This window comes from Salvelinus alpinus, chromosome 5 (genome assembly GCF_045679555.1).
Source record: "Salvelinus alpinus chromosome 5, SLU_Salpinus.1, whole genome shotgun sequence".
Lineage (NCBI taxonomy): Eukaryota > Metazoa > Chordata > Actinopteri > Salmoniformes > Salmonidae > Salvelinus > Salvelinus alpinus.
In genome coordinates, this window is record NC_092090.1 from 40,668,447 (window position 1) to 40,812,625 (window position 144,179).

Below are 144,179 nucleotides of genomic sequence, written 5' to 3' on the forward strand. Positions count from 1 at the left end.
TTCATAGCCATACCACAGACCTAATATGATTGTTACGTGTCCTGACTTTGCAAGTGTTTGCATTATATTAGTAGAATTGCGTCTCTTTGTTATTGCTTGAATGAGAGAGTATTACTGACACACACAAATCAGCCAGGCATTTCCTCTGGTATGAAACCAGTTCCTTTCCTCTGGTATGAAACCATTTCCTTTCTTCTGGTATGAAACCATTTCCTTTCTTCTGGTATGAAACCATTTCCTTTCTTCTGGTATGAAACCATTTCCTTTCCTCTGGTATGAAACCATTTCCTTTCCTCTAGTATGAAACCATTTCCTTTCCTCTGGTATGAAACCATTTCCTTTCCTCTGGTATGGAACCATTTCCTTTCCTCTGGTATGGAACCATTTCCTTTCCTCTGGTATGAAACCATTTCCTTTCCTCTGGTATGGAACCATTTCCTTTCCTCTGGTATGGAACCATTTCCTTTCCTCTGGTATGGAACCATTTCCTTTCCTCTAGTATGAAACCATTTCCTTTCCTCTGGTATGAAACCATTTCCTTTCCTCTGGTATGAAACCATTTCCTTTCCTCTGGTATGGAACCATTTCCTTTCCTCTGGTATGGAACCATTTCCTTTCTTCTGGTATGAAACCATTTCCTTTCCTCTGGTATGGAACCATTTCCTTTCCTCTGGTATGAAACCATTTCCTTTCCTCTGGTATGAAACCATTTCCTTTCCTCTGGTATGAAACCATTTCCTTTCCTCTGGTATGAAACCATTTCCTTTCCATCTCATAACACTGACCCTGAATTTCACACTAATGGACATCCTGTCCTTTTTACCTGTGAATGTGGTGTTGACAACACCAGAGTTGTGAGTTTGATCCCCACATGGACCACTATTACTTCAGATTACAAACATCTAAATGGCCACAAGTTGAGAAACCTTTAATGATTGCAATGACAAGCCTGCTTCCTCATGTCTTGTTGTTCTCATTACAGGGGAGTTTTCACTGGCTTCAGAACTGGGTCTTTCCATAAATAGAGTACTGGAATTGAATCCTGATGAGGGGAGGATGCCTGGAATCACTAAAGGCTTAGAGTACAATGGGAACAGGAGGCTTGTGTTCTCCCCTCTTCACTGAATAAGTGTGTGTGTGTGTGTGTGTGTGTGTGTGTGTGTGTGTGTGTGTGTGTGTGTGTGTGTGTGTGTGTGTGTGTGTGTGTGTGTGTGTGTGTGTGTGTGTGTGTGTGTGTGTGTGTGTGTGTGTGTGTGTGTGTGTGTGTGTGTGTGTGTGTGTGTGTGTGTGTGTGTGTGGGAATAATGGAGCGCCACACAGAGGGCAGGCAGACACTCCCACTCCCCAAATAAATCAAATCAAATCAAACTTTATTTGCCACATGCGCCGAATACAAGTGTAGACTTTACCGTGAAATACTTACTTACAAGCCCTTAACCAACAGTGCAGATCAAGAAGATGAAAATATTTACCAAGTAGACTAAAATAAAAAATGAATAATAAAAAGTAACACAATAAAAAAAACAATAACCAGGCTATATACAGGGGGCACCGGTACTGAGTCAGTGTGCGGGGGTACAGGTTAGTTGAGGTAATCTGTACATGTAGGTAGGGGTGATGTGACTATGCATACATAATACAGCTCTGACTCACTCCCTGTGATACACTTGCCACTTGCCTTTACAGTAAAATTATATGAATATACAATTACTTTCAGCACCATTCTACGTATTGCTTAGCTGACATTCATAAATAAACAGTGTGCTTGTTCACATCCGGCAGCAATGAAACTCAGGAGAGTTAGTCACCTCTTGCACCTTGAATAACTGTGGTAAACTGCTGTTGGCAGAGGTTTACTGTAAACACTACGGGGTATTCTAAAAACGGTACCAAGGAAGGAGAATAATTAAATGCGATGTCAGAGGCTGAGAAGTAGCACAACTGATCACAATTACCAAGAGAGAGGCGCGATGCAGAGAAGGAGGGATGACGAGACCAGACGGAGAGAGCGTGTGAGAATGATTCGGTTTGACTGCCGTCACTCCTTATATCCATCTGTGTGTGTGTGTGAGTGTGTGTGTGTGTGTGTGTGTGTGTGTGTGTGTGTGTGTGTGTGTGTGTGTGTGTGTGTGTGTGTGTGTGTGTGTGTGTGTGTGTGTGTGTGTGTGTGTGTGTGTGTGTGTGTGTGTGTGTGTGTGTGTGTGTGTGTGTGTGTGTGTGTGTGTGTGTGTGTGTGTGCTTGTGGCGAGATGGCGAGACAGAGAGTGGGCATCATTAGGAATGGTAAGAGAACAGCTGAGGTATAAAGCGAGAGGGAGAGAGGGATGAGAGAGAGGGAGAGATGGATGGAGAGAGAGTGAGAGATAGAGAGAGAGGGAGACAGAGGGGGCATCATTAGGAATGGTAAGAGAACAGCTGAGGTATATTGCGGGTGAAGTGAAATGCTTGCGCTTCTAGTTCCGACAGTGCAGCAATACCTAACAAGTAATATCTAACAATTTCACAACATATACCCAATACACACAAATCTAAGTAAAGGAATGGAATTAAGAATATATAAATATATGGACGAGCAATATCAGAGCGGCATAGAGTAAGATACAGTAGATAGTATAGAATACAGTATACACATATGAGATGAGTAATGCAAGATATGTAAACATTATTAAAGTGACATTATTAAAGTGACTAGTGATCCATTTATTAAAGTGGCCAATGATTTCAAGTCTGGGTATATAGGCAGCAGCCTGTCTGTAACGATATGCGCTGAGAGTCGGGAAGCAAGTTCAAGGAGTGAGTGTTTTAATAAAATAAACATAATCCAAAACAAGAAACACTAACAGCACACAGACATGAAACAGAAACAGAAACAATGACGCCTGGGGAAGGAACCAAAGGGAGTGACATATATAGGGAAGGTAATCAGGGAAGTGATGGAGTCCAGGTGAGTGCAGGTGCGCGTTACGATGGTGACAGGTGTGCGCCATAATGAGCAGCCTGGTGACCTAGAGGCCGGAGAGGGAGCACACGTGACACTCTCTGTGCTAGTGATGGCTATTTAACAGGCTGATGGCCTTGAGATAGAAGCTGTTTTTCAGTCTCTCTGTCCCAGCTTTGATGCACCCGTACTGACCCTGCCTTCTGGATGATAGTGGGGTGGACAGGCAGTGGCTCGGGTGGTTGTTGTCCTTGATGATCTTTTTGGCCTTCCTGTGACATCGGGTGTCCTGGAGGGCAGTTAGTTTGCCCCCGGTGATGCGTTGTGCAGACCGCACCACTCTTTGGAGAGCCCTGCGGTTGTGGGCAGTTTCCATACCAGGCATGATACAGCACGACAGAATGCTCTCAATTGTGCAAGTTTGTGAGGGTTTTAGGTGACAAGCCAAATGTCTTGAACAGCAGACTGCCAACATACACTATATATACAAAAGTATGTGGACACCCCTTCAAATGAGTGGATCCGGCTATTTCAGCCACACCCGTTGCTGACAGGTGTATAAAATCATGCACACAGCCATGCAATCTCCATAGACAAGCATTGGCTGTAGAATGGCCTTACTGAAGAGCTCAGTGACTTTCAACGTGGCACCGTCATAGGATGCCACCTTTCCAACAAGTTTCTGCCCTGCTAGAGCTGCCCTGGTCAACTGTAAGTGCTTTTATTGTGAAGTGAAAATGTCTAGGAGCAACAACGGTTCAGCCACCAAGAGGTAGGCCACATAAGCTCAAAGAATGGGACCGCCGAGTGCTGAAACGCGTAGCGCCTAAAAATCGTCTGTCCTCGGTTGCAACACTCACTAACAAGTGATATTACAGTGTATTGACACCCTGGTTAAAGATGAGCAAAAATGACCGTATAAAATACATAATATAAATACTGAGCTATATTGTATGAAAAAGAAAATGGGGAAATTATATTATTTTTTTCTAATACAGTTTCACAGCACTGGTATGCGTGGCCAAAGAGCTCTATTTTCAAGTCTGACCTAATCCAAGTGTCAATCCCGTTTAGCAAACTCCAGGCGTTTACATTTGTTGGATGACATGAAAATAGAGCCCTTTGGCCACGCACACCAGTGGTGGGTTTGGTGTTGAAATGAGAATGCATGAGCAGAACATAACCCAATACCTACTGTAAAATATGGCTTTGATGAAATGGGGCTATTTTGCTTCAACTGGTCCTGGGGCCCTTGTTAAGGTCAACGGCATCATGAACTTTACCAAGTACCAGGACATTTTAGCCAAAAACCTGTTTGCCTCTGTCAGGAGGCTGACACTTAGCCGCAAGTGGATCTTCCAGCAAGACAACAACCCCAAGCACACATCAATATCCACAAAGAAATGGTTAATTGCACACAATGCAAATAGTCTGAGTAGCCATTTGATTACCTGTTCAAGAGTCTTGTGGCTTGAGGATAAACTGAGAAGCCTTTTTGTCCTAGACTTGGTACTCAAGGAACAGCTTGCCATGTGGTAGTAGAGAACAGTCTATGACTGTGGTGGGTGGGGTCTTTGACAATTTTTAGGGCCTTCCTCTGATACCACCTGGTGTAGAGGTCCTGGATGGCAGGCAGAGGACAGTCCATACACGCAGACGAAGGATATCAAGGATCGGGATGGATTCTGTATGGAGGAATGGTCTAAGATCCTTCCCAGTGGGTTCTCCAACTAATAAAACATTGTAGAAAAAGGCTCAATGCCGTTATCCTTGCAAGGGGAGGTATTGAAAGATATTGAAAACAGGGGTGTCAATAATTTTGACCCCTACCTTTTTGAGAAAAACATTTGTATTAGTAATTGTATTAGTATAAATTCATATATTTTTTTGCATACAATAGACATCAGCTCAGTATTTCAATAATTTATACAGTTTTTTGTAATATCTTTAAGTGTGTCAATAATTTCAGACTCCACTGTATATGCATCTGTGTTCTGCATGTTTTAGCAGTAAAGGCCTGCGAGTAACATTTGCATAACCATCTTTCAAGATAAACACTGAGTATACCAAACATTAGTAACAAGCTGTCTAGCATCTAAATATAGCACTGAGGCTGTGGTGATGTGATAACATCCCAGGGCAGGGAGGCACAATCATCAGATGGGCACATTAACACTGTGGTTATGTCACACAGCACATGAATTTACGTCTGATTACCACCCCATGATGAGAGACTGATAAATGAGCGCATACGCATGCAAGCATGAACGTACACACACAAGCACACACACAAGTCACACACACAAGTCACACACACATGTGTCACCCACACAAGTCACATGTGTCACACAAACACACACACATATATGTGTCACACATCCATACACCCACCCACGCACGCACGCACGCACACACACACACACACACACACACACACACACACACACACACAGACTGATATAGTACTACATTTGAGCATTCTATCTTGGTTTAGGGTGATGTGTAATGTTTTATAAATGAAGCTATATCATTTCCAGAGCCTTTTATAATGTATGACAAATAAATGCCACGTAAATTCATGTCACACACCAGAACCAGGATTGGAAACACCTAGAATAAGGTATGCAAAGTGACCTGCTGGGCCTGTTGTGCAGCTATAAACATGACATGACCATCAACATGACCATGCCTAAGCACCACTCCACACTCCCCTTCCCATCTAACTGTGAGCCAGCACAGGTCACTCACCACTCTGGGGAGAAGCACAGCCTAACTAAGCATGGGGGGGAGCACAAGGGAACGTGACACGAATGTGACACATACATGATACCTTAACATACAGTAACGTTACAGACCAGGCCTAGATAATGTGTCATACTGTAGGATTACTCAGGATAACCTTGTTCTTCTGACACCCTGAAGGTTCAATAACACAGTCACTATACAGTGTATACCAACACAATCCAATAGTGCACATTCACACATTCAATTAGTTATGTTTAATTAAGAATGATAGATGTTGACATTGAGGTTTTGGATTGAACCAATATTGTCAATCAATGGTTCAATTGTTTTAATTAAATCCTTGGGCTCCCGAGTGGTGCAACGGTCGAAGGCACTGCATGTCAGTGCTAGAGGTGTCACTACAGACCCCAGGCTGTATCACAACCGATTCCAGGCTGTATCACAACTGATTCCAGGCTGTATCACAACCGATTCCAGGCTATATCACAACCGGCCGTGATTGGGAGTCCCATAGTGCGGCACACAATTGGCCCAGCGCCGTCAGGGTTTGGCCGGGGTAGGCCGTCATTGTAAATAAGAATTTGTTCTTAACTGACTTGTCTAGTTAAATAAAGTTTAAATAAAAAATACAAATTATTGATCCCATCTCCTTCTCATGTGATTAACCACATAGAACTATGACTGTAACACTGCCAGGGTTAGAGGTAGGGTTAGGATCAACCCATTTGGTGATATTCATATAGTGGAAAGACACCTTACTGTACTTCATGCTCTGGTTCTACATCAGCTCTCTAAAAAGCTTGTTGCCAAGATGTTCAAAAGAAGAACTTGAATCTGTAATGACATAGTGCCCATGAAGTCAATGGGTGATTTTGGACGGCAGGCTCCCTGCTGCTGACTCAACGAGATTTTCTTTTGTGATTTCTATTCGGATCCCCATTAGATGTTGAAGAAGCAGCAGCTATTCTTCCTGAGGTCCACACAAAACATAGACCATGACAAAATACAGAACACTAATGGACAAGAACAGCAACACACATTGAAACTAAGAACAATAACAAATGATGGTCAATAATATCAAAGGCTGCACTGAAATCTAACAGTACAGCTCCCACAATCGTGTTATTATCAATTTCTTTCAGCCAATCATCAGTACTTTGTGTCAGTTCAGAACATGTTTTGTGTCCTTCCCTATAAGTGTGCTTAAAGTCAGTTGTTTAATTGTTCACAGAGAAATAGCATTGTATCTGGTCAAACACAATCTTTTCCATAAGTTTGCTAAGAACTGGCAGCAAGCTGATTGGTCGGCTGTTAGAACCAGCAAAAGGAGCTTTACCGTTTTTTGGTAGCAGAATGACTTTTGCTTCCCTCCAGGTCTGTGGAAAAACACTCTACAGACTCAGATTAAAGACGTGGCAAATAGAAGTGGCAATATACAGTAGTTAAAAAAAGTAAATAATATTTCACCTTTATTTAACCAGGTAGGCTAGTTGAGAACAAGTTCTCATTTGCAACTGTGACCTGGCCAAGATAAAGCATAGCAATTCGACACATACAACAACACAGAGTTACACATGGAATAACAAAACATAGTCAATAATACAGTAGAACAAAAGAAAACAAATAGTCTATATACAGTGAGTGCAAATGAGGTAAGATAAGGGAGTTAAGGCAATAAATAGGCCACGGTGGCGAAATAATTACAATATAGCAATTAAACACTGGAATGGTAGATGTGCAGAAGATGAATGTGCAAGTAGAGATACTGGGGTGCAAAGGAGCAAGATAAATAAATAAATACTGTATGGGGATGAGGTAGGTAGATAGATAGGCTGTTTACAGATGGGCTATGTACAGGTGCAGTGATCTGTGAGCTGCTCTGACAGCTGGTGCTTAAAGCTAGTGAGGGAGATACGAGTCTCCAGCTTCAGATTTTTGCAGTTCGTTCCAGTCATTGGCAGCAGAGAACTGGAAGTAAAGACGACCAAAGGAGGAATTGGCTTTGGGGGTGACCAGTGAGATATACCTGCTGTAGCGCGTGCTACGAGTGGGTGCTGCTATGGTGACCATTGAGTTGAGATAAGGCAGGGCTTTACCTAGCAGAGACTTGTAGATGACCTGTAGCCAGTGGGTTTGGCGACGAGTATGAAGCGAGGGCCAGCCAACGAGAGCGTACAGGTCGCAATGGTGGGTAGTGTATGGGGCTTTGGTGACAAAACGGATGGCACTGTGATAGACTGCATCCAGTTTGTTGAGTAGAGTGTTGGAGGCTATTTTATAGATGACATCACCGAAGTCGAGGATCGGTAGGATGGTCAGTTTTACGAGGGTATGTGTAACGCCCGTCGTCAGAAGGAGTGGACCAAAGCGCAGCGTGGTAAGTGTTCATGATTTTATTTATTATCAAAAACACTCGGACAAAGTAACAAAACGAAAGCGCACAGTTCTGTCAGGTAACAGAGACTAAACAGAAAATAACTACCCACAAAACACAGGTGGGAAAAAGGCTGCCTAAGTATGATTCCCAATCAGAGACGATAGACAGCTGCCTCTGATTGGGAACCACACTCTGCCAAAAACAAAGAAATAGAAAACATAGAAATAAAGAAACTAGAATGCCCACCCTAGTCACACCCTGGCCTAACCAAAATAGAGAATAAAAACCTCTCTATGGCCAGGGCATGACAGTATGTTTTGCAGCATGAGTGAAGGATGCTTTGTCGCGGTATAGGAAGCCAATTCTAGATTTCATTTTGGATTGGAGATGCTTAATGTGAGTGTGGAAGGAGAGTTTACTCTAACCAGACACCTAGGTATTTGTAGTTGTCCACGTATTCTAAGTCAGAGCCGTCCAGAGTAGTGATGCTGGACTGGCGAGCAGGTGCGAGCAGTGATCGGTTGAATAGCATGCATTTAGTTTTACTTGCGTTTAAGAGCAGTTGGAGGCCACGGAAGGAGAGTTGTATGGCATTGAAGCTCTTCTGGAGGTTAATTAACACAGTGTCCAAAGAGGGGCCAGAAGTATGCAAAATGGTCTCGTCTGCGTAGAGGTGTACCAGAGAATCACCAGCAGCAAGAGCAACATCATTGATGTGTACAGAGAAGAGAGTCGGCCTGAGGATTGAACCCTGTGGCACCCCCATAGAGACTGCCTGTAGTCTGCTAGCATCCTCTGTTGAGGATAGACAGCGCTATTTTCACTTTGGGGAAAAATCGTGCCCAATTTAAACGGCCTCGTACTCTATTCTTGCTCGTACAATATGCATATTATTATTACTATTGGATAGAAAACACTCTCAAGTTTCTAAAACCGTTTGAATTATATCTGTGAGTAAAACAGAACTCATTTTGCAGCAAACTTCCTGTCAGAAAGTGAAAAATCTGAAATCGAGGCTCTGTTCCAGGGCCTCCCTATCAATTTGCTTGAAATTTATGACTATACATGCACTTCATACGCCTTCCACTAGATGTCAATAGGCTGTGAGAGGTTAAATGGGGTTTCTAGTTATTTCTATGGTCAAAAGAGAGAGCTTGGAATGACATGACCCCCGAATTCCTTTGTTCAGGAAGCGCATAAAGGTCATCAGTATTGGCTTCTGAAAAGCATTCGCTATAGACGTCTAATATCTCCGGCTTTGATTTTATTTGATAAATGTGATAATATCATCGTAAAGTATGTTTTTTCAATATAGTTTTATCCGATTATTGAAATTTTTTCGGGAGTTTAAGCGTGTTGCGTTCTTTGCGTTTGGTGACGATGGACAGCTTAGCGCCACTTGGCTAGTTTTGCTTGCTAATTCGAGAGGGAAAAAGGCCATTCTAAAACCAAACAACGATTGTTCTGGACAAAGGACCCCTTGTACAACATTCTGATGGAAGATCATCAAAAGTAGGACCCATTTATGATGTTATTTCATATATCTGTCGAACATGTTTACTATTAGTTTGCGCCCAGATTTTGGGCGCTCTCTCGCTATAACGTAAGCTGCATGTCATAATGAAGTTATTTTTAGAATTCTAACACAGCGATTGCATTAAGAACTAGTGTATCTATCATTTCCTATACAACATGTATTTTTTAGTAAAGTTTATGAATAGTTATTTGGTCAGAATAGGTGAGTGTCAGAAATATATCCGGACATTCTGGGAAAAAGATGCTAAGTTTTCACAATGTATAACCACGGATTTCAGCTCTAAATATGCACATTTTCGAACAAACCATATATGTATTGTGTAATATGATGTTATAGGACTGTCATCTGATGAAGTTTATGAAGGTTAGTGAAAAATTAATATCTTTTGCTGGTTTATTCGCTATCGCTAACGTGCCTATCGCTATCGCTAACGTGCCTTGAATGAATGAATGCGGTTGTGTGGTAGGCTATTGTAGTAAGCTAATATAATGCTATATTGTGTTTTCGCTGTAAAACACTTAAAAAATCGGAAATATTGGCTGGATTCACAAGATGTTTGTCTTTCATTTGCTGTACACCATGCATTTTTCAGAAATGTTTTATGATGAGTATTTAGGTATTTCACGTTGGTCTCTATAATTACTCTGGCTGCTTCGGTGCTATTTCTGATGGTAGCTGTGATGGTAGCTGCAAGGTAAAACTGATTTATACCTCAAATATGCAAATTTTTCGAACAAAACATAGATTTATTGTATAACATGTTATAAGACTGTCATCTGATGAAGTTGTTTCTTGGTTAGTTTGGTTGGTTCTTGGTTAGTTTGGTTGGTTATGTGCAAGCTACCTGTGCTGTGAAAAATGTCTGTGCTTTTTTGTATTTGGTGGTGAGCTAACATAAATATACGTGGTGTTTTCGCTGTAAAACATTTTATAAATCGGACATGTTGACTGGATTCACAAGATGTTTATCTTTCATTTGCTGTATTGGACTTGTTAATGTGTGAAAGTTAAATATTTCTAAAAAATATTTTTTGAATTTCGCGCTCTGCCTTTTCAGTGGAATGTGGGAGGAGTTCCGCTAGCGGAACCCCGGGGCTAGACAGGTTAATCTAGGTTGTCAATGTAGCCCCAATTGTTTGGCTGCTCTGTTTGTCTGGTTCTCTGACTACTTGTGTTCTGATGCGGTGCACCAGACACTGCTGACTGATACACACTGAGTCAGAGCAGGCTAGGTTGGAGTATAATAACATTATCAATCATATTCACTGGTGATGAATGTTTGGCTTGGTGGACGATTGTTATAAAACAACGGTCTAAACTCAGTTTATTCACATCAACTCAAAGGGGTGAGCTGGAGGTTACCTGTGACAAATTCAACTAATGTTGTTGTGTTTTTAAACCCAGAAGGTATTTCAAAAAGGGACTATGTACCCAAAACGACCTCTACACCCATTCCACACAGACTCTTGGATGACATCTAGAATCAGAACTGAGATTTTCTAACTCTCCCTTTACATTTAGGAGAGGCAACTGCACGCATGCACGCACACACACACACACACACACACACACACACACACACACACACACACACACACACACACACACACACACACACACACACACACACACACACACACACACACACACACACACACACACACACAGGTAGAGTTGTCATCTGGCGAGAAGCAAAACAGCTTGACTGTTTCCTCAGGGTATACCCCTTCTACCACCCTTCTCTCTTATCCTCCCTCAGCCCTCATCGTTGGTTTGTGAATAGCAAAAATAACAGGGGCTGAGGCCTCAGTTCAATATGTCCTCATTCATATCTAACTGGGTCAGAGTCAAGGGAATCAATGATGGATATGGTGCCTGATTTCATGGCATAATTACTACTGCATTAAGTACAGTCAAGATTGGACATATTCTTTCACCATTAAGATTCCATCCTATAGTCTTTCACTATTATGATTCCATCCTATAGAAGTGTGCTCCAGAACAATCAATCTTTTGAGAGGAAACTAGTCAATGGAGAGCTCAATGCAATCTATTGAACAGATCAATGACTAGCTAATGAAATGTCATAGTAATATCATACGGCTGTAACTGGAACTCTGTGTGCCCTTGCATATAAAATAGATACCCTATACCATGAAGACATTATAAGAATATGCCCATCCATCAGAATGGAAAAAGTCAAGGACACCAAGAGTACCTGTTCTCTGATATACAGCCTACATGTCAGAGACAAAATTGTGTCTGAAGCCAACCCTCCTGATGACAAGAGATCCCTCAGCCTGTCCTCCTGCCCTCCAAAACCACCCATGCAACACTGAGGGGCGTGCCGACAAAGCTGATCAAATCAAGGACATGTGTCTCGTTATGACTGCGGCGAGTGGCTGGGTAGCTGGCATCCGCAGCGCAGCAAGACATTTTATGGCCTACAGGACTAGGGCCCTGTGTGGATTAGACGGTGGTCTGATAAATGAGCCAGTCAGCTCAGAGCAGACAGACAGCAATGGAGCATTCAGAGGAGAAAATGAGATCTCTCATAATACAATCAAAATCACACCCTGCAGGGAAATTAATCTGTAGAGTTTTGTATTAAACCTGTTTCATCTCAGAGGATACTGTGACATTGATTCTAGTTGAGTTAATAAAGCTATTGTAATGAAAGGTTAAGGTAAAGGTTATTATAAACTGGGTGGTTTGAGCACTGAATGCTGATTGGCTGACAGCCGTGGTATATCAAACCATATACCACGAGTATGACAAAACAGTTATTTTTAATGATCTAATTACATTGGTAACCAGTTTATAATAGCAGTAACGCACCTTGGGGTTTGTGGTATATGGCCAATATATGACGGCTAAGGGCTGTGTCCAGGCACTCCGCGATGCGTCGTGGTTAAAAACAGCCCTTATCTGTGGTATATTGGCCATATACCACACCCCCTCGTGCCTTATTGCTTAAATATACCATGCTGCTGACTGTAGCGTGATAAAGGAAATGGACAAAACTAAAACACGTTTAAATTTCCCATCACAAAGGCCTTTATTGCCGTTGTTTCAATAAAATATAGGCTACATTACAAACTCACCATAAAAATAACAGGGGTACTTCTGCCGTGCATGCAAACAGCCAGAATACAGTGATAAACATTAGCTCCAAACAATACATCAGACACCAAGACACATCAACACAGACAGATGATGGATTGCAGTACTAAGGTTTGCATAGGTTCAAAAGAAGAATACTGATAACTATATAGGTCAAACCAATGGAAATTCACTTCCTCCACTCCACATATGAGTAAAATGAACTTGAATTAAACTATTTCAGATGTATAACATTTCACAGTGAGAGAGAAAGCTGTGTATCAAACATGATGGGGATGGAGAACATCTTGGTTAGTAGCAATTCACAGGAATACATGTAAAGTCAGAAGAGACATACCAAACCAAACCATGCCTCTTTTCCTAGCTTTCATACTCAAAGTGCACTATGCACTTTGAGTAGCTCAATATTACAATCATTAGTCACTCCTTTCAGATGTTTCAGATACTCCAAAGTGTATGTTGTCTTTAGTGGCATGCATGCAACTCTTTAGGCTAAAGATTCCCTCAGCTTAGTCCCAGTACATACTATCCAGTATGATTTGACTGCTCGAGACTGTTAGCACATGTTGATCAACCTACCATAACATCCCTTCACAGCTTAGACCTCTTATGTGTTCATTTCAGTATGAACTTTAAACATAAGGCAATGGAACCATCTTTAGTTACACCTTATACAATAACCCTATCATTCCTGGGACCCCGCCCGCATTTTGGCATAAGGTTCAGTGGCGTACCGCAGTTTTAAAGGACATTTCCTGAAATTCTATTTTGTTCAGATTGTTTTTAGTTTACTTTCTAGTTCTGAGTTGGGTATCCATCCACCTCTTGCAATCCTGTTTTTGAAATGCTATTATACGACATAATATGATAGCAGAAAGACATTCAATATGTGACACATAAAAACAGATAAACATCAGCGAGTGATCATAAAATGTGGTTATATTTCCCTATATTGGATCCCTCCAATTTACTGGTATCACTCCACGGCGGAGGGATACATCCGAGGTGAGGATTTACAGATTTACTCCTGTGTACACCTGTGTCACGGCTGGGGTCCGCCCCTATATATAGACCCCATGGCCGCGACAAGTTCTCTTTCATTTTCTTGGTGGACGTCCGTATGGTTTGAGGTACAAACTTTCTGAAGTTTGCTTGGTAAGTCACTGGTAAGTGTAATATCTTGCGTGGAAGTATACTCACTGGCAGTTTGCAGCCTGGAGCAGCTGGCCACATGGCCAGCCCCTCCTCTTGAGTGCTCCACTTGCTGCGCACGGGTGATCTGTATCTTCCGCCCGCGGTTTGTCGTGCTTGTGTTTTGTTAGCTTTACACAAGACTCCATGGCCCTGCGGTCTTTCCTTCCACATCTGAAAGGAAGACATGTTCTCACCAATGTCTAAATTGGTGAGAACGGACAACACCACATTGGTGGCTTACATCAACCATCAGGGTGGACTGAGGTCCCACCGGTTCAATCTTATAGCATGGGAGCTCTGGGCTGTCTAGCATCTCTACGTGCAGCGCATGTACCTAACATCCTGAGTGTGTCAGTGCATATGCTCTCGAGGGAGGGTCCGTCATCTTGGGACTGGAGCCTACATCCCCAGGTGGTGCAGCACCTGTGGGACAAGTTCGGGACGGTGCAGGTGGACCTGTTTGCCTCCCTGGACAATGCACACTGCCCCCTGTGGTACTCCATGTCGGAGCCACCAGGGCCTCTGGGCTTGGATGCTCTGGCTCACGATTGGCCAAGGCTGGAGCTTACGCATTCCCCCCTTTTCCCCTGATCCAGGCTGTGCTGGACAGGACCAGGATGGCAGAGCATCGTCTGCTTCTGGTGGCCCCATACTGGCCCAGATGACCCTGGTTTAGCCTTCTCCTGTCTCTGTTGTCTGGGACACCTTGGCAACTTCCCCTGAGACCGGACCTGCTGTCTCAGGCCGGGGGAACTCTGTGGCATCCGAGGCCGCACCGCCTCAGTCTGTGGGCTTGGCCACTAAACGGCACCAATGATCCATGTTAGGACTACAGGAGGGTGTAATGAACACCATGCAGAGCGCAAGGGCGCCGGCTACAACCGCAGCATACCAGTTGCACTGGCGGATGTTCTGCTCTTGGCGCACTGGTATTGAGGTTGTGCCCGAGTCATGCGGGGTGCAGTATGTCCTCCAATACCTGCAGTCTCGATTGGATGAGGGCTTGGCAGCCTCTACACTGAGTGGGTATGTAGCCGCTATATCTGCCTGCCATGTGGGGTGGATGGACAGGCCAGTGGGGCGCAATACCTTGGTCTCCAGGTTTATGAAGGGTGTTCGTCGCCTGCGTCCAGCTAGGACCCGCTCAATGGCGAGCTGGGATCTGGATGTGGTCTTGGCAGCTTTGGCAAAGCCGCCTTTCGAACCGTTGGAGTCTGCCTCTCTGAAACACCTCTTTATGAAGGTGGCTTTCTTGAAGAGGTGTGAGCTCCATGCTCTTTCGGTAAGTTCTAAGTGCTACCGGATGGACCCCGGGGGGAGGAGTATATCTCTCTGCCCCAACCCTTCATTCCCCCTGAAGGTTCTGTCAGACAGCCATGTGAACACCCTTTTTATCCTGTCTGCTTACGGCCCCCCCGGCAGTGGTGGGGGAGTCTGGGCCTCCCTCTGGCATGCTGTGCACTGGTTGCCTATGTGGAGGGAACATGGTCAGTGAGAACAACAGACCAGCTCTTTGTCTGCTATGGTGAGAGAGTCCCGGGGGCTGGGCAATCAAAGCAGAGGCTCTCTCACTGGATCGTGGACACGATTACGACAGCATACCGCCTGGCTGGCATGCCAGTGCTGGGATCTGTGGTAGCACATTCAACACGAGGTGTGGCTGCGTCCTGGGCTCTACTGAGAGCCCCTCGCTGAGATCTGTGTTACGGCCAGCTGGGCTTCTTCTTGCACATTTGCTAGGTACTATCGGGTAAATGTGGCACCTCCTTCTGCGGTTGGTTCAACGGTCCTGGGCGTCGCCTCCCCTTCCGGGGACAGGGCCGGGACCCCGTTCCACATTTACGGCCCCTGCGTCTCGGTCCCGCACTGGGACTTCGCCGCTGGCTGGCCATGTCCCTCTAGCACTGACTAATCTGGTATATGTATAGCAATATATTGGAGTGATCCAATATAGTGAAACATAACGAAGGTTACGTATGTAACCACGGTTATGTGAGCTATATGGATCATTCCAATCCTCTACGGTGCTAGAGGCGCCTCAAAAATGATGTAGAGAAGGTGTCGCGGCCATGGGGTCTATAAATAGGGGCGGACCCCAGCTGTGACACAGGTGTACACGGGAGTAAATCTGTAAATCGTCACCTCGGATGTATCCCTCCGGCGCAGAGTGATACAATATATTGGAGTGATTCATATAGCTCACATTGTGTTAACAAACCCTATGCTGTCTGTTTCTGGAAGCCTTTCATCCTTCCCCTATAAAACATCTTTACCTCCATCACATATTCACAAAGTGAAATGTTTTGATTGAAACAATTCATGATTGAAATCATACTGTACTACATGTACACTTATTGAGATAATATTTACAGTTAACAGAAATCATAAGCACAAAGCTACATGAGGAAAAATACCCATTATATTTAATCAGATTTAAGAACATAAAACAATCTATGACAAGGCGTGACATCTTGTTGACCACAGTAGTCTTTGTGGAGATACAGCTGCCGTGTGTGGAACTCACTGACTGCACAGACTAGCATGCTTCTGAACACAGTGAGGCCAACCAGTGTCAACCAATGGTCATGTCTCAACTCAAGAGTGGGCTGCACAATTAATCGAATTCACATCAAAATCACATATTGACATGTGCAATATCCATATCGTAAAAGATCCATATCATAAGCAATATTTTTGAAACGCATCTCAGCCTTGAGTAACTTTAGGTTTTAGAGTTAACTCCGTTTTTTTCTCCTCTTGCGGCTGCTTCGCACACACACTAAGCCTCGCCCCCTGTCACTCAAGCAGCGCAGTTCCTCCCCCTCGCTGTTAGATGATTGACTATACATGTGCATGTTGTTCCGTCAGGTCAATGCAGTCAACAAATTGTTCCAAACAAGAACGATGCTGCTTTCCACTTAGCTATAATTCAGTCTATTTCTATAATTCCAACAGTTCACCCAAATATTTTGATATTTATCGCACGTCAAATTGCAATAACCATATTTGTTAAAAATAAAAATCGCTATTACATTTGTTTGCCCATATCGTGCAGCCCTAGAGGTCGGTTGATGTCATGGTGGACGTGAGACCATGAGTGAGGTTATTTTGGTCCAACCAGGCTCTACAGATTTCCCATGGAGATATTAGAAAGAGCCAACCGCTGGACTCTGGAAACCAAACAACTCTGCTATAAGCCAAACAACTCTGCTAAATTGTTTGAGTCATTTGGACATGCTCAGTGGTCACATGAGTAGTCTATTTTCCATTTTCAATCTCAAGGGTTGAATTATCTGACCAAGCTCCCTCCAAGTCCTGGATCATGTAAAGACAGGCTTTTCTTACTGACCACCATAGCCAGTCAACAGTAACTAACTATATTATATAACTACATCTGTTAGTCTCAGAGATGCATTCCATTTTCTAAACAGATACATCTCCAAGTTGCTGATCTCTCAGAGGCGTCCTACTCAAAACAAAATATTGATACATTCCAAGCATTCATGTCATAGAAAACTCCCACAAATTATAACAACCCAAATAAATACAAACTCGAATGTAAACATGCTGTACATCCAGTACACATGTAGACAAACCGTTTGTGTAATGTGGGCTGTTGCGTTACATAACCTAAGTTTAGTTTGACATCCATCCATAATGAGGTCACTCACCTCATGTCAGGGGTGTCAAATACAACCAGGTGAGAGGAGTTCCTTACTAATTGTTGACCTAAATTCATCAATCAAGTACAAGGGTGGAGCAAAAACCCGCCGACACTCGGCCCTCAGTGGAAGGAGTTTGACACATGCATTATGTGATGCCAATGTGTCAACAAATGATATTAGCATGAAGCACCAGTGCAATAGCATCAACTGTACAATATGTAGTCCTACCAAACAAACACGGCTCTTTTCTATATCATCAGCCAAGTCTAACATTACAACTTTGAAATCAGTAAAAGTAGTTTAGATGCTGTCATCACCATAGTCCTACTGTAAAATACAACATTGCACAGTGGAAGTTATTTACAAAATACTGACAATGAAATGCTACTGTTTTACTGGACTGGATGTGTTTTAAAAATGGCGTGAGTTTGACTATTTTGGTTCTACTGTACTTCATAAAAAAATAATGTTTTGTTTTGTTCAACCTGAATAAAAGGAGAGAAACCTGGAATTTTTGGAAGATCGTCAGGTCCGCACTCTAGAAACGATCTGAGGTAAATGTATAATTTTCCACAGGAACAGTTGCATTTCAGGTCCAACAAGGAACAGAAACAAAAGTCTAACAGTATCTGTCTCTGTAATTTATCATTGTGTAATAACAGTTATAAAATGGAGTGATATGCCTGTGGATTTTGTCATTAAAGCTCAACCTTGAAGAAGGTAGAGATACTGTATGGGTGAGGCAGTGGTGACTGACTCTGCAGTGGACCTTAGGGTTAGAGCTATCCTCAACTATTGTTTACAAGACACCTGGTGAATTATTGTGACTGGTTGAGATCAAGAGTGTCACAACAGGAATGTTGTAAAATATCACCTGTCAGATACATGCAGGCTGCACTGCAGAGAAAGATCTAGCATAAGATCCTGTACAAAATGTTCTGTACAATAGTTTTTTGGTTGTCAAATATACATGTCCTCTAGTTTAAAATAATGCATATAGCATATGCAATTTGGCATTTGAGAGTGGTAAAGATCCACATATTATTATGTAACATGTTTGGGGTCATACCAGAGCATCCTAATAGGCTAGCCTACTGCTAGACTGTAGGGCTCCACTCTGACACAGTCTACTCTCCTGCTATTGGTTACCATCCTCTGGAGAAAACATTCTGGTGCATTTATAACCAGCGAACAAGGCTCGTGGGATGATTTCCTTTTTCTAACATCATCTCGTGGAGCAGTGCTATAGAGAGGGTTTAAACATTTCCCCAACATTGAAATATTCATGTTCAAATAGTTATAAAACTGAATACACCCAATATTGATCAAGATAAAAGCACAGCAGCGTTCCCCTTTAGTTATAAGGCAGATCCAAGAAGATGAAAAGATGAGGAATTGGTAAAACAAATGACAATTTGATATTTCCTTTGTTGATCCAGTGCGAATATTGTTGTGACTGAGCTTCGGCCTGCCCCATCCGCTTGAGTTTTCAGAGGAGAGAATCGGATTGAAATCCGGCATGACGGGTACACAGGGGGATGCACGTGAGCACAGTCCCATGCTATCGGAAATAAACAGAGAGAAGACTGTCTTAGTGTTTTTCAGAACCATTTTCCTCCGTTTTGTATAAGCAGTCGTTGACAGTTAAGACATCGCACAAGGTGTTTAATGAAATAGTCCAAAGTGGGGATTGAAGAGAGCATCGCTGCGTTTTAGAGAGGGACAAATGGGGTATATTCCTGGCACGTTTTCAATGGCACATGTCCCTGCATTACATAAGAATATAGTCGTGCCACACCAAAGGGCACAGGACTACAAAGTCCCCAACACCAAGGCTAATTATCATACAGCAGATTTACCTCTCACGGTGGACACCTAATGAAGGGCTTGTCTTTCAATTCAGTCAAATCTGTCAAACATAATGACATGAAACAAAATCAATGTGACGGTGGTGAAAAAAACAATGTAAAAAATGACTGAGTGTACAGCTGGACACGGCGGTTGGACCATTAACACAATGTGTAGAGGCTATAGCCTATGGTAGCCCTTTTCTTTATTATGGTAAAGCCGTGCCCGTTGTGAGATTGCGTGCTTTACACACACAGTGCGCCGGTGAGAACGCCAAGGACGCATGCAGGTTAGATGAAGTGAATCCAGCCATCCTCCCACTCACGGGGTGGGGAAATCTTAAACCTGTGGCGTCGCACTTTGTAGTTGACCCCGTTATTATTGTCCCAATACTCATCTCCACCAACGCAGTATCTAATGGCAAACTGGAATGTGCCTCCGCTCTCCAGAAACGTTGTTGGGGTGATTATCTTAAAGGAGAATTTGTCTGTCACACCGTCGCTTGATTCTGGGATATATGATGCCAGACTGTCCATGAAGGTTATCCAGTTGTTGATTGAGAACCTCAAATAGACACTTTTCTCGAAAGCCATGTTCAAAACCCGCACGACGCCCGACAGAGTGAACTCGTCGGCTTCAGCACACTCCAACAACACTCCCACTTCTTTCACTTTCTCAGTAAAGCCTGGCAGGGTCCCGGGGTTCTTGAATTGCAGCTCCATAAAACTTGACTGGTTGGTCGGTGCCCTGGGGAACTTGTCAAAGGGGTTCAGATGGAGGGGACCCCTGTCGAATCTGGCCATTATGCGCTCCGGCACATCGGGCATGTCTGTGTCATTGAAGTGCTTCACAGAGGTGAGTTCCAGACCCAGAGAGTCGGCGAAACGGACCTTTTTCTGGCTGCAGGGACTCCGGCTGCGGGAGATCTCAAGCTTCGCTCTCTCTATGGGGGTCGGCAGAGACTTGCACCTCCGGCGCAGGTTCGGACTCTGCGGCGGTTTGAGGAAGGATTCCCGGCCTCTTGGTCTCTCATCCACCACATGGTGCATCTCGATGGGCTCGCTTGTTCCGTTCAGCTCCATCCCCTCTTCGTCTTCTAGTCTCGGGTCTGCTGTCAAGCTCCCGAACAACCCAGCTATGCAGCTGTAGTTCCTCGGGAGGCAGTTCTTGGGAGGCAGCATGACCACAACAGAACGCACAGCCTCGGTTTCCATAAAGCGGGAGAGTCGCTTGTCTTTGGTCGAAGTGGTCGTGATCAGAGGCACTGAGAAAGGAACACGCCGTCAGGTGTCAGATATAAACACACGGATAGGCGCCGTAGTACCACGTCAGACTGTGACACTGCGCATTTCTGAACCAATAAGCCAAGCTTCTGCAAGTGCAGCTAGAACAACGCACCACAAATAACAGACATGCCTACCTAACGTCATTTTAGATTTCATTCACAGGCATACAAATTCGTTCATTATTAAAGAATATGAAATATGGGATTCCCTTATCTTTGTGCGCGTTTCCAGCAGCATGTCCCAGTCAAGGTGTGTGTGTGGCTGAGCTTTTTATTTATTTAACCTTTATTTAACTAGGCAAGTCAGTTAAGAACACATTCTTATTTACAATGACGGCCTACCAAAAGGCCTTTGGCGGGGACGGGGCCTGGGATTATTTAAAAAGTAAATAAATACAATATAAGAAAACAACATAGCAAGGCAGAAACACATGACAACACAACATGGTAGCAACACAACATAGTAGCAGCACAAAACATGGTACAAACATTATTGGGCACAGTCAACAGCACAAATGTCAAGGAGGTAGAGACAACAATTCAGCATACAAAACAGCCACAGTGCACATAAAATTGCACAGAGCTAGGGGGAACCAGTGAGAGGCATGACATTACAGTCTTAAGGTTTGTGCCTGGCTGGACCACGACGTGCTGAATAGCACGTCTCATTTCTTGCCTGACGACTCATCCTGAATTTAATTCCGCTGCTATACCGATTGCTTCACAGAGAAGAAACGTTAGTGGGCGTGGCGTTTGGCCGGAGCGATGTGGATGGGCAGCTAGGCAATCTCATTTCGGCCATGAGCTATAAACACACAACTTCCTTTATCCGTTTTTTTTTATACCGAAACAGAGGTGGGTGGCCACTTTGTTATTGTTTCAACAAGGACTCTAGCTTTGAGAGTATATTCTAGATACCTGTAAATAATTTACATAATGTAAAATTGTAGGCCTATGTAAAGGACGTCACGCCGCTTGCGAGTACCACCGCCACCGAGAAGCGACAGTCGATGCCACTCGAAAAGCTAACTATTCGCTGGCGCAAGTGGGGACAGTTCAGGCTGAGGAGTTTCATACATCGCCATGTGCTACACCTACTGTAGCCAAGATATGAAGCATTGGCCAATCTGAATCAGTGCTTGACTTGGGTAGGAGCTCCATCACCTCAAATGTTTTACTGCTTGAGCTCCTGTTAATATTATAGAATGTTAGCTCAAAAGTGTCGTGGAGCTCCCGCACCTAAATATTAACAGTACTGCCACCTAAATGAGTACCGGAACCTATTTCAATCTAAGTCAAGCACTGATCTGAATCAAATTAACATAGGCCCATGCCCACTATTTTATAGCCTTACGTTATAGTATGCATATTTTAATACTGTTATAATGGGCTATTTGAGATTATATTGTATATGACATCTTACTATAGATTACAGAAATGTTAGGGTTTGTCTTAATTATAGATATTGAATGAAATAGTCAGCAACATAGTGGACACACCATGCTGTAAATCACGAATTGTAACAAGCAGCAAATCCAGGTCTAGAAATTGTTACATTTTCTTAGATAACATGGAAATTAGCAACAACCTGTCAACTGCAATTTGTTTTCTCACGCCCCCTACCATTTTCCCTCTACATTTCCACCACGTCACTTCTGAGCGCCCTGTTGTAGCGGAGTTGTCATGGCAACGACGTTCTATCTCCACTCCAAACACTTCGTGGGCCAAGCACGTCTTTGACTTTGTTTGGGGTTGTCTCCTGATAGCTGCAAAACTGTAATAAATATTTGATGACTATTCTATGTTACTGCCTATTAAGTTGAATGTAAAACCCCCAGGGAGCAAATGCTTGTATGGTATTGCTGAGGAAAATGTCGAACTCGACCCCTTTAATGGTAAGTTGTCTCTTTTACAGCCTTGCTTATGGCTTCAGCTAACGTTAGATCAAGTTTCCTACTTAAGTTGCCAGTGTTTACCTAACGTTAACGTTAGTAGATAGGGAGAAATGTAAGGTTATCTTGCTAGCTAGCGAGAATGTTTGAATAATTTTAATGGACAGGTTTTGTAAACAGGGTTAACAAGTTTGTTAACACTGAGTTAACATGTCATAAAGTTGACGTCAAAGGCTACATGTCTTCAGATATCTTACAAATAGTTTTGCAACGCTTACAATTAATTATAGGTTGCTTGCTGTTTGTGTACATTTATCTCCACTCTTACCAACGAGCCTACATGATGAGTGCCTAATTAGAGATGTTTTTTCACTCTCAACAGATTTCACCCTGAAAGGCTCATCTTAGAATGGACAAATTCAAGGAATGGGATCAGGCGCCTGTAGAAGTGGCTGAAGACAGAAGTGTGGCAGTCGAGTACACAGGATGGGACCAGAGTTGCCAACTACCCAACAGGGGCCATGTCGATGCCCTTTTGGATATCAGCGATGATACCTCATCCAAAGAGCAGGAGCCATTTGAGTTTCTCTGTCTCTCCGGATGGGAGGAAGCTGTGAGTAATACACTGCGGTTACTCTTTTATTTTTGGCTAGATTGTGAATGATATTCAGCCAGTGTCACATTATTACGTAGGCACCAGATACACACTTCAATTTCATGTGAGTTAAGACAAAGTGAAACAGTGTTAGTATGTTTATTCACTGTTTATAACTACATTCAATCTCAGAAATCATCTTAAAAGGTGAAACTTAATTTTCTCTTAATTGCGATACACTGATTAAAATGTAATTACGTTTCCCTTAATGCTGTTGTGTTTGTTGTTGAGACAGATCCGGGGCTGGGGCAGAACTACTCCACTTGGCTGCCTGGTTCAGACCCAGAGGAGAGGAAAGAGGGTCAAGACTGGAGACACAGACCACCACTGCCACCTGTGTGTGGACCTCGTGAAGCTCTCGGACCCCCCTGACTCTGAATTCAGCTTAACCCACTCCCCTGAGTCCTTCTGGGATTCCACCGTGGACCCATGGGAGAAACCCCCCCCCACAACCCTGGGAGACTTCCTGAACAGACCCTACAGTCAAACCTCTAGCATCTCTTCAGAGGAGTCCCCACCAGAGTCCTTCAGGGACCTTCAGAAAGCCACACAGCAACTGACACTCCGAGACAAGATGGTAGAGGACAAGGCTGAGGTGTGTGAGATCAGTGACTCACTGCTGGGCTCGGCCCCCTCCCAGGGTCACCACCACTCAGCCTCAGAGTGTCCCATGACGCTGATCATCAACAGCTTCGCCGTCCTACCGCCCGTGAAGACCTCCCAGCCCAGACACCCTAAGGTCACCAGCCAGCTCCGGAGGGGGGACGCTGGACCGGGACGCAGCGCCTCAGACGGGGAGACCGCAGCGGCTGGGTCAGACGGTGTCACACCTGCCTGGGAGAGTGGAGGAGGTGTGGAGAGCCAGCAGAGCCACCACCTGTTGTCTGCTTTCAGCATCCCCATCCTCAAGAGATGTGACATGCCCCTCAGCACACTGTCAGATCCTCTACCCCGCGCCACCTACCCCCTGGACAGACACCTCAGACAGGATCCCCGGACCAGCAGTGCTCATAGACTCTACTTTGGACTGAAGACCAAGAGCCTGAAGCGTGCAGAGCCCCAACTGCCCATTCTGTTTGGAACCAGGGTGCCCATCCCAGCCTCTGCACAGAGACTACTCTGAACAGAGACTGTTACTTTGCACTCCATACTCTCTCCCAACCCAAAAGCTCAGCCTTTGTGGGTTTGTGATTAAAAAGACAATTTCTGTGAAATGTCTTCATATTTTTTGTATGACACTGATGACTGTATAAAAAAAAAAAGCTGTGACGAATTCAACTTGGTCGTATTAAACTACATGGAATTGGCATATGAGTTTCCAGATTCGTTAGTTCTATGTGATTTATAGGCTATACTACCTCAGCCTCATCGTATAACCAGTTTATTAATGCGTTACATGAGTATCAAAAGATAGAATTTGGTCCATCATCACTGTGATAATATGCCATCAATCTAGCATCAGCAATGCAAAGTAGTCCAGATTGCTAGAATACATTGTGTAGACATGGTATGCTAATTTGTTACCACTGATTATTCAGAGTGAAATTATTTAACTGTTACATGAGCCTTCCTTAATTACAAACACTCCACGCACCTGGACATGAGTGAATCATTTTAAATGGAGTGATAAATGTATTTATGCATGTATGATTTCAGTCCAACATTTTGCATGAGCTTCTATTGTGGTGCTCACACTTGAGCTTTTAGTTTCTCAGCAACTATGCTACCTACTCTACAATGCTGAGGTCTAGGTCGGTTTCTTGGATTCCTGAATGTTAAACTGCAGACATTCTTAAGTCAGAACTCATTAAGACAAAACATGATCTGAGCCATTGCCAAAGCATGCTAGTGCACTCTAATAGAATGAGCAGTCAGTGATTGTAGTGTTCCAACCCATGTGAAGATGTCTGTGGTAGCCTATTGAATTACATGCTAGAAGTGAACCACACTGTGATTCTGAGGGGCTGTGACAGCATAGGTGTGTGGGCGGAGGGATTAGTATCGTATTCCAAATGATTTACACAATTACAATATTGTATTCAAACGGACTGAGCATAATACATGTACATAGTAAACTAACTTGTACTGCCACACAACCCAGGTGAAAACTGACTGACATTTACTGAAAAAGAGCACATTGAGTGTGTACAATATTGAGTATGGTGTTGTAACTCAAAAGTAGTGTGTGCTTTAACCAGTAACAAAATATTTGACTTGGCTTTATACAGCACTGTATTACTGTCCTTTGATTTGAACTGAAACGAAGCTCGTACAAACAACCAGCTACTACATCAACTCAAACAATCAACCCTTTTTGAACAGTTTTTTTATTTAGCATCTACTGAATAGCATCAACAACCAAACAAATAGCGAGACGCAACCTTTATCGACCTTCTACACATTCAGGCAACTGAAATACAACAGATAATGCTGCAAACAGAAAAGCAACTGAAATAAATTATATTGGCACCAAAGACTGCATGCACTCCCTACTGAGAAAAACCAAAGCGCTGAGTTGACATCCCCATGTAGCATGGTTAGGATCAATTCCATTTAATTCAGGAAGTACATTGAAATTACAGTTCTCTTCAAAATGAGGAAAATTCAGAATTGGAATTTGGTTTACTTTACTTTCTCAATTGCTTGGAATACAAATGGAATTGACTTCAACCCTGCCATGTAGTCTAATGTACATGTTTTTTAAGCAAGGCAGTTTCTCCCCTCAACGCTATTATAATCAAGTTCAAGAACGCTAAATTAAATATAAGTAGTGTTTTCAGTACAGCACAATACATTGTTATGAAATGTGGTTGAGTATGAAAGTCTGTTATAAACTGGAATGAAACAGTCCTGTTTCGATTACTTTAAGATGCAGTGCAAAAACTAAGCCATGTTGTGTAGTATGGGCACAGTGTCATGTAGGCTACATTCTGCCGTTTCTGGGTACAATTCTTTACATATTGATAGTGTACCACAGTAGGACAAATGCTGCCTTGGAAAAGAATACTGCATTGCATTCTTAGAACATGGATGTATAATACAAAACAGCTTTTTCCAAATACAACTCATAGAAGGCATTCAAACATATTCAACATGCAAATTAAAGACACTCAAGTATTTGAAGTATTCTTCCAATACACCCTCCACAAATAAATATAATGTAAATGTTAAATACATTTTGATCCTGAACTTCTTCCTACCTAATAAATCTGCTTAGAGCATCACTGACCAATGGAAACATAACAAAATACATCATGAAAAAAAACGTGTTTTAAGGCACCAACAGATCGAAATCTAACATGGAGAAATACTCAAAACTTGGAGCTATTTTTATTGAATGTGAACTTCACAAAAGGTCTCAACAGATGTCTGTTTCTTGAAATTTGAATGGGATGCATGTGCAAATGAGGTAAAATATTGTAATGATACCAACAGCTAGCGTTGACTAATATGGTAGACTTTAGAGTATAGTTCAAGAAAATGTTGATAGAAATTGTAATATTTCATCAGTTTATGTTCAGTAACATTTAGTGGGGTCGTTATACAGTACCTTCAGAAAGTATTCACACCCATTGCCTTTCCCCCCCCAAAAAAATTGTGTTACAGCCTGAATTTAAACTTAATTCAATTAAGATTTGTTTTGTCACTGGCCTTATCACAATACCCCATAATGTCAAAGTGGAATTACGTTTTAGGAAATTGTACAAATTAATGTAAAATGAAAAGCTGAAATGGCTGGTGTCAGTAAGTATTCAACACCTTTGTTATGGCAAGCCTAAATAAATTCAGGAGTAAAAATAACAAGTTGCATGGACTCACACTGTGTACACTAAGTGTTTAACATAGTCATAAAAAAAAATAAAAAAATCTAATCTCTGTACCCGCCACGCACAATTATCTGTAAGGTCCCTCAGCCAAGCAGTGAATTTCAAACACAGATTCAACCACAAAGACCAGGGAGGTTTTCCAATGCCTCGCAAAGAAGGGCACCTATTGGTAGATGGGTAAAAATAAAGAAATCAGACATTGAATAACCCTTTGTGCATGGTGAGGTTATTAATTACACTTTGGATGGTGTATTCCTAACTCAGTTGCAGGAGAGGAAGGAAACTGCACAGGTTTGAGGTCAATGGTGACTTTAAAACAGTTAAGAGTTTAATGGCTGTGATAGGAGAAAATGGAGGATGGATCAACATTGTATTTACTCCACAATACAAAAAATGTGGCAAAGCAATACACCTTTTGTCCTGAATACAAAGTATTATGTTTGGGGTACCACTCTCCATATTTTCAAGCATAGTGGTGGCTGCATCATGTTATGGGTATGCTTGTAATCATTAAGGACTGGGTAGTTTTTCAGGATAAAAAAGAAACGTAATGGAGCTAAGCACAGGGAAAATCCTAGAGGAAAACCTGGTCCAGTCTGCTTTCCACCAGACACGGAGATGAATTCCCCTTTCAGCAGGACAATAACCTACAACACAAGGCCAAATCTACACTGGAGTTGCTTACCAAGAAGACAGTGAATGTTCGAGTTACAGTTTTGACTTAAATCTAGTTGAAAATCTATGGCAAGACCCAAAAAAGGTTGTCTAGCAATGATCAACAACCAATTCATCAGAGTTTGAATAATTCAGAAAATAATAAAATGGGCAAATGTTGCACAATCCAGGTGTGGAAAGCTCTTAAAGACTTACCCAGAAAGACTCACAGTTGTAATTGAAAGGTGCTTCTAACATGCATTTACTCAGGGGGTTGAATACTTATTTAATGAAGATATATTCGTTATATTTTCCATTTTTTGTTCCACTTAATCCCACTTTGTCACAACAAAATGCGGAAAAAGTCAAGGGGTGTGAATACTTTAAGGCACTGTATACGGTGGACATACACAATCACAATGTAATCACAGTGACTAGTGAGTAGCTAGATCCTCATAGTGTTTCTCTACATCACTTCAGCACACTGTGCTGCTATATACTTACAGCCAGCTAATAAATAAGTCAAAGACCATGACAGGCTAGTCTGCTAACGTGGTGACCCAGTTTATAGGTGAGTGGCCCTGTAACAATGGGGCAATTCTACAAGACTGTACTTCACAATCACATGTCAACAATGGGAGTGCGGCAACTATTTTAGAATTTCACTAGTATGTTTGTGCCACATCAAATCTGCCGGAAGCCATTCAATAGCAGTATGATTAAGGAAAGGCTCAACAGGCATTACATACTCTCTTACAGCAAACAGTGTTAAAACTTTGAAAACGGACTAAACTGGCTTTTCAGACAAAATATATATTTAAGTAGTAAGACGTGCAAATAAACATGTAAACAAGAATAGGAAATCATATCCATGAACTTATAATAAAGTGCTTTAGATCTAGCATGAGGGAGATGTCTGGACATGTTATCCTAGACATGCTACCCCCCTGTAGAATGTCCTAAGACTTCTTAAGGCGGCTCACTTCTACACCTAAACCTTCAGTAGTAGAGGGACATAGACTGTAGAGGATGATGAGTAGGAGCCCAGGACCTCCTTGATGGAAACCAGAAACCCATTGTGTGGGCTGAGGTGGTAGCCCTGTGTGTGTGTGTGTGTGGGGGGGGGGGGTTCAGCTGATGGGCTTCTCAGAGTGCTGAAAGAGCAAACAGCTCCTCACACGTCTGCGTTTCCACCGAGCTGAAGTGGGACTCCATGTTCCAGGCCATGTCAGCTGACAGGAAGTCGTCCATGACTGTCTGCGTCTCGTTGCTGGTCAGGAAGAGGTTTCCGAGGCCCTCAGAAGATGTGTCGGTCACCGTCTGAGTCTCCGTGCTGCTCAAGAGCCTGGTCTGGTCACCCTGGGACACGGAGGGAAGGGTGTTGGAGTTTGGTGTTGGTGTCAGCGATCGGCGGAGGTCGGTCTGTGTCTCAGTGTCAGAGGACTCTGTGCTCATGGAGAAGCTGGACTGGCGCGGAATGTTGCCCAGTGGCATGTGGCATCCGGCTTTCAGCAGGAAGTTGAGGTCCGTCTGGGTCTGGGTGTCAAACATCTCCAGTTCCAGGTCGCTGGCCTGGCTCCGACCCGGCCCCTCACCGTTTCCCAGGCCCTCCAGGAGGAGGAAGTCTGTCTGGGTTTGGATGTCCAGGACCTCCAGGGGCGTGTCAGCCCCCAGACCGCTCAGCTCGCTCTCCTCCGTCTGGGTCTGGATGTGGGCTGCGTTCAGGAATTCCTCAAAGTCAAAGTCAATGCCCGTGTGCTGTTCCTGAACAGAACCCAGACCTGACCCACAGCCTGTTGAAGAATCCATCTGCGTCTGGTGACCGGACAGAGAGTGACCTGACAAGATATTCTCCAGGTCGTTGAACAGAGCCAAGGTGGTCTGGGTTTGGTTGTCCGCCACGCTGCCCGACTGGAGATCGTCTGTCTGTACGCCAAAACACATGCCTCCTGCTGACTTGTCGTCGTCATAGAGACCGTTACCGACGCCGGAGAGGGGGTCGTCTACACCGTGGGTTCTGAAGCGTCCGTCTGTCAGTGCAGTCTGTGTTGAGACACTGAGGGAGTAACTGTCGAAGAGGTCTGAGCACATGATGGCCTGGTCCATCTGAGCCCTCTCTTCTGACCCAGCCAGGGCGAGTCTGGTCTGAGTCTGCTTGGTAATGTAGGGGGACTGAGATGGGGAGGAATAGGGGCATGGCAGCTGGCTGAGGGTGTGGGTGTCTGTCTGCGCCCCGATGGTGGTGGTGGCTTTAGCCTTAGAAGGGAACGTCTGGGTCTCTACACTGACCGGCAGCAGGACCTGAGCACTCACACTAATATCTGTCTGAGAACACGATGAGACTGACGACTCACCAACGGGGCACACCTCCGTCCCCACCCCGACAGGCATCCTGGACAAGTATGAGATGTCTGTCTGGATGTTGGTGGAGGTATTGCTCCCCCTGGTTCCTCCTAGGTCATCGCCAGAGCCCAATGACTCCAGACTTACCTGCACCCCCATGCTGACAAGCCCCAGACTGGAGCGGGAGGCAGGCATGCTGCCCCTGAAGCCCAGGGTCTTAGGGTCCAGGTGGGGCACCATGGCCCCCATGGACTGGGGCATGAGGTGGAGGGTGCTGAAGGAGCCCCGGCTGTCCATGGCCAGCACCACAGACCTCAGAACCCCACTCTCTGTGGAGGGGAGGAGGACGGGGAGATGGGCCAGCTGCATCACAGGGAAATTCACCAGAGCCACTTCGGGCTTGGGTAGGAGGAGTTTGTGGAGGTGTTTAGGGGGGATGTTGTGGCAGACCCTGTCTGGAGGGAGGGAGTCCTCTGAAAGTTCTCTGTCTGTTTTTATGATCTGACACATGAATTCAGTGGGCTTGACTTTTTCTGCTCCATTTATCTGTCTCTCCAGCTTCCGCTTTTTCACTGGTGGATACCTGCAAACACAGGGCAGAGGAGAGAATACGTCAAGCAGACAAAACAACAGTAGGTAGTTATAAAGCTTTGACAAACACTAATAAAAGCAAGGTGCAGTGGCAGCACTCTCATTTAATCGTTGTGCAGTCATATTCAAGGTCTGTTCTCAAGCCACGTTGTGCATGCAGGCGTTTGACCCAACATGATCTGTTATTGAATACACTGCTCAAAAAAATAAAGGGAACACTTAAACATCACAATGTAACTCCAAGTCAATCACACTTCTGTGAAATCAAATTGTCCACTTAGGAAGCAACACTGATTGACAATAAATTTCACATGCTGTTGTGCAAATGGAATAGACAAAAGGTGGAAATTATAGGCAATTAGTAAGACACCCCCAAAAAAGGAATGGTTCTGCAGGTGGTGACCACAGACCACTTCTCAGTTCCTATGCTTCCTGGCTGATGTTTTGGTCACTTTTGAATGGTGGCGGTGCTTTCACTCTAGTGGTAGCATGAGACGGAGTCTACAACCCACACAAGTGGCTCAGGTAGTGCAGTTCATCCAGGATGGCACATCAATGCGAGCTGTGGCAAAAAGGTTTGCTGTGTCTGTCAGCGTAGTGTCCAGAGCATGGAGGCGCTACCAGGAGACAGGCCAGTACATCAGGAGACGTGGAGGAGGCCGTAGGAGGGAAACAACCCAGCGGCAGGACCGCTACCTCCGCCTTTGTGCAAAGAGGAGCACTGCCAGAGCCATGCAAAATGACCTCCAGCAGGCCACAAATGTGCATGTGTCTGCTCAAACGATCAGAAACAGACTCCATGAGGGTGGTATGAGGGCCCGACGTCCACAGGTGGGGGTTGTGCTTACAGCCCAACACCGTGCAGGACGTTTGGCATTTGCCAGAGAACACCAAGATATGCAAATTCGCCACTGGCGCCCTGTGCTCTTCACAGATGAAAGCAGGTTCACACTGAGCACATGAGCACATGTGACAGACGTGACAGAGTCTGGAGACGCCGTGGAGAACGTTCTGCTGCCTGCAACATCCTCCAGCATGACCGGTTTGGTGGTGGGTCAGTCATGGTGTGGGGTGGCATTTCTTAGTGGGGCCGCACAGCCCTCCATGTGCTCGCCAGAGGTAGCCTGACTGCCATTAGGTACCGAGATGAGATCCTCAGACCCCTTGTGAGACCATATGCTGACACACGCACATTTGTGGCCTGCTGGAGGTCATTTTGCATGGCTCTGGCAGTGCTCCTCTTTGCACAAAGGCGGAGGTAGCGGTCCTGCCGCTGGGTTGTTTCCCTCCTACGGCCTCCTCCACGTCTCCTGATGTACTGGCCTGTCTCCTGGTAGCGCCTCCATGCTCTGGACACTACGCTGACAGACACAGCAAACCTTTTTGCCACAGCTCGCATTGATGTGCCATCCTGGATGAACTGCACTACCTGAGCCACTTGTGTGGGTTGTAGACTCCGTCTCATGCTACCACTAGAGTGAAAGCACCGCCAGCATTCAAAGTGACCAAAACATCAGCCAGGAAGCATAGGAACTGAGAAGTGGTGTGTGGTCACCACCTGCAGAACCATTCCTTTTTTGGGGGTGTCTTACTAATTGCCTATAATTTCCACCTTTTGTCTATTCCATTTGCACAACAGCATGTGAAATTTATTGTCAATCAGTGTTGCTTCCTAAGTGGACAGTTTGATTTCACAGAAGTGTGATTGACTTGGAGTTACATTGTGTTGTTTAAGTGTTCCCTTTATTTTTTTGAGCAGTGTAATTACATGGTTTACTGGATAAACTGCATGACACTTGAAGACTTTGAGCCTCTCTGCCACCACGTGTCCACACCATCTTTAAATCCCCTCCAACAGCATGTCCAACCTAATAAAATACTTATTTAATAGAAACCCATTTGAATGTCATGTGTAGAATAATGCTTTTAGGAGCACCCACTGCCGAGTCAATGACACCACATGGAAGTGACTGCAATATGCAAGGAGGAAGGATAGCCTACCAAGTGAACGTTGGCTCCTTGCACAATGCATGTCTCAATCTGTCCACCTGGCTTGTCAAAATCCTTTGTTCCAGTGTCTATTTGTCCACTTGTCTGTACCTCCATCCTTGGTTCAGTAGCTAGACAAGTATTTTTGAGTTAACTACACAAACAGGCAGTAGATAAGAGGAAGAGTAGGGAAGCACGATTATTTAATATCCTATATTCCTCCTAGGTGGATATTACTGTAAATTCTATTTTAGGGAGATTCATGTAGCATAAAATCATCCTTCTCCCTTGAGTCGCGTGCATGCAGCGGTGTGTCACAGACTGGCATGTGAACATTTTGTGGGCCAGTTCCAGTTGATACAATGCTAATTTGCTAGTGAGAGCATGAGCTCAAGCCAGACAGGCAGGCAGTTAAACAAGCAAAGTAGAGAGATCATTGAAAGACGACGTGAACCAACCTCCATGTGTAGCTAATGTGATTTATGGAGGATGTTTTTTGCTGGACAATGGCTCCGGCAATGCTTATATTTTATGCCTTTTGTGTATTTTTTTATTTTTTATTTTAAATTATTATTATTATTTTTTTTTTAAATCGGCCAAAACCCGTCAATAACCTGCTAATGGAAACACTGCCCTCCAGTAGGATATCCAGTATACACCGAGTGAACAAAACATTACTAATATTGATTTGCATACCCCCCCCCCCCCTTGAGCATGACAAACCCAGCAACGTTGCAGTTCTTGACACAAACCGGTGTGCCTGGCATCTACTACCATAGCCCGTTCAAAAGCATTTAAATATTTTGTACTGCCCAGTCACCCTCTGAATAGCACACATACACGTCTCAATTGTCTCAAACCGTACAAATATTTATTTAACCTGTCTCCTCCCCTTCATCTACACTGAAGTGGATTTAACAAGTGACATCAATAAGGGATCATAGACTGACCAGGTGAAAGCTATGTCATGGAAAGAGCACATGTTTCTTATGTTTTGTACATTCTGTGTCTACCTGTGTTCTGTGGGGACCTCGTGGCCGGTCCTGTAGATATGTGACAGTAGCGCTGCTCTGCTGGCGTAGGGGCAGCCACACGTGCAGCGGTAGGTCCTCCCACAGTCCTCTATGTGGCGCCTCAGGTCCCACTCTGTGCTGTAGCCGTTGTTGCACTTGGAACACTTGTGCTTCTTCTCTGCGTGCATCTTCATAAAGTGCTGGATAGAGCAGAATATACAGTTGAAGTCGGAAGTTAACATACACCTTAGCCAAATACATTTAAACCCAGTTTTTCACAATTCCTGACATTTAATCCTAGTAAAACTTCCCTGTCCTAGGTCTGTTAGGATCACCACTTGATTTTAAGAATGTGAAATGTCAGAATAATAGTAGAGAGAATGATTTATTTCAGCTTTTATTTCTTTCATCACATTCCCAGTGGGTCAGAAGTTTACACACACTCAATTAGTATTTGTAACATTGCCTTTCAGGTAGCCTTCCACAAGCTTCCCACAATAAGTTGGGTGAATTTTGGCCCATTCCTCCTGACAGAGCTGGTGTAACTGAGTCAGGTTTGTAGGCCTCTTTGCTCGCACACGCTTCTTCAGTTCTGCCCACAAATTTTCTATGGGATTAAGGTCAGGGCTTTGTGATGGCCACTCCAATACCTTGACTTTGTTGTCCTGAAGCCATTTTGCCACAACTTTGGAAGTATGTTTGGAGTCATTGTCCATTTGGAAGACTCATTTGCGACCAAGCTTTAACTTCCTGATTGACATCTTGAGATGTTGCTTCAATATATCCACAAGAAATGTCTTCCTCATGGTGCCATCCATTTTGTGAATTGCACCAGTCCCTCCTGCAGCAAAGCACCCCCACAACATGATGCTGCCACCCCTGTGCTTACCGGTTGGGATGGTGTTCTTTGGCTTGCAAGTCTCCCCCTTTTACCTCCAAACATAACGATGGTCATTACGGCCAAACAGTTATATTTTTGTTTCAGCAGAACAGAGGACATTTCTCCAAAAAAGTACGATCTTTGTCCCCATGTGCAGTTGCAAACCGTAGTCTGGCTTTTTATGGCGGTTTTGGAGCAGTGGCTTCTTCCTTGCTGAGTGGCCTTTCAGGTTATGTCGATATAGGACTAGTTTTCCTATGGATATAGATACTTTTGTACCTGTTCCCTCCAGCATCTTCACAAGGTCCTTTGCTGTTGTTCTGGGATTGATTGGCACTTTTCGCACCAAAGTACGTTCATCTCTAGGAGACAGAATGCGTCTCCTTCCCGAGTGGTATGACGGCTGCGTAGCCCCATGGTGTTTATACTTGCATACTATTGTTTGTACAGATGAACGTGGTACCTTCAGGCGTTTGGAAATAGCTCCCAAGGATGAACCAGACTTGTGGAGGTCCACAATTTTTTTTTTTCCTGAGGTCTTGACTGATTTCCCCATGATGTCAAGCAAAGAGGCTCTGAGTTTGAAGGTAGGCCTTAAAATACATCCACAGGTAGACCTCCAAATGAGTCAAATGATGTCAATTAGCCTTTCAGAAGCTTCTAAAGCCATGACATCATTTTCTGGAATTTTCCAAGCTGTTTAAAGGCACAGTCAACTTAGTGTATGTAAACTTCTGACTCATTGTGTTGTGTATTGAAATTCTAGTTTTGTCCCTTTAGGGTACCTGTAACCCCCACCCCGTTGAAATGCTTGGAATGTTCTTCCTGTGAAACGCATTAAACAATGCCCACGTTAATTTCTACTCCCGTCTCATGTCCTGTCCTTATATTAGTTGTATAAGTAATACAGTGTGCTATACAACACATTGGAATTGTGATACAGTGAATTATAAGTGAAATAATCTGTCTTTAAACAATTGTTGGAAAAATTGTGTCATGCAGAAAGTAGATGTCCTAACCGACTTGCCAAAACTATAGTTTGTTAACAATACATTTGTGGAGTGGTTGAAAAACGAGTTTTAATGACTCCAACCTAAGTGTATGTAAACTTCCGACTTCAACTGTACATAGGGCTATGAGAGGAGGTTACTCGTTACATGAACTGGAAAAAAGAAATAAAGGAATGTATTATTCCCTTCTTGTTCACTAATTCCAATTTCCTAGTTATACTTCAAAAGCCTCTCTATTGAGACATAATTATTAGACACACACACTTTCCTGTCATTTACAATTCCCATCCACCATGAGGATCTCAGGGGAGATCCAAAGCAGGACTGGAAAATGATTAAGGGAAAAACCAGGAGGTAATGTCTGTCTCAGTCTTTCCATTCATTAGACAATCTGCATGAGTCTATGACAACGGAATTAAATAATTCCTCTATGTACTCATTAATTAAAATCAATCTGTCTATTTATAAGAACTTGTAAGATACTTATTAACATAAAATAGACAGGATACAGTCTTATTAAAATTAGATAATAGTATTTATTCTCGGAGCACGCTACCATTTGACCATAAACAACAGTTTATATACAAGATATGACGTCATAGGTTATAGAATAAATCTCCTCCTCCTGACCAATATAAAACAGGTTCAAAAGTTCATTCCAACTCCCCAGCGCACACACATGACACACAATATAATCTATTCTCCTGAAGGCTCACTATAATTTATTACCACTTTAGCAGACAACTCAAGATAATGGAAGACCTAAAAAGTTACTCACTGCCTTATCTAAACATCTCAGGGCTAAGTTGGGTCAGTTCAACCATAGTTTAATGACCCTTTTTGCTTACTTTATAACCCACAGCACAAATCTCTTTCACTAGGCGTGCAGAGTTAAATTAGTTACAGTTTTATCTAAATCTAGAAATTGTTTTAGTTATTATTAACAAAATTCCTAACAGTCTAACTCGGGTGGTTTCAGTCAGGCTATCTCTGGCATTATACAGATCTTAGACTGACTGTAGGGATGTGGTACCTGTTTAACCAGGGAAAACTGGGAGAAGGGTCTGTTGGGGCCTCGCGGACAGCCCTCTATGGGACAACAGTAGAGCTTCTGAGAACCCTTCATGACCTTCCTGATGGTGGGGTTAACAAGACCGTCCTATGGAGAGAGAGAGAGGATGAATGATTAGATTGTGATATTATAGGCTTAAGATTTAGTGTCATCTATCAGCACTGAAATAATGTAGGCTAACCAACAACAAGTAGAAAGGTAGGCCATCAGCACAACTCTCAAGACTGCTGAGCTAAAGGCTAGGCCTAGTTATACTTTAGTTAGTGATGATTTTAGCCTCTGAGTACCATTACAATGAAAACATCCAGCGGATGGACAAGCCAATTATCCTTTGTAGAAAACCATACGACTGGCAAATACACAGACGAAGGTGGTCCAGATCTATGACTTTAAAGAGGTTGAGATGAAAGTTATTAGTTTAACAGCACATCGAGTTTGTGCTTTCCAGTGTGCTACATCACTCCACACTCCTGGCAGTCTCCAGACAGCCGTGCCGAAGCAGCTGTCAGCAGCACATTGTATTAACTCAATGAACAGCAGCATGATGCTTATGTAAGAGTACAGCACACACTCACAGGCCACAGATAGACCTCAGCATCGACCCGTGTGTACAGCCTAACCATCATTATTAGCATTGCAATATTTCACTGGCCAAGGTCACCTAGCAGGCTACATCTACTGTGTCATTGGTTTTTATTAAACCTTCATTTAACTAGGCAAGTCAACTAAGAACAAATTCTTATTGACAATGACGGCCTACCCCGGCCAAAACCGGACGACGCTGGGCCAATTGTGCACCGCCTTATGGGACTCCCAATCACAGCCGGATGTGATGAAGCCTGGGTTTGAACCAGGGACTGCAGTGATGCCTCTTGCACTGAGATGCAGTGTCTTAGACCGTTACACCACTCGGCAGTCCAAAATTGGTACAGTACTAGTAAAAGAGACATTTCGATGGAAGTTAGGCTAATATACATAAACATCCTGCATAGTGCTAAAATGATCTGTCTTCACAGTAAACAGACACAGTGTATCTTATATTATTGTAAAGGTTACGTCAGAGGCATACAGTTCTGCATAGGCTACTTGCAGCAGCAGATGGACTCACTGGTGTCTTGCAGCAGCAGATGAGCAGGTTAACATTCAGACGGTCTGTTCTAGGCCAGAGCACAGTCCCTGAGCTGCTCTCCATGACACTATTATGTCCCTTCCCAGCAGACAGACCAGGCACGTGCATCGCCAGACGGTAATACAGGCAGGCAGGGCAGAGATAGCTTTGTTTCTGTCTGCTACAAGACAGCTTGGGTAGGGTCTGCTGAGCAGCATCGCAGCTAGGAAATACAAACTGAAAATCTGTCAGTAGGCTACTTCAAGAAGTCAGGTCATCAAAGGTGTTTAATATGCAAAGTGTGACTAGTCTACACTACAGCCTGCTTAGTACAGTAGGCTAATATTTGAGTACCCTGTTGTAATGTTCAGAAGTGTGTGAAATTAAATTGATTGTCCTGTTACACACACATCCAGCAGTTGGCCAGCAAATGTGATATGGCAGTTCAGCCGAGCTAAGGCACAGTGAGTGTCCAGCGACAACCGTGGTATAACCCAAATCATAGCGACAACCGTGTTATAACACAAATCACATCTCTTTCTGCATCCCTTAATAAAACATAACAAGCCTGGCCAGTGCGTAACAGCGGAGGCACAGTAAGCAGCCGGTGCTTTCCTGGCCTGGTGACTCCGGTTGAGTAGCGTTAGCCCATAACTACCTTTAGTGTCTATTTATGAAGGTATCTTCTGGCCGGGGGAGTTCTGTTATGAGCCCCGACGCTAATTCTGAATGTTAAACACGCACTGCTTGCGATACGGTTTTGGAAACGCAATAAGTAACACGTCTTTAATATCAGTGAGATATAAATATTTTTAAACGAAATGTTAAATTACTACACACCTTTAAATGGTTAGTGTTCCCACGCGGCCATAGCTCCATGTTACAGCGGTTTTATACGGAAGACAGAGGCGACCACCTGTGCTAACTAGCGTGCTCGAACACCTGTGTGTAAGCGTAACCGGGGAGGATGTGTCGTGTGTGGCTGGAGGCACACAGCCGTATGGATCTGTGCAAACCTGCTACAGTAAATGTATTTTATTGAAAGATTATTTCTCCTTGAAATGAAAGTTAAGTTCCATATGTTTCGAAAACCGTATCGCAAGCGATAATTGACGTTTCTAAACGTTAAAACAGAGCGTTGGGATTGTAGTCACATGGTCCCAGCGGTAAACGGTGCTTTTAGCGGAGAACCTGATAAGGAAGAATGCCTTGCCTCTGTCAGCCCTTTCACACAGTCATAGACATCTAAGACTATGCTCACTTGACACCATTTTGTTCAGATTGACATTGTTTCCTTCATGAACTGCTGCACCATGCATTTTCTCCTCCATCTCTCATTCTCCTGCATTAGGCCCAGTTTAATTAGTTCAATATTGAGAACAGTTAGCACTTATGTGGGGAAATGAGGAACATGAAGTGCTTTTCAGACCTAATTCAAATTCAAACATTCACATTTTATTTTTTTTCCCAACGAACGCCGTCTGTAGAAAGCCAAATGATTGCTAGATCCCAGCAGAGAACAGCATTCATTTGGGGGAAACTGGAATCACTAGGACTCCCACGGGGCAGCAAGACTAGGCGAGGACATTGCATACATTTCAGTTAAGAGGAGGACCAATGTCTCCAAGACTGTCCCTAACTATAACTAGTTTTCATATTTAGCCTAAAGACAGTGTGACAGTTGGTTGTATGACCAGACTGATTTCATTGCACATCTCAGGCTTAGCCCATCTTCTTCAGCCATTTAAACATTAATTCACTGAGGGTTATTTTAAATTGCTTGAATTTCCAGAAACTTCTTGAGAACCAAATGACTCTCAATAATATGACACGCAGTTAGGCTATGTGGGCATGCACACTAATAATTCGATATTAAACTGAGTATGGCATTAGTCATGTAAACACCTTACTCTGCTTATCATCGAAGTAAACATAAACCGATTAAAACACCTGGTTTTCGGAGCAACCTTCGAATTATGGCATGTAAACAGTTTAATTGGCGTTCCAGCGGTGTATTTGATCTGGGCATGTGCCAGCACCCGTAGCGCAAGCCTCCCTCATGCGTGAGTTCGGAAAAACTGAAAGTATGCATCTTTTCACTTACAAACATTATATGTCCTAACGCAGAATCAGATCGTCTTAAATATAACATGGTCAATGTGGTAGAACGTTTATTTTGATTGGCGATTTTCGGCATTTATCAAAAGTCCCATCAGTAGCCTAATTTCAGATGTCTATATAAAACAGGATTATTAGTGAAATCGTTGTTCTTGCAAAGCATGTAAACGTTTTAAACGTACTATTATATTAATCTGAATATCCAAAATATTCGTATTATTGTGCACATCTAACCGTGTGGATTTTAACAGATAATATATTTGTATGGCTGACATGTAAAGGCAGTACAAGAAAGCTAGTTAACGTAACATTAGCGCGGATAATCAGTCTCATACAGCTATGATCCTAGCCTAGGATGATTGAAACATTTATTGTAACACAATAAAAAGAAAGTAACGTTGTCAGCAATATACAGTTGTAGCTAGCCAACTTCAAAGAACTGGCCTCAAACAGTGCACAATGACTTGCCGTTTTCCCAATAAGCATGCCTCTAACGAGCTCGCGTAACTAGTTAGTGATACAAGCATCATGAATTGAAAAATAGAAAGACGTGTTGGAATATGTCAGTAGCCCCTTTGATTAACTTGCAAATAGGCTAACAAGCTAGCTACCTTTACTCTGTGGGACTTCACGAGATGCATGTTCAGGGCTGGCGTGTTCGGTAGAATCTTGCCACATCCTTCCACGGTGCATAGGATATTGGTCCGCACTTCTTTGGTGAGCTCCATGATTGACGGTTTGATAATCTCCCGCGTCGGTGCGGGGGGCTCTTCGATGCATTTTTGACTGCCCATGGAAGCGTTATCGTTTCGGTATGCTTTCACGGACGCAGAGGCAGCCATGTTTCTGTTGACAAGTCACCAAACCAACTGCTCCTCAAGCAGCAGAAACGCTGCTGCAAACAAGCCAAGAAAATATGGTCCGGAAAATACGAGGACGGGTCCACTTCCGGGAGACCTTTCTTAGCAACAGATAGCCACTCCCACACAAGCGTCCTGGCAACATCAGAGGGCTGGGCAAGTGGCAATACTGTAGCTACTTCTATGACATATTACATGTGCAAAAATGTAAAACAAGCAAACCATGACCCTTTGCTGTACACTACTCAAGTAACAAAATTTATTCGAGTACAGATTGTAGTATATTAATTGAGAAACAATACAATATGATTATTATTGTTAACACTTGGGCGAAGGACAGAGTGAATGGGTAAACAAGGTGTTCTAAAAAATATATGTTAAACCCCATAAAATGTTAACACATTTAATACAAAATATACACTACTTGTTCTGGTAGTTCTTATAATTAAATTTGATTTAAACTCCTTTGTCTGTGATAACAAAATAGTTTCTCCCTTTCTGTGTGATGGATGAGAGAAGAGGGGTGACTGGGGTTGACGCCATACCTGTAAAACACAAGCAATTACTGAGGGGATACATTTTTACCCACCCTGTTCACGGGGTAGGCTGAGTTTGCACAGGGTTAAAAGTGATTGATTTTGTTTTTTAAAATCTGTGCGTCTTCTCTGGCATGAGCCGGGTGCCCCGCACGAAACAAAAGTGATGTAACACATGGAGTAATGAGTTAGGATTTCATTGATATATCACTATCTACTGTCCAAAAGAAAACTAGTTTGAAGATGTGAACATACATTTTTATGGAAAAGACATGTTGTATTTTTCTGAATGATCCATCACGCTGCCATGTTGACAATATGGCCAGGTTGAGCATATTACTGTTCAATTTGAGCAGGGTACTCCGCCCTCACCGGTTTTAGCCGGTCATGTGACTGGCCATTGCCTGATTCACCCCAGTTCAGTCTAATCGAATCCACTCACTTATTAGCAGACCCTCCAAAAAGCATCAAACAACTCAGCACATCTGTCTGGAGAATGAGAAGGACACAATGAAAGTCTGTCATGGTTCCTCTGCCCCCTTGTGGCCATGGACAGAATTGAATAAAGAAGCGGAGCCATATATGAGCAGTTAACTAACTATAACCACATCAAATAAAACGTTATAACGCTGAGCATCACCTGGAAGACGTGACTTCTAAACCTGAGGGTATGGAACAAAGTGCAGAAAGAGAGAGCTATTGTTCATAATTTGTTGTCTCTGCAGCTCTAATGGGGCACCCGAGTGGCGCAACGTTCTAAGGCACTGCATTTCAGTGCTAGAGGCGTGGTTCGATTCCAGGCTGTATCAGAACCGGCCGTGATTGGGAGTCCCATAGGATGGCTCACAATTGGCCCAGCGTTGTTAGGGTTTGGCTTGGGTAGGCCGTCATTGTAAATAAAAAATTGTTCTTTTTTATTTCACCTTTATTTAACCAGGTAGGCAAATTGAGAACACGTTCTCATTTACAATTGCGACCTGGCCAAGATAAAGCAAAGCAGTTCGACACATACAACAACACATAGTTACACATGGAGTAAAACAAACATACAGTCAATAATACAGTGAAAAATAAGTCTATATACAATGTGAGCAAGTGAGGTGAAGGCAAACAAAATATATATATATAAATAAATAAAAATATAAAAAGGCCATGGTGGCGAAGTAAATACAATATAGCAAGTAAAAAAAACAAAATAAATTAATAAATTAAAAAAAACACTGGAATGGTTGGTTTGCAGTGGAAGAAAGTGTAAAGTAGAGATAGAAATAATGGGGTGCAAAGGAGCAAAATAAATAAATAAATAAATACAGTAGGTAAAGAGGTAGTTGTTTGGGCTAAATTATAGATGGGCTATGTACAGGTGCAGTAATCTATGAGCTGCTCTGACAGCTGGTGCTTAAAGCTAGTGAGGGAGATAAGTGTTTCCAGTTTCAGAGATTTTTGTAGTTCGTTCCAGTCATTGGCAGCAGAGAACTGGAAGGAGAGGCGGCCAAAGGAAGAATTGGTTTTGGGGGTGACCAGAGAGATATACCTGCTGGAGCGCGTGCTACAGGTAGGTGCTGCTATGGTGACCAGCGAGCTGAGATAAGGGGGGACTTTACCTAGCAGGGTCTTGTAGATGACCTGGAGCCAGTGGGTTTGGCGACGAGTATGAAGCGAGGGCCAGCCAACGAGAGTGTACAGGTCGCAGTGGTGGGTAGTATATGGGGCTTTGGTGACAAAACGGATGGCACTGTGATAGACTGCATCCAATTTATTGAGTAGGGTTTTGGAGGCTATTTTGTAAATGACATCACCGAAGTCGAGGATTGGTAGGATGGTCAGTTTTACAAGGGTATGTTTAGCAGCATGAGTGAAGGATGCTTTGTTGCGGAATAGGAAGCCAATTCTAGATTTAACTTTGGATTGGAGATGTTTGATGTGAGTCTGGAAGGAGAGTTTACAGTCTAACCAGACACCTAGGTATTTGTAGTTGTCCACATATTCTAAGTCAGAGCCGTCCAGAGTAGTGATGTTGGACAGGCGGGCAGGTGCAGGCAGCGATCGGTTGAAGAGCATGCATTTAGTTTTACTTGTATTTAAGAGCAATTGGAGGCCACGGAAGGAGAGTTGTATGGCATTGAAGCTCACCTGGAGGGTTGTTAACACAGTGTCCAAAGAAGGGCCAGAAGTATACAGAATGGTGTCGTCTGCGTAGAGGTGGATCAGAGAATCACCAGCAGCAAGAGCGACATCATTGATGTATACAGAGAAGAGAGTCGGTCCAAGAATTGAACCCTGTGGCACCCCCATAGAGACTGCCAGAGGCCCGGACAACAGACCCTCCGATTTGACACACTGAACTCGATCAGAGAAGTAGTTGGTGAACCAGGCGAGGCAATCATTAGAGAAACCAAGGCTGTCGAGTCTGCCGATGAGGATGTGGTGATTGACAGAATCAAATGGCCAGGTCAATGAATATGGCTGCACAGTATTGTTTCCTATCGATGGCGGTTAAGATATCGTTTATGACCTTGAGCGTGGCTGAGGTGCACCCATGACCAGCTCTGAAACCAGATTGCATAGCGGAGAAGGTATGGTGGGATTCGAAATGGTCGGTAATCTGTTTGTTGACTTGGCTTTCGAAGACCTTAGAAAGGCAGGGTAGGATAGATATAGGTCTGTAGCTGTTAGGGTCAAGTGTCCCCCCCTTTGAAGAGGGGGATAACCGCAGCTGCTTTACAATCTTTGGGAATCTCAGACGACACGAAAGAGAGGTTGAAAAGGCTAGTAATAGGGGTGGCAACACTTTCAGCAGATAGTTTTAGAAAGAAAGGGTCCAGATTATCTAGCCCGGCTGATTTGTAAGGGTCCAGATTTTGCAGCTCTTTCAGAACATCAGCTGACTGTATTTGGGAGAAAGAGAAATGGGGAAGGCTTGGGCGAGTAGCAGAGGGGAGGGCAGTGCTGTTGACCGGGGTAGGGGTAGCCAGGTGAAAAGCATGGCCAGCCGTAGAATAATGCTTATTGAGATTCTCAATTATAGTGGATTTGTCGGTGGTGACAGTGTTTCCTATCGTCAGTGCAGTTGGAAGCTGGGAGGAGGTGTTCTTATTCTCCATGGACTTTACAGTGTCCCAGAACTTTTTTGAATTTGTGTTGCAGGAAGCAAATTTCTGCTTGAAAAAGCTAGCCTTGGCTTTTCTAACTGCCTGTGTATATTGGTTTCTAGCTTCCCTGAAAAGTTGCATATCACGGGGGCTGTTCGATGCTAATGCAGAACGCCATAGGATGTTTTTCTGTTGGTTAAGGGCAGTCAGGTCTGGAGAGAACCAAGGGCTATATCTGTTCCTGGTTCTAAATTTCTTGAATGGGGCATGCTTATTCAAGATGGTGAGAAAGGCATTTAAAAAAAATATCCAGGCATCCTCTACTGACGGGATGAGATCAATATCCTTCCAGGATACCTCGGCCAGGTCGATTAGAAAGGCCTGCTCGCTGAAGTGTTTCAGGGAGCGTTTGACAGTGATGAGTGGAGGTCGTTTGACCGCTGACCCATTACGGATGCAGGCAATGAGGCAGTGATCGCTGAGATCTTGGTTGAAAACAGCAGAGGTGTATTTGGAGGGCAAGTTGGTTAGGATGATATCTATGAGGGTACCCGTGTTTACGGAATTGGGGTGGTACCTGGTAGGTTCATTGATAATTTGTGTGAGATTGAGGGCATCAAGCTTAGATTGTAGGATGGCTGGGGTGTTAAGCATGTTCCAATTTAGGTCGCCTAGCAGCACGAGCTCTGAAGATAGATGGGGGGCAATCAGTTCACATATGGTGTCCAGAGCACAGCTGGGGGCAGAGGGTGGTCTATAGCAGGCGGCAACGGTGAGAGACTTGTTTTTAGAGAGGTGGATTTTTAAAAGTAGAAGTTCAAATTGTTTGGGAACAGACCTGGATAGTAAAACAGAACTCTGCAGGCAATCTTTGCAGTAGATTGCAACACCGCCCCCTTTGGCCGTTCTATCTTGTCTGAAAATCTTGTAGTTGGGGATGAAAATGTCAGAATATTTGGTGGTCTTTCTAAGCCAGGATTCAGACACGGCTAAAACATCCGGGTTGGCAGAGTGTGCTAAAGCAGTGAACAAAACAAACTTAGGGAGGAGGCTTCTAATGTTAACATGCATGAAACCAAGGCTATTACGGTTACAGAAGTCATCAAAAGAGAGCGCCTGGGGAATAGGAGTGGAGCTAGGTACTGCAGGGCCTGGATTCACCTCTACATCACCAGATGATGTTCTTAACTGACTTGCCAAGTTAAATAAAGGTTAAAAAAACTAGAAGATGTGGCTCTTCCCATTGACAGAGATTAAAGGGGATATTAAACAAAGCCCAGCCCCAGACTTATAGATACTGTACCTGAGGACACACAGTGCCTGAGTGACTCTAGGAGGTTGGTGCTGGCAAACTCCACCACTCCTCTGAAGGGCTCTTCTCTGCCTGTCAACGTCTTGTTAGAGTTATCTCGGAACTTGGTCTCCAGCTGAAAATAGAGCAGAATACATTGTCACACACAGCATAGCAGGCACACGAGGAGAAAGCTTTTTGTAAACAACCCATAGTTCAACTTCGTGCACCTTGTAGACAGCTTTTTGCATTTGAGGTAGTGTCCCATCGCCGAAGGCCTCACGGGCCATCTGAAGACGGTTCTCTGTATTCTCAGCCTGTTCTTTCTCTATATTGGGGTCTAAAATTAGAAAATAGAATGTCAGTGAAACATAAACTATGTCAATATTCTATTGATATCTAATTAGATGTGGTTGTCATCATGATTATGTTCATCTATACATTACAATTGTATTTTATAAGCAGACAACAAAACATACTTCTAGGGACAGGATTCTTTTCCTGAAGAGGTTTTGGATGTTTGGTGGGGAACACCTATGAATGAATGAAAAGGTGCAGAACACAGAATCTCTATAGTTAGTTCTATACGTTTTACTTGTTTACAGTAAGCAGTGGGATGGTCATGATAAAGGCTTTTATATGGCCCGTGTCCCCTCATAGGGGACAGGGCCAAGGCCTACCTGTTGGTACTGCCTCATCAGTAGGTCTCTGATGGCGGTGAGGTTCCGTCCACTGAGGTGAGCGTCCTTCATAGAGCCATATCTGGTGGCCAGAACCAAGGCCTGTATGACAGAACTCAGTCTGTTTAACAGGCGATACAGACCATAGAAACAGAATTCAAAGCATTGCAATATGACGTTATGAATCCCCCCAGGGGCAATTTAAAAAGCATCCTTGCCTGGTTTAAAAGAGGCTTATGCTTTGAAGTCACGCCGGTCACAAAGACATAAGGGGTCTGAAGATGGTGGACAACGTATGTGGGTTTAAGGTGGTAAGGCTTTGTGAAGTTGTCCCCCCAGGCAACACGTATCCATATGGCCTCATCTGTGTGTTTCTTTATTTTAATAGACACCTTGGAAGGAAAGACAAACACAGGCATTGACAGAGATGGCACATGCAAACACAGCAATTGAGGGACATTACAAGCCAATGTCCATTTTAATGAATGTTAGTTCTGTCTTTTCTACCAAGCATATAAAAGCTGGAAGTCATACATACATGGCTGATGAGCTCTGTGAGGTTGGCCTTGAACTGTTCCTTGAACTGTGTCAGCTCAATGGATGGTGCATCCTCTGTGAAGAAAAATATACTTGAAATGAACAGTAATGCTGATTAGGCTACCTCTAATACCTTGGAACTCTAATATTGATTAGGGTCCATTTTCAAATGGAACTTTGTGAGTGTCAGTGAAAGCACCAGATACTAAATGTAGACTTTCATTTACCCTCTGCATCAAGGAGCTGGAAGCCATGCCACATTCCCTGGTTCGGATTCTCAATGATATCTGGAAAGCATTGGTGAAATGTATTATCTATTACTGACAACTAAGTAGACCATTGGCTACTGAGGGGGAAATTAGTTAATTCACACGGTCAGATAACACTTACAGATCATTTCGAGTTCTGTGATGTGTTTCACTGTCAAGCCCTTCTCCTGGGAAAGATAAAAGTAGTGTATCAGAAAGGTTGAAAGTATAACAAAAAATGTTGATTACACTTAGCCCACGATGAACTGTTAAGGTGAGCTAGATTAAATGAACAAGTTAGCTAAAGAGAACATCACATCACTAGAAAGCTACTTAGATAGGTAACGTTAACTATATAGTCAAGCAGCTACATCTACCTCACAGAGAGCCAGTAGATGTTCTGTCAACACCCATTTTGGTTGTGTGAAGTCCAGCGAATGCAGGTCCTCCCTTGATAGATGAGTCCACTTGCCAAACATTGTCTGGAGCATTTGATAAGGGATTCGTCGTATCAAACGTTGCAATATACGATTTGTAGAGTCACCCATGCTTAAAATGTATGTTTTAACCAAGTAAACTCTTAAAACGCATTAGATAGCAAGCTAACAGCAGACACGCAAATACAAAACAAACCGCCGAACGAGAGTCAACCAATCGGAATTATTTGGTGGGTCGCACTTCCTGTTTCGTCATTTCCCCTTCAAATAACGTTTACCACATATTCACATGCTTTAGAGATGCTTTAAAGATGTTTAGAGGTTATGTTGGGTTAAATGGGGTTTAATATTGTCCTAAATTATACCAAAAACGTGTAAAAACTAAATAAATAGAAAACTGAGCTCTGGGATTTTGTTTCGTAAAAATGTATTCGTCTTTCCACTGCAATATGCGATGGCGCCGTCTGCTGGAGAGGCATAGATGCACAGTGTTTAGGATTAATTACATTTGATGATATAGCTATAATGCATACATATTACAATCGTACATAAATATGTAATAAAATGTGTTTTATGTTCCAGTCGTGCAATGACTGGAGTTATTTGCTGTGTGCCCGTTGAGGGAGTGCCCGCCCACATGTGATCAACAATGAATGTGATTGGACCACCATCCAACGGTAGCAGGTGTCTGATTTGCTACTGTAATGTCAATCAGGTTATCATTTTCCACTGAGTGTACTGTCTTTGCTGTTACGAAAGAGTGAGAGAAGTGTAGCTAGCTAGCTAGCATGTTACCAGCATGTCCTCCTTTTATCAAATACATTATTAGGTTTACAATTGAATGCTATGTCAGAATTGTTAAACACATTTTTCAAGATTTGTACAGTAGCTAGTTAGATGTAAATACATCGACAGTAACCTGGCAGTAATAGGAGTTAAAACAAGGGGTTGAAAGAACGTTGCATTTGCCCTTAAGTGGTATTTCTCGCTACTAGGCATTGGCAGCTAGCTACATTTGGTCAACTTGCTATCTACGATATATTCTATTCCTGGAAGATAGATATCTCAATGATATCCCAACTGAACTGGTAATATCTTTATTTAACTAGCTACCTTATTCTATTCACAGCTTTTAAGGTAATTCCAGTCTATTTTGGTAGCTACAGTACTAGCTACCAGTCTGTGAGTTGTACTGTAGCTAGAACAGTCTGTAACTAACTAGCTAGCTAGCATCATTCAATTTCACAACTTGGCCCCTTTGCTGCATACAGATTTGAGTCTATTTCAACCGGTCTCTGAATATGTAACAAAGTCCATCTCTATACAACCACAACTTTATGACTGTTTATAACAACGCTGCCAACTGCTAGCCTACTTGTTACAGTAGAGGCTGAAATCACTTTTCGGGTAATCACAGTTTTGAGATTAATCAGGATGAAAGGATGGGCTTGTATGACAATTGCCACTCCTCATTGTGTCTGGTACTCTGTCCTTCATTAACCCACACAGGCAATGCTATCCATGTCTTTACCTAGACTTGTATTAGTTTTAACCTGCCCACCTGTGTTTTACACCTGTTTTCTCTTTCATTGCAGGTAAGCGTAAACAGAAAACGGATCATCCCCATGAGTTTGCAGGATGGAGAGGGACTGGGTGGATGGAGTATCCTTTAGAGTAGACACACATTACAGAAACCCAAATAGTAATTTTCAGCATGCATTGTAGTCACAAACATGGTTGGTATTGTTTGTCTTTCCAGTATTGTTGGAGTGGTAAGCCCTTAACTCAGAATGCACCCTGATCTGTCGCCTCACCTGCACACGGACGAGTGCAACATACTGATAAACCTGCTGAAGCAGTGCCACACGGAGGTAAGTTATTTTATACTTGCCTGAGAACCATAGACTGGGTCATTTCATTCCATGTCATTTCAGCAAGCCTTTACACCCACCATCTCAGATTGTTCGGAAATCGTTTCTCTAGTTAGAACCAGATAAGATTAGCATTCCTGAAACATTATTTTGTTGAAATTTTATTTTATTTCTGAGAAATTAAGCTCATTGATTGCTCCTGAATAGGCCCTTTTAATTTATAGGATTCACATAATATTCAACAAATATAGTACCCAACATCCGATTTGGATCAAACTTCTTCCTACCATTGCATAAGGCATAAGAAATCCAAGAAAATGGTCAAAAGCCACCCACGGACCCACCACCCCCCAGGCCAATCCCACCCCAACAACCAGTATACAGTATCAGTTTTCTGTGTCTCAGAAGTAGTATGGAGCTGTGAGGCTTGGAGTATTGCTTCTTCACCCTTTTTTTATTGTATTCTCTGGGAATCTGGTGATGGTTTTTCCCCGTTTAGAGAAGTTATCCATTGAAGTCTCTTGCATTATTTACCATAAATTAGTGTGAAAGTACCAGGTTTTGCCCACTAGATGCCGCTGTTCTGGCTACTGCCACCACACACTTATCCATTTTGCTGGTCTCTTGTGGTTCTTATCAAAGGCCCAGTGCAGTCAAATATGTGATTTCCCTGTGTTTTATTTATATTTCCAATTAAATAATGATGATAATGAAATGAATATAATGAAATAATGATCATGCCCTTTTAGTGTAAGAGCTTTTTGAAAAGACTGCCTAATATTCCAGCTTGTTTTGGCGGTATGGAGTTTTAAGAAAGAGTTCCAAAACTCTCTGCCAGTAACAGCTAGTTTTCAGGTGTGTGTGTGTGGGGGTGGGGGGTCTAAGTTTTCCCCTCCCCACTTAGACCACTTCCAGACAGTCCTAGCTAAATTCTTGCTTGAGAAGTTGCTTTTTGCTAAGAAGCTATTTTTGTTTAATTTGGACAATTTTAATGGAAAACAACCACAGTAAGTTGCTTAATTGGTACCCAGAAGTTATTTGATATTGATGTAAAAATGTTTGCATTGGGACCTTTAAGTTATTGACGTTTGTTTATCCCATGTGTAACTCTGTGTTGTTGTTTTTGTCGCACTGCTTTGCTTTATCTTGGCCAGGTCGCAGTTGTAAATGAGAACCTATTCTCAACTGGCCTACCTGGTTAAATAAAGGTGGAAAAATAATAATAATTTTTAAAAATGGATCACTTCCCATGAATAGTCCAACAAATGGCAGCTTTCTGAGAGGGCTATACGTATGTAGCAATTCCCATATGAACACTTTTCCTACAAGCCCAAAACTTGGCCTAGTAACTAAAATGTTATGACAACCCTAATAAAATAATACAATTATAAACCATTGCATGGCATTCCATGTTTTTCAATAAAATGATTAGAAAACATCTCTGTATGTAGTGTGATTAGTGACATGTACCATTAAACCCAACCCAAAACCATTACCAATGCAAAAACACTATACAGTGTGTGTTTGGGACTTTTACCATTGAAACAGTTAGAACTGCTATAGCCTAATGGTTTGCTTGTTCGCCAGGAATGGCCTAACTAACCCAGACCATTTTTGAAGGGGATATAAATCACACACACAGAGGGGCCGTTTCCTGGACACAAATTAAGCCTAAGAGAAGGACAAACGGAATTGCTTTCATGGAGGACTGGCTTTAATTGTGAGGATGACCATACAATTTATTTTCATCATGAGCAAAAGATATTGGTTTTCTACCCAAAGTTGCAAAGAAAATGTTTTGATATTTAATAAACACAAGAGACCAGCGAAATGGATAAAAGGTTGTGGTGGCAGTAGCAGAAACAGCGGCATCTAGTAGGCAAAACCTGGTACTTTCACACTAATTTTATTAGTTATTACTTATTTTTACCTTGTCAGCTCGGGATTCAATCTTGCAACCTTTCGGTTACTAGTCCAACGCTCTAACCACTAGGCTACCTGCCGCTCTAACCACTAGGCTACCTGCCACATAGAGTACTATATCATAGTTGTTAAGGTGGGATTGGTGGGGAGGTCTGGGTGGCTTTTGATCTTTGGATTTCTCATGCTAGGAAGAATTATGGTCCAAATCAGAAGTTAGGTATTATCCTGAAAAAAATATAAAAACGCAACATGCAACAATTTCAACGATTTTACAGTTACAGTTCATATAAAGAAATCATTAAATTGAAATAAATAAATTTGGCCCAATCTACAGTGGGGAGAACAAGTATTTGATACACTGCCGATTTTGCAGGTTTTCCTACTTACAAAGCATGTCGAGGTCTGTAATTTTTACCATAGGTACACTTCAACTGTGAGAGACGGAATCTAAAACAAAAATCCAGAAAATCACATTGTATGATTTTTAAGTAATTAATTTGCATTTTATTGCATGACATAAGTATTTGATACATCAGAAAAGCAGAACTTAATATTTGGTACAGAAACCTTTGTTTGCAATTACAGAGATCATACGTTTCCTGTAGTTCTTGACCAGGTTTGCACACACTGCAGCAGGGATTTTGGCCCACTCCTCCATACAGACTTTCTCCAGGTCCTTCAGGTTTCGGGGCTGTCGCTGGGCAATACGGACTTTCAGCTCCCTCCAAAGATTTTCTATTGGGTTCAGGTCTGGAGACTGGCTAGGCCACTCCAGGACCTTGATATGCTTCTTACGGAGCCACTCCTTAGTTGCCCTGGCTGTGTGTTTCGGGTCGTTGTCATGCTGGAAGACCCAGCCACGACCCATCTTCAATGCTCTTACTGAGGGAAGGAGGTTGTTGGCCAAGATCTCGCGATACATGGCCCCATCCATCCTCCCCTCAATACGGTGCAGTCGTCCTGTCCCCTTTGCAGAAAAGCATCCCCAAAGAATGATGTTTCCACCGCCATGCTTCACGGTTGGGATGGTGTTCTTGGGGTTGTACTCATCCTTCTTCTTCCTCCAAACACGGCGAGTGGAGTTTAGACCAAAAAGCTCTATTTTTGTCTCATCAGACCACGTGACCTTCTCCCATTCCTCCTCTGGATCATCCAGATGGTCATTGGCAAACTTCAGACGGGCCTGGACATGCGCTGGCTTGATCAGGGGGACATTGCGTGCGTTGCAGGATTTTAATCCATGACGGCGTAGTGTGTTACTAATGGTTTTCTTTGAGACTGTGGTCCCAGCTCTCTTCAGGTCATTGACCAGGTCCTGCCGTGTAGTTCTGGGCTGATCCCTCACCTTCATCATGATCATTGATGTCCCACGAGGTGAGATCTTGCATGGAGCCCCAGACCGAGGGTGATTGACCGTCATCTTGAACTTCTTCCATTTTCTAATAATTGCGCCAACAGTTGTTGCCTTCTCACCAAGCTGATTGCCTATTGTCCTGTAGCCCATCCCAGCCTTGTGCAGGTCTACAATTTTATCCCTGATGTCCTTACACAGCTCTCTTGTCTTGGCCATTGTGGAGAGGTTGGAGTCTGTTTGATTGAGTGTGTGGACAGGTGTCTTTTATACAGGTAACGAGTTCAAACAGGTGCAGTTAATACAGGTAATGAGTGGAGAACAGGAGGGCTTCTTAAAGAAAAACGAACAGGTCTGTGAGAGCCGGAATTCTTACTGGTTGGTAGGTGATCAAATACTTATGTCATGCAATAAAATGCAAATTAATTACTTAAAAATCATACAATGTGATTTTCTGAATTTTTGTTTTAGATTCCGTCTCTCACAGTTGAAGTGTACCTATGATACAAATTACAGACCTCTACATGCTTTATAAGTAGGAAAACCTGCAAAATCGGCAGTGTATCAAATACTTGTTCTCCCCACTGTATGTATTTCACATGACTTGGCAGGGGCACCACTGGGGAACCAGGCCCAGCCAATCAGAATGAATTTTTCACCACAAAAGGGCTTTATTACAGACAGAAATACTCCTCAGTTTCATCAACTGTCCAGATGGCTGGTTTCAGATTATGCCGCAGGCGAAGAAGCCTGGGTTGGTGTGGTTACACGTGGTCTGCAGTTGTGAGGCTGGTTTGACATACTACCAAATTCTCTAAAACGACGTTTGAGGCAGCTTATGGTAGAGAAATGAAGATTGAATTCTCTGGCAACAGCTTTGGTGGACATTCCTGCACTCTGCATGCCAATTTCACAAAGCCTCAAAACTTGATATCTGTGGCATTGTGTTGTGTGACAAAACTGCACATTTTAGTGCCTTTTATTGTCCCCAGCACAAGGTACACCTGTGTAATGATCACGCTGTTTAATCCGCTTCTTGATATGCAACACCTGTCAGGTGGATGGATTATCTTGCCTAAGGAGAAATTCTGACTAACAGGGATGTAAACAAATTTGTGCGAAAATACGCTTTTTATGCTTATGGAGATGTCAGTGATCTTTTATTTCACCTCATGAAACATGGGACCAACACTTTACACCTTGCGTTTATATTTTTGTTCAGTATATATTTATTAAAGATAATATGAATCCTAGAAATTATGGCCAATTAGGGTGCAATCAATTAGCTTAATTTCTCAGCGATCAAATTATATTATATTTATATATAATTATAAATTATAATTATATTTCAACAAATTAATGTTTCAGGAGTGCTAATCTAATATGTTTAACTACAGAAACGATTTCAGAACAATCTGAGATGGTGGGTGTAAAAATTCTATTCTTTGTGCTTTTTGAGGTGGAACGACTCAACAGCGTCTAAGAACATGTCCAACATAGACCTCCACCTGAAAGATCTACTGTATTGCTCTACACTGTAGCTGTTCTGAACTAATGTGTAGGAGCAGTCAAGTATAGCTACACTCTTACCTGTCAAAAACATGTTGTAATGTCTCATCCTCAGCACAATGTCAAGAAGTTCTTTGGCCATTGCAATGATATGGACCGTGCCATGAGAGCTTGTTTGAAGGACGAGGTGAGGACTACCAGCAATTTGGTTTTAAAATCGAAAGGGATGCCTCACCAGATGACTACTTTTGTCATATTTCATTGATGGGAGCACTTTGGTATTTTCAACAATGTGTGTGTGTTTCTCTTTCTGATCAACAGCGAATTGCAAAGAGGGAGAAAAGCAAACAGCATGCTAAAGAGATGAGACAGAGGCTGAAAGACGGCCCTAAGGAAGACTTCTGAATGGCAGTACTGGCTGAGCCGATGCTCCAGGAAGGGGCACAGGAACTGGGTATTGGAGGACTTGGGACTTACTGGGACCTACCATGAGAAGCCTACCTTACTGCCTGGACATCTGGCCACAAGAGGTCTCTCATAGTGTCGGTTTCAGTATGTGTGTTGAATAGTGTTGGGTGGATTGTCATAGAGAGTGGTGGATGATCATTTCGCTACTCAGGGATCAGAGCTCATATGGGGGGTCTGTTTCGAGGACTGCTACCCAACACCCATGCAATCATGGTTGATTGCATATTTAAAGTACTTAACAAAATAATTGTTTTAAATTGTCTGCGTATCTGACTGGGGATAATGAATGAACACTGGATTTCTATTGAATAAAGTGTATCAAAACACAGAATTGCCTTGTTATTTTCTTATGGGTAGTCAACAGATGCTTTACTTATATGTGAAACCTCCAAGCTCACAGGACATTTAATTCATTTACAAATGTGTCAGTGTCATATTCACAGCCTTATTCTGTTAAGGCTAGTGCTGATTTCAAGGTTTTACTGCTAACCTACAAAGCATTACATGGGCTTGCTCCTACCTATCTTTCACGATTTGGTCCTGCTGTACATACGTACACGTACGCTACGGTCACAAGACACAGGCCTCCTTACTGTCCCTAGAATTTCTAAGTAAACAGCTGGAGGCAGGGCTTTCTCCTACAGAGCTCCATTTTAATGGAATGGTCTCTATCCATGTGAGAGACGCAGACTCGGTCTCGACCTTTAAGTCTTTATTGAAGACTCATCTCTTCAGTAGGTGCTATGATTGAGTGTAGTCTGGCCCAGGAGTGTGAAGGTGAACGGAAAGGCACTGGAGAGACGAACCGCCCTTGCTGTCTCAACCTGGCCGGTTCCCCTCTCTCCACTGGGATTCTCTGCCTCTAACCCTATTAGGCTGAGTCACTGGCTTACTGGTGCTCTTCCATGCTGTCCCTAGGAGGGGTGCGTCACTTGAGTGGGTTGAGTCACTGACGTGATCTTCCTGTCTCGGATGGCGCCCCTCTCAGGTTCGTGCCGTGGTGGAGATTTCCGTGGGCTATGCTCGGCCTTGTCTCAGGGTAGTAGGTTGGTGGTTGAAGATATCCCATAGTGGTGTGGGGGCTGTGCTTTGGCAAAGTGGGTGGGGTTATATCCTGCCTCTCTATTTCTCTCTCTTTCTTTTTCGCTCTCTTTCTCTTCTCTCGGAGGACCTGAGCCCTAGGACCATGCCTCAGAACTACCTGGCCTGATGACTCCTTGCTGTCCCAAGTCCATCTGGTCATGCTGCTGCTCCAGTTTCAACTGTTCTGCCTGCGGCTATGGAACACTGACCTGTTCACTGGACGTGCTACCTTGTCCCGGACCTGCTGTTTTGGACTCTATCTACCGCACCTGCTGTCTCTAACTCTGAATGATCGGCTATGAAAAGCCAACTGACATTTACTCCTGAGGTGCTGACCTGTTGCACCCTCTACAACCACTGTGATTATTATCTGACCCTGCTGGTCATCTATGAACGTTTGAACATCTTGGCCATGTTCTGTTATAATCTCTCTACCCGGCACAGCCAGAAGAGGACTGGCCACCCCTCAGAGCCTGGTTCCTCTCTAGGTGTCTTCCTAGGTTCTGGCCTTTCTAGGGAGTTTTTCCTAGCCACCGTGCTTCTACATCTGCATTGCTTGCTGTTTGGGGTTTTAGGCTGGGTTTCTGTACAGCACTTTGTGACATCAGCTGATGTAAAAAGGGCTTTATAAATACATTTGATTGATTAATGGATTCACTCAAGTCCTCATCGGATGCTTGTTCATATCCAGCTTCCATTCATCCTGAACAATCCACTGTTATCACCAGCCTAATCTCGGGAGTTGATAGGCTTGAATTCATAAACAGCAGAGCTGCTGGCACAAAGCACGAAAGTGCTGTTTGAATGAATGCTTACGAGCCTGCTGGTGCCCACCATCGCTCAGTCAGACTGCTCTACCAAATCATAGACTTAATTATAACATAATAACACACAGAAATACGAGCCTTAGGTCATTAATATGGTCGAATCCGGAAACTATCATCTCGAAAACAAAACATTTATTCTTTCAGTGAAATACCGTTCCGTATTTTATCTAACGGGTGGCATCCATCAGTCTAAATATTCCTGTTACATTGCACAAGCTTCAATGTTATGTCATAATTACGTAAAATTCTGGCAAATTATTTCGCAATGAGCCAGGCGGCCCAAACTGTTGCATATACCCTGACTCTACGTGCAATGAACGCAAGAGAAGTGACACAATTAATGGTTAATATTGCCTGCTAACCTGGATTTCATTTAGCTAAATATGCAGGTTTAAAAATGTATACTTCTGTGTATTGATTTTAAGAAAGGCGTTGATGTTTATGGTTAGGTACACGTTGGACCAACGACAGTCCTTTTTCGCGAATGCGCACTGCATCGATTATATGCAACGCAGGACACGCTAGATAAACTAGTAATATCATCAACCATGTGTAGTTATAACTAGTGATTATGATTGATTGATTGTTTGTTTTTATAAGATACGTTTAATGCTAGCTAGCAACTTACCTTGACTTCTTACTGCATTCGCGTAACAGGCGGGCTCCTCGTGAGGCAGGTGGTTAGAGCGTTGGACTAGTTAACCGTAAGGTTGCAAGATTGAATCACTGAGCTGACAAGGTAAAAGTCTGTCGTTCTGCCCCTGAACAAGGCAGTTAAACCACCGTTCCTAGGCCGTCATTGAAAATAAGAATGTGTTCTTAACTGACTTGCCTAGTTAAATAAAGGTGTAAAAAGAAAAATCGGCAAAATCGGCATCCAAAATTACCGATTTCCGATTGTTATGAAAACTTGAAATCGGCCCTAATTAATTGGCCATTCCGATTAATTGGTCGACCTCTAATCTGGACATCCATAAGGTTAGTGGATCTTCCAGAGAAACATAATACAATGACCATCTATACAGCAGTTAGCACTAGGAATACCATGCACTTTGTAAATGTTAAGTGATGATCATCTTAATTATGCAGAATGAAATGCTACAGAGACAGCCATGGTTGGTATTGCCTAAATCCTGAACGAATGCCACTAGGTAATTGTGTGCAACATTGTAATATTTCATTCAGAGCAAAAATCCTCCTCCTCTTCCTGTCCAGATGACTCACAGCGGTTTAGCATTAGGCCCCCAGTCATTTCTGGAAAGCAGAGTGACGGTGAAAAAAATGCTGAAGAGGGTTATAGTGAGTGCCATAGAGGAGCAACCCATTCATGTTTATTTTAAGTGGCGTGTTTCAATGGAGAGGATCCCAAGGACAGATGGATGCTCTTTTAGTTTGTATTTATCTGATCCAAATTATGTGTGCTTTTATCCAAACAAGGACATTGGTACTATAAAAATGCAGCAAACAAAAATAAAGTTTGTAGGAGTGATGACTAAGTAGGAACAAAACAGTTTTTAAACACACAACAAAAACACCATGTTTAAATTAATGTCATAGTTTATTCAAAGCAGCTCGACCCCCAAAACTCTCACAACGTATGGATACAGCATCCTACAAACAAAAGATACAACTTCTAAGGCACCCCGAGGTGTGATTTTAGACTAGAGAAAGGAGTAGAAACTCAACATGTAATAGGTTTGTAAATGCTTGGAAGATGCATAGAAACATCATATGGAGATAGGAGTTTACAAACTAAACCTAAACACATGGCTTACAGGGCCGGTCATAATTTTCAAGGGTAAGTCCTCAAATGAATTATAACGGTTTTACTTCAAATTATTCAAATGCATCATTCAAACACAATGTTACTCTATTTGGGTCCTGGGAGAGCAGCCTTGTCTCATACTATACGTAACAAAGTAAATGTAAACCGAGAGACAAATTTGTATGATATGTTACGTTTGGTATGGTTAGATAAGACAGATGTTAACTTAAGCCAAAAATGAGTTGGTTTGGTGTGGATGGGTTGGTGTATAACGTGAACGTCTAGCAACCTAAAGGTTGCGAGTTCGAATCTCATCACGACCAAGTTTTTCATTTTAGCTAATTAGTAACTTTTCCTCTACTTGCTACTTTTTAGCTAGTTTTCAACTACTTAGCATGTTAGCTAACCCTTCCTTAACTTTAATACTAACCCCTAACCTCAGCTAATGTTAGCCAGCTAGCTAATGTTAACCACCTAGCTAGAATTCGTAACATATCATACGTTTAGCAAATCGTAATATAATTGTATATTTTGCAAATTCGTAACATATCATACGAAACGGTTGATGGACATCCACAAATGAATACATACCATACAGAAGTAACATCGCATACTAAATGGAGTGTATGGGTTTACGTACAGAATAATACAAAATGCTCTGAGACCAGGTTGGAGAGAGGTACAGGCAAAACTCAAATCTCAAATATATTAATATACATTTAATCTTACACTATACTTTAGCAATACACTGATCAACACGCAAATAATAAATCAATTGGGGAAATTCAGGGAAAGTGTTATTCAAATATAATTGGGAATGGTTGATTAGAAATTGATAGAGCTTTGATTTGTCAGAGCTGTTAATAGCAATATTACTTTAAATGTTTTAAAGTTTTGCATAAAGTGGTTATCAACAGCCTTTAAACATAATTATGCTACATGTAACCATTTTTTTGTGTGTGTTTGTTGTGTCACTACTATCACACAGTGCAGATCTAGGGAAAAAAGCAATTTACTGAGAATATCTGGAACAGAAGATAAGAGAGAAAGATGCCTCTTGGGAAAGGGAAACATTATGGCACTGCAGCCCCAAGGGGAACTTGAGCACTAACTTTAAATAAATACAAATAATAATTGTGCAAGATTTCTAACATTGCTTACTATGGCAATACAAAACATACCCTGAAATGTAAAGTATTTTGACAGGCAACACACGTATCTACAATATTGTACATGCATATAGTTACACCATATAACACCTACATGGTTCATATATGTGTACAACTGCAAAAACCCACCATTTCCTGAATGATACAAAACAATTTCCACAAAACTACATTTCATTATTGGGTAAACCAAAAATAGATATCCATACATACAATATATGTAGATATATATTTCCCATTTCCTGAAGCCATCATCACATGCAGGTATTATCTGCACTACTACTGCATCTTCACAACACAGACAGCCAACAGACGAAAAGTGCAGTGATTACTTTGGGACAAAACTTCTTTCTGTGGTTACAAAAATACACAATGTCTCACTAATAACCGATTGCAAGGTAATATCAAAATAATTATCTGTCCAGATATCATAGCTACACTCTTCACAATGTAATATACATGCCTTTATAATCAACGGGGTATCAAACCCTGGTCGTCTTCACGATTCAAGACTGCAGTAGCCCACTGAGCTAAAGGCAGGGCATTAGCTCTGGGAGCCAAAAGAAGTCTTCAGGTCTCAGGCAAGGTTAGTCAACACAGAAGAGTAGTTAAGCAAACCACCCCCGCTACACCTTTGTACTGTAATACATGTCATATATGTACCTTGATGATAATGATGACGCTGCACATATTGCTGCTGATATAATAATGATGATGACGTATGTCTCACCCTCTTTCTCTCATTCTCTCTCTTTCCTCCCTTTCCCAGGGAGAGGTCTCCTTTTGATCTATCGACAGTCTCCACATTCTAATGAAAAGATGCCATCAGACAGCTCTGGTTCTCTATGGGAGTGCTGGTCGTGGTCAAAGAGGGCCCTTCTATATATTCACGTTCAATCAGAGGTCAAACACACCCTTACTGACAAACCAAATACAAGCAATTGAATAAACACTTCCAAAAGAGCATCGCAAAACGGCCTATATAAATCCAGAAAGAGTTCACTGTCAACACTGCCCATTCACATTGACTTCCCAATTATGGGTGTGTATCATTGGGCATGACCTAGCTCTAACTCTTCCCCAGTGGCCCTCCTATTACACCACACCTAATTCAATGGACAGGTTTCACTTAAATTATTATTTACTTCTTTGGCCAGGGTTACTGCTATGTAAGGTGAGAAAATCTGTTCCATTCTGACCTCAAGCATAGCTTTGATTTTCACTATACCTCAGAGCCCAGGAGGACACTTCACCTCAAAACAGAAAGACTAAAGCACGATACAAAAAAAACAGCAGCAGACTAATAGAAAATATATACACGTGGTATGCTTTTTTTCTATTTAGGATCAAATCTAAATACATTTTCAAATAAATAATTGAACAATGACATTAGCCATCAGATGAGCTCTTTTGGCTCCACGCACTCCCACAACGTTCTGCTGCTGTGCATCCGTTTCCTGAAGAGCCTTGTTCACGGTCACTGGACTCCCAGCAGGCCATTATGAACGCAGACTGAATCCTACAGATGAATCCTCTCCAGAAGTTGATGCTTTGCAGATCCCCTCTTACAGGCAGGGAAGTTGAGGGATGACCAAAGTAAAAAAAAACATTGATGGTGGTGCTCTGCAGACCCAGATGTTGATGTGCGGAGATAAGGCCTCAGAGACTGGCAAACTACGCTCTGCTGGTTGTTAAAGAAGACTGTTGGTAACTGAAGATCAAAGCCCTATATCTTCAGGGATGTTGCTCAGTAGGTAACTGAAGACCAGATCTCGTGGCCCATAGATAGTTCTGCAGGTGTGTAGAGGTCAGTTATCATACACCTTGCTCTGCAGGTAGCTGAAGAGCGCCTCCAGTCCCTTGGTGGAGCACCACAGCTGTTTGAGCATCTGACACTCTTTCTCATTCACCTCCTCCAGGACCGACTTCAGGATGCTCCGCACCAGGCATTTAGACTCTTCCAGAACCTTCCACACACAGGGTCAAACAGAGAGTAAGAGGCAGCCTGCGTCATAGATCGAGGCCCTTCATTTTTACACTTGATCTGGCAGCATTGTACTGTATTAGTTACAGAACCCATGCACACACACATATATACATACACATATATATACACATACACATATACATACACACACACATATATATATATATATATTTCCCTTTTCACTTATTTGTGGTTTCTGTTTGTGGTTAGATAATATTATCTGAGAGTTATATTCAATTTATAGACCAATGCTCCTGGCAGGCTCCTAGCGCAAGGCCTGGGATATAGCATTACAGCTCTACATGACTATCTCTATGTCAGAAAAGCCTACCATAGCACTGCAGGTGGACATCTCCTTCACGCGCAGCATCACTTCCTGGTTGAACGTGGTTGGCCAGAATACCTGTGACACCAGGCCCCGGCTGCAGGCTTCCTGTGCCGTGAGCTTCCTCCCGCAGAACAGCATCTCATTGGTCTGTCAGGGTGAGAGGCGGTGACAGGGAGATCATTTTTTAAAATGTACAACAAGGTAATATAGATGTAAAACTTTGAATAATTAGTTGAATCGTGTTTTACTGCAGAGCTTGAACAAAAACCTGCACAGTGGACCAGGCAACCAGACTCACCAAAGCAACTCCCAGGATCTGGGGGAAGGTGTAGGAGGAGCAGCCGGAGGGGGTGAGGCGGAGGGCGGCACAGGGCGTTTGGAACCAGGCCCGCTCGCTGGCCCACACCACGTCACATAGAGGCAGGATAGCTGCCCCCAGGCCCAGGGCAGGCCCGTTGATGGCCACCACGATGGGCTTCTTAAAGTGGATAAACGCCAGCACAAAGTCCCTGGGAGAGGAGACACAAAACAGTGAGTATAAACTATACAGTACAATATGACTGTGTCTTTGTGTTTATTCGTGCTTATCCTGCTTTAGGCGAATCAGGGCAAGCAGACTTCGTTTTTAGTATGAAAAATTATTTGCCAGTGCACTAAGATAATGAGATGTCTTACCAAGACAAATTAAGATCAAATATCTTTAAATAAGATCATTTATCTTACCCACTTGTATCAAGCCTTTTTTAGGTTAAAATAAGCAAAATGATCTTCCAGTGCGCTAAGATAATTTACCTTGGTAAGACGTCAAGTCAATGCACTAACGGTAAGAGATGTCTAGGTAAGTGTGTAGGTGTATGTGTATGTGTGCGGTGTTCTCTGTTCCTGCTGTAGCCTTCTTTAGGTGGATAACTGCAATTGTGTGTTACTTCTGCGCGTGTGTGTAGCTTATGTTCCTCTCTTACCGTACAGCGTCAGCAATGCGGCTGCTCTCTTTCCTTCGGTCTGTGGAGAGGCGTCCTATCAGGTAGGACGGGTCCAGGCCACTACAGAAGATACTCCCCACAGCACTGAGCAGCAACAGCTTACTGTCATCAGCTGCTGCGTTCCCCAGAGCCCGACACACCTCCTTCATTATCTACACAGAGAGAGAGGGAGGAGAGAAAGTGAGAAAGAGAGTTAGGGTGGGGAGAGAGAGAGATAGAGGGAGGGGGGAGGAAGAGAGAGGGAAGATTGAACTATCAGATCAGAGCCCTGCTGTACATTACCCCCATGATCTACAGACAAGATGAGAGTGTACACACTACAGGAAATGCAAGCGTAGCTGTAGGATACCTTCTTTATCTATAGCTAGAGACAGGTAAAACAGGTTATACAGTTGATGTCGGAAGTTTACATACTTTGAGTCATTAAAACTTGTTTTTCAACCACTCCACACATTTCTTGTCAACAAACTATAGTTTTGGCAAGTCGGTTAGGACATCTACTTTGTGCATGATACAAGTAATTTTTCCAACAATTGTTTACAGACAGATTATTTCACTGTTTCACAATTCCAGTGGGCCAGAAGTTTACATACACAAAGTTGACTGTGCCTTTAAACAGCTTGGAAAATTCCAGAAAATTATGTCATGGCTTTAGAAGCTTCTGATAGGCTAAATGACATCATTTGAGTCAATTGGAGGTGTACCTGAGGATGTATTTCAAGGCCTACCTTCAAACTCTGTGGCTTTTTGCTTGACATCATGGGAAAATCAAAATAAATCAGCAAAGACCTCAGAAAAAAAATTGTAGACCTCCACAAGTCTGGTTCATCCTTGGGAGCAATTTACAAATGCCTAAAGGTACCACGTTCATCTGTACAAACAATAGTACGCAAGTATAAACACCATGGGACCACGCAGCCGTCATACCGCTCAGGACGGAGACGCGTTCTGTCTCCTAGAGATGAACGTACTTTGGTGCGAAAAGGGCCAATCAATCCCAGAACAACAGCAAAGGACCTTGTGAAGATGCTGGAGGATACCGGTACAAAAGTATCTATATCCACAGTAAAACGAGTCCTATATCGACATAACCTGAAAGGCCACTCAGCAAGGAAAAAGCCACTGCTCCAAAACTGCCATAAAAAAGCCAGACTACAGTTTGCAACTGCACATGGGGACAAAGATCGTACTTTTTGGAGAAATGTCCTCTGGACTGATGAAACAAAAATAGAACTGTTGGGCCATAATGACCATCGTTATGTTAGGAGGAAAAAGGGGAACGCTCGCAAGTCGAAGAACACCATCCCAACCGTGAAGCACAGGGGTGGCAGCATCATGTTGTGGGGGTGCTTTGCTGCAGGAGGGACTGGTACACTTCACAAAATAGATGGCATCAGGATGAAGAAAATATTTGTGGATATATTGAAGCAACATCTCAAGACATCAGTCAGGAAGTTAAAGCTTGGTTGCAAATGGGTCTTCCAAATGGACAATGACCCCAAGCATACTTCCAAATTTGTGGCAAATGGCGTAAGGACAACAAAGTCAAGGTATCACAAAGCCCTGACCTCAATCCTATAGAATATTTGTGGGCAGAACTGAAGAAGCGTGTGCGAGCAAGGAGGCCTACAAACCTGACTCAGTTACACCAGCTCTGTCAGGAGGAATGGGCCAAAATTCACCCAACTTATTGTGGGAAGCTTGTGAAAGGCTACCCGAAACATTTGACCCAAGTTAAACAATTTAAAGACAATGCTACCAAATACTAATTGAGTGTATGTAAACTTCTGACCCACTGGGAATGTGATGAAAGAAATACAAGCTGAAATAAATCATTCTCTACTATTATTCTGACATTTCATATTCTTAAAATAAAGTGGTGATCCTAACTGACCTAAGACAGGGAATTTTGACTAGGATTAAATGTCAGGAATTGTGAAAAACTGAGTTTAAATGTATTTGGCTAAGGTGTATGTAAACGTCCGACTTAAATGTATCTAACTGAGCAACCAGATCAATATTTAATGAACAAAAATAAACGCAACATGAAACAATTTCAAAGATTTTACTGAGTTACAGTTCATATAAGGAAATCAGTCAATTGAAATAAATTCATTCGGCCCTAATCTATGGATTTCACATGACTGGAAATACAGATACGCATCTGTTGGTCACAGACACTTTAAAACCTCTCTAGGGTATGTGGGACGCTAGCGTCCCACCTGGCCAACATCCGGTAAAATTGCAGAGCGCCAAATTCAAAATACAGGAATACACATAATAAGCATTCATAAAATATACAAGTGTTATACATCGGCTTAAAGATTAACTTCTTGTTAATCCAGCCGCTGTGTCAGATTTCAAAAAGGCTTTACAGCAAAAGCATACCATGCAATTATCTGAGGACAGCGCCCCGTGTAAAAAAAAGCATACAAACATTTACCAGCCAAGTAGAGGAGTCACTAAAGTCAGAAATAGCGATAACATTAATCACTTACCTTTGATGATCTTCATATGGTTGCACTCACAAGACACCCAGTTACACAGCAAATGTTCGTTTTGTTTGATTAAGTCCCTCTTTATGTCCCAGTTTTGGTGGCGCGTTTTGTTCAGTTATCCAATGGCTCCAAGGCGGTCACAACAGGCAGACGAATACATACTAAAATACCAGTAAAGTTCGTCGAAACATGTCAAATAATGTCTATTATTAATCCTCAGGTTGTTTATTGTCTTTATAATCAATAATATTTCAACCGAACAATACCGTTTAATAGAAAGGAAAAATAACAAACGGCGCGCTCACGGGAGTGCGCCGAATCAGGTCTGCAAAGTTCCTCTGTCCTCTGACCAAAATGTCTGTTTACTCGTCGTTTTTCCAAAATAAAAGCCTGATACCATGTCTAAAGACTGTTGACATCTAGTGGAAGCCATAGGAACTGCAATCTGATTCCTAACCCATTGGATTCTCTATAAGCATTGAGTTGAAAAACAGCCACATGAAAATAATTCCACTTCCTGGATGGATTTCTCAGGTTTCGCCTGCCCATATCAGTTCTGTTATACTCACAGACATTATTCTAACAGTTTTGGGAACTCTAGAGTGTTTTCTATCCAAATGTACCAATTATATGCATATCCTAGCTTCTGGGCCTGAGTAACAGGCAGTTTACTTTGGGCACGCTTTTCATCCGGAGGTGAAAATACTGCTACCTACCCAAGAGAGGTTAAAAGAAAACTAGGGGCATTGATCAGAAAACCAGTCAGTCATCATGTAACAGAGTTGATCAGGCTGTTGATTGTGGCTTGTGGAAAGTTGTCCCACTCCTCTTCAATTGCTGTGACGAAGTTGCGGGAACTGGAACATGCTGTCGAGCACATTAATCCAGAGCATCCCAGGAATTGTGTACAGATCTTTGCGACATGGGGCTGTGCATTATCATGCTGAAACATGAGGTGATGGTGGCGGATGAATGGCACGACAATTGGGCCTCAGGTTCTCATCACGCTAACTCAGTGCATTCAAATTGCCATCGATAAAATGCAATGGTGTTTGTTTGGCCGTAGCTTATGCCTGCTCATACCATAACCCCACCGTCACAACGGAACACTCTGTTCACAATGTCACATCAGCAAACCACTCGCCCACAAGTCGCCGGAAATGCAGTTGTGAGGCCGGTTTATATAAAATTAGATTTGGTGGACATTCCTGTAGTCAGCATACCAATTGCACACTCCCTCAAAACTTGACATCTGTGGCATTGTGTTGTGTGACAAAACCGCACATTTTAGTGGCCTTTTATTGTCCCCAGCACAAGCTGCACCTGTGTAATGATTATTCTGTTTAATCAGATTCTTGATATGCAACACCTGTCAGGTGGATTGATTATCTTGGCAAAGGAGAAATACTCACTAACAGGAATGTAAACAAATGTGTGCACAACATTTGAGAGAAATAAGCATTTTGTGTGTATGGAACATTTCAGGGATCTTTTATTTCAGATTATGAAACATGGCACCAACACTTTACACCTTGCGTTTATATTTTTGTTCAGTGTAATTCTTCACACCTGTCCAAAGAAACTGAGGCTACAGACAGAGCCATCAGTGTGCATGGCTCTAGATCCCAGCATAAATCTTCCCCTTAATTACAGAGAAGGCAGAATCCTAACTTGACATAGCAGCAGCAATCAAACCTCCTCTCTACAGTGGCTTCGGAAAGTATTCAGACCCCTTCACTATTTCCACATTTTGTTACGTTACAGCCTTATTCTAAAATGTATTAAATATTTGTTTCCCCTCAATCTACACACAATACCCCATAATGACAAAGTGAAGACAGGTTTTTATTTTTCTGCAACAAAATAAAAAAATACCTTATTTACATAGGTATTCAGAACCTTTGCTATGAGACTCGAAATTTAGCTCAGATGCATCATGTTTCCATTGATCATCCTTGAGATGTTTCTACAACTTGATTGGAGTCCACCTGGGGTAAATTCAATTGACTGGAAAGTATTTGGAAAGGCACACACCTGTCTATATAAGATCCCAACGTTGACAGAGCATGTCAGAGCAAAAACCAAGCCATGAGGTCGAAGGAATTGTCCGTAGAGCTCCGAGACAGGATTGTGTCGCAGCACAGGTCTGAGGAAGGGTACCGAAAATGTCTGCAGCATTGAAGGTCCCCAAGAACACAGTGGCCTACATCATTCTTAAATGGAAGAAGTTTGGAACAACCAAGACTCTTCCTAGAGCTGGCTGCCTAGCCCAACTGAGCAATCGGGGTAGAAGGGCCTTGGTCAGGGAGGTGACCAAGAACCCGATGGTCACTCTGACAGAGCTCCAGAGTTCCTCTGTGGAGAAAGACAACCATCTCTGCAGCACTCCACCAATCATGCCTTTATGGAGAGTGGCCAGACAAAAGCCACTCCTCAGTAAAAGGCACATGACAGCTCGCTTGGAGTTTGCCAATAGGCACCTAAAGGACTCTGACCATGAGAAACAAGATTATCTGGTGTGATGAAACCAAGATTGAACTCTTTGGCCTGAATGCCAAGGGTAATTTCTGGAGGAAACCTGGCACCATCCCTACGGTGAAGCATGGTGGTGGCAGCATCATGCTGTGGGGATGTTTTTCAGCGGCAGGGACTGGGAGACCAGTCAGGATCGAGGGAAAGCTGAACGGAGTACAGAGAGATCCTTGATGAAAACCTGCACCAGTGCGCTCAGGACCTCAGACTGGGGCGAAGGTTCACCTTCCAACAGGACAACGACCCAAAGCACACAGCCAAGACCATGCTTGAGTAGCTTCCGGACAAGTCTCAATGTCCTTGAGTGGCCTAGCCAGAGCCCTGACTTAAACCCGATCAAACATCTCTGGAGAGACCGGAAAATAGATGTGCAGCAACGCATCCAACCTGCCAGAGCTTGAGAGGATCTGCAGAAAACAATGTGAGAAACTCCCCAAATACAGGTGTGCCAATCTTGTAGCGTCATACCCAAAAAGACTTGAGGCTGTAATCGCTGCCAAAGGAGCTTCAACAAAGTACTGAGTAAAGGGTCTGAATACTTATGTAAATGTCATATTTCAGTTTTTTTATTTATTTATACATTTTGCAGAAATGTCTAAACTGTTTTTGCTTTGTCATTATGGGTTATTGTGTGTAGATTGATGGGGGGGAAAAACAATGTAATCCATTTTAGAATAAGGTTGTAAAATAACAAAATATGGAATAAGTCAAGTGGTCTGAATACCTTCCCGAATGCACTGTATGTATCCTGATGATTCAACCCTATACACAAATCACTGCAACCCTAAATAAAGAGTTGCAGTCAGCTTTAGAATGGGTGGCCAGTAACAAACTATTCCTGAACATCTCTAAAACTAAGAGCATTTTATTTGGTACAAATCATTCCCTAAGTTCTAGGCCTCAGCTGAATCTGAATAAGAATACATGGGGCTGTTGAGCAAGACTAAATTACTTGGTTTTACCTTAGATTGTAAACTGTCATGGTCAAAACATTTTGGTTCAATGGTTGTAAAAATGGGGAGAGGTCTGTCAGTGATAAAGCAATGCTCTGCTTTTTTGGACACCCCACTCCACAAAGCTAGCCCTGCCGGCTCTAGTTTAATCTTATCTTCATTATTGCTCAGTCATATGGTCAGGTGCTGCAAATAATGACCTAGAAAAACTGCAGCTGCCCAGAACAGAGCGGCACATCTTGTTCCTGACTGTAATTAGAGGACTAATATCAATACTATGCATGCCAGTCTCTCTTGGCTAAAAGTAGAGGAGAGACTGACTGCAACACTTATTTTTTATAAGAAACACTATTTAAATATTCCTAATTGTTTGCATAGTCAACCTACACACTGCTCTGAAACACACACTTACCCCACCAGACATGCCACTATGGGTCTTTTCACAGTCCCCAAATCCAGAACAAATGCAAGAAAACATACAGTATTATATAGAATCATGATTGAATGGAACTCCCATCTCAGATTGCTCAAATAAACAGCAAACCTGGTTTAAAAAACAGATAAAGCAACACTTCACGGCACAACGCCTCTCCCCTATTTGACCTAGATAATGTGTGGGTATGTACTGATATGTAGGCTGTGTGTGATGTTTTAAATGTATGTAGTTCTGTCCTTGAGTTGTTCTGTTTATTAATGTCTTTATTATGACATGTTTTGTTTGGACCCCAGGAAGAGTGCTGCTTTCGCAACAGCTAATGGGAATCCTAATAAAATACCAAAGAAGTGGTTAGCTTGTATGAAGAGTTGAGGAAGGGCTGAAAGGGAGTTGTCACAAACAGAAATCATAAAAAAGACTGCTTTATTAGATGTCAAAGGGGTTTCCTTTGTAGCAGCTATAGTGAGTTCCCATTTCTAGTATTATTTCTTTCATAACTCCCTCAGAGGGATATAGGATTTAAGTTGTACTAGCAGGAGTGTTACCTGCCTTTAGCGTGCTAACGCTGTTTCCCCTGGTGGATAGCTCTCTGTGGAGGGATGCTTAGCCCGCTGACCTCAATCCACACAGACGCTGCATGGCGTGGAAAGACACACGGCCCAGAGGCCAAGCCTAGGGCAGCACGCACACACACACAGAGTGCAAAGACAAGCCCAGTGCGAACACACATGCACAAGCACACGCAAAGGACACACAAGCACACGCTGACAAATTAACACACACGTATTGCATACGCATGCATTTTGCTTTTAGAATATATACAGTGGGGCAAAAAAGTATTTAGTCAGCCACCAATTGTGCAAGTTCTCCCACTTAAAAAGATGAGAGAGGCCTGTAATTTTCATCATAGGTACACTTCAACTATGACAGACAAAATGAGGAAAAAAAATCCAGAAAATCACATTGTAGGATTTTTAATGAATTTATTTGCAAATTATGGTGGAAAATAAGTATTTGGTCAATAACAAAAGTTTATCTCAATACTTTGTTATATACCCTTTGTTGGCAATGACAGAGGTCAAACGTTTTCTGTAAGTCTTCACAAGGTTTTCACACACTGTTGCTGGTATTTTGGCCCATTCCTCCATGCAGATCTCCTCTCGAGCAGTGATGTTTTGGGGCTGTTGCTGAGCAACACGGACTTTCAACTCCCTCCAAAGATTTTCTATGGGGTTGAGATCTGGAGACTGGCTAGGCCACTCCAGGACCTTAATGCTTCTTACGAAGCCACTCATTCGTTGCCCGGGCGGTGTGTTGGGGATCATTGTCATGCTGAAAGACCCAGCCACGTTTCATCTTCAATGCCCTTGCTGATGGAAGGAGGTTTTCACTCAAAATCTCACGATACATGGTCCCATTCATTCTTTCCTTTACACGGATCAGTCGTCCTGGTCCCTTTGCAGAAAAACAGCCCCAAAGCATGATGTTTCCACCCCCATGCTTCACAGTAGGTATGGTGTTCTTTGGATGCAACTCAGCATTCTTTGTCCTCCAAACACGACGAGTTGAGTTTTTACCAAAAAGTTCTATTTTGGTTTCATCTGACCATATGACATTCTCCCAATCTTCTTCTGGATCATCCAAATGCTCTCTAGCAAACTTCAGACGGGCCTGGACATGTACTGGCTTAAGCAGGGGGACACGTCTGGCACTGCAGGATTTGAGTCCCTGGCGGCGTAGTGTGTTACTGATGGTAGGCTTTGTTACTTTGGTCCCAGCTCTCTGCAGGTCATTCACTAGGTCCCCCCGTGTGGTTCTGGGATTTTTGCTCACCGTTCTTGTGATCATTTTGACCCCACGGGGTGAGATCTTGCGTGGAGCCCCAGATCGAGGGAGATTATCAGTGGTCTTGTATGTCTTCCATTTCCTAATAATTGCTCCCACAGTTGATTTCTTCAAACCAAGCTGCTTACCTATTGCAGATTCAGTCTTCCCAGCCTGGTGCAGGTCTACAATTTTGTTTCTGGTGTCCTTTGACAGCTCTTTGGTCTTGGCCATAGCGGAGTTTGGAGTGTGACTGTTTGAGGTTGTGGACAGGTGTCTTTTATACTGATAACAAGTTCAAACAGGTGCCATTAATACAGGTAACGAGTGGAGGACAGAGGAGCCTCTTAAAGAAGAAGTTACAGGTCTGTGAGAGCCAGAAATCTTGCTTGTTTGTAGGTGACCAAATACTTATTTTCCACCATAATTTGCAAATAAATTCATTAAAAATCCTACAATGTGATTTTCTGGATTTTTTTTTCTCATTTTGTCTGTCATAGTTGAAGTGTACCTATGATGAAAATTACAGGCCTCTCTCATCTTTTTAAGTGGGAGAACTTGCACAATTGGTGGCTGACTAAATACTTTTTTGCACCACTGTATCCATGGTTCACCTTTACACTATTCATTCTACACCACACACACACACAGCTTTTGGCTGTCTGTCCCTGATGTGGTGTAATTTCCCTTCTCAGGGAGCTGACACGTAATATGGTTCTAGTCCAATTTGTTGTGGATGCCCCCCGCTGCTTCCTGGAAATGGCTCCCAGGCAGGGCCTGTGTACAGGGCTGGCTTCTGAATGACACTGTATGGCTGCAGTGTCTTCACCACCGCTACAGACAGCCTACCATGCCAGCCTCACCCCCTCCAGTTGTGTCAGTATCACTCTCCTGCCCTGTCTGTCTGTCCCCAGGTTGAATTAGCCGGATTAATTCATCTGACATCGACACACACACAGGAGCAGGCATGCACACACAAACACACACACCACATCCGGCTGAAGTTCAGGAGGGATTATGCAGTGTGTAGGAGATGTTGAATTGAGTTGACTGGGAGACTGGTTAATTTGGGTCAGGGGGTAATCAGTAGGACTGGACTATACCAGTATCGCGATACTCGTTAGTGTCGTGGCAAGGAAACAAAACACGAAGCGGACTTAACTTCTTTAGGAAAACAGCCCTAATATTGGAAACAAACATTATTGTGTTGTCATCCAGAGCCACATCTATTTATTTTCCAAACTATAGCACACTATTTAACATACAGCAGGTTTTGAAAAAGGACCAAAGACTTGCTTCGTGCTTTCATTTTTGCCATGGGAAAAATATTGAGATACCGGTATTGTCCCTGCCCTAGTAACCAGATTACATGGGTTAAGGTCAGTGAGTGGGGTGATGGCAGGGTTATGGAGGCTCCAGACGACCTCAGGGTTCATGGAATAATGGTCTCACCCAGTGGGGGTTCCACAAATACTGCATAGACTGAGACTAAAATAAACGCAATACAGAATGACTGATTGACTGCTGCTCTATGACATCAATACATGCATGACATACAGTGCATTCGGAAAGTATTCAGACCCCTTGACTTTACACATTTTGTTACGTTACAGCCTTATTCTAAAATTGACACTTTTTTTCTTCCTAATCAATCTAAACACAATACCCCATAATGACAAACAAAAAGGTTTTGACATTTTTACAAATGTATTACAAATAAACTGAAGTATCACATTTACATAAATATTCAGACCCTTTACTCAGTACATTGCCAAAGGAGCTTCAACAGTGTTTACAGCCTTGAGTCTTCTTTGGTATGACGCTACAACCTAGGCACACCTACATTACCGTTTCAAAGTTTGGGGTCACTTAGAAATGTCCTTGTTTTTGAAAGAAAAGCACATTTTTTGTCCATTAAAATAACATCAAATTGATCAGAAATACAGTGTAGACATTGTTAATGTTGTAAATGACTATTGTAGCTGGAAACGGCTGATTTTTTATGTAATATCTACATAGGCGTACATAGGCCCATTATCAGCAACCATCACTCCTGTGTTCCAATGGCATGTTGTGTTAGCTAATCCAAGTTTATAATTTTAAAAGGCTAATTGATCATTAGAAAACCCTTTTCTAATTATGTTAGCACAGCTGAAAACTGTTGTCCAGATTTTAAAGAAGCAATAAAACTGGCCTTCTTTAGACTAGTTGAATATCTGGAGCATCAGCATTTGTGGGTTCGATTACAGGCTCAAAATGGCCAGAAACAAATAACTTTCTTCTTCACGTGCTAACACGTGCCATTGGAACACAGGAGTGATGGTTGCTGATAATGGGCCTATGTACGCCTATGTAGATATTCCATAAAATAAAAAAAATCTGCAGTTTCCAGCTACAATAGTCATTTACAACATTAACAATATCTACACTGTATTTCTGATCAATTTAATGTTATTTCAATAGACAATTTTGTTTTGCTATTCTTTAAAGAATAAGAACATTTCTAAGTGACCACAAACTTTTGAATGGTAGTGTATATTTGGGGAGTTTCTCCCATTCTAGTCTGCAGCTCCTCTGTCAGGTTGGATGCGTAGCATCGCTGCACAGCTATTTTCAGGTCTCTCCAGAGATGTTCGATCGGGTTCAAGTCTGGGCTTTGGCTGGGCCACTCAAGGACATTCAGAGACTTGCCCCGAAGCAACTCCTGCATTGTCTTGGCTGTGTACTCAGGATCGTTGTCCTGTTGGAAGGTGAACCTTTGCCCCAGTCTGAGGTCCTAAGTGCTCTGGAGCAGGTTTCCATCAAGAATCTCTCTGGTCTTTGCTCCGTTCATCTTTCCCTCAATCCTGACTAGTCTCCCAGTCCCTGCCGCTGAAAAACATCACCACAGCATGATGCTGCCACCACCATGCTTCACCGTAGGGATGGTGCCAGGTTTCCTCCAGATGTGACGCTTGGCATTCAGGCCAAAGAGTTAAATCTTGGTAACATCAGACCAGAGAATCTTGTTTCTCATGGTCATAGTCCTTTTGGTGCCTCTTGGCAAACTCCAAGCAAGGCTGTCGTGCCTTTTACTGAGGAGTGGCTTCCGTCTGGCCACTCTACCTTAAAGTAATTGGCAACATCAAAAGGTTGTGTGACAAACGAGGCATTTGATTCAATGAAAGATTGAGTTGAATTAGTCTTTCTGCCGATAATTTCATTTAAAGTATTCAAAACTTGTATCCATCATACTTTGTAATTTATCTTGGTTTCATAATAAAAATTTATTCTTATTTTTGTTCAGTTTAGTCACATAATTTCTCAATTTACAGTATGTTTGCCAAATCAGATGTGCAGCCAGACTTTTTAAACATAATTCCAAATTGACATTATGGGGTATTGTGTGTAGGCCAGTGACCCAAAAAACTCAATATAATCCATTTTAAATTCAGGCTGTAACAACTAAATTTGGAAAATATCAAGGGGTGTGATGACTTTCTGAAGGCAGTGTTTGAATGTTAACTGATTTTAGCAATTTATTGATTTCATAAACCTTATTTCTCAGGCTAAATATAATAATATGGGCTATTTGTTGCCCTTTCCTGGGTAGCTTATCGGAAATAGACATCATATGAAGAAAAAAAGACAAAGCATGAGTGATTCCACAGACTGAAGGTTTTCACCCCCAATGATCCCTAATTTATCTGGCACAACTGGAGGAACATACAGCAGAGGGCAAATGTTCCATGAAAAATACTGGGTTGCTTTTGACCTTGTATAAGATCACGTCAAGCACACTCCAGAGCCAGTTAAATATGCATTTCCATATACAGAGTAATGGTCATCTACAGGCTTGGTTAAAGGAAAGAAAGTGTCCAAAGGTGGAAAGAGGGTAAGAGAGTGATTGAGGGAGCGAGCACATTAACATGGAGAAGACGAGAGGTGGTAAGAGTGAGACCGCTGTCGCTAAGTAACATCTGCTCGCAATAACATCTGCATGTGACCAATAACATTTGATTTGCCTGCGGCTATGGAACCCTGACCTGTCCCAGACCTGCTGTTTTCAACTCTCTAGAGACAGCAGGAGCGGTAGAGATACTCTTAATGATCGGCTATGAAAAGCCAACTGACATTTACTCCTGAGGTGCTGACTTGCTGCACCCTCGACAACTACTGTGATTATTATTATTTGACCATGCTGGTCATTTATGAACATTTTGGCCATGTTCTGTTATATTCTCCACCTGGCACAGCCAGAAGAGGACTGGACCCCTCATAGCCTGGTTCCTCTCTAGGTTTCTTCCTAGGTTTTGGCCTTTCTAGGGAGTTTTCCTAGCCACCGTGCTTCTACACCTGCATTGCTTGCTGTTTGTGGTTTAAGGCTGGGTTTCTGTACAGCACTTTAAGATATCAGCTGATGTAAGAAGGGTTATATAAATACATTTGATTTGATTTACAAAACAAACATATAATTATGTCATGGCCTACTGGGATGCACAGGGAAGTGTCAGACTCATACATGACAGCATACAGCTTTTTATTTTATTTTACTTAACTAGGCAAGTCATTCCGTCAGGGGTAGAACGACAGATTTTTACCTTGTCAGCTCGGGGATTTGATCTGGCAACCTATCGGTTACTAGTCCAACGCTCTAACCACTAGGCTACCTGCCACCCCATTAATAGCTTGATGCCTGGGGAAATAAGCAGTCAGCTGTCAGTCAAACACACACATAGACAGATACACATCTCCTAAGAGAAGATGTTCTAAAGGAGGACCACTCAGCTCGGAAATATATGGAATATATCATAGAAGAGCAGTACGGAAATACAGCACTTGAGAGTGGATGAGTAAGCCTTATTCCACACTTAAGCAGAAGGATTTTGTGCAAGGGAATCTTGCATATAACTAGAGCTTCTCCGGTAGCTCATGGCAGTTTTCTACAGTAACAGTCGCCAATGACATAAGCTCTTTTGAGGGTGCGAAAAAGTAAATTGAACAAACATTGGCCCTAGTTGTTACAGCCATGTTGTGAGTTAGCCAGGACAAAGCCTCCAGTACCGTGGAGTCAGAGCAGTAGAGGAACTAATTGGCCAATTAATACCAGCTTTTCAGCAGTGGTAATGATTAGTTAAGGACTCTCTGATAACTGGGCACCAGTGTCATTTGAGAGGCAGTGGGTTTTCTCCTATATCAAGCCGTAATTCAGTCGAGTCACATTTTTACTCATTTAAAATGTGAGCCAATGCATAGTGACATATACATTATGTAGTGCTCCAGTACATACATGGGAAAAAACACTAGGTACTGAATTATTCAAAAAGGTAATGCACAGCTTGAGTCCAATTTCTGTGTCAAAGCTTTTACCTATGGTGTTAGTGCATTGTTGTTGTGTGTGTGTATCGTATCCCCTACCTCTGGTGTTAGTGCATTGTTGTTGTGTGTGTGTATCGTATCCCCTACCTCTGGTGTTAGTGCATTGTTGTTGTGTGTGTGTATCGTATCCCCTACCTCTGGTGTTAGTGCATTGTTGTTGTGTGTGTGTGTGCGTGCATTCATGAGTGTGTGTGTATCGTATCCCCTACCTCTGGTGTTAGTGCATTGTTGTTGTGTGTGTGCGTGCGTGCATTCATGAGTGTGTGTGTATCGTATCCCCTACCTCTGGTGTTAGTGCATTGTTGTTGTGTGTGTGTATCGTATCCCCTACCTCTGGTGTTAGTGCGTTGTTGTTGTGTGTGTGTATCGTATCCCCTACCTCTGGTGTTAGTGCGTTGTTGTTGTGTGTGTGTATCGTATCCCCTACCTCTGGTGTTAGTGCGTTGTTGTTGTGTGTGTGTATCGTATCCCCTACCTCTGGTGTTAGTGCGTTGTTGTTGTGTGTGTGTATCGTATCCCCTACCTCTGGTGTTAGTGCGTTGTTGTTGTGTGTGTGTATCGTATCCCCTACCTCTGGTGTTAGTGCGTTGTTGTGTGTGTGTGTGTATCGTATCCCCTACCTCTGGTGTTAGTGCGTTGTTGTTGTGTGTGTGTATCGTATCCCCTACCTCTGGTGTTAGTGCGTTGTTGTTGTGTGTGTATCGTATCCCCTACCTCTGGTGTTAGTGCGTTGTTGTTGTGTGTGTGTGTGTATCGTATCCCCTACCTCTGGTGTTAGTGCGTTGTTGTTGTGTGTGTGTGTATCGTATCCCCTACCTCTGGTGTTAGTGCGTTGTTGTCAGACGTCTGGCTGGAGAGCAGCACGTGCGTGAAGCCCTCCTCCTTCCTGACGACAATGTCACGGAATCGACAGTTGGTCTCGTTCTGCCGCACGTTGTACCTCAGCCGCTTGTGGAACACGTAGCCTTTGTCCTCTCCAAGCTTCCTCTTCACAGAGCTGTGCAGATTCACCTCACCGTTGGAGAGTGTGGAGCCTGTTGGAACATATGGAGCAGAATGAATGATGGGCAGAGTGCATGATGGGCAGAGTGCATGATGGGCTGAGGATCCATCAGGAGTCAGAGCAGTGTACCCTACTTTAAGAGAGACTTTCCTGGAAAACGACATGGTGCATCTCAAGGGGTGTACTTGAGCCTCTTCACTGGAAGACTTATTCAGAGACAGCGTTTGTGCACACAGTTGTACTGCAAGTGCCAGCTCAGCTAGTGACACAATAGACATGCAAATAATATTTTAACTTCTGTAGAGCTGGGATGTGCATTACTGATATCGAAGAAAAAAAACTAAATCAACTATATTGCTCTGTTTGTATGTCAATAGTTGTCTATTCACACTTTCTTAAAATACTCCCTTGAAAGAGTGAGAAGGCTATATCAATTTTTATCATCAGGAAACATCATCCTCATTTTGCATGCTGCTCCTGTCAACGTATCATAACTACTGAATCAGACCCCATCTTGATTCTATTCGTTTCTAAGACAATGAAAGAGGCATGACTGCAAATGAGCACAGCGAATGGATTCACACCAATTCCCCAGTCTGGGGTAAACTGTGGCTGTGACAACATTCAAATGCAAGACTAGGATCCTCAGAGAGACACAAAGTGACTCATTTTGTTTACAGGTCAACATATAACAGTTACTGAGCACAGAAGACCAAACAGGGACCAACATTCAGTTACTGACCAAGGAAAACATAACTTGACCCATTGAGACATTACCAACTACAATGATCATTTATTCTATTTCTACAAATATATTTCATCACAACAAATGTTTCAGCACAAGTATTCTATGATCTGATTTGACCATGGGAAAAAGAGCTAGATCGTAAATGCTGGAAAACCGTGTCCAAACCTTGGTTTGATCCCTCAGGGGTAGGTAGGTCTTTCAGAGTCCCCAGACCCCAGCCAGATGTTAGAATCCAAGGCTCTGTCATCCTCTGTCATCTCGTGACATTAGACATCGTAGGTCAATGTTATCACCCAACCAATAAACTATTACACTCGTTGCGATGGGACCATATTGAGGCAAATGTTTCTATGAAGGTAAACCAAAGATTTCAAGACTAAAAGTGGTGAATGTAGTAGCTTACAATAAGGAACAACTCCAGGTAACAATACACTATGTAGTCCTTTGCCTATATACTAATCTGCCTTTGGTGCAGGCAATGTTGTTGTTCACATTACCGTCTCTGGTAATCACACACTATATCAAACAAAATCAATGTTTTTTTGTCACATGCACAGGATACAAAAGGTGTAAATGGTACAGTGAAATGGTTACTTGTATATTTCCATAGTAGCAATATCAAAATAGAAAGTGTTCAGATAGAAATGTTGTACAAATATGTTATAATTATTAGATGACGCTTACCGAGACACACTTGTCTAAATTGATGGGTCATGTGAAAGAAATGCTATAACCCCAGCCACATCTAGATATGTGGATGAGTCACTATTGTCTAGACATGTACACATGTTCATGAAATACAATAGATGGCCGTAATCACCCCCAGACACACCTAACTTGATGGGTCATGTAATCTGGCGAAGTGGAGTCTTTTGTTTAGACATGTAGCTAGCTAGGTAAACAATTAATCATAGTCCCCAACCCATACTACTAGCAATACAAACTGATTGTCATAGCTAGCCACCATGCATGAAATGCTGTAGTATGTTTCTGCAGGTAGCTAAAGCTAACCAACTAGGTTCATTGTTAGCTATTTAGCTAACATTAGGCTATAACTAGCAATGCAAAAGGCATTCTGAGATACAAATAATATTACTACACAGATCACACGCAACAGTAGCTAGCGAGCCAGCAAGCTAACGGTTGCTAGGTAACAGTACATTTTAACTTGCAATGAAAACGACTTTGACTAAATTAGACATGTATAATATCTGAAAGTGTAGCTAGACTCTTACCCGTAAACATGGATGGATGCTTCAAAGCATTCTGGAACCCCTTTAGCTGACTAAATAGGACGTCCTGTGTTTCTGTTTTGTTTGTACAACTTGTTTGGCCTGCGTTGTGTCAAGTCACTCCAGTTCACACTGACCGTGTGCAGAAAGTAGTCCACAACTTTTCCCCACTTTGTCAATAGCACCTGCTAAATTCAGGGAAGCAATGTTGTTTCGAGCAGTAGCAACACTTTTGCAGTTCTCCATGGCTAACGTTAAATCTTTCAAAAAATCTGCGGTAGGAAGGCTTCTGTTATTGACAGAAGCATGCTACATGGCAGACCAATCCAAACTCATCTCTCGGCAAGTCCAGCCCAGCAATTATCTCAGCCAATCATGGCTAGCGGGAAGGTTCCTGCCTTTTTCCGTGGCTAAACCAACTAGGCTCGTAATTTAACAATTGTATTTCTATTTACACATGGCATACAAGTTTGTTATTAAGACAGATGAACGTTCACATATTCCAGAAGGCATTTCTGCCCAAAAACACATTTTTATAAAAATAAAACAATTACGTTCAAATGCCTCTCCTGTGAAGTAGTGACGTACGACATAAGCCTAGCTTCTTGAAACAGGTCACATTTATGAGCCCATTGCTGTGCCTTTCAGCTGGGGTCTACTGATTCTGGATAGGAAAACAATAATTGTCTGTGGAAACACACAGATTGTTTATGCTTTTTACAAGGGTAATACAAGCATGCCTGCTTTTGGCTTTTCTTCGTAGTTTGACGCAAATAAATGCAGTGACTTTCCATGTCTTGTTCTAGTCAGATAACCAAACATTATTCAACATCTTCACAGCTCTACCGTGGCCTAGGGCTCCAGCTTATCCTGAGTGATAATAGAGAACAGTAACAATTAAATGCTTTACAGAACATGATTCACACCTAACACAAATATGAGGTGTACAATAGTATTGTGTTTCAAGTTGTAAAGTGTAACACACTGTGGTAATGTGGCCATTAACTGCCTTCAGTATATCATCAGTATGCTGTAATGTGTTAAATTTGCCACATGGCACTGATTTGCTTGGGTATGAGATTGTACTAAAACAAAATCATAATAAGAGTGCAAAATACTACCACTATCAATGTGATGACAAACAGCCAGTCTATCCAGACAAATGTAGAAGAATCTAACTATCAATGTGATGACAAACAGCCAGTCTATCCAGACAAATGTAGAAGAATCTAACTATCAATGTGATGACAAACAGCCCCCACACATTGTGATTTGACCCTGACAGAGGTGGAAAGGACTTTATAAATATAATCATTAACTCAATGAGACTAGTCTTGGACTGTGACCCGGGACTGAAATTCACTGTCCTTATCACCACTCTCAGTAGTACAATACTGAACCATAAGAACCTCACAGAGCATGCATTCAACTATAGGCTACGGAGGCATCCTCTGGCTGTCTCATCTACATCTTATACATCTGGTACAATGCTGAGATACAACCTGGTTTACCAAATCCACTATGGCATGTAACTAACTGTCCAGGATACAATGCGTTTCCATTTCAAATATTCCCATCCCGCTGGAATCACTGTAATTCAATAGAGAACAAAACTACATTGAATCGGAATTGAGTGAAAACGAAAATGACAACAACAATATAACAATGTAATTTCCACTGGGCTACTATGTAAGCTACCATTGGCAAGATAGCAAGCTGACTGAGCAAACCAGCATCACCTCAAGCTGTGATGTAAATGTTCCGTCTATCCCTCTGTCTATCAATCCTACTAGAAATCCTAGAGTTCTCTGCACATGTTCATTCAATCAATAGCTAGGGGCCCGAATGTTTCCTGGCCAGGTCACTTGGCCAGGACAAACTCATGGTCCAACTATCTATAATAAAGGTATATATACACCATCCAGAGTGCGTCACTTACCTAGTTCATTGACCAGCGGTGTCCCGGAGGTTTCCATGCCCCCCATCACCCTCTCTTTGTCATGGGTCAGTCTGTGTGTCCCGGCTGCTGCCCGGTACAGGACAGGGTCCATCTCTCCATTCTGTAGTCCGTTATGAGGGGCCCTTACCGGGGGCACAAACTGCAGTCCCCCCGGAGGAGCCTTGTACGGCATAGCTTTGGTCATCCTGTGTGGAGAGACATGCTTCCCCCCCGCTCCTCCTCCGCTCACCTTCTTCTGCTTCTGAGAAGCTCCAGTACCAACCCCCAAACCCATGCCCTCCCTTACTCCTGCCTCAGGATTAACCCCGGACCCTGGACTAACACTAGTCCTTTTCTTCTTACGTGCCTCTGCTCGTGCTCTCGGGGTGTCTGGGGCGGGAGGACGGGCGGATAGGAGGTGTGGTCCAACCCCCCCTGGGGGCCCTCCCGGCCTCCACGGTCCCCCTGCCGTCCCGGGGGGCAGCTTGGGGGGTTTGGGTCGTTTGTGTTGGGTGTGCAGATGCAGGCCGTCGATGAACTCCTCACAGTGCAGCAGGTGGTGCTCGGGCTCCCAGGTGTCCTCCTTGCTGCCGTAACCCTTCCACCGGATCAGGTACTCCCACTTGCCCTTCTTGTTGCGCCGCTTGTCCATGATCCGCTCCACCTAGAGGGAGAAAATCAAGAAAGAGAGTCAGACATGATCACAATTCAATGACATTATCCTTACCTAATAAATACCTATCAGTTTCTTGGCGATGCATTCATAAATTTGCACACGATACCATTTGTAATGATTTCAAATCAGATTAAAAAATACCACCTGTCACCATGACATTCTCTAGTAAGCATGTGTAATAGGGATGTAAATCAAATCTGACCAGGTTAGAGCTCCACTTTGAATCTCTCCTCTTTAATGTTAGCATAACCAGTGATTCTGTTCTGGAATTGCTGTGCTGATAGGCAAGCTCTCACCATGCGTTAGAGAGAGCGGTTATGGGAGATGTAGGAGAGGAACAATGGGAGCAGCACTGTGATCACACCATACAGATGAACCAGATATCTGTTCTGTGGATGATGATAGAGGATTGATCATCAAGTCAGAGTGGTACATTTCAAGTTTGTAACTTCAATAATGTCAAATGTGGAGCTGACAGACTGAGTATTTTGGCATACGGGTAGTTCTATATGGATTCAATCACTTTCTGACTGCCCCACTTTGGATTTGAACGAAACCTTCCATGCATGTTTGCCCATGGTAGAAGTGGTCAGAAAGTGACTTGCTTGACATAATTGCCAAAACATTCAGGAGATAAAGGTGCTCAAAGTTGACCCCTTTTGCATACCCACCCTACCATGATACATCCATGTTTCATCACTGAAAAAAGATAAACAGTTGGGTTTGATATCATTTGAAAGCTTCCAAACAGGGTTGTCAAACTATTTAATAATCACTTCGAGGTGAAAGCCATGTCGTGCCTATAGACAAGTGAGAAGCGTGACTCCAAACTGCTGTCTGAAAGCAATGGGCACTTTCTCATTCACTTGAGAGATTTCATTGTTTTAGAAACATGAAATGAAATGGGTGATTATAATGCCTACACTACAGTCTAGTTTGTCCATTGTGTAACAGACAGGCAGGGTGTTTTTGACATATTCTCAAATACACAATAACTACTCAGGAGAGCTGGTAATGATGGAGACCATGTTTGGTAGCACCGAACAAGTCCATTACCAACGAGGAAGCGTTCAATGTTCAGCGGCTATATCTGGAAAACACAAATAATACAAATCACATACCTTAAAGTGTAGACTGACACAGACAGACTCAATAAGAACAGCACACACACAAACAGAAAGACCAACAATAGAAGCAATTCCATCCTGGCTCCAACACAGAAGGACTGGCAGAGGAACACAAATGTACTGATAAAGAGTAGAAGTCAGTGGAATAGTACACACACACACACACACACCCCTGACTAAACAGAAGGATCTCTGAAGGGGAAGAATCTGTTTCAAAGGTGACATATAGACACTTACAGTATAAGCTACAGACACAAGCACAAAGCACTTCTTCTTCCTAAATTCTAAATTAACACTACTCAAGCCGGCCAATAGTACCAACTCCAGAGAGCTGGGAACTTCAGGGCAGCATATCTCATCTCCATTCAAAATTAGAGTAAAACTTAACATCTCAGACTATTCTAGCACAGATAACTTCATGAATTACTTAGACATATGCAAATGTATGCGGACACCTCTTCAAATGAGTGGATTTGGCTATTTCAGCCACACCCGTTGTTGACAGGTGTATACAATCTAGAACACAGCCATGCAATCTGCATAGACAAACATTGGCAGAAGAATGGCCTTGCTGAAGAGCTCAGTGACTTTCAATGTGGCACCGTCATAGCATGCCACCTTTCCCAACAAGTCAGTTTGTCAAATTTCTGCCCTGCTAGAGCTGCCGCGGTCAACTGTAAGTGCTGTTATTGTGAAGGGAAAATGTTTAAGAGCAACAACGGCTCAGCCGTGAAGTGGTAGGCCACACAAGCTCACAGAACAGGACTGGCGAGTGCTGGAGCGCACAGCTCGCAAAAATTGTCTGTCCTCAGTGGCAACACTCACTACAGAGGTCCAAACTGCCTCTGGAACCAACGTCAGCACAAGAACTGTTCGTCGGGAGCTTCATGAAATGGGTTTCCATGGCCGAGCAGCCGTACACAAGCCTAAGATCACCATGCGCAATGCCAAGTGTCGGCTGGAGTGGTGTAAAGATTGCCGCTATTGGACTCTGGGGCAGTGGAAACGCGTTCTCCGGAGTGATGAATAACACTTCACCATCTGGCAGTCTGACGGATTAATCTGGGTTTGGCGGATGCCAGGAGAATGTGCCCCAATGCATAGTGCCAACTGTAAAGTTTGGTGGAGGAGGAATAATGGACTAGGGCTGTTTTTCATGGTTCGGACTAGGCCCCTTAGTTCCAGTGAAGGGAAATCTTAACGCTACAGCATACAATGACATTCTAGACAATTCTTTGCCTCTAACTTTGTGGCAACAGTTTGGGGAAGGCCCTTTCCTGTTTCAGCATGACAATGCCCATGTGTACAAAGCGAGGTCCAACTCCCATGTTAATGCCCATGATTCTGGAATGAGATGTCCAACAAGCAGGTGTCCACATACTTTTGTAGTGGTGTCATGTAGTGTATGTCTCTCGGCTTCCGGGGATAGTTGATTCCTAAAAGTACATTTGTAACGTCTTGCCGGTGGCAGATACAGTAGGACCCACTGTGGGAAGGAGATAAGAACCCATAGGCTGACATGTAGGCTGCTATCATGGAGAACCCTTAAATATGACTGTGGATATTCATGGTCACACACACACACACACACACACACGACATTTGACAGAGCCATTATGAATGACCACAGAATACAAATAGTCAAGGGGAGCTTTCTCCATTCTACACACAGACACCCGGATGCATAATAAAGGTTATGTTCTCTGGGTCATGGGTCATGACCCTTTCAGTGGTCTATATTATTCTGTATAACATTCTGTTTTCGGAGTATGTTCATGTGTGTATAGATGTGCGTGTAGTACAGGTGTTCTCCTGTTGCATGTCCTCCCCCAGAGACCAAGCAGACAGAAACAAGCCTAATTGGTTGACAGCAGCTCTCTCACGCCCTCCACCACATCATCTCAGGAGGGACCTTCCCCCTAGATCTCCTGTTCTCATGGAAGCAGTTGATAATGGCACTGGAGAAACTAGCAGCAGACCGTGATGCTTCAGGGACCTCACTGAGGTTCTCTGTAGCCATTCATGCTTTATTCCAATAACCATCATTACATGCTGCAGAAAAGCAATAATAGGCTCATTCAATCTTTATTATCACATTTAGGAAGCCACACACTGTAGAATTCAAGTGTGTTATTAGACAACTCGATATCTATGATCTCCTCTTTCAATAATCTGTGATGGGCTCTTCGTTTGCAAATGAATATACAGTACACTGATTGTCAGCTACTAACGTGAACTGTTGACCTAGGTTGTTCTCTGACAGTACAACAAAGATAGAAACCAAATTAGTTTTGGAAAGGGGGCGTTTTATAGAGAACAGAGTCTGTTTTATACTGCAATCCATTTCTTGATCCAGTCCTCCATTCATCACACAACCTCACAACTTGCCAAGAGTTGTTTTTCTTCAGCAGTTGACCTTGTACCAGATGGAATTGCCCTGCCATTTAGCCCCAGCATTTCCTTGGTGTTTAGTGGTCTCATACACAATGCTGCGGATGACATGCTGTGGGAAGACAAGCAGACTCCCACACGAAGGAGCATGTAGACATCAGTCTGGCTACTATACTTTACCCTCCCAACTAGCTATGTAGCTGCCTGCCTCCAGTTCAAATGCTTTTCTCCTTTCCTTTAGAAAACATCCTCCCACCCACATGACTTCAATGGAGCTTGACTTAGCCCTCGCATCGAAGGTGGGAGGGGCAGTGTGTGTGTGTGTGTGTGTGTGTGTGTGTGTGTGTGTGTGTGTGTACAGAGGAGAGTGTAATGAAATGCCTTTTTAAAAGAAAAAAGGAGTAACAAAAAGTAGTAATTTACTCCCACACAGAAGAGAGCGAGCAGAGCTCAACACGACATACACATCTGTGTAACACACACACACAGAAAGCCGGAATGGCCGTCTGCCTCCCAGCACGCCCATTAACACATAGTAGGACACTGAGCCCAAATGGCCATCTGCCCATTACCAGACAGTGATGGGATGAGCAACAGGTACATATAAATACAGAGCCGCTCCACATTGATACTATGCTGGCCTGTGTATAACAGTTACAGTGCATTCAGAAAGTATTCAGACCCCACTTTTTCCACAATTTGTTACATTACAGCCTTATTCTAAAATGGATTAAAGACCCCCCAATCTACACACCATACCCCATAATGACAAAGCAAAAACAGTTTTTTTTTAAAATGTTGGCAAATTTACACACACAAAAAATAATGAAATATGACATTTACATAAGCATTCAGACCCTTTACTCGGTACTTTGTTGAAGCACCTATGGCAGCGATTACAGCCTTGATTCTTGGGTATGACGCTACAAGCTTGGCACACCTGTATTTGGGGAGTTTCACCCATTCTTCTCTGCAGATCCTCTCAAGCTCTGCAGAGCTATTTTCAGGTCTCTCCAGAGATGTTCGATCAGGTTCAAGTCCGGGCGCTGGCTGGGCCACTCAAGGACATTCAGAGACTTGTCCCGAAGCCACTCCTCCATTGTCTTGGCTGTGTGCTTTGGGTCGTTGTCCTGTTGGAAGGTGAACCCCAGTCTGAGGTCCTGAGTGCTCTGGAGCAGGTTTTCATCAAGGATATCTCTACTTTGCTCAGTTCATCTTTCCCTCGATCCTGACTAGTCTCCCAGTCCCTGCCGCTGAAAAACATCCCCACAGCATGATGCTGCCATCACCATGCTTCACCGTAGGGATGGTATTGGCCAGGTGATGAGCTGTGCCTGGTTTCCTCCATATGTGACACTTGGCATTCAGGCCAAAGAATTCAATCTTGGTTTCATCAGACCAGAGAATCTTGTTTCTCATGGTCTGAGAGTCCTTTAGGTGCCTTTTGGCAAACTCCAAGCGGACTGTCATGTGCCTTTTATTGAGGAGTGGCTCCTGCCTGGCCAATCTACCATAAAGGCCTAATTGGTGGTGCTGCACAGATGGTTGTCCTTCTGGAAGGTTCTCCCATCTCCACAGATGAGCTCTGTCAGAGTAACCATCGTGTTCTTGGTCACCTCTCTGACCAAGGCCCTTCTCCCCCGATTGCTCAGTTTGACCAGGAGGACAGTTCTAGAAATAGTCTTGGTGGTTCCAAACTTCTTCCATTTAAGAATGATGGAGGCCACTGTGTTCTTGAGTACCTTCAATGCCGCGGAACATTTTTTGGTACCCTTCCCCATATCTGTGGCTCGACACAATTCTGTCTCAGAGTTCTACGGACAATTTCTTCGACTTCATGGCTTGTTTTTTTGCTCTGTCATGCACTGTCAACTGTGGGACCTTATATAGACAGGTGTGTGCCTTTCCAAATCATGTCCAATCAATTTAATTTACCCCAGGTGGACTCCAATCAAGTTGTAGAAACATCTGAAGGATGATCAATTTAGAGTCTCATAACAAAGAGTCTGAATACTTATGTAAATAAGGTATTGTTTTTTTATTTTTTATAAATTTGCAAAAATGTCTAAACCTGTTTTCGCTTTGGCATTCTGGGAAATTGTGTGTCGATTGATGAGGATTTTTATTTACTTAATACATTTTAGAATAAGGCTGTAACGTAACAAAATGTGGAAACAGTGAAGGGGTCTGAATACTTTCCAAATGCACTGTACACAGTGTATCATATTGAGCCTGAATGGTGGTTTGTGCCCAGCTTGCTCATTACCAGAGAGAGGAGATATATTAAAGAGACTTGTGCTGTGGAGTCTTCACCTCATTCCCTGGAGCCAGCTGCTTCTTACAGCGCCATGGTGGCCCTGGCCAGTCTGCTCCTTCTGACAATGACCACCCCCAAGGGGGACAATCAGCAGGGGGCAGACGTTCAATCTCAGTAGCACACACACACACACCCGTGCATGCATATACACAGACACACACACAGTTGGGCTGGTGTAATGAGACCGTAACATCCTCTTTCTCACTCTGACATAAGGTCCATTGTTAGTGGCCGGACCTGACATGTCACCCTGCTGGGTTCTTACTTCCAAATTGATTATTTCTGTATGCCTGTTCACCAACTATTCAATAGGAGTCACAAGCCAAGAAACACTGATTACGTGCACATTTGCAGACAAGTGGACATAAACACGAGAAACAAAATATAAATACACACACACACACACCTCCTCTATTCCCTCTGCATTCCAACTAGGCTATCAGGAGAATGTTTAATGTTAAAGGCTTTAGGTGTGGATGTGGAGCTGTTGAGCTCCAGCAGTGACAAATGCTCCTGCCACCCAAGGTGCTGTGCACATTAGTATGACTAAACAACCTAAGATGGGCGAGCAGCAGGGATGTCATGAAGAGACGATTATGATGCTTACCTCCCCGCGCACTGTCACACTAACCAGATCAAAGCCGACTTCAGAGAGAAAACACTCTCCTTCCTCAGGTTAGTAAAACAGACAAGGGGAGTGAGTTGGAGAGGGGTTCAACAACACACACAATACATGACTATGAGCTGGCAGGGAATCAGTGGAGGGGGAGATGCCTGTCCTGAGCATCCTGTTCACAGTACCCAGAGCCTAGGTATAGCAGGAACACACTGAGGTCTTCCAGGGATGAGTACTGCAGTTTAAAGGTTGTCATAGGGGTTAATTTAGTCCTTCTACAATTAAATTGACATTTATGTTTGTTGGTGAACACCGAATTCATGAAAGAAGCCAAATCTCAAATTAAGCAATGGGCTTGAAGACTCAAAGAACACATTGTGAGTATACTGTCTCTGAGACAGCTTCAGTGTATTTGGCGACCCATTAAGTGCTGTATATCTCCCATGCAATGCATAGTTTATTGCCCTCATGTTTCCCCCTGCGAGGTCACCCCGTTTCCTCCAGTCTCTCTCCACCGCTCCCAATGGCCAGTTACAACTACGTTTGTTTTGAACAAGAACTTGTGGTCGTGTGTTGTGTCTTTCAATTGTGCTGATAAAGGCTGCATGTTGATGGTTAACAACTTGATTACTTTATGAATTTGAAATGAAGAGAATAATGAACTGATGATTATTTCAGCTGCACCTTGACAGCTCATCAAGTTGAACAATATTTATATCACTTGCTGACTAATCAAAAGGTTCTAATTTAGCTCACTCCATGACCACTTTCATGACATTTTCTGGAGGCGTACAAATGTGATTTATTTCTATAACAGAATATTCATATTTCCCTACATCATATCATGCATTTCTTGATAACATAACACAAACTCCTAAATATAGCCTATCTATTGCTAATCCATAGGATTACTGCTGCTCAGTCACACAGCAGAGGATTTAGCAGAACTGCAGGTGTTCTGTGACATTGGAGCTTGGGGCATCTAGTGTAGGTGGCCATTTGAATAGACCAGACCATCTCAATCAATATGAGATATGGAGAAGGAGAACATAAAATGAGTGTGTGTGTGTGTGTGAGAGCGAGAGAGAGAGAGTGTGTGTGTGTGTGGACAGAGAGAAGCAGAAAGAGAAGCAGAGAGAGAGAAACAGAGAGATTAATGTTTGAGTGATGGTGCATAAGAAAGTAGCATAATTGTACAATCATAGGCCTATTATATTTCAAAGATATTCCTCTGAAAACTTAATTTCACTAAGTTGAGACATGATCTTGAAATATCAATAATTCTGAGCTCTTCAATGTTTCAAATTTGATTCAGATCATTTTGATTCAACTTGCATGGCATTTAACTGGGTGTATAGGCCTAGATGTTGTAGTTCCTAATTGGAAAGTAAAAACTACAGTTCAAATTCCTCTTCGGCACATCATAGCTTCTTAATTCTTCTAAACGAAGTGTATCATAGTCCTACAGTCTGTTAGGTAGCCTAAACACACCTTCACATGTAACACACTTACAGGCCTACATTTCCTGAATCCAATTCATGAGTCATACAGAGGGACACTATTGATAGTGAAGTCTTCCTCTCATACTTGTATTACCACATGTGATTGAACCAGTTCACCTCACCTCCTCGCTTACTGGAATACACAGATCTATGTGCAAAAAAGGCACTTCCAGAAGGAACATGTGCTAACTGTCAATTTCAATAAGTGATCGCCACCATTTTGACAGTCAGAAATTGCACATTTACATTGTAGCCAATTAATATGCCATATGAAATGTGACCTGGGCTTGTTAGGTTATACAGAGCAACAGACCTCCCATCATTTAAGTGCATTTCTCATTACTGCATTGTTTTTTAAAGGTTTTTTACGGTGCAACGATTAAAATGAATATGGATTCAAACACCTGAAGAGGAGTATTTGGTGGAAAGTGGACATGCACATTTTCCAACTATGTCAGCAAACACAGGAAATGTAGGCCTTATGACAATGTTATTCCTAATGACTAAAAATGACTTGTTATTACTAATGGCTCAATTGGTAGAGCATGGCGGTTGCTACACCAGGGTTGTGGGTTCGATTCCCAAGGGGGGTCAGTATGAAAATGTATGCACTCACTCCTGTAAGTCGCTCTGGATAAGAGCATCTGCTAAATGACTCAAATGTAAATGTAATGAATAAGAATTATAATAAATCACTACAGCCTAAGGAAAACAGTCAGACGGGTATATTTTCAGAAGCCATTTCAACTGACTAAACCATTTCTCAAAGCAATAGTGAAACAATGTCACAGAGAATTCCTAGCCAATAAATCAGAGGAAAGCACACATTTTAGTTATGACAACAAACCACAGGAAATAGCTCACAGCTGAGAACAAGCACTAATGTCAACCTGGTCAACAGTTGATGGTGACATGCCACACAATAGGTCAAGTGCAAGGCAACTTATTTACCTATCTGGTGATGACCAGGCAATCCAACTAGTTTATGACCTTGTAGTGCAACTGGTATAGGCCATGGTGAAAAGAAACTGAAACATGGTCGCATGACACCACTCCTCCAATAAAGAAGAGTTGGAGTCAGCAACATTGTCAACAATAAGCACAATACAAGCATGGAAGACTGTACTTATTGCTGCCAACATCTTGGTCAATCTATCACCATAAAAGTCATGCCACCCCCATTGGGCCAAAACTGGTTGAATCAACGTTGTTTCCACATAATTTCCACCCCCGAAAAGCAATGTGATGACGTTGAATCAACGTGGAGAACTGGATTTGCAAAAAGTCATCAACATAAGGGCATCTTTATTCACCCAACTTTTAACCTAAATCCAACAAAAAAATGCACCATGTCATTGATTTTACGTTGAATTCACGTTGGTTGAAAACTCAACCAAATCTAGGCCTAAATCAAAACTAGACGTTGAACTGACGTATGTGCCCAGTGGGATGTGCGCGTAATCATCGAGACCTTCTAGGCTATTCCATCCATCCATCACCCAACATGTAGCAAACTTTTCGCCCCGGAATTGTTGAGGCGCACATTCTGGCATGACACATGCATCATCTAGTTAAACCACAATAACTCCATCGAAGCTTCTCCACTACATTGTTGTCACCTCCACTAAATGTTTGCTAGGCTAATAATACATTGCCTATCCTCTGGCATGCGCACCTTCCCTAAACATCACCCGTCTGGAGCAATTTAACGTCTCCGTTTAGTCCTCTTGTCACTTTATCATGACTTTCAACAAGCGCGACCGATAGGGAGTTTATATTTTATGATCTTATCGCGAACTCGAACACTCACAACTCTATACAATTCACCCGATACAAAAGTCGCCGAGGCACATCGAAAAAAAGACGAGCCTCATCTTCTCGAGAGGGTTGGTTAGTTACGCCTGTTAAAGGGTTTAGGACTTCGTTTTTTCACCATAAACGAGGACCTCCCCTTACTTCCTAATTCCAGTATTCGTCAATACTACAGAGTATGTCGCTTAGACATGGTTTCACAGTACCTCGTAAAGGTCTCCCGAAGCCATCATGTGGTGCGGACTTCGGCGGCGCGGCGTTCTTGCTTGCCTTGTTGGCTTTTTTGGATCCTATTCGCTCGGTGTTTTGGCGAAAGCCCCGATACACAGGTATTAGCGAGCAGCCTTGTTATTCTGAGCCAGCCGCAGTAGCAGATCATCAGACAGTGTCAATCGAGCCCGGCGCTCTGCGATGGATCGCTCTTCACTTAAAACAAACAACCAAGGGGAGATTGGGGCGGTGCTGTTTATTCAGTGCGGAGTGGATGACTGAAATTAGTCAACGTATGAACGTAATCATGTGTGAAATGTGCTCCAGTCCCCTGCGCTGTCTGTGCTGTAGAGGTAGCCCAATCTCCATGAACCAAATGGCTGATGAATAGACGTCTTCCGTTGAGGGACACCAAATGAGTCCAATTTGCTTTCCTGTCTGTCCAGTTGAATTGAGACGATCATTTGAAGAACTAATTGGTTTTAGAATCAATTTCACTTAGCACATGTGTTATTGGGATGTATGCAATGTAGTACATTTTATTAAAGAACTGTCATTGCACATTATAGTAAACATATTGCCTTCTTCCATTTTACTGCAATTTTTTCACATTAAATGTTAAAATGACACGATGACCCTGACACTCACTGTAATGACTGTTCTCCATGTAATAACATGGTTGTTAACATTTATTTACCTTAAATGAGATAGGCCTACTTTTACAATAATGAATGGGTTACATTTACTCATTAGGTGTAAATTAAATGCTTAATAAAATAGGCGTGCTCCTCTGAATACCTTCGTGTTTTAGTTGGTGGCTAAACTCAACTGGTTATTCATTTAATTAAGAATAGGATTATCACTGCTTTTTCAATACTGACATAGTGTAGACTCACATTTGTTTATTTACATTTTAAAACATAATCCTTCAGAACCTGTTGCATTCCACATCCAGGGTTGCCCAGCCTTGACTTGACAAATGGGCAATAGCCATAATGCAATGCAAAGAAGACTGAAGACAGTGATAAGCAACAGTATGGTACTTTAAACAGTTGTGTATGTCACATCGGCAATTATTGACAGTTTACAGTTTAGTGGAAAGTGTATGAGGGAAATAGATAGATAATTTAGATTTTATTGCTCTATATATTATAGTCATGTGATACCCCTTTAATTGGCTGTGGTTTGCTTTCATATTAAACTCTTAAATGCTCAACACACATTTAGCCCCTACTCACCAGATATTTAGAGATACTTGGTTTATCTCCACAGAGACATACAGTAGGGGTTATTTGTGTTCCAGTAAGGCTACGTGTGTGTGTGTGTGTGTGTGTGTGTGTGTGTGTGTGTGTGTGTGTGTGTGTGTGTGTGTGTGTGTGTGTGTGTGTGTGTGTGTGTGTGTGTGTGTGTGTGTGTGTGTGTGTGTGTGTGTGTGTGTGTGTGTGTGGCTGACAACAAACCACACCCTTCAACCCCACCCCCAACAAATGGCCTCTAAGCCAACACAGCAGCACGGTTGATGGGAAATTAGGGCTTGTGGATCTTCCTGTGACCCCATTTACTCTCCCCTGTCTGCGTCTCTCTCTCCTACTGCAGTTCATACAGCCTCATTCTGAATCATGGGTTTTCCCTGGCCATTTAATGACAGGCAAATTAAACCTAGGAGTTTCCTCAATGTTGTCAGAGGTTGACACCATTTATAACTGTATAACAAACCCTCTCTTGGAGTATGAAACAAGTGCTGAACATTTTTGTGAGAAGGATTTGTAGGGATGTTACTGGCATGTTAAAACATTGACCTCAGACACGTTTTGCTTTTAAAATTAGGGACATCTCTGGCAGCAAGGGAATGAGGAAATGACAGAGGAGGAAGTCTAGTCTGAGTAGATTCCAGTTTGCTGTATGAGATCCCTCTGAGGATAAGTCACCTTTTCCATTTGCTGAGAACTGTTTGGACTGTTTAGCCGGAGGTGCACCAACACCAAGTCTATCATATACCTCCAGCGGCTCTGCATTTCATTGTATTTGGCATGACTAGGCAAAGTGTTATGTGCAAAGCAAGGCCAAAACTGAGAGAGGGAGAGAGAAGAATAAGAAATGACATCCCTGAAAAAGTTTAATTCTCTGTATTTCTAGTTGTGAAAACACTATACGGTATTGGTATGATGGACACAAATGTCTCCCGTCTACAAAACCGCTGTAGGCCTGTCATGTACAGTACTACTAAGCTATGATGGGGTTATAACTTATAAGTGCTCCTGATAAGTGCTACAATGACTTATGACTGCATAATAACCCATCGTACCTGTTGACCTTAAGTAACATGTTACTGCTGCTTTGGCAAACGCCCATGTTTAGCCATGGCTATTTACAGACCATGACAAAGGGTTTATGCCCTTCACTGTTAGAATGACAACACAATTATCAGGCACAACGGAAGGTGTGCCCTTTTGAACACATGATGTCAGCTCTCTGTTTGCACTTTCACCTCATACCTTACTCCCAAATCATTTGTCACAGAGAGCAAAAAGGAGGAAGGGACAGAACTGCAAGGACTCTACTCTACTTTGGTTATACAGCAGTGAATATAAGCCTCTGTGTCCTACCTTCTATATGTTACCAGACAAACCCAGCAGGAAAGTAGTGGGTGTGGTTTGTGATCACTTCTAAATGTCATACATGGAAGTGTTCGTCTAATAAAAAAACTACCAGTGTGAATCCCATAGCAATGGTCATTTTCCGTAGTCTATTTACATTTTAAAACCCCATTTTACACTTCATCTATTCTAGAAAATCTGTACTTGTATGTTTTGTCATCAAGCCTTTAAAGGCATGGTGCTTATGTGGCTTGCTTCTTTGACAGAGCTAGGTTTTAACTATGCCTTTTGCCTCTGAGGTGTTCATACAATAAACAAATCTGCTACAAAAGCCTTTATCTATCTCAATTATTCCCCCTGTAGTTTACACATCAAGGTTCAGCCTGTCTTTTACAGCACTTGAAGTCATTATAAACCAATAGTATTTTGTGTTTGAGCCACAGAGTCCTCACAGACATATTTGACCTTGTATCAGTTGGGAGTGATTACTCATTATTTGGCGATATTTAAGACATTGTCTTTCTCAAACAATCTGTCCTCCCAACAGACTTCATTCAGGTAATTGTTTGATTTGTGTCTTTTATCAACCATGTCAGGCAGTTTCTTTAGTCCACTGTTGTTCCATTGCATCAGAAAGATTTATCAGAACTATCATATATTGTTGTGGATGCCTTTCATAAACAACTGATGTGTGCAGAACACTTGCCCAGAGCAGTAAACATATGGCACATGATACATATCTCAGAATAATCTGAAGTCACTCAGAGACTCAACTGTATAATGGCACACCTGTTATCCTGTGACACAGTACCTGAGGTGTTTGAGAAAGGTGCATTGCATAGAACCTTTGAGAGGGTTTGGAGGTGTGTGTGTGTGTGTGTGTGTGTGTGTGTGTGTGTGTGTGTGTGTGTGTGTGTGTGTGTGTGTGTGTGTGTGTGTGTGTGTGTGTGTGTGTGTGTGTGTGTGTGTGTGTGTGTGTGTGTGTGTGTGTGTGTGTGTGTGTGTGTGTGTGTGTGTGTGAGAAGGCATCAACAATGAACAGTGTATGATATCCTATCAACCCTATAGGCCAAAAGATGATTGGGCAGAATCCCAACATTGACCTCCAATCACACGAACTAGGAGAATGTCCCCTCTACTTTTATTACATCCAGTTCCAGGCTCTTCAACCAAGGTAGAGAGGAAGGGGGTATGCACCATTCCATCCCTGATACCTCAGTTCTGAAGCAGGGGACAGGCAGGGCTGGCCCTAGCCTTTTGGGGGTTCTAAGCACTCACACCCATAGACAGGTTGAAATGGCAGATTTGGGCACTGATAAATTTCAGCTTTTATTTCTTTCATCACATTCCCAGTGGTTCAGAAGTTTACATACACTCAATTAGTATTTGGTAGCATTGTCTTTAAATTGTTTAACTTGGGTCAAATGTTTCGGGTAGCCTTTCACAAGCTTCCCACAATAAGTTGGCTGAATTTTGGCCCATTCTTCCTGACAGAGCTGGTGTAACTGAGTCAGGTTTGTAGGCCTCCTTGCACGTACATGCTTTTTCAGTTCTGCCCACAAATTTTCTATAGGATTGAGGTCAGGGCTTTGTGATGGCCACTCCAATACCTTGACTTTGTTGTCCTCAAGCCATTTTGCCACAACTTTGGAAGTATGCTTGGGGTCATTGTCCATTTGGAAGACCCATTTCTTCAACCGTTCGCTGCCCGCACCTGCCCGCTCGTCCAGTATCAATACTCTGGACGGTTCTGACTTAGAATATGTGGACAACTACAAATACCTAGGTGTCTGGTTAGACTGTAAACTCTCCTTCCAGACTCACATTAAACATCTCCAATCCAAAATGAAATCTAGAATCGGCTTCCTATTTCACAACAAAGCATCCTTCACTCATGCTGTCAAACATACCCTCGTAAAACTGACCATCCTACCAATCCTCGACTTCGGCGATGTCATTTACAAAATAGCCTCCAACACTCTACTCAACAAATTGGATGCAGTCTATCACAGTGCCATCCGTTCTGTCACCAAAGCCCCATATACTACTCACCACTGCGACCTGTATGCTCTCGTTGGCTGGCCCTCGCTTCATACTCGTTGCCAAAACCACTGGCTCCAGGTCTTCTACAAGTCTCTGCTAGGTAAAGCCCCGCCTTATCTCAGCTCACTGATCACCATAGCAACACCCACCCGTAGCACGCGCTCCAGCAGGTATATCTCACTGGTCACCCCCAAAGCCAATCCTTCCTTTGGCCTCCTCTCCTTCCAGTTCTCTGCTGCTAATGACTGGAACGAACTGCAAAAATCTCTGAAGCTGGAGACTCTTACCTCCCTCACTAGCTTTAAGCACCAGCTGTCAGAGCAGCTCACAGATCACTGCACCTGTACATAGCCGATCTGTAAATAGCCATTCCAATCTACCTCATCCCCATACTGTTATTTATTTATTTATCTTCCTCCTTTGAACCCCAGTATCTCTACTTGCACATTCATCTTCTGCACATCTATCACTCCAATGTTTAATGGTATATTGTAATTACTTCACCACCATGGCCTATTTATTGCCTTACCTCTCTTATCCTACCTCATTTGCACATGCTGTATATAGATTTTTCTACTGTATTATTCGATTGTGTGTTTGTTTATTCCATGTGTAACTCTGTGATGTTGTATGTGAGAACTTGTTCTCAACTAGCCTACCTAGTTAAATAAAGGTGAAAAAAAATAAAACATTTATGACCAAGCTTTAACTTCCTGACTGATGTCTTGAGATGTTGCTTCAATATATCCACGTAATTTTCCTCCCTCATGATGCCATCTATTTTGTGAAGTGCACCAGTCCCTCTTGCAGCAAAGCACCCCCACAACATGATGCTGCCCCCCCGTGCTTCACAGTTGGGATGGTGTTCTTCGGCTTGCAAGCCTCCCCCTTTTTCCTCCAAACATAACGATGGTCATTATGGCCAAACAGTTCTATTTTTGTTTCAGCAGACCAGAGGACATTTCTCCAAAAAGTACGATCTTTGTCCCCATGTGCAGTTGCAAACCATAGTCTGGCTTTTTTTATGGCGGGTTTGGATTAGTGGCTTCTTCCTTGCTGAGTGGCCTTTCAGGTTATGTCGATATAGGACTCATTGACTGTGGATATAGATACTTTTGTACCGGTTTCCTCTAGCATCTTCACAAGGTCCTTTGCTGTTGTTCTGGGATTGATTTGCACTTTCGCATCAAAGTACGTTCATCTCTAGGAGACAGAACGCATCTTCTTCCTGGGCGGTATGACGGTTGCGTTGTCCCATGGTGTTTATACTTGCGTACTATTGTTTGTACAGATGAACATGGTACCTTCAGGCATTTGGAAACTGCTCCCAAGGATGAACCAGACTTGTGGAGGTGTACCATTTTTTTCTGAGGTCTTTGCTGATTTCTTTTGATTTCCCGTTATGTCAAGCAAAGTGGCACTGAGCTTGAAGGTAGGCCTTGAAATACATCCACAGGTACACCTCCAATTGACTCAAATGATATCAATTAGCCTATCAGAAGCTTCTAAAGCCATGACATAATTTTCTGGAATTTTCCAAGCTGTTTAAAGGCACAGTCAACTTAGCGTATGTAAACTTCTGACCCACTGGAATTGTGATACAGTGAATTATAAGTGAAATAATCTGTCTGTAAACAATTGTTGGAAAAATGACTTGTGTCATGCACAAAGTAGATGTCCTAACCGACTTGCCAAAACTGTAGTTTGTTAACAAGAAATTTGTGGAGTGGTTGAAAACTAGTTTTAATGACTCCAACGTAAGTGTATGTAAACTTAACACTTCAACTGTAAATACCGCTTTGATGTCATACAAGCAAGCCAAATGTTCACTTCACATTTCGTCAACATAAAACTAATGTCATGTACAGTGTCAACGTTTATAATCGCTATGTTTGATGTACGGTTACAAGATGACAAAGCGTCATACCCTGGGTTGTTCTGAACAGAATGAGCCTATATTTGTCTATTGTTAAGAAAACAGACAAAGTGGCATGTGTAACTCCTTTCTATACGCACCAACATTATGATCTGTTTCTCTGAATTGCCCTGTGAAAGCCTAACATTGTAAGATCATATTTTATAACTTAGCTAGTCATGTTGGCAATAGAACAACCTTTCAAATGATGCCCACCTGACCCAGATTGTCATTTATAATGGACGTTTTTGGATTGCGTAAACAACAGTAATTGTGTGATGGCGGGGATGCAGGGCTGTGTTCCAAACAAAACAACTACAAGTGTTCTTGCTCTAGTTCCTCAACAAGTTAGTTAGGAAGTTAGTATAACAATGATCCAAGGTTTTACCAGCCCTGGTAGCACAATCGATATGCTGATAGAATTTAGGGAGTTTTGTTTTCAGATTAGCCTTGTTAAAATCCCCAGCTACGATGAATGCAGCCTCAGGGTGTGTGGTTTCCAGTTATTTTACTGAACGTATCCAGAGTATTTTCACATTTCGTTATCATACGTGGCAAATGTGTACAGTAAATGTAAAATTCACAGTGTAATCAACAGTGTAATGTTTGGAGTCGGTCTTGTGTTAGGTGAACTGTTGTGTCCTCAACTGGTCTAATAATATTCCCATAATCTCCAAACGGTTCCCTTTCAATTGCTACCATGCTTATGCATTAAAAGCAAGTTAAAAGAAGGTTTGCTGCAATTCTACACATTTTTCCATGGGGTGGAGAGAATATTTTGCAATTTTATAGCTAATTTCCTGCTATTCTATAGATTCTTCCAAGACTTATGCCATGTTAATATGATATCTGAGTGAGAGTGACGAACAAAGTCAATGGGGGCCCCCTGTAGGTCAGGGCACCTGGGCACATGCCCTGCGTGCCCGGTCGGTTATTTGACCATGATTACTACAAGTTTAGACAGCTGGGTAGACTAACTTACCAATACCAAAATAAATAGCTGTCAAGGGATAATTGAGTGACAGTCAGTGACTGACATAACAAGAGAAAAACTGCTGATGCACAATCACATTTTGAAATTGCTATTCTAATTCTCAACAGTAAGTTGAGACCCAGACTTAGTTCCTAAAAAATTATGTATTTCTTGCGGTCGGGGGTTGCTAATGTCTAGGGCCGGCCCTGACACGGGGTAATGTGTTTCAGCTCTAACAGGGTCAAACCATAGCCATGTGGCAGGTAGCCAGGAGAGAGGAGCAGGGAGCACTGCATATGAATAAATAAAGCCTTCTAGAGAGAGAGGAAGAGTGTGAGTTAGTGAGGAAGAGAAACAAGAGAGATAGTGAGGAGAAGAGAAAGAGAGAGAAAGACACAGAGAGTAAGCAATAGAGACAATGACAGATAGGGAGAAATAGAAAGAAATAGACGGAGAAAGACAGAAAGAGTGAGAGTGAGACAAATGATTAGAGGACAAATAAAAAATGGCTGCCATGAGCAATGTTCCAGAATTTGGGTTAAACAACATCCTGATGCTGAGTTGATATCATCAATTGTGTGAGAAATGGAACATGCACCACACCAAATGCTTTTTAGAGAGCTGAATATTTCCTTCTGCACCACAGAACAGGCAGTGTGGTTACACAGTAACAGTTTGTGAATCCTTGACCAGAGAAAGAGGAACCATTCCACTCTATCACAGTAGCCATTCCTCCTCGCAGCAGCCCCATGCTCTACATAGCTTATTCATTTCTCTCCTGGTGGCCCGCAAAGGATTCAGTCAAAAACAGTCATGAGGCATCAGACAAAAGTAATACATAACTTCAGGCTTTATCGCCTTGTGTGAGACTCCCCAGAACTTTGATTTATTTTGCTCCTCAAGTGGCTGTTCGTTCTGGAGCAGCCTTTGCTCGGGAATTACTTTTATTCATCATTGCCAATGTCTGGGGTAGGGATGTTCTCATTGCAGAAGAGCAGATTTCGGTTTCTTTCTAAAGCAATGCATTGGGCGGGGGCAAAATGAAAACATAGAGCTGTCCCATTTCAATGCATTAGGAGAAAAAGGAAACTGGATTGGGTGAGCCAAGCTCACATAATGATCACCCTTGTTTGAGACCTGCAGACTTGCATTTGCAAATGCCCCGACTTTAGCTAGCATGCTAACACAGCCATATGGCAAATATACAACATGGTTACATACATTTTTGTTAACATCGCCAAATATGCTCTGTGTGTTTGACAGCAGCCACACAGCACCATGTAAACACAGTTGGATAAACTAGCCCTTAACACTGATCTTAGGTCAGTGTTTGTATTTTCCCCTTTCCTCAAAGGTTACAATTCAAAGAGTGTAAGCTGACCCAGATCCTACATCAGTTCCTGAGGGCAACATCTAGCTGGAGTTATGTAAACACTACCAGGAAATGCCCACTTCCTCATTGAGTGTAGGAGTGCGTGTTGTGTACACACAGGCTCTGAACAGTATAGGGGCTATGTCACAAAGCAGCATCAATGAATTAGCCAGCTTTAACAACTTTATATATCTGATTATCTAGATTCTCTAAATGTCGCATATTCATATATTTTTATCCAACCTTTTATTCAACATTCATCTGGGAATTAAAATCCAGGTTCATGGACCCTGATGAAGCCAACTCCTGGACAAAAAAAACTGTATTTTTGGAGAGTCTCTATTCAAAGTTTATAAAAGTTAGATTGCTAACGTATTGATCCTATTGTGCAACATAGAAATACAACCCCTTTGGTCCCATTGGTGCAGAAATACAATCTTTGTCACAGCCCAGAGCACAACACACTCAGCACTGCACACTCTGGAGTCGACGCTGTGATCTTTAGCCAGGGGAGGATAATGTGCAGGAACAGAAAGAGACCACAAGAGCATCTAGCTGGATCAGATGAAAATGGACAATTCGGAAAAATGTACATCAGTTCTAAGGTGTTCAGTGGAACTCCAGAGTCTATTTGAAGTTTGTATACATGTTTGGTAGGAAACCTAATTGTACACTGGATACTTGTGTTCATGCAGGGTTCTGAAAACACAGGGACTGGACATAATACAGGAATGTACATATGTACATATTTTACTATATTCATTTTACTATGTGAGTTCAAATCCCAGGTGAAGAGATGTTGAATACTAATTACTGTATGAAGGAACATGCACAATGTAATCATGTATGTCAATGCGTGTCAAATATGTACATTTAAAACGTATGTTAAAAGCACTGTGACTAGTTTTAGGTAAGATAATAAAAAAAAATTAAAAATCTAGTTGAATGAACATATGAGGCAAATTGAGCAAACACATCATTTTAAGTTGACAGAATTTTTACCTACGTTTTTCTCATGTTGGAGCTAAGCTTGGACCAACTAAAAATGTCAAGTTCAGGTGACACTTTGACTGAAGAGTTGAGTAAAGAAAAAAAGGCTGTGGAATCAGTTACTTAATTACCTCGACAAACCGGTGCCCCCGCAAATTGACTCTATACCGGTACGCCCTGTATAGAGCCTCGCTATTGTGATTTTACTGCTACTCTTTAATTATTTGTTACTTTTATTTCTTATTTGATTAGGTATTTTTCTTAAAACTGCATTGTTGGTTAAGGGCTTGTAAGTAAGCATTTCACTGTAAGGTTGTTGTATTTGGTGCATTTTTAAATAGCGTGGTCACGCTGCAATATCTAGTATGAGAACTTTTATTACAGTGAGGATAGGAAAATATTGCCTGGCTACCCAGACTCCATCCTCCGGCAAAACTCTACGCCACACCTACAGACGTTAGTTTATTCTCCACAGTGAATCTGGATCTGAGTACCTCCCCGACCCTTCACTGAATGCAAACACATTCAGGACGGTGTGATTTGTTCAGAATTCAGTGGGTTGGGCTAGAGCCAGAACACACGTGGGTAAAGCGGCATTTGATACGCTGATTGGTTAGAGACAATCCAATAGCTGATTACTTTGTTTCGTACAACGCCCCTCGTCACCACAAACGACTTCAATGATCAGTCACAGACTAACGTACAGTGCATTCGGAAGTATTCAGACCCCTTGACTTTTTCCACATTTTGTTACGTTATAGCCTTATTCTAAAATGGTTTAAATAGTTTTTTCCCCTCATCAATTTACACACAATACCCCATAATGACAAAACAAAAACAGATTTTTTTTTACATTTTTGCAAATGTATAAAAAAATTAAAACAGAAATATCTTATTTACACAAGTATTCAGACCCTTTGCTATGAGACTCAAAATTAAGCTCAGGTGCATCCTGTTTCCATTGATCATCCTTGAGATGTTTCTACAACTTGATTGAAGTCCACCTGTGGTAAATTCAATTGATTGGATATGATTTGGAAAGGCACACACCTGTCTATATAAGGTTCCACAGTTAGTGCCAGTAAGAGCAAAAACCAAACCATGAGGTCGAAGGAATTGTCAGGGGAGAAGGGCCTTGGTCAGGGAGGTGACCAAAAACCCGATGACGTTTCACCTTTCAGGGGGCATGTGCTCAAAATATAAATTAAATACTTTCATAAATCATATCTCGAAATTCATAACATAATACCTTTTTGTTGTTGTTGCATATGCCTATTTATTTCTGCAACAACACACTCACTCATCATCACAAATTGTAAGCAAGCTAGTAAGAGTGCCACCTAAAGACGATTGACATCAGGAAAAGAGGGTGGTGTCACGCCCTGGCCATAGAGAGGTTTTGATTCTCTATTTTGGTTAGGCCAGGGTGTGACTAGGGTGTGACTAGGGTGGGCATTCTAGTTTCTTTATTTCTATGTTTTCTTTGTGTTTGGGAACCACACCCGGGTGTGGCAGCTGTCATTCGTTGTCTCTGATTGGGAACCATACTTAGGTAGCTATTTTTCCCACCTGTGTTGGTGGGAAGTTGACTTTGTTTAGGGCACATAGCCTTTGAGCTTCACGGTTTGTTTTTTGTAGTGTTTATTGTTTTGTTCGGCGTCATTTTGATTAAAATAAAGAAAATGTACGCTCACCACGCTGCACCTTGGTCCTCTCCTTTCAACAGCCGTGACAGAACTTCCCACCACCACCAAAGGACCAAGCAGCGTGGTAGAGAGGACTCCTAGACATGGGAAGAGATCCTGGATGGTAAGGGACCCTGGAGGCAGGCTGGGGTGTATCGCCGTCCAAGGGAGGAACTGGAGGCAGCTAAGGCGGAGCGGCAGCGTTATGAGGGAACACGGCTGGCAAGGAAGTGTGGCTGAGTCAGGTTGGAGACCTGAGCCAACTCCCCGTGCTTACCGTGGCGAGCATGTGACTGGTCAGGCCCCGTGCTATGGGGTGATGCGCACTGTGTCTCGGTTGAGTATTCACAGGCCGGTGTGCTCGGTGCCAGCGTCCCGCATTTGCCGGGTGGAAGTGGGCATCCAGCCAGAACCCGGGGCCTCCAGAAACGGTCTCCAGCCCGGAGCCTCCAGAGACGGTCTCCAGCCCGGAGCCTCCAGCGACAGCCTCCAGTCCGGGGCCCGCAGCGAGGGTGCCCAGTCTGGGGACCGCAGCAATAGTGCCCAGTCCGTGGCCCGCAGCGAGGGTGCCCAGTCCGGGGCCCGCAACGAGGGTCCCCGCACCAGAGGCGCTACCAAAGTGGGGGGAGCCAAAGGCAGAGGGGGGTCTACGTCCCGCACCAGAGCCGCCGCCGTAAAGGAGGCACACCCGGACCCTCCCCTTTAGAGTCAGGTTTTGCGGCCAGAGTCCGCACCTTGGGGGGGGGGGGGGGGGTACTGTCACGCCCTGGCCATAGACTGGTTTTTATTCTCTATTTTGGTTAGGCCAGGGTGTGACTAGGGTGGGCATTCTAGTTTCTTTATTTCTATGTTTTATTTTTCTTTGGCCGGGCGTGGTTCTCAATCAGAGGCAGCTGTCTATCGTTGTCTCTGATTGGGAACCATACTTAGGTAGCTCTTTTTCCCACCTGTGTTGGTGGGAAGTTGACTTTGTTTAGGGCACTTTGCCTTTAGCTTCACGGTTTGTTTTGTAGTGTTTATTATTTTGTTCGGTGTCATTTTGATTAAAATAAAGAAAATGTACGCTCACCACGCTGCACCTTGGTCCTCTCCTTTCAACAGCTGTGACAGGTGGGCTATCAGCTGATCATTGATGATGATAAATGATGTAAATCTGCTAGTTAGCTAGCTCCATTTCTTTTACTGATTGTGTTTGAGGCCTACCTCTATGTCTTTCTGCCTCTCTCTACTGTGTATCAGCCAACCAGACCGAATATTGATGATGGTGTAGGCTAAATCAAGTGTTATAAAGTGTTAATGAAGTGTAATGCTGCTGTGGCAGTATTGTTGATATTTAAACTAGGTAGCTAGCAAGCTACACACACTCGACCGGTAACTGCATCTCTCAAGCCATGTTCGTTTGGATACCAGGCGCAACTGGGCGCACACGAGCTCTGTAGGCTACAGGTTAGATCAACAGGTGGAACCAACGAACAGGGTGTGGGTGTGGCGAACTTGATGATGACATGCGGGCAGTCGGTTCCGAACAAAAATGACAAAAACAATATTTAAAAAAATGAATAATAATTATACCATCACCCAAAAGTACACTTTGGAGACTGGAATGGCAAAGGGGCATGTGCTTTGCACAGGTAGAGCTCTATCTCTGCACCTGCCTGCAACACAATACACTCTCCCCTAGGGTTAGCGACAAGGCCTAGCATCACCCAAACCACATGATAATTGCCGCTTCTGAATACCGCTTTGTTTTTAAATTATTATTACTTTTTTTTACTAGGCAAGTCAGTTAAGAACAAATTCTTATTTACAATGACGGCCTAGGAACAGTGGGTTAACTGCCTTGTTCAGGGGCAGAACGACAGATTTTTACCTTATCAGCTCAGGGATTTGATCTAGCAACCTTTCAGTTACTGGCTCAGTGCTCTAACCACTAGTCTACTTGCTGTTTGAGTCACCTACCTGCAAGCAAGACAGAAATAAATTCCCAAAATGTCACCTCTTCAGCTAGAAAGAATGCAGGTAGGTCTAAGTTCTAAACACGATCTCTCGTGATCTCATTACCCCAAAACATGTGCACTTGTTAGTGATAACATTTAAATTAACAAAAAGCATGATAAGACAAATTAACCTAGCGGAGCAACAAACAAATGTTCGGCGCCAAAACCAATTGAACGACTGTGTCAGAGTACAAACTTAGAAAATATTGTCTTTGTATTTAGAGTTCTCTGACATCGTCCTACATACTGTCATCGACAGCTAGCTGTTCAATGGTTTGGCCACAATGAGACACAGATAGAGACTTGACATGTCTTCCCTTGAACAAACACAGTGGTTTGCTGAATACAAAATATAACTTATATTCTCCCTTTAACTGAATAAATATGAAATCAATAATTAATCTCTTTATTGATTTATTTTATTGCTCGTGTCTGCACCTTGACATGTAAGCGGATTGGCTTCATGACGTCTGTATGGTTGCTCTGCTGTAGTTAAGGTAGCTCTGGAGAACCCAAGGCCATATAACCACATGTTCTCATTTGAACAATTGACCACAGCAGGGTCAATGTGTACAGTGGTCCCGACCCTCCGTCTAACCGTAAATACTCATCGCCAGGGCCGGCCCTACGGCTGTGATTAACTACACAGCGATACTTTGCCTAGCCACGCTAGTTTCACCCATCATATGGGTGCTAGTAAGCCGACAGCATTGTACGTAGTGCTAGGTATCAACAGCCAATCCAGTAGGGTCTGGAAGCTATGGTGAGCTTCGATTGGTTAATTGCGCCGCAATATTGCTGAGCATTTGTATAAAGTTCAGCTTTCCCCAACTTCAGTCCCGCCCTGTTCATGCTCTCTTGATCCTGCTCGCCTTCACCCAACGCTCCCCCGCCCACTCAGCGTCTCATCGCTTTCCCTCCATTGAAAATGAATGTTTCATCACATGACGTCGTCCCTAGTCAATATGGGTCGCTAGCATAGAGAATGATAAAGGACTCTTCTTTGTATATGTCCCTTTATGGCATCTGTGAGTGCACAGACTGTGTTATTGAGGTCATCTATGATTGGTAAACAAACTGAAAGGAGGCATACTGCCACCAGGAGTGTGTTTCTGAACAGGTATAAAGCCAAGGTTGGGGATTCAATGCCACCTGCAGTTATTGAATGTTTGCTCACGAGCATAATTCATTGGCTGATCCCTCCTGATGACCCAGATTTAATTACTTGAGCCTTCCTTAACCCATAGGAAGTCCCACCCAGTTGACTACTTCAAAATTGTGAAAGTCCTCAATGGCACTGCCCATGATGAAACAGGCTTCTATCTAGAAAATCCTCTATCTAGCCGCTAGCCACTAAGCCACAAACACAACCGCTTAGGGTCCCGTGGTCGCTAAGGGGCACCCCACCCCAATTAAAAAATGTTACTTACTGTTGAGAGTTAGAATACTAGAATACACAAGGTGCTATTTAAACATGTGGTTGTCCATCAGCACTTTTTCTCTTGTTATGTTATGTAAACATGTTATACATATATTTTTTATTTATTTATTTTATTGGTAAGTTAGTCTAGCCAGCTATCTAAACTTGTAGTAATCATGGTCGAATTATTGGCCGGGCACACAGAGCTCTTGTCCAGAGGTCCTGACTTCAAGGGGGCCCAAATAGATTTCGTTAGTCACTCATATCATATTAACATAGCATAAGTCATGACAAAATGTGTAGAATTGCAGCAAACTTGCTTTAAAACTTCAAAAGAAAATCTACGCCAAATGGCAAAAAATGTAGTATTGCAGGAAAAATTATTCTCCACCATCAAGTTGGGGCCACTAAAACATTTAGCCTTAGGGCCCCCAAAAGACTAGGACTGGCCCTGATCACTGCACACAATATTGTTTTGGAAAACTCAGAAACTCAACTTTCATATCATATTTTTACATTGTAAAAAATATTTTGGCTCAAAACTGTTACAAAAGAAATCGGTGGAAAAAACGGCCAAAAATAAGTGCATATTATGTATTTGTACATTTATTTTTCGATAATATTTAAGTGTTCAAGGTTTCCAATCACAATCAAATAACAATTGTTTCTAGATATGCGTTTCACAGTTGACCGAATCACCTCAGCTAATCAAAAGGGATGTGGAATGACTCATGAGAAGGCCTATAGTTACGGCTAATGTTAGCAGAGGCAATTGTAAGACAGGGCTTGTCCTGCAGTGCTGGTCAAATTCAGGCCATATCACAAATTTTACCCCAAGGATACTACTTGCTGAATGAAATGTGACTTTGGGCAGACAATGTCCTTCAGCTCAAATGTGTGCCTGATTTGCATTTAATTGTGTAAACATTTGCATGGCTGAGTAAACTCCTAATCTAATTTTGCTGTTCATGTCCATGCAAAATATCACTTTAGCTAACAACATCTATGAAATTTCACTGGGTGTTCTCTTCATGGAGGCTTTTTAAAACATGGGCCCTGTTCAAAAACCTAACACCCTCCTTATATTGGAGGTATTTAAAGAGGGCCTGTGGCAATAGATGAGATGAGAGGATAGATATGGATATACAGATGGAGAGGAGAGGGGAGGACACCTAGATGAGATGAGAGGATAGATATGGACATACAGATGGAGAGGAGAGGGGAGGACACCTAGATGAGATGAGAGGATAGATATGGGACATACAGATGGAGAGGAGAGGGGGGGACACCTAGAGGAGATGAGAGGATAGATACTGTATGGACATACAGATGGAGAGGAGAGGGGGGGACACCTAGAGGAGATGAGAGGATAGATATGGACATACAGATGGAGAGGAGAGGGGAGGACACCTAGATGAGATGAGAGGATAGATATGGACATACAGATGGAGAGGAGAGGGGAGGACACCTAGAGGAGATGAGAGGATAGATATGGGACATACAGATGGAGAGGAGAGGGGGGGACACCTAGAGGAGATGAGAGGATAGATACTGTATGGACATACAGATGGAGAGGAGAGGGGGGGACACCTAGAGGAGATGAGAGGATAGATACTGTATGACATACAGATGGAGAGGAGAGGGGAGGACACCTAGATGAGATGAGAGGATAGATATGGACATACAGATGGAGAGGAGAGGGGAGGACACCTAGATGAGATGAGAGGATAGATATGGATATACAGATGGAGAGGAGAGGGGAGGACACCTAGATGAGATGAGAGGATAGATATGGACATACAGATGGAGAGGAGAGGGGAGGACACCTAGATGAGATGAGAGGATAGATATGGACATACAGATGGAGAGGAGAGGGGAGGACACCTAGATGAGATGAGAGGATAGATATGGACATACAGATGGAGAGGAGAGGGGAGGGGAGGACACCTAGATGAGATGAGAGGATAGATATGGACATACAGATGGAGAGGAGAGGGGAGGACACCTAGATGAGATGAGAGGATAGATATGGACATACAGATGGAGAGGAGAGGGGAGGACACCTAGATGAGATGAGAGGATAGATATGGACATACAGATGGAGAGGAGAGGGGAGGACACCTAGATGAGATGAGAGGATAGATATGGACATACAGATGGAGAGGAGAGGGGAGGACACCTAGATGAGATGAGAGGATAGATATGGACATACAGATGGAGAGGAGAGGGGAGGACACCTAGATGAGATGAGAGGATAGATATGGACATACAGATGGAGAGGAGAGGGGAGGACACCTAGATGAGATGAGAGGATAGATATGGACATACAGATGGAGAGGAGAGGGGAGGACACCTAGATGAGATGAGAGGATAGATATGGACATACAGATGGAGAGGAGAGGGGAGGACACCTAGATGAGATGAGAGGATAGATATGGACATACAGATGGAGAGGAGAGGGGAGGACACCTAGATGAGATGAGAGGATAGATATGGACATACAGATGGAGAGGAGAGGGGAGGACACCTAGATGAGATGAGAGGATAGATATGGACATACAGATGGAGAGGAGAGGGGAGGACACCTAGATGAGATGAGAGGATAGATATGGACATACAGATGGAGAGGAGAGGGGAGGACACCTAGATGAGATGAGAGGATAGATATGGACATACAGATGGAGAGGAGAGGGGAGGACACCTAGATGAGATGAGAGGATAGATATGGACATACAGATGGAGAGGAGAGGGGAGGACACCTAGATGAGATGAGAGGATAGATATGGACATACAGATGGAGAGGAGAGGGGAGGACACCTAGATGAGATGAGAGGATAGATATGGACATACAGATGGAGAGGAGAGGGGAGGACACCTAGATGAGATGAGAGGATTCTGGAGCATAGATGGAAAATATGATTGAAAGGTTGGATGGAGGCTAGAGAAGCCTGCCAACACTAAGGAAGAGAACAGTTTGAGAGAAGAGAGAGAGGATAGGGAAGTAGGGAGGAAGAGAGGACACAGAAGAGGAGGAGAGGAGGGCAGGAAACCTTAGAAGTCATGAAACATTCAGGCTTTTACGGCTGTTTGTCTTCATCTCTAGTTCATCTCGAAGGCAATTAATGGCCAGTACATAATGCATGAATTCACTGTCTTGAGTCCTCATCTAGCGCTTCAAATAAAAGGACTTTACAGACTCCATTGACCAGTAAATAAAACAGATATGCCGCACTGTACCAGTACTCACCTAACTTTTCACAAGCTTGTCATTGTAGGAGAGATCTTACAAGACCCCGGTGCTGTGACGCACATAACCCAATTAATTAATTAAGATCATATCATTATGATAATAATACATATTTTAATAGTTTATCCACTGTATAATGGTCTGTACTTTTCATAAAAAAAGGTTTCACCCAAAAAGCGTATAAAACGGTTAGCCCGGTCGTGCAATCTGATGGGCCATGAGGTGTCCATAGGCCTGCAGGGTTTTTGTTCAGGTACTAAATCAGCCAGCACTCAAATAATAGAATGCAACAAATGGATTGAGCGTCTATTTCAATCAGAACCGAACTGTATATTTCCGATCAAACTTTAATCACCTGCTGATCCAGGCAGCAGGTTTCTGCCAAAAGACATTTTGTATATAAATGTCTCCGGACGTCTGCTGAAAGCTGCAGGTCAGTAAAAGTTGGGAGGCTGGGCGGGTAATTAATTGAAGGGCAATAATGTTTTTCATATATTCTGTAGTGCGGAGGTCCTGCCAGTCAGGTCCATATCTTATTCATCTCCAGTGTTGAGGCTGAGAAAACGAACCCCCATCAACACATCACCTCAAACACTTGGTGTTTGGTGTAAAGCTTGCGGTGTTAAGCTGGTGTAAAGTGACGTAAAGCTTCCCGCTATTGTACACTGGAGCAGTGGAAATGCGTTCTCTGGAGTGATGAATCACGGTTTACCATCTGCCAGTCCGACCCACGAATCTGGGTTTTGCAGATACGCTACCTGCACCAATGCATAGTGCCAACTGTAAAGTTTGGTGGAAGAGGAATAATGGTCTGGGGCTGATTTTTGGCCCTTTAATTCCAATGAGAGGAAATCTTAACGCTACAGCATACAATGACATTCTAGGTGATTCTGTGCTTCCAACTTTGTTTGGGGAAGTTTGGGGAAGCTTTGTTTGGGGAAGCTTCCAACAGTTTGGGGAAGTACCTTTCCTGTTTCAGCATGACAATGCCACCGTGCACAAAGCGAGAAGCATTCAAAAATGGTTTGCCGAGATCGGTGAGGAAGAACTTGACTGGCCTGCACAGAGCCCTGACCTCAGTCCCTTTGAACACCTTTGGGATGAATTGGAATGCCAACTGCGAGCCAGGCCTAACCGCTCAACATCAGTGCCCGACCACAGTAATGTTCTTGTAGCTGAATGGAAAGAAGTTCCCGCAGCAATGTTCCAACATCTAATGGAAAACCTTCCCAGAAGAGTGGATGGAGGCTGTTATAGCATCAAAGGAGGGACCAACTCCATAGTAATGCCCATGATGTTGGAATGAGACGTTCAACGAGCAGGTGTCCACATACCTTTGGCCATATAGTGTATCTTTACTTTTACTCAAGTATGACAATTGGGTTCTTTTTCCACCACTGTTCTTGGCTGTATTTTTGTCCTCTGTGCTGTAAAGTCTAACACTATGCAAACATACCCATCCCACAACAGGACTTTCAGAGAGAGAGAGAGAGCAGAGCTGTATTGCTTGGCTCTACATGAAGAACTGAGGCCGTACAGGAGGTGAATGAGAGGAGGACATCAAGGACCCACCTGAATACATCAAGGTAAAGAACAGTATCACCTCTAATTGTTAACCAGTCCCTGGTCATAATGTAGTCTACTCTATACAATCTGTTTACTTAAGGACAGGTTGACTGAAATGGGACATCACGGCACGCTTCAGTTGATCACGCACTAGATGGCGTTGTTGTATTATAGAAGAAAACGTTGCTACACTGCTACCTCTCCTACAGACCACCACATTAAACTGTTGGTAGATGTTGCCCTGGCTTCATGCACAGATTTAGGATCAGCTAACCATCCCCCAATCTTAACCATAACCATAGGAGGTAGAAATGTAAATCTGACCTTAGATCAGTGAAGAAGTACAACTCCGTCCTACTACGATACGCTTTCAATAATTTCTCTAACAGACCAGCATTTCTCTGATGGACGCTCAACATTCTTAATCACATGTTAATGCAGCAGCAGGAATGAATAGAGCGCCATTAGCCCAGCTGAATCAGGTGACGTCATTATTAATCAGAACAGATAGCATCATCACATGCTTCTCATCTAATGGTCTTTAGACTAACCTGTACACCCCGCACATTGACTCGATACCGGTACCACCTGTATATAGCCTCGTTATTGTTTAGTCATTTTCTTGTGTTACTTTTAGATTATAATTTTTTTCCCACTTTAGTCTATTTAGTAAATATTTTATTAACTCTATTTCTTGAACTGCATTGTTGGTTAAGGGCTTGTAAGCATTTCACGGTAAGGTCTACACTTGTTGTATTCGGCACATTTGACAAATCCAATTTGATGTGATTTGATTTGAGACAGACGCATCCCCTCCACAACATCTGACTGACTGAATGGCAGTGTCATGTCCTAATTGGAAATTACATTACATCTTATTTGCAGTTGTGCGAATTAGCTTGTAGATTGGAGAAATTAGACCTGAAGAGTGATGTGTGTTTTTCCAGTCACTCCTCTCACAAGCCACTCTAATCTGTTAGGAAGATGAAACTCCCTGTTCAGTTTTAATTAAACTTGTAGCTAAACTTGTAATGCAATGACATTTAGATATTAGAATATAACTAATTATGTTCTATTTCATAACGTAGTAAAATACGAGGTGTTTGGTGGCCCCATCATCATAGGAGTTTGGTGAATGAGATGACTGTGTCTCTTCTCACCCTGCAGAGGGCAGACAAGTCCTTCACAAAGAATTTACGGAGCCAAATGAATCACAATATCTAGATCCATGCTAACATACTGTACACACACTGTTTCCATCTAAGGAATTTAGCACAATGTGACTGGTGAATTTGTTTACCAGCACTTTAGAGCATGGGAATATTTAAATAATTTGAGCACATTCTGTATTTGTTGGTCATCTGTATTCAGCAGCAACAGTATCCTGATTTAAATTCAGATAATGTCTCACCTCCTTAACCATGAACTACGACCTGAACTGAGATGGGGAACAGTAAAATAATACAATAAAACAATATTATGATTCTATTTCCAATTAGCGACTGGCGTCACTGCTGTTGCACCCGGGTTAAGGGCTGCTGTAGCCACCTCACCTTTCCTGGCCCCTCCTCTCCACAACACTAAATATTAATTATTCAGCTACAATTAGCAAGATGTCAATAGTAATTGTCAGCAGTACACTGCTCCTCTGACATTCAAACGGCATAATTGTGAAACCGTGCTTACGCCTCGCACATGCTAATCTCACCCGGTTTTAATCAAGGCAAGCTACTGTGTACACAGACACAAAGAAACAAGCACTCACACACACTTGTTTTTCTATCCTCGTGGGGGCATAAAATTGATTTCCATTCAAAATCCTATTTTCCATAACGTCTAAACCTTAACCCCTAAACCTAACCCCTAACTCTAATTCTAACCCTAACATTCATTTTAACCCTAAACCTAACCCCTAAGCTTGGGATGTGGGAAATGTCCCCACGAGGGAGAATTTTCTTTGTTTTACTATCCTTGTGGGGACTTTTGGGGATTTACACACACACACACACACACACACACACACACACACACACACACACACACACACACACACACACACACACACACACACACACACACACACACACACACACACCACAACACACAGACAGACAGACAGACAGACAGACAGACAGACAGACAGACAGACAGACAGACAGACAGACAGACAGACAGACAGACAGACAGACAGACAGACAGACAGACAGACAGACAGACAGACAGACAGACAGACAGACAGACAGACAACGCATGCCCGCCCACACTGCATTTATGAGAGAACAAGCAGATCTACAGTATTAGATGAAAGATAGAAAAAATGTAACATTATCTAACAGGGAAATAATCCAAGGAAACATTTCCTGCTGCATTATTTCTTCTGTGGTATTTACTGGCAGTTCCACCCCTACCCACTTCTTCTGCAGTTTACGGGCAGATCCAGCCCTCTCTCTCGCTCTCTCTCTCTCTCTCTCCCTCTCTCTGGCTGATGTCTACCATTCATCCCCATTAGTGATCCTGTGTCTTCTCCTCACCCCTAATTCCTTTACATTGGCCTAAGTGACTGTTACTTACCTGCCTCTGTCGTCCCATGGTCCATAATTCCCTTCCATTGGCCTAACTGTTATTTACTGAGCTGGAAGCCTGGGCCTGCTCTGTGGTTTTCCTCATCATGTTCTGAATGATAAGGATGGGGTTAGTGTCTGCTACTGAGAGACATTGGTTTGATAAGACTATGGAACTATGTACTTGAATTATGCCTTTTGTACACAGACTTTACACTTACACATGCACAGTTGTGTTTGAGTTTCCACTGAATGTGCCTCTGTGTGTGCAACACAGCCAACAGTATGATGTATGATGACCTCTGCGTATTTACATGTCACTATTCCATTTCATGGTAAGCCTCTGTGTATTTATAAACCAGCTCTATTTATCTCCTCACCTCAATCGATCTCTGTCTGTTAAGGTAGTCCAGAATAGGGGCTCATTTGTTCTACTTTGTCCCTCTGTCATGAACAACAGCCTCATCTCCTGTGGTTTGATGCCTCAGCAGGCAACATACTGGAGCCTCCACGTTCCTGGCAGACAACCATCAACAACATTATAGTGAAAACACTTTTTCCCATTTCGGTCACATGTTTTAGAAGTGTTTGAAATAGATAAGCATTAAAATATCAATAATAAAAGGTTTACTTTGACAATATAGATTCACCATATAAATTGATATTGAACGTCTTTGTAAACCATTTTGAAACGATGTTCATAGACTCAGCACTGAGACCCAGTATACAATATTGCCTGTGAACATCTCTGTTACTCTGAGTGATTTGCTAGGTGGTGTGCTGGTTTGATTTATTTAAGATTTAATTCAAATTTTTTCAGGACACCCCCCCCATCCCCTCTTACCCCTCCTCCATCCCTCATCGGCCCACTCCCCTTTGGCCGACACCTGGAAATGTCCCACACTCCAAAAACATGATCTGCATTCAATATGGGTTTTGTATTTGGTTGAAAACTCCGGGGCTGGACTTGGAAAGACTAACCTTGGACTAAGAGGAAGGAAATGGCAGATGGATTTGTGGTGAAGTTATTAAACGACTAGAGGAGAGATATGTGTTTATAAAGTGTCCGCTTTAAATGTGTGTGAAACATATGACATATGTATGAGAGGAGCGGTATGGAAATTATGGAACACATTTTCCCTTTCTTTATTTGTGGTTTCTTCTCTCATCTCTTCTTCTGGCGATTCCCTGTCATTATTCCTGTCCCTGTCTTATCTGTGTAGGTTAAGAGTTTGAGAAATGGAGTTGGATTTCTCAGTGATGTCTATTTAATCTCCTTTTGATTCATTTGTTTATCAGGCCTGTAACAAAACCTCCACATGCTTGGTTAGTCAAATTATCGAACCTCTGCGTTCCTCAGAGGACAACACTGAGCAGCCAACCTGTATTAACATGCCAGAAAATTACATCCAAGCCCAGTGATCAATACTGATTATCTTCTCCATATAACTGAAGTGGTGACGATGTGGGATAGAGAATACATAAACTACAAGCTGGAATGTAACATATGCTGTATTTACACAATTCTAAATAATGCTTTAGTGCTTTGGCCAACTAGGATCATCATACAGCGTAACACACACACACACACACACACACACACACACACACACACACACACACACACACACACACACACACACACACACACACACACACACACACACACACACACACACACACACACACACACACACACACACACACACACACACACACACACACACACACACACACACACACACACACACACTGGGTGGTGGAGGAGTATTGATGGTGGTGATAAAGAGATGTAATAATGTCATAAAGAGAGAGGAGACAAGGTGCTGTAAGTGGAAATAGGCTAGACAGTGTTACCCGTAATCCGAGCAGTGGGGTGAAGAACTACATGGGATGGCAGGTGTGTGAGTGTTGTTGTTTGTGTGTGTGAGTGAGTGAGAGAGAGAGAGGACGTGGTGGATAAAGGGTGGAGGTTGTGAAGCCTAAGGAGGAGAGGAGGATGGAGAGAACAGGAGGAGGAGGAGTGGGACTAGAGGTCACCTCTGAAGGGGACAGGGCCTTTGTAGACTGATTACAAACTGTATGTCTCAATTTATCACGACAGCACCATGAACTTTAATTCAGCTGTGGGGTAACTTCAGTGTCATGGGATGGAATATAAAGCTCCCATGGGTTAACGTTGTCTCCCTCAAAATATATCATGTAGAGAACAAAATGTTGAGGCCGAATAAAAACGTACCACGATGTACTGATGTTTCCCTTACATATAGTGGAACTCTCAATAGCTCCTTCTCTTCATCTTCTCCATCTCTCCATCACTCCTTCTCTCCATCCTGTGGTGTGATAGGTTGGGTTTCAGCTCATTGTGTTGAGAGTCTGGCTTTGGACCTGTTCCGCTGCGGCCATTCAGTATTATTTCTTTGTAAAGTTCCATTTCCTCCCTGAGATCCAAGAGTGTCAAGACCCTGGCACTGGAGAGACGTCTTCTTTAAAGACATATTATATAAGAACATGATCCACTTGTCCAATATGGCTTCATGGAAGAGGGTTTGCACTTAACATATCCGGCTCATGTAACCTTCTATAATGCTCTTTATTTCATATTGAATGCAAGACAAATAGTTTTAAAGGTTGAGAGTTTGAGGTGGACATAACGCATTATCACATTTGAAATGTGAACTAACGAGAATCATAATCATTATGGGTGTAATGGTTCACCAAACCCACGGTATTGCGGTTTTGGGGTCACGGTTCGGTTTCAGTACAGTGGGGAAATGAAATAGAAACTGTTCGGTATTCATGATTCCATATGATCATGAGTAATACAGTGGGGCAAAAAAGTATTTAGTCAGCCACCAATTGTGCAAGTTCTCCCACTTAAAAATATGAGAGAGGCCTGTAATTTTCATCATAGGTACACTTCAACTATGACAGACAAAATGAGGAAAGAAAATCCAGAAAATCACATTGTAGGATTTTTAATGAATTTATTTGCAAATTATGGTGGAAAATAAGTATTTGGTCACCTACAAACAAGCAAGATTTCTGGCTCTCACAGACCTGTAACTTCTTCTTTAAGAGGCTCCTCTGTCCTCCACTTGTTACCTGTATTAATGGCACCTGTTTGAACTTGTTATCAGTATAAAAGACACCTGTCCACAACCTCAAACAGTCACACTCCAAACTCCACTATTGCCAAGACCAAAGAGCTGTCAAAGGACACCAGAAACAAAATTCTAGACCTGCACCAGGCTGGGAAGACTGAATCTGCCATAGGTAAGCAGCTTGGTTTGAAGAAATCAACTGTGGGAGCAATTATTAGGAAATGGAAGACATACAAGACCACTGATAATCTCCCTCGATCTGGGGCTCCACGCAAGATCTCACCCCGTGGGCTCAAAATGATCACAAGAACGGTGAGCAAAAATCCCAGAACCACACGGGGGAACCTAGTGAATGACCTGCAGAGAGCTGGGACCAAAGTAACAAAGCCTACCATCAGTAACACACTACGCCGCCAGGGACTCAAATCCTGCAGTGCCAGACGTGTCCCCCTGCTTAAGCCAGTACATGTCCAGGCCCGTCTGAAGTTTGCTAGAGAGCATTTGGATGATCCAGAAGAAGATTGGGAGAATGTCATATGGTCAGATGAAACCAAAATATAACTTTTTGGTAAAAACTCAACTCGTCGTGTTTGGAGGACAAAGAATGCTGAGTTGCATCCAAAGAACACCATATCTACTGTGAAGCATGGGGGTGGAAACATCATGCTTTGGGGCTGTTTTTCTGCAAAGGGACCAGGACGACTGATCCGTGTAAAGGAAAGAATGAATGGGGCCATGTATCGTGAGATTTTGAGTGAAAACCTCCTTCCATCAGCAAGGGCATTGAAGATGAAACGTGGCTGGGTCTTTCAGCATGACAATGATCCCAAACACACCGCCCGGGCAACGAAGGAGCGGCTTCGTAAGAAGCATTTCAAGGTCCTGGAGTGGCCTAGCCAGTCTCCAGATCTCAACCCCATAGAAAATCTTTGGAGGGAGTTGAAAGTCCGTGTTGCCCAGCAACAGCCCCAAAACATCACTGCTCTAGAGGAGATCTGCATGGAGGAATGGGCCAAAATACCAGCAACAGTGTGTGAAAACCTTGTGAAGACTTACAGAAAACGTTTGACCTCTGTCATTGCCAACAAAGGGTATATAACAAAGTATTGAGATAAACTTTTGTTATTGACCAAATACTTATTTTCCACCATAATTTGCAAATAAATTCATAAAAAATCCTACAATGTGATTTTCTGGATTTTTTCTTCTCATTTTGTCTGTCATAGTTGAAGTGTACCTATGATGAAAATTACAGGCCTCTCTCATCTTTTTAAGTGGGAGAACTTGCACAATTGGTGGCTGACTAAATACTTTTTTGCCCCACTGTATAATCCCTGATGAGAGTCCAACCAGGAATAACAACACTTTGTATTTTCTTCAATGAAAACACACAGTTACTCATCACCAACACTAAGATAAAGTGCAATATGCTCGTGCAGTCAATATTTAACATGGCTCAGACCTGTATAGACCTATTCTACCATGCTTTCTTACGAAGAGAATAATATGCACACTTGTGTGACTCTCATGAAGGGGGCGTGTCTGTAGCACTGCACTTCTAATTTCCCACTCCAGGGTAATGTGATGGACTGTCACTGTGAAGTAGCTCTCTGTAGCCCTGCTGGTCCATCCATCTGCAGTAAGCGCAACTCAGGGTGCATTGGCCAATTCATTGACATCTTCGGCTTTAGCTTGCTTAGAGCGGGTACTTCGTGTTAGCTGTAATGGGTGCTCGAGGGTGACGTTCGTAATGTTGCTCGAGCATTTCCACGAGGTGCTGACACCCACTATTCTTCTCAACCACTGAGAATGGGCGCATATCCGCGGCTATAAACATACCTATCGCACTTGTAATTTATTTGGCCCAGTCAGAATCAGCTGCAAAGGACTGCTTGACTGCAGAAGGGAAAAGAAGTCATGTTGTTTTTTTGCGTTTCCGTCTTGTTCCGGTGGCAGGAATACTGGGGTGATGTCTGTGTAAACGTGTCAACATGTTTGAGGTGTTGTTGCTGCATAGGCTATTCTCGTTAAACAGTGGCGATATACCCTCTCTGTCCATCGCCGTTAATCTAACGATGACGGAGAATCCTCCTGGTTTATCGACCCCACCACTCGCCACTGTACAGAACTATACAGAACTAGTTCCCGGCTGCACCTCACAAAAGGACAGTTTGAAATGCGCCAAATTTGATTTGAATTTTGATTACAACATGTGCATAGGCTCTTGTTGTTTTAATGGAATAGCCTGAAATGTTTTACTCAACAGGCATACCAAGCATAGAAAGCAGCTTGTTTTTCTTTGTTCTATATTTATTTGATGTATTCATTCAGGTTCACAGTGCGGACCGAACTGAGGTCTCCGTAGGAACGGTTTGGTATGAATACTTGTACCATAACACCCCTAGTACACACACCCTACTTTGCACTCACTCCTCTTCTGGAAGTTCATAATCAGATAAGTAACCCTTGGAAAACAACTTAAATCAAAGGCTTGGCCATGTGTGCTGTTCTAGAGAACCCAGCTCTCCTCTAAATGGACAGATGTCTTTTCCACTGTGAGACACAGAGAGGAACAACAACAGGGGAAGAGGGGCATTGGGGCTCATTCATGTCTGCATTAGCAGAGGGCAGAGAAGAGGATAGGAGGAGACCGAACAGGAGGGATACTCTGAAATGAAGTGTTCTTCTGAAACAGACAGAAAAGCTCCATGAGGAAAACCCAAACTCAAACATGTTGTGCAGAAAGGATGTGTATGTTCATGTTCAGATGAAAGAGAAGAGCAGATATGAGTGGTACATAAGTGAAGAGGAGAAGAGAGGAGATAGTTAGCTGGGTAGAAGAATGGGCCAGGAATAATGGAGAAGAGGAACAGAGTGGTTTAAAAACAGAGAAGATGAGAGAGGAAAAGAGAGAAGGATAGGATGGGGGAGGGCCCGCACCTCAGCCCAGCTCCTGGAGTTTGGCTTGTCGCCTTCTCCGCTGGTGGCTTCCAACATCAGCAGTCTTCCTCTCTCTCTTTCTCTCTTTCTCTCTCTTTCTCTCTCTTTCTCTCTCTCTCTCTCTCTCTCTCTCTCTCTCTCTCTCTCTCTCTCTCTCTTTCCTTCTCTCCTTCTTCCCACTGGGAGGGGCAGGTGCCAGGATGTGGTATATAGCGTGACGGGAGAGTGAGAGCCCCCCTTAGAAAGACCAGAACCGGTTTCTGGGGTGGAGAGTGTGAAGTCTCAGCATGCTGGGCTTGAATAGTCCTGAACACTGGATTAAGTTCTACACACACACACACACACACACACACACACACACACACACACACACACACACACACACACACACACACACACACACACACACACACACACACACACACACACACACACACACACACACACACACACACACACACACACACACACACACACACACACACACACACACACACACACACACACACACACACACACACACACACACACACACACACACACACACACACACACACACAGACAGTTTGGCTGTGTGCCCTGTGTCTTGCCACCCATTCTGTAAGAGGAGATTTAGGAAAACCTCTTGCTGGGTTACAGTGGTAATTCTGAAATCTCTTGTGCTCCCCTCTACTTACATGTTCCATGAGCTGGTAGGACTTTTATTTGTGTGTGTGTGTGTTCAATGCATTACTGTCGTATAGTTCATGTGTGTGCATTGGCATTCTACATCTCAGAAAGTGTCAGTGTTAGTTTGTTTCATGTTCCATGTTCATCATTAGAACATGCAGGAGATCAGATGCCATCACCTGTAGCCGTACTGCCTGCAGTATATCTGGATTTGTCTTACAGAACACTACAAGGTTCATGTCTTTCCCATCTGTGTGTTAGCATGATGCTCTGAGGACCACACCTTTTCTTTAAACTGTACTGAGGACAACATTTCATGTTAATACCTAATGGTCAGAGTCAGAGATACATCCAGATAATTATATAATCACATTGCACAAGGCGTAAGCCCTAATCGCCAGGCGCCAGATTTATATGACAGTGGTGGGGAAATCCTGTGTGGTTCAATGACCGTACTGATGAACATGGGAGAAGAGGGACAGCCCTGGGTCGTCCCGTCATGACTTCGGCATGTCTTGCTTATGTAAGGGAACCGCCACAGAGTAGCCAGTGGGCGTAATGTGGGCACTGTGGGCATTAACAGTAAGCAGATGTGCATGGTGGAAAAACACTGTGTGTCAGTTAAAGTCAGGATATCATTTGATGCTTAGGCATGACTGTCAATTCATCTTGCTTATAGTCACATGTTGAGTCCTCAAAATGAGCATGGCTGTTTGTCATTTCATCGCTGAAGATTACAGGCCTCACTCTTGTCAACGACTCACAGAAGTCTCAGACTGTGGTAGCTCTTTATCCAGGACCATTCCCTCTCAGTCTTAAGTGTACAACAGGGTTACGTTAGGAGTGTCCTCACTGGTGCAACATGAAACAACTCTTAACCAAGTGGGATGGACAACATTGGTCAATGGCCTGTCCTCCATACAGAAGCCAAGGTGGGTTAAGTCAAGTAGGTAAAGGAGTGGATCATCCAGTGGATGAGAGGGGCTAGCCTGTGTGACTGGAGAGTTAATGGAAACCAAATGTCAGCCTTAGCTGAAGGCCCTAATATCTCCCCCTCTGAGATCGGGCAAACATTAACACCTCATCATGCAGTGTTAATGTGGCTCAAATGGAATTACTAACACGGAGACACGAAGACAGGCAGGCTAACAGCAGCCATGGTACTCAGGCCTGGGTTAGTATACTGTGTGTAGGGACAGGAGTTGGTCCTGGTCATATGACTAAGGCCCAGAGTTATTTCCGGTCAACTCACATTGTCAGTAAAAACCTGGAACTAGGCAGGATGTTCAACAAGTAAATATAGGCCTTGCACTCTATACAACAGAGTAAGATTCTCTTGACCTTTCTTGACCTCCGTTGAAATACTGACCCGATTCACTTTATGTTGGTATTGCCACTGACAGGCTTATCATAACATGTCACAGTGCAATATTTCCTAACAGCTATTAGGAATAAAAAGATTATGAATGGGAATCAATTCCATAATTCTGTATCTAATATAACTAAAGCGAGCGACCACAATATATCTCTTTGAGGTAAGGTTTATTTTATTAATGAAAATAAGTTTTATTACTGCAGGCTACTCTGGCCAATGCCTGTGAGCATACACGCACATGGACAATTCTCAAGGGATGTGTCATGAGCAGCTTAACAGCTGACCTTTGACCCCTTCAATCACAGCCAGTCAGGACTGAGAAAAGAGAGAGGGTCACTGGTAAAGCAACACTGAATCAGTTTCCTCTGGATTCAAAACATGCCCAGATCCCTTAACCACAATCTCTGCATCAGATTGGGAAATGTTTCAAAGAAACAGGGAACCAGTTCAAGGGTCAAAGGTTGAGTCTAGAGAAGAAGAGGACTATTTATTAGTGAAATAATCATTGTCTCTGTCGGCTACACCTCTTACAGGTCTTATTTGAAAAGGAGATTGTTGTCAATAACCCACCAGGGAAAATAAAGGGATACACTGTACATTAGTCATACGTGTTTTATATACGTATGATTGTTTGTAGCAGTGTGGTTATAAATGACCGGTTCTTAGCATACATTTGAGCACACACCCATCCATAACCAGCATGACGAATAGATATCTGCTCATATTTCACCCAACAGGGAGACATAGAGAACAGCTCACGCTATCCCTGTAATAGCAAATGTGAATGATGGTGTTGAAATGTTGCCTGTTGGCTAGAGAATATGAGTTATGAAGGCCTGGAAGTCTCTCCTCACTCCAGGGAAGTGGAGGGATTCAGGAATACTTTGACATCCATGAAATTGGCCGCTGTAACAGTCATTTCAATGGATGAATGAGGGGAGGAAGATGTTAAATGGGAGTTTCTGTTCTGTGGGCCTGTGAAGACTGCGTGTTGCTTCGATTGCTTGTACGAGAGCATGTCGAGAGTTGAGATGTTTGTAACATAGGTATACAGTATGTTTGTGACACAGGTCCTTGTTTACCCAGCTGTGCAATATTTTGTGCCGCAGTTCTCAGGCAAAGTCTTGACTAGAACAATTGTCCTGTACAATGTAGTTTACTCAATTTACTTTGTTATAGGAGTAGGGCAGTGCCATTATCTACCTTCAAAATGTACTTGATCACAGAATGATACTATGGCAATATCTGCCTATGATGTGATTGGTTACAGTTTGAGTCTGTGACATTATCTACCTGTATAGGGTGAGAGTGTGATGTTATCTAATGTAATGTGTTCCAGAAAAAGACAGTGAGATTCCTGAGGCTTGTCACCTGCTGGTGCAGTGTGTTGTGTTACTGTCTTAGACAGGGACAGGAAGAAGATATCATCTCTCTATCTCACTGTGGGGTGCCCTTTCTGTCTTAACACCCATGGAGAGAAGATCCCTCTTAGTGTTACAGTGCACCATAGATGCCATGACTAACAGTAAATACACTGCTTCCTAAACACTTGTAAGGTGTCGGAGGGAGGCAGGGAGGGAGAGAGGGAGGGAGAGAGGGAGATGATTCAATTGAGATGATTTGGGATGAGTTGGACCGCAGAGTAAAGGAAAAGCAGCCAACAAGTGCTCAGCATATGTGGGAACTCCTTCCGGTTGGAAAATAATTCCTGGTGAAGCTTGTTGAGAGAATGCCAAGAGGGTTCAAAGCTGTCATCAAGGCTGTTTGAAGAATCTCAAATATAAAATATATTTTGATTTGTTTAACACTTTTTTGGTTGCTACAAGATTCCATATGTGTTATTGCTAAAAATAAAGAAAAACCCTTGAATGAGTAGGTGTTCTAAAACTTTTGACCGGTAGTGTATGTATACAGTAATGTCGTTATTCTAGAATGTTCCCAACACATTTACAAATATTAATTTATAGCAGGTATTCTCAAACTGGGGTACGGGGGTGTGCACAATGCCGTCGGGTGTACACTAAATAAAAATGTGATTCACATTTAACAAAAAATTGATATTTTTTCTTCACATTTTCAAACATTCCATTTATATTTTCCAACGGGCTATACGTTTGCGTGAGGTTTTTTTCTCGCCTGAGTAGCCTCATTTCACTGCCAAAAATTAAATTAAACCATCTAGTGTTCAGCGAAATAACAACACAATGTCAAATACAGGTAGCCTAGTCAAATAATTAACATCCAATCACATTAACCATTACTCTCTTGCGGGATTTCCATTAATGGTCCGTATGTAGCCAAACGCAGCTGCTGCTCATTCCGTTTGCTCGAAAATTGATAAATGGTTAAAAAAAGTAAGGCCCGCCTCCATAGGGACATATGCCAGCTCTATTGGTAGTACTGCTACTACCAGTAGTACTACACCTGCACCTGTCGACGACACAAGTTGTTCTGCTTCTACGAGCACATCCAATGCTAGCATCAGTAACTCTACATTTGTTGATAGGCCAGCTAGCATGGACACTGACAATCTGATGCAGCCGAAGAGCTACTGCCCCCTTACCCAGGAAAATACTGAACAACAGACAGGACATTGGACTATCGAAGAAGCGTAAATATGATGAGAACTACATTGATTTGGGGTTCACTCATATTGGGAGTAGTGCCTTTCCTCAGCCACAGTGTGTTATATGTGCAAAAGTTTCACAACTCGTTGAAACCTACACTCTTGCACAGACATTTAGAAACAAAACATGACAATTTGAAAAATTATCCATGGGAGTTTTTTGAGCGACAATTTAGATGACTTTCGAGTAATAAGACATGTATTAAAGCAACAGATACCATTAATAAGAAGGGACTAGAAGCGTCTTATATGGTGAGCTACTGAGTAGCTAGGACAGGCAAGCCCCATACTATTGTGGAGGACTTAATTCTTCCTGCTGCCGCGGATATGGCTGAGACAATGCTGGGGGAAAAGGCCAAAAAAACTATACAGACAACAACACTGTTTCATGACTTACCAGTGACATGGCAGGAGATGTTTTGAAACAATTACTGCTTTGCATACAAGCCAGTGAATTCTATGCATTACAGCTGGATGAGTCAACAGACGTGGCGGGCCTGGCACAGCTCCTGGTATATGTCTGTTACGTTCATGGGGGGTCAATTAAGGAAGACAAAAGCCATGACAGGGAGACATAGTGAAGTGGTAACGCTCGTGCAAGCAGTTGCTCCCGATGCCACTTGGGTACACTGCAGCATCCACCGAGAGGCTCTTGCTGCTAAGGGAATGCCTGACAGCTTGAAAGATGTTTTGGACACTACAGTGAAAATTGTTAACTTTGTTAAAGCAAGGCCCCTGAACTCTTGTGTATTTTCTGCACTATGCAATGATATGGGCAGTGACTATATAACGCTTTTACAACATACAGAAGTGCACTGGTTACCTAGGGGCAAAGTGTTGCCAAGTTTTTTTGAATTGAGAGACGAGCTTAAAGTTTTCTTTACTGACCATCATTTTCACTTGTCTGACCGCTTGCATGATGACGAGTTTCTCACACGACTGGCCTATCTGGGTGATGTTTTTTCTCGCCTGAATGATCTGAATCTAGGATTACAGGGACTCTCCACAACTATATTCAATGTGCGGGACAAAATTGAGGCTATGATTAAGAAGTTGGAGCTCTTCTCTGTCTGCATTAACAAGGACAACACACAGGTCTTTCCATCATTGTATGATTTTTTTGTGTGCATGGGAACTCAAGCTTACGGACCATGTTAAATGTGATATAGCGAAGGATCAGAGTGAGTTGGGTGCGCTATTACGCAGGTATTTTCCTGAAACGGATGACACAAACAACTGGATTCTTTATCCCTTTCATGCCCTGCCTCCAGTCCACTTACCGATATCTGAACAAGAGAGCCTCATCGAAATTGCAACAAGCGGTTCTGTGAAAATGTAATTTAATCAGAATCCACTGCCAGATTTCTGGATTGGGCTGTGCTCAGAGAATCCTTCCTTGGCAAATCACACTGTTAAAGACACTGATGCCCTTTGCAACCACATACCTATGTGAGAGTGGATTCTCGGCTCTCACTCGCATGAAAACACAGACTGTGTGTGGAAAATGATTTAAGACTGAGATTCTCCAATACAACCCAACATTGCAGAGTTATGTGCATCCTTTCAAGCACACCCTTCTCATTAATCTGTGGTGAGTTATTCACAATCTTCGATGAACAAATAAGCTTTAATATGTAAGATGGTTAAATAAAGAGCAAAATTATTGATTATTATTATATTATTATTTGTGCCCTGGTCCTATAAGAGCTCTTTGTCACTTCCCACGGGCCGGGTTGTGACAAAAACTCTCATTCTTATGTTTAATAAATATATCGTATAGTGTGTGTGTGGCAGGCTTACAATGATGGCAAAAAACAACATTTGAGAGTGTGCTGACCCTGGTGCTAGAGGGGGTACACAGCTGGACGTTGAATGTTTGAAGGGGTACGGGACTATAGAAAGTTTGGGAACCACTGGTCTATAGCATAGGGAGTGGTACTGTTGGCTTTGGTAGAGAAACTTGTCTTAAGTCCTTGACAAACAAAATAATTCCACTGTGCCTGTTTTTATTTGGATATGACTTGAGTTTTTCTAAAACAAATATGAGTTAATCATATATGTTTCAGTCTCATGAAATGGCTGACTTTCAATTTTGCTTGGCAAGACCTTTTATTTTCTTACCACAAGGTCTTTGAAAAACTAAATGGGAAATCAGATTTATTTGATGATGAATTCATGGTGGGGGAACGTTGCCAAGAAGTTAATTAAATCAACAAAACAAACATACTACAAAAACTATTTCAAATGTGTATGCTATTTTGCTGTGAAAGTGGTACTGTACAATCCTCTATTTTGGCAGGTCAAAAGTGCATTCATCCTTTGTTAGCTGTAAAACAGAATGCAAAATGGTGCATTGCTGCATAATAACTTTCAGAGAATGTGTTTACATTTCAGTAAATATTAAAACAAATATTAAGTAATTCAAATACTAAATCATACATCAGTAGTATTACTGTAGTTTAAGATTAATACACAATCCAAACATACACTGAAGTGTGTTCATCACGTTCACATTCAATAAAGCATCTCTCTGCTGAGAGGACATGTAGAGAACTTGTAGAGTGTAGTTGTTAAGACAGCAGAGTCTTTGATATACCCCACCTCGACCTCTGTGTTTGACTGTTGCTTAGGGTCAGGTGTTTGTCAGCTGGAATTCCTCAGGAAACGACCACTGGGCTCAGGGGAGAGTACCCAGAGCATCAGGAAGTACAGCATGACACTCGCACACGCACACACGCACACACGCACACACACACACACACACACACACACACACACACACACACACACACACACACACACACACACACACACACACACACACACACACACACACACACACACACACACACACACACACACACACACACACACACACACACACACACACACACACACACACACACACACACACACACACACACACTCATCCCCAGTGTTCTGGATTACTTGGCCGGTATAGTGAGAGGTACAGGAGAGGGTGGGCTGCAGACTGACAGGTTTTGGCAGGTCTGGCTGTGTTTCTGGCATGGCCGTAGCCCACAGGTACAGTATAGTTCAGTACAGGCCCAGGGCATGGCGAGTAGAGGAGAGGGAGTCAGACCTCTGTTTACACAGCTGAACTCTGGAGCTTTGGACACTTGGACAGCACGTCAAGAGCCAGGCCACGGTGCTCATGTGTGTGTGTGTTAGGGATGTGGCAAATGGACCATTTTTCTAAATGTTTAAACAGAATTTATTTGAATCGGTTTTCCGTTAAAACGATAAAATAATGAATAAAATTCCATGTGAATTCACAATGCAGCTGTGCTGCTGTCAGCAACGGTTTGGGTCTCACAGAGCATCCCTTTCAGATGGTTAAGCATTGCACATGCACTACCAACGTTGTACCTCAATTCCACCTCACAATGTTTGCATTTCCTTCTCATTTAACTTCTCAAAGTATTGCCATACAGGACATCACTGATGTCGCTTGCTTTTCTCTGATGATGACGTAGTGGTGGAGAGTCAACTCCCCAAAAATTTATTCCTCGACTCCTTGCCCATCGACTCCCTGTGTCGACTCCCATTTCTGAGTGTCAATATTAACTGAATCAACTCCTAAGATTCTGTGTTTTTGGAATGAAGGAGACTGATTTAGTTGCCGTACTTCCGAGAACACAAACATTCACATCTTTCATAGCGAGCTAGCGAGGGACAGAGAGAGAGGGTAGGGGCACATCACAGTACAGGCAGGTCGGCCACGAGGCAGACAGTCAGAACCGTGCACTAGGCCTATCTATCTAACACAATGGAATGCTGTATCTCACAATTTCTTGGCTTACAATGTCTCACTACTTCAGTAAAGCCTATTCATCACTGAATAGGCTGGGATATTGTACACTCAACAGACTGAAGTCTCACCATTAGAGAAGAGAAAGAGCAGGGTTGTAATCATTAGTTCAAACAGTTTGCACCTGTTTCTGTTTGACAAACTCAGGTAGGTCCCTCCCCATTTCATTCCATTTGCTTTGGTTCCGAAACGTTTTGCTACAGAATCGGCATAATGAATATGCCCCAGGCTGAGCCAGCGTGAGGGAGAGAGAGGAGGAAGCATGCAGAAAGAACCGTGATGTGCATATGTTTAGGTAATCTGAATCTCGCAATGTCTTGCGTGCCTCGCAAATTCACCAAAGTAGCCTAAAGTTCACCTCTTCCTCTCTGGTTTTATTTCAGTTACACAACTTTCCCCAGGCCTGTATCATTTAGTTAGGCCAAAACATGGAAAATAATGTGTTTCGTGATAACTGCACTGCACATTTTAATTTTGTGTTTTTGGTTAGGGTTTTTTCTTTAAGTTAAGGATCCCGATCTCGTTTAAACGTTTTAAAGTTGAAACATTCACCGCCCTAGTGTGTGTCTGGGTCAAACCAGTTCAGAGTAGAATCATCTGCTCGTTTTACAGACGGATTCAAATCAGTTTATCAACAGGGTCATTTAGGTATGACTCCAATCCATCTGTATAGTAGCTCTGATGTACTGTGCTGCATTCCAACCACATATCTACAGTGTGCATGATTTGGCAGAGAGGCCCTTGTACCCAGGGGACCCTCAGTGAGCCCCTCAGGCAGTAGGCAGATACGGCTATAGGCTTCCCCCCTCTTAAACCTGGCAGGGTGCCAGGCCTGCAAGAATTTATCCCTCCCTCCTTCGATCCCTCCCTTCATATTTCACGTCTGTTTCCGTTCTCTATATCTGATAGCTTGATCACTGCCGTGGGTCAGATGCTGACACCAACATAAGGGGCGCTTAAATCACTCTAAACAACATCTATCATGGACCTTATAAAACCGGCTTCACGGCACAATACCCAACCTGGCCTCGTGCTGGAGAAACGCTCGTCTATCATACGCCCGTTTGACACCAGGAAGCACTTTTTTGATGACGTGCATAAGACGGAGAGAGAGGATATGAGAGAGGGGTACTCTGACTATGGAGTAATAATACTGTATCAGTAATAAGGTAATAAGGATAAAAGCTGGTGTTGGTGAGACCCAGAGAGAGAGATAGAGAGAGAGAGAAGCAGAGCGTGAGAGAGGGAGAGCGACCGAGAGAGAAAGGGAGAAAGAGAAAGAAAAAGACAGAGCGAGGTCCTTAATAGCTGTTGTTTTCAATAGCAGTGAGAGTGGTTTTGAGGGGTGGAGGGAAGGCGGGAGGAGGGAGGAGGGGGAGGTGGGAGAGTGAGGACGATAATTGACTTTGATTATTGGCCTAATATTATGGCACGCTGACAGGTCGCCCAGATTTACGGCTTGGGGAAACAGAAACAAATGAAATGCAGGTGCTTGAGCGGAGAGAGAGGATGCTGTTATGGCCCTTAAATCACAACACTCCCCTTGGCCGCCGCCGCCACGGCAACCATTTGATTAATTGACGGATGCTAATAGATTACAGCAAATTGTTAGCTCTCTAAAGTCAAACAAAGAGAGAAAAAAACAAGCTTTCAAAGAAAAAAACCTATATGACGTGACTAATTTGCCCTCGCGACAATATTGGTGTGTTTAACAAATGTTCTGGTGACTGCGAGGAGCTTTATAGGGACTGGAGTGGGCTGTTTGAAATAATGAGATTTCAGATCCCATGACAGCTGCTTGTTTCTGCTTCCTGCCTCTGGAAAGGAGGCATAAGCCAGACTTTCGTATATTTCTGCTGCAATTATAGTCATTTAAGCTCTTTAAAGTGGGGTAGGTAACAGCCACTTACAATCCATCACTCTAAAGCAAAATACACTAGCCTGCGATAGCTGGGGACGGAGAAAATGGATGCCATGCTTGCCATGTCTACTGGTACACTAACCAGCCCCAAATTAAAGCTTTTTCACAAACACAGCAAACACATCATGGAGCTTTTGAAGGGATAAAGTGACTCCATCCATGCAAATAATATGTGATGTGGCTGTATTCCAACCTCATCGTTCAATTACACTGTACAACTCCAAAAAACAACAGAATGCCACCAATTCGGATACATGTGGATCAGTACCCTACTGCTAGAATGACCAAACGTGATCTGTATTTGTTGCATTGTTTTAGCACGTCCCAGTATATGACTGGGAAAGTAACATAGACAGGGAAAAGTCTGAAGGTCCTATCCTACCACTGCTAATCCAAACCAGTAACACCTGGGATCTGTGAAAAAGTATTGTTGTCTTGTATGTTGAGTTGAATATATAATTGAAAACATTCATTTTTGCAGCATAGCCTAAAACAAAGGCTTTTTGTCCTGGAAACCCAGCCATTGATTTTGATTGTATCGGGCCCTGGTTAAATAGTACTTATCCCTGAATTGCCACTCACCTTGTCTGGATGAGGACTTGCTCAGGCTTGTGCTCTAGAGGGTAGTGTTCTCCCTCCTACCACACATGGGGACTTCATTTAGCCAGTCTCTGATTTTAACATGGCATGGCTTGATCATGGCAAATAACCTCTCATATGGAATAATCATTCTCATTATCGATAACAATAAGTGGACCATGAGTGTAACAAGCTAATCTTAAAACAAATTATTATTTTAATGCTGCCACTGTAGTAGATTATGCACTAAATAATGAAAATGGTTCAATTTAACTCATTAATGAATCACCATTAATGTAATAACAGCGTTAAGACTTTGAAAGTGAAGGGGAAGTGAGGGAGGTCAAAGTTGTACACTGTTGATGAAATATCAGTGCAACTCTTTTGACAGCTCCAAACCTCTCCCTCCACTCTGTGGCTTGAATATGGATTTATAGTAATCGGGAAGAAATCATCGAACGCAAGTCTCCAGCTGAAGAGAGAAATGGGTCTGAGTGAGCCAAAAAGAAGAAAGATCAATGACCGGGAAAAAAGGAATGATTGTCCAAGCCCATCACATAATTGCCTTAAAAGCCTATTGAAATGCAGGGCAGTCCAATGTGCACCCAGTGAAGTTAACACTCCCGATATGCCATACAATTTAATTATCACGACATGATTCCCTCATCGAGTGGTCACCGATTAAATGGCTCCGTTTATGGCAGAACGTATTCTTCCCAGCTCAAGAATCCTCCTTTTGGTCAGTAATCATTGAACTGTATAAATGTAATTTAGATAATTGATTGAAAAGGGGGGGCTTTGCTAATTAAGAGTTTTTGTCGAGTCCATAATCATTTTGGCTCGCTATTCATCAGGAACAATGTGGTTATTAGACCTTGCAGCATTTTGGACTTATATTCCATAGGAAAGGTGCTATTGTATACTGATTGCCCTCATGGGCCAGTGAAACAATTTCAAGTCGGTTTATTTGTCATAATATACTCATAATATACAGTGTGTTCAGAAAGTATTCATACCCCTTGACTTATTCCACATTTTGTTATGTTACAGCCTGAATTCAAAATTGATTAAATATATGTTTTCCTCACCCATCTACGCACAATACCCAATAATAACAAATTGAAAATATGTTTTTAGACATTTTTGCAAATGTATTGTAAATGAAATACAGAAATATTTAATTTACATAAGTATTCACACACCTGAGTCAATATCTTGTAGAAGCACCTTTGGCAGCGATTACAGCTGTGAGTCTTTCTGGGTATGACACTAATTTGCTTGGCACTCCTGTATTTGGGGAATTTCTCCCATTCTTCTCCACAGATCCTCTCAAGCTCTGTCAGGTTGGATGGGGAGTGTCGCTGCACAGCTATTTTCAGGTCTCTCCAGAGATGTTCGATTGGGTTCAAGTACGGGCTCTGGCTGGGCCACTCAAGGACACTCAGAGACTTGTACCGAAGCCTCTCCTGCTTTGTCTTGGCTGTGTGCTTTGGGTCGTTGTCCTGTTGGAAGGTGAACCTTCACCCCCCAGTCTGAGGTCCTGAGCGCTCTGGAGCAGGTTTTCATCAAGGATCTCTCTGTACTTGGCTCCTTTCATCTTTCCCTAGATCCTGACTAGTCTCCCAGTCTCTGCCGCTGAAAAACATCTGAAACGCATGATGCTGCCACCACCATGCTTCACCGTAGGGTTGGTGCCAGGTTTCCTCCAGACGTAACGCTTGGCATTCAAGCCAAAGAGTTCAATATTGGTTTCATCAGACTAGAGAATCTTGCTTCTCATGGTCTGAGTCCTTTAGGGCTTTCAACACCTGGATTGTGCATCATTTGCCCATTATTATTTTCTAAATTCTTCAAGCTCTGTCAAATTGGTTGTTGATCATTGGTAGACAACCATTTTCAGGTCTTGACATAGATTTTCAAGTAGATTTAAGTCACAACTGTAACTAGGCCACTCAGGAACATTCACTGTCTTCTTTCTAAGCAAATCCAGTGTAGATTTGGCCTTCAGTTTTAGGTTAATGTCCTGCTGAAAGGTGAAATCATCTCCAGGTATCTGGTGGAAAGCAGACTGAACCAGGTTTTCCTTTAGGTTTTGCCCGTGCTTAGCACTTCTTTTATCCTGACAAACTCCCCAGTCCTTAATGATTACAAGAAAATATGGAGAGTGGTACTCAGTAATGTGTTGTATTGGATTGAATATACTTTGTATTCAGGACAAAAAGTGAATTGCTTTGCCAATTTTTGTGCCTTTAAAAAAAAACTTTTGTGCCTTGTTGCAAACAGGATGCACGTATTGGAATATTTTTCCTTCCTTCTCTCCCCTCTGTCAATTAGGTTAGTATTGTGGAGTAACTGAAATGTTGTTGATCCATCCTCAGTTTTCTCCTATCACAGCTATTAAACTCTGTAACTGTTTTAAAGTCACTATTGGCCTCATGGTCAAATCTCTTTCTCTCTGGCAACTGAGTTAGGAAGGATGCTTGCATGACTGGGTGTATTGATACACCATCTAAAGTGTAATTAATAACTTCACCATGCTCAAAGGGATATTTTTTTGACCCATCTACCAATAGGTGCCCTTCTTTGCGAGGCATTGGAAAATCTCCCTGGTCTTTGTGGTTGAATCTGTTTTTGAAATTCACTGCTCGACTGAGTGACGTTACAGATAATTGTATTTGTGAGGTACACAGATGAGGTAGTCATTCAAAAATCAATGTTAAAAACTATTATTACACACAGAGTGAGTCCATGCAACTTATTATGTGACTTGTTAAGCAAATTTGTACTCCTGAACTTATTTAGGCTTGCCCTTACAAAGGGGTTGAATACTTATTGACTCAAGACATTTCAGTTTTTCATTTTTAGTAAATTTGTAAAAAAAATCTAAAAACATAAATCCATTTTGACGTTATGGGGTATTGTGTGTAGCCCCCAAAAATATTGTGTAATAATATATAGCCATTGTGCAGTAATACTAAATAGGAGTCCTGTAGCAGTCACGGAGTGTGTGTGAGTGCGTGTGTGTGCGAGTGTGTTAGTGTGTGTTTTAGCCCATGAGTGTGTGGTGTAGTACAGAGGGAGGTGCACAGTCAGTGTATTAGACTGTTTGTGTGCTGGTGGTCAGTCCCGGTTCAAGAGTTCAGTAGTCTGATGGCTTGTGGAAAAAAACTGTCTCGGAGCCTGTTGGTCCGATACCTGATGCTCCGATACAGTCTGCCAGATGGCAACGGAGTGAATAGTCCGTGGCTGGGGGGTGTGTGGGGTCCTTGATGACGCTGGGAGCCTTCTTCAGCCCTTGCTTGGAGTAGATGTCCTGTATGGGCGGGAGCACAGCTCCAGTGATGTACAGGGCACCACCCACCACCCTCTTCACCACCCGCTGGAGGGCCTCGCGGTCGAATGCAGAGCAGTTTCCGTACCTTGCTGTGATGCAGCCGTGAACCATCATCATTCAAAGTTATCTACTCAATGAAAAGGAGTTACAGTTGTAGGCAGACTGTCTGTGGTTCTGCCAGGATTTCTCCTGGTGTGGTGATGTTAAAAATAAACATTTCTCCGCCCATCCATTCATCCATCCAGGGTAGGAGAAGTCAGGAGAAGTTAGAGAAACCCATAGGACAGGAGACACCCACCCTGTACTGTAACGTACCACCCTGCCTGTACTGTAACGTACCACCCTGTCTGGCCCAGGCCAGGACTCTGGTCCTCATTCAGATTCCCATTCATGGGTCAATATTTAAAGAATCAACAGTGCTGCTCAGGAGCCCACAGTGATATTAGCTTGGATAATATGGCAGTTTGTTTTTTATTTTCTCAGTTTGTGTTTTCCTTCCACAGTAGTGCCTCCAGTTTAAATAGGCCCAACGTAAACCAAACTTGTGGTAAATGCAAAGTCGAGTCTTTCACGCTTCGGCACGTCCTGTACAGGGCTAGAAACAGGCCATATTTTATAGGCTTCTGACAGAGCACAAACAGAGCTGTGCCAAAATGAATGTGGGAGGATTTGGACGTACTGATCACTTCCATATGGAAGACACACTGAACAACTGGAGAATGTTGTAAAAATAGATTTTCACTCTGTTATGACTTTGAGTACTATTCAACGGGGCACTGTGTGCAACAAGCAGTACTCTTTATTGGTTGATGCGTCTAAGAACCCTTTTTTGACCTGTTGTCTTGCTTATAACAGTACAGACTCACATTAACTTTGACCTTCCAGCATTATCAGGTTCTACCCTGGAAGCCTTTTGGAGCCGTCAATATTTGAACCACCCAGCCACTTGGCCAGATCTCTATCACAATTAGACACCCAGAAAGGGCTGCAGTTGTTGGTCCACTGCCTGCCTCCGAGAGACTCTGGGCCCTGGTGCTGGAGTTGGAACAGGCTCTGGGAGTGGAACGGAGAGAGAGTTAGAGAGAGAGAGAGGTAGAGAGAAAGAGGTAGAGAGGGAAAGAATAGAAGAAGGAGGGAGAGGAGGGTGTCTTGGCAACGGAGCTCTGATTCTATTTACGGCTTTTAACAGAAATCTGATTAACGGAGGCATTTTAAGCGGAGTGACCCGGAGGAGTGAGGAATGGGAGAGCGAGCGAGAGGGAAGCCAGGAGAAACAGACGCTTTCATTAAATCAGCAATCGATGCCAGCGCTCCTCAGAGACCTGCGCACCACGAATAAAGGAACAAAATAAAATGAAATAAAGGAGTCATTCCCCACGTTTATCTACGACAGCTTTGGAGCTACACATTTTTTCTTTGGGAAGGATTCAACAATACACCCATTAAACTTTTTGGCTTTTATTTCTGTATGATCTATCTGTAACACTGTATGTTTGCAGAGAGTAGGCTGCACATCGCGTTTTAAATGAATAATGTCGATATTAAATTTGATCTGCATTCTTGACCATGTCATTGAGAAAGCTTTACTTCTAGAAATCACACTCATGGCTGATGAAAGGTCTTCAGACTCTGTGTTGTCACTACAAGGGGTATCAAACACTTGCCCCTAACTCCTCTCTCTATCTCCGCTCTTGAAACATTTTAATTGTATCTTACCGGGCGGGATAGTAACCATTAAAAACACCCTTAATCACACAGCTCAGTGATCAAAACACAGCATTTAAATGCTGAAATTATGAAACACTTAATGATTTCCTGAGAAATAAACCTGAGGCGATTGGCCTGAGGGTCTGATAAGCAGGCTGCCTCTCCCCAGCTGATAGAGTCATTCCACCCAGCATTATGGCTCTAATTAGATATGGCCGCCGCTCAGAATGATACGTCTTCCTCCAAATGATCACTTATTAGGCCTGGAGTGAAACCGGGGAGACCCATAGAATCTCCATAATAGGCCATACCAGACCCCATTATAGGATGCCTGGCAAAACAAACACCTAGGCAGCAGTGTAACAAGGTACATCTATTTTAAGAGCAAGCCGTTGTGTTGGAGATGGTCGTTAGGATTACTCAAGGGTGAAGGTTGGTAGAAAGATTTCATTGGCCAGGTGGACATTTCAGTAGAAAGTCAGGAAGTAATATTCACTTAATTAACCTTCTTCAGCAGTTTGCTGTGGATATGCAGGTTGTAATGGTTGCCGATTAAAACAACTAAGTCTGATGCCGAAATGACTAAATGCCCAAGTCAGAGCCCCAAACAGTGCTTATAATGTATCACAATGAAGCTTTTGTCCATTTAGTTATTTCTCATTGTGCTAATTTCCTTCATAACCATGCCATATCATCCATATGATATGTATTCAACACAAAGTGTTAAGAAATAATCCCAAAAGTCTAAATACAGCTAGTTAAAGAAAAATAGTCAAAATCTAACTAGTTATCCTAAGAGTTAAACTTCGAATCATGATACCTTGAACACTATTCGTCCATCATAGAAGCGACAGAAAGAGAGAGGAGCTCAACAAATACTTGAGCTGAGTCCAATCCTCCTACCCCTGTGACTAAGGGCATCTTAACGCAGAAAGATAGCCCCTGGAGAGAGGGAGTGTGGCGTTGATAATCAGTCTCCTAGTTTGTGTGTACGTTGGGAAACTCACTGTGCCACAGGGGAGCAACCTCACAGATCCAACCAAGCAGCAGGAATCGCTTTCCACGCTTTTCCACGCTTCTCCACGCTTCTCCACGCTTCTCCGCGCTTCTCCACGCTTCTCCACGCTTCTCCGCACTTCTCCGCGCTTCTCCACGCTTCTCCACGCTTCTCCACGCTTCTCTACACTTCTCCACGCTTCTCCGCGCTTCTCCACGCTTCTCCGCGCTTCTCTGCGCTTCTCCGCACTTCTCCACGCTTCTCCACGCTTCTCCACGCTTCTCCGCGCTCCGACAGGGATTTAACTGGGAGCTCCACACATGACGGATCGAGCGTGGAAATCGCCCCGGCGGAGCAGAGAGAGGGTGCACAGAAAAGAGGGACGAGGGGCAAGGGAACCACCTGTGGTTGGCGTTTAGCAAACATGACAGAGTTTTGAGAATGGATGTGTGGTTTTTGATGGTCCGTTTGATCCCAGGGGAAATCCAGGGACTTTACTGTGTGAAGGACGAACGGTCATGTGTGGTCGTGGTGTGGTTGTAATGTGGTCGATGAGTCCTCTTCTGACTTTACGGGACACCATGGCTGCAATGCCCTCCTACACAACAATAACAACAACGTGTTAAAGTTAGGATACTTCTCGAGTTGCAACTTCAACCAAAGTACACTGAAAGACAAGCACAAGCATCTGCACTAATGTAGTGTCCAATCTCTGTATATTAATTTGTCCTCTTGGCCAGCTGGAGATGTCATTTTTTGGCTTACTTCAGCCATAATGTTCTCCCTCCCTGATTCCCTGCATAAGATTTCCTTTGTGTTGGTCCATTGCAGTGCTGTGGATGAATGGGTGAATGGAGCGGAGGCAGGCGGTGGGATGACAGGCCGCGGGGCCTGCACACTGATAAATAGCCTGTGTTTATTTAGCTTCATCTGCATAAGAGAGACTAGCCACTCTTTTCCTTTCAGCTTAAGGGTCCCAGGGAGATTGTTATCCCCGGGCAGGTGGGCCGGGTACACAGTTCTCCTCTTTGGGTAAGCACCTCTCCTCCAGCCACACGTCTAATGATCACAGCCAGCATCTGGCACAGGTGGCCCCAGTGATTCTTCATGCTGGAGATGGATTGACATCCAGGGAAAGGGCCTTCTCTTTTTTCTACCCTCTCACTCTCTCACTTTCTTTCAAGCTTTCTCTTTGTCTGTCTCTCTTTCTTTCTGTCTTTATTTCTCTGTTAACTTTCTCCTCTCTCTCAGACTTTCTTTCTCTCCCCACCCCTCACTCTCTCTTTCTCTCCGTCTTTCTCTCTCTCACTTACTTTCACTCTCTTTTTAATTTCTTCTCCTCCTCTCATCTTCCTTTTACTTTCCCTCCTCTCCCCATCTTTCCCTCCTCTCTCTCCCTCAGCACCACATCCTAGACACAGGTGGTGAGTTTTGTCAGCTTCATTATGTGAGTTTAGAGTCAAGAGAGGAGAAATATTTATGTTACGAGGGCCTTTTACAATACGAGCGCTGTTCCTCTTGTTTGGATGGTTCCGCAGGTGCAGCTCTTATGGCTCAGCGCTGAGACCTCCATAAACCACAGTGGAGCGTTAAAACAGCAGATGTGCTCCTCAGAGACCAGCATTAGCCATCCAACTAACACACCTCATGCCAGGGACTGGGACTTGGACTGGAAAGACAGGAGAGAAGAGGGAGGGGGACACGTTTCACCAGCCTGCCTGCCTGTCTTTAGTGCAGTGTTAAGAGGGTAATGGTTCTATCCCTTCTTCCAAGACAAACAGAGAGGGAGATCCCATAGGGTGGATCCCTTAGAGATGGAACAGTACAGACAGACAGACGGACAGAGACAGACAGACGGACAGACGGACAGAGACAGACAGACGGACAGACGGACAGACGGACAGACGGACAGACGGACAGACGGACAGACGGACAGACGGACAGACGGACAGACGGACAGACGGACAGACGGACAGACAAACACATAAGAAATCTGGCTTTGTATGGCTTTGAAGTTTGTATTTTTACTGCCCATAATGCCTTATTCCACAAGGCAAATAGCAGCTCCAGTACAGTAGAGCACCTCCACAACACTGCAACCGCCAGGAACAGAACTGAGTGATGCCTTCATCACAAACATTTTGCCAATCATTCATCCTCATTCTCATCCGTCATCATCCACCTCTCCAATGATACCTACCGAAAAACACTCACACCCGACAGACACAGGCAATGTGTGATCACACTGCAGCTGTCTCCCGTGTATCCTCTCCTCTCATGAAAATGTCTTGCGTCTGTGTTGCCTTTATATGGCTCTTATTTATTTGAATGGAAATCTCCCCACGTGTGTGGAGAAACGAGCTGAAGAATACGCTCCATTCATGTGTGGAATGTTCTTTTGTTACATCTTGGAAGGGCTCCCTGACTTCGGGGAACAACACCCAGGGCCTTGTGGTTCCACTTTGCCTGGCAGTCGGTTTGTTGTACCTCTCGAATTAGGGAACAGCTGTGGGCTTTTAGTGTGCAGTATTAGAGGTGTAATACTAACATATCCACCACAATAGGCCTGTATCAGACTCAGGTCTGGAACTCTGCTGGTTTGTGTTATGAAAAGTAAATGAACCCTGAAGACCTTGAGAAATCAACCTTGTTGATAATTGATGGAATTTTAATATGCCAAATTTCTCTCTGTCACGTAGTACATGGCATAAGTCGTCATACTGGAGTTATAAGGAAATGGTAGGGGCCTCTATGGTGCTGCCCATCACTCCTCTGTCCAATGCCCTAAGGGAGGAGCTGTAGTTATTCTAAAGGCAGGTTAAGCTGATGATTAACAACCGAAGCCACAGTGGCAGCGTGCATGTCTGATATCCCTTACTACCTGTAAGGTCTCTGCGTATCTTTTCATTCCCTTTCCCTAGAGACGGAGAGATAGAAGGAGGGGTAGATGGAAGGAAAGGGGGAAGAAAGGGATGGATGGAAAATGAAAGAGAGAAGAGAGGAACCCCCAAAAGAGCTCAATTAACAATTGGAGCGTCCTCCAAGGTTTCTCTGCCCCCCCCAAAAAAATTAACATCCATGTTGCCTTTTAACGAACCCCACCCCCCTAATCCCCATCTAAAACCCCCTATCTCTCACACCCCACCCGCTGCTTAGTTTGATATGCGTAAAGGATGCAAATGAGCCACTTAGTAACCACATCAATTACCCACCTGGCCTTTTATCAGCTGCTCTGTGTTGTTGGCAAAACGCTCGTTATGGTCGTGCAGTGATGAACACGAGTGGTCGCCGACGGAGACCGCAGATTTAGGGTTCGCTCTGGACCCAATTAGGACTCAATGCCCACTGTCTTCAGAGACCGCTAAAACCAGAGTGAGAGCCGATGCTTAGAACAATTACATTAAGTCAGGACACTCCTGTGTGGTGTGTGTGTCCTTGTTATAATGACTGTATAGAGCCCCTGTCCTATTGAGTATGGGCCTGCTTCATGTAAATGCACAGACGACACACAGTCAATTGAGTGTCCAGGCATTAGGTTTGGTACTGGTTCAAGGGGACCCCTATCTGATAGAGAGAGACCCTGCTAAGAGAGGGGTAGGAAGAGTGAGGTAGATATAGATTGCAGAACAGAAGCCATATTTCATATTTATTTTTAGTCACAGGTAATCTACTCTCTCCCTCTCCCCAGCGTCCCCTGTTCTCGATAAGGTGACGTAGACAGGCGGGAGTCTTTTTCCGGCGCTCTATTTCTGGTGGGATGCGACAGGCCTCGTATGATCCAGATGCACAGCCAGATAGGCCTGGATAGAGGGCCACTGTGTCTCGGAAAGGCAGGAGAGAGAGGGATGGAGGGATGGAGGAGGAGGGGTAAATGAGTCTGAAACCGATCTGTCTCTGACTTTGTCAGATAGACTCAGGAAACATCCTAGACTCATATCCAGCTCTTAGTGGGTAGATTTGGTGCTATATTTACAGTTCCGCCTGCTGGCCACCTCAACAGTTGCCCCTATGAAACAAAATAATTACGGCAGGAATTGTGAGACACATGGATGTGTATGTACACAGTGTGTGTGCATAAATACTGTATGTGTGTGTATGGGCATGCAGTAGACAGTCCAGGGTCATACAATATGCTGCAGGGGCTGTTTCTAACTTCTGAAGAGAGAGCGTATTTGGTGGACCCTCCTGGGGTTTGAAATAACCTCCGGTGTCACTTCACCAAAGCACTCGGGAACGTGCAACTGTTCTTATGACTGCAGTGACCGTAGGCCCATGGAGGGCGAGGGAGGGTGAGGGAGGGTGAGGGAGAGTGAGGGAGGGCGAGGGAGGGCGAGGGAGGGCGAGAGTGTAAGTGTGGTATGAGGTTGGTGCCATTTCTGAATTGCTGACCCTACCTACGTATGGCGCTACGACCTTATAGCAAAGGATGACAAAACTCTCAGGAGCAAACAGAACCCATCAGAATGAAATATTTCCCCACAAAAACAGTTTCCTTGATCAACTGTTTTCCTGGGTCAACTCAACTGTTTTGGGCTTTTTATGTGAAAGAGATATAGAAAATAGTCATACATTTTTCCTTTCAAAGTTGTTAGTTGTGAGAGAAAGAACAAGCCACAACAGTTACTATTCACACTGTAAGTTCACACTAACTTACTTTAATAAGTGAATATTTCATTTCATTCTGTTTTTTTAACTGTGACTCCCAGACTCATACTGTCTAGTAGGGGTTATCTATTCATGACCTCACATAGTTATGCATAACCTTGTGGCCTATGACAGTCTAGTTACGTGTCTGAATCAACGTCATTGCAGACAGACGGGTGTACAGTACAGAACATCCGGGCCTGTTCAGATAGTGAAAGGCTCCATGCTGAGCCTACATAACACACCCAGGGAGGGATACACTGCCACTTAATGCACAGCCTGATCTGTACATGCCAGGCCACAAAGCCCCCAATTGGACTCTAATATTTAAACTGCAGGATACCATCGCTCCTCCTCAGAAATAGCCTATACATTATTAATGTGCTCTCTGTCCCCTGGACTGGATGGACCTGTGCTCATTCTTTGATTTGAGAAACTGACTGCAGCAGTAGAAATAAAAGAGCCATTTGCCGTTCCTTGGCTTAAAGTGTTGACCTGCTACTGTACGTCTCCATTTTCCTGCTAGTTCATTAGCCGCACCTGTGCCTTGGAAGTCACACTCCATTCAGCTTGCTTCCTCTTTTCCGCTTATGCTTCAAATAAAGAGCTGTTTCAAAGCACCCGGCACCATATGTGTATTTTCCACACTTTGGAATATGTAATATATTTAGGTTGGTGGTAATCACTCACACATTTCGACAACAGAGGGAAAGAAGTGAGGGAGCGGAGAGGAGGAGAGGAGAGTCGCTGATGTTTTAAAACATGTATGGATGATTAATTACCTGGACCAGCTGGGAGAAAATAGTAGATTTTAAAGAACACAGAGAGAGCCACTGCAAAAGCAGTGTGTTTCCCATCCTCCATCAGAATAACTGAAATGTGATTAAAAGGGAAACAGAAGCCTTCTTTTGCCTGGGTCAGCAGAATATAACACAGAGAAAAGCTAAAGTCTCTCTCCTCTTTCCATCCTCAAGATGGTGAAGTGTCCGTGAGTTCTACCGTGCGGGGTCATTCACCAAAGGACATGAAGGGAGGTCATTACCCACGTTCTCCAGCCTTTTACCTGTCACCTCCAACGAATGCATATTACATTGAGTGAAGTGCAGTCAATCAATTAGGACTGTACAATTACAATCGATCAACAAGGCTGTCAGAGGGAGAGCTCCCCAGGCTGAAGGGGGTAATGATGGGAACACAGTTCAAACACCTGGGAGAGGCCTTTTAAGTCCCCTATCTGGTGTGTGTGCGCACGTGTGTGTGGGTGCATGCTTGGCTCTCTCTTTGCGGTCCATGCCAGGAAGGGGCCTGTGCATCTCTCTAATGAAAGAGAGGTCTGAGGGACTGCTGACTGGCAGATACAGCGCTAGCTCTCTGTAGTGTAAAGTAAATGGTGACCCATGCTCTCACCTGCTCTCTCTCCTCCCTGTGTTTGAGTCCTCAGATAGAGTACAGTAGCTGTTGGCTTCATACCCACTGAAGCCAGGTGGTGGGCACCTTTCTGACATCAGAGGTTGTGAACATTGAACTCCCACACAATGCTGGCCAAAAGTGAGTATGTAATCTTATTGTTCTCACCTTTTAGACCACATATCAAATTCATTCCATGGAGGGCCGAGAGTCTGCAGGTTTTCGCTCCAACCTTGTACTTGATTGATGAATTAAGGTCAGTAATTAGTAAGAAACTCCCTCACCTGGTTGTCTAGGTCTTAATTGAAAGGAAAAATGCAAAACCCGCAGACACTCAGCCTTCCGTGGATGACACTCCTGTTCTAGACTGTAAAGGTCACTAACTTTAAACCACAATGGCTGTTCAGACAGCCGACAATGGAACTATCTGCCTTCTGTGAGGCGATGGTTGATTATTCACTTTCATCATTTGTACTTTATTCATGTGAATAAGAAAGTCTCATTGTTATTCATATTTTTTTTCTTAGACGAAGGATACGGCCTGCGGTTTTAGTCCTGACCCCTACCAAGCTGGTTTGTTTCCTGGGGTGGAGACAGGCTCTCCAGACTTTGTTGTAATAACAGCAACCCACCCTTCCATGGCATGCCATAACATGGGACCATTCGACTAGAAAATCTTTATTTTCTGTTGGATACGA

General features: G+C 43.1%; 6 protein-coding genes across 9 annotated transcripts; 2 read left to right on the forward strand and 4 right to left on the reverse strand.

Moving 5' to 3' along the window:
• Positions 1–19,310: 19,310 nt before the first annotated feature.
• On the reverse strand, positions 19,311–20,742 carry LOC139576173 (protein phosphatase 1 regulatory subunit 3E). The gene has a single exon (XM_071401927.1). The coding sequence runs from the start codon at positions 20,639–20,641 to the stop codon at positions 19,718–19,720; it is 924 nt and encodes a 307-aa protein (XP_071258028.1). The 5' UTR covers positions 20,642–20,742; the 3' UTR covers positions 19,311–19,717.
• Positions 20,743–21,438: 696 nt separating this feature from the next.
• c5h16orf46 (chromosome 5 C16orf46 homolog) lies at positions 21,439–24,568 on the forward strand. Of its 2 annotated transcripts, none has more exons than XM_071401924.1 (4): positions 21,439–21,567; positions 22,551–22,607; positions 22,987–23,217; positions 23,495–24,568. In XM_071401924.1, exons 3-4 carry the CDS (start codon positions 23,014–23,016, stop codon positions 24,380–24,382), a joined length of 1,092 nt encoding a protein of 363 aa, XP_071258025.1. In that variant the 5' UTR covers positions 21,439–21,567; positions 22,551–22,607; positions 22,987–23,013; the 3' UTR covers positions 24,383–24,568. The 2 variants fall into 2 exon arrangements, with proteins under 2 accessions (XP_071258025.1, XP_071258026.1); XM_071401925.1 differs by lacking the exon at positions 21,439–21,567 and adding an exon at positions 21,578–21,860.
• A 2,824-nt stretch (positions 24,569–27,392) lies between these two features.
• atmin (ATM interactor) lies at positions 27,393–40,875 on the reverse strand. Of its 2 annotated transcripts, none has more exons than XM_071401921.1 (4): positions 40,476–40,875; positions 36,600–36,725; positions 33,677–33,876; positions 27,393–30,666 (listed from the first exon to the last, which is right to left on the reverse strand). In XM_071401921.1, the coding sequence occupies exons 1-4, from the start codon at positions 40,704–40,706 to the stop codon at positions 28,887–28,889; spliced, it is 2,337 nt and encodes a 778-aa protein (XP_071258022.1). In that variant the 5' UTR covers positions 40,707–40,875; the 3' UTR covers positions 27,393–28,886. The 2 variants fall into 2 exon arrangements, with proteins under 2 accessions (XP_071258022.1, XP_071258023.1); XM_071401922.1 differs by lacking the exon at positions 40,476–40,875 and adding an exon at positions 37,747–37,978.
• An 86-nt stretch (positions 40,876–40,961) lies between these two features.
• Positions 40,962–47,814, reverse strand: cenpn (centromere protein N). The gene is made up of 10 exons (XM_071401926.1): positions 47,486–47,814; positions 47,251–47,296; positions 47,088–47,147; positions 46,862–46,935; positions 46,542–46,715; positions 46,324–46,425; positions 46,123–46,177; positions 45,874–45,983; positions 45,656–45,779; positions 40,962–41,269 (listed from the first exon to the last, which is right to left on the reverse strand). The coding sequence occupies exons 1-10, from the start codon at positions 47,654–47,656 to the stop codon at positions 41,181–41,183; spliced, it is 1,005 nt and encodes a 334-aa protein (XP_071258027.1). The 5' UTR covers positions 47,657–47,814; the 3' UTR covers positions 40,962–41,180.
• A 415-nt stretch (positions 47,815–48,229) lies between these two features.
• Positions 48,230–54,998, forward strand: cmc2 (C-x(9)-C motif containing 2). 2 transcript variants are annotated; one of them, XM_071401928.1, is made up of 5 exons: positions 48,288–48,633; positions 49,141–49,207; positions 49,346–49,416; positions 54,315–54,386; positions 54,521–54,998. In XM_071401928.1, the coding sequence occupies exons 2-5, from the start codon at positions 49,171–49,173 to the stop codon at positions 54,602–54,604; spliced, it is 264 nt and encodes an 87-aa protein (XP_071258029.1). In that variant the 5' UTR covers positions 48,288–48,633; positions 49,141–49,170; the 3' UTR covers positions 54,605–54,998. The 2 variants fall into 2 exon arrangements, with proteins under 2 accessions (XP_071258030.1, XP_071258029.1); XM_071401929.1 differs by lacking the exon at positions 49,141–49,207 and having other exon boundaries at positions 48,230–48,633; positions 49,305–49,416.
• A 3,118-nt stretch (positions 54,999–58,116) lies between these two features.
• LOC139576178 (chromodomain Y-like protein 2) lies at positions 58,117–92,371 on the reverse strand. The gene is made up of 7 exons (XM_071401932.1): positions 91,977–92,371; positions 81,330–81,993; positions 77,224–77,441; positions 62,786–62,958; positions 62,122–62,332; positions 61,827–61,970; positions 58,117–61,475 (listed from the first exon to the last, which is right to left on the reverse strand). The coding sequence occupies exons 1-7, from the start codon at positions 92,001–92,003 to the stop codon at positions 61,317–61,319; spliced, it is 1,596 nt and encodes a 531-aa protein (XP_071258033.1). The 5' UTR covers positions 92,004–92,371; the 3' UTR covers positions 58,117–61,316.
• Positions 92,372–144,179: the final 51,808 nt, after the last annotated feature.

Coding starts and splice junctions, on each gene's coding strand:
- c5h16orf46 (XM_071401924.1), top strand. CDS start 23,014: ATGGACAAATTCAAGGAATGGGATCAGGCGCCTGTAGAAGTGGCTGAA. Junction 23,218..23,494: donor TCTCCGGATGGGAGGAAGCT/GTGAGTAATACA, acceptor TTGTTGAGACAG/ATCCGGGGCTGGGGCAGAAC.
- LOC139576173 (XM_071401927.1), bottom strand. CDS start 20,641: ATGGAAACCGAGGCTGTGCGTTCTGTTGTGGTCATGCTGCCTCCCAAG.
- LOC139576178 (XM_071401932.1), bottom strand. CDS start 92,003: ATGATGGCTTCGGGAGACCTTTACGAG. Junction 77,442..81,329: donor ACCGCTGGTCAATGAACTAG/GTAAGTGACGCA, acceptor ATGTTCCAACAG/GCTCCACACTCTCCAACGGT. Junction 61,971..62,121: donor AGATCCTGGGAGTTGCTTTG/GTGAGTCTGGTT, acceptor TCACCCTGACAG/ACCAATGAGATGCTGTTCTG.
- cmc2 (XM_071401928.1), top strand. CDS start 49,171: ATGAGTTTGCAGGATGGAGAGGGACTGGGTGGATGGA. Junction 49,208..49,345: donor AGAGGGACTGGGTGGATGGA/GTATCCTTTAGA, acceptor GAATGCACCCTG/ATCTGTCGCCTCACCTGCAC. Junction 49,417..54,314: donor TGAAGCAGTGCCACACGGAG/GTAAGTTATTTT, acceptor TCTCATCCTCAG/CACAATGTCAAGAAGTTCTT.
- cenpn (XM_071401926.1), bottom strand. CDS start 47,656: ATGGGTGACTCTACAAATCGTATATTGCAACGTTTGATACGACGAATC. Junction 46,936..47,087: donor CCAGCTCCTTGATGCAGAGG/GTAAATGAAAGT, acceptor TTTTCTTCACAG/AGGATGCACCATCCATTGAG. Junction 45,984..46,122: donor AAAGAATCCTGTCCCTAGAA/GTATGTTTTGTT, acceptor TTCTAATTTTAG/ACCCCAATATAGAGAAAGAA.
- atmin (XM_071401921.1), bottom strand. CDS start 40,706: ATGGCTGCCTCTGCGTCCGTGAAAGCATACCGAAACGATAACGCTTCC. Junction 36,726..40,475: donor TGAAGTCCCACAGAGTAAAG/GTAGCTAGCTTG, acceptor CTCTCTCCATAG/GACGGTCTTGTTAACCCCAC. Junction 30,667..33,676: donor GAGGTCCCCACAGAACACAG/GTAGACACAGAA, acceptor CTGTGTTTGCAG/GTATCCACCAGTGAAAAAGC.